Here is a 144179-nt window from a genome sequence, read left to right on the forward strand (position 1 = left end):
GGCCGTTCTTGGGAAGTCATTTTATAAATTCAGACACTTGACTATACTCCTTCCTTGAATAGGTGATAGCTTGTAATTTAGGCTAGTAAACGAATGATTGCTGAGACGGCAAATGTAGTTACTGGAAGGGGAAGAAAAGCACATAATAGATTAAGAGTAATCTTTTATTCCATCCAATCAAAAGACATATTTCTCTCTCCTGAACTTTGACAAGACTGGATTGTGTATTATTATTAGTTATTGAAAGAAGTAATGACAGTGAATTTCGTCCTTCTGCTTGGGTCCTTTTGTGTCTTTATAATCTCTTTTGTGGTAAAGCTATAAAAATAGCAGGTTTGGATATGGCCAGGTTACCCATCCTGCTTTAGATAGCTACTAGAATTGCAGGAGGGAACTCTGTGTAGACACCCAGGAGGATATGGCTAAAGATCATGATCTGATTGATATACCCACTGATATGAGAGAATGAAGCAGTGTCCCAAAGTGTTTGTCCTTCTGCCTGGTCGAATAAGGCTTCTGCCAGGTAGGAAAGGAGACTGTCCACTGTGGACTGGAAGTCTCTGTGGTGTAGGGAGGAGGAAGCAGGAGAAGGCCACTTACAGCCACATGCCCTTTTGAGGCAATGGCCTTGCTCATTATTAATCAACATGCCCTATTGGCATCCTCTGCCATAAACAGTCCCTTAGCAGATTCTCACTTGGCGAGGTTTTTTTTTGAGTTACATTCTATTCACTAACATTCCATTGTTCTAAGAGTTTCCCCTAAATTATGTGAAAAGGTTCACATTCAATTGGCAGGACCTTATTATGGAGTAGAATGGTTTATCGGCAGTAAAGTAGAGGCAGGCCTAAGTTCCAGGGGCTTTGAAAAAAATTGCTGTAATGTAGTAGGAATACATTTTCCCTCAATTCAGCAGACTAGAAGAGAATCTCTGAAGTTTGTAGGAATGGAATAAAGCTGCTATAAACATTCATGTGTAGGTTTTTGTGTGTACATAAGATTTCAGCTCATTTGGGTAAATACCCAGGAGTATGATTGCTGGATCATATGGTAGGACTATGTTTAGGTTTGTAAGAAACTGCCAAACTCTTCCTAGGTGGCTGTGCCATTTTGCATTTCTACTAGCAATGAATGTGAGTTCCTGCAGCAATTTGTTCTTATCAGCATTTGGTGTTGTCACTGCTTTGGATTTGAGCTATTCTAATAGATGTGCGCTGGTTCTCTTGTTTTAGCTTACAATTCCCTGATGACCTTAGATGGTCAGCATCTTTTTATGTGTTTATTTACATCTTCATATTGCCTTTGGTGAGACGCCTTTGGTTTGGTTTGCCGCCCAGTATTTTAGTTAGGTGGTTTTCTTACTGGATTTTAGGACAGGGATATACATATAGGAAGGTTTAGTTTGGTTCTTAAATCTGTATGATATGAAAATAAATGGTGGGGTAATTTGTAAATTGTTTATATTTTATTTTTTGAATGAAATAAAATCAAGAGATATGAAAGGGTAAACAGTGAAGTCTCCCTCCCATCCTGTTCTTCAGCTACATAGATCCCCTTCTCAGGCAACCCTGCCATCAGTTTCTAGTGTAAACATTCAGTGATACTTACTGTGTAGATAAGCAAATATTAATAGATATTTTCATTTTAAAAATATAAATTTATAGTATACTATACATGCTGTTCTGTGCCATTTTTTTCCATTTAATACATCCTAAAGATCATTTTATATCCGTATATAAAATCCTCTCATTTTTTAAAATGTACAGTATGGATGTACATAATTTAACCTGTCCCTTACTGGTGAACAGGAAAATTGCAATCTTTTGCTACTGTAATGCTGAAATGAATTACCTTGTAATAAACTTATGTCATTTTGTACATACATAAATTTCTCTAGGATAAATGGTCAGAGTATGTGCACTTGTAATTTAGATCTACAGTTAAACTTATGTGTATAATTTTTTTTTTCTTAGTTTGCACCAGCAATGCAAGTGCCCTCATTAACACAGCATATTAGCAGTCGATTCTTGGCCAATCTTGAGAGGCTAAAAAAAAAACCCCAAACACAATGGTATTCTTCTATGAGGTGGCATTTCATGTTTAAGACTTGTGGGATTTCCTTTTCTGTGAATTGTCTTTTTTTCTCTCTTAAAATCTCCATCTACTTATTCTCTTCATATTAATCTTAAAGCAGATCCAAAACATGGCATCATTTTATCTAAATATATTTCAGTATATATATTGTCTTTAAAAAGGACTTTAAAATAATACCATCATTCCTAAAAATACTAATTTCTTATCACAAATATCTGAAAAATAATGTTTTGAAAAGTTGATTTGAATCAGGATCTAAACAACAGTCCACACTCTGCAGTTGGTTATGACTTTCCCCTGTAATATTTTTTATTTTTTTATTATTATTAAAAATTTTTTTTTAATGTTTATTTATTATTGAGAGACACAGAGAGACAGAGCATGAGCACGGGTGGGGCAGAGACAGGAGAAGACACAGAATCTGAAGCAGGCTCCAGGCTCCGAGCCGTCAACACAGAGCCTGACGTGGGGCTCGAACTCACAAACTGTGAGATCATGACCTGAGCTGAAGTTGGACCTTAAGTGACTGAGCCACCCAGGCGCCCGGCCTGTAATATTTTTTAATAAAAAATTTCAAGCATACAGAAAAGTTGAATTATACATATACCTATACCTACACCTAATAATATTTTGTCTTATTCTCTTCCTCACTTTATATCTGTATATTCATCAAGCTATCTTTTTTTCTTTATAGATGTCAAAGTTGCAGACATTGATCTTAAGCTTTGATTGATCTTAAGCATTGATCTTAAGCTTGATCTTAAGCTTTTTGGAATACATATTGTTAATTAGGGTTTTTTCTTGAAGTAAAATTTACAGTTAAGTGAACAAATGTTAAGTGTACCTTCCACTTGATGAGTGTTAGTGTACAATTGTGTAACACAAACCCCAAGCAAGCTATGGAGCATTTCCATCACATCAGAAAATTCCTTTTCCCAGTCAATTCCTACACCACTCCCATCCCTTCTCCCTGTTAGAATTTTGTTTTCACCATAGATTATTTTGGCCAATTCTAGAACTTCATATAAATGGAGTCATACAGTATGTATTCCTGTGTAAATTTTCACTCAGCATGTTTTGAGATTTCATTAATGTTTCAGCTCTTTGTTCCTTTTCATTGCTGAGTAGTATTCCATTGTATGAACATTTCACAATTTAACCTTTCACTTAGGCGAACAACTGGTGGACGACGGGCTGTTTCTAGTTTTTGGCTCTTATGAATAAAGTTGCTCTGAACATTCTTGTGCAAGCCTTTTTGTGGATCTATGTTTTAATCTTTCTTTTCAGTAGTAGAATATCCTAAATTGTACGATTGATTATCTTTTTAATTTTACTAGAAATTGACATACCTACCTTTCTCCAAAGTGGTCATCCTATTTTATATGGACCAACAATATGAGAGTTCCAGTAGGCCCACATCCTCATTGTTTGGTGCCAGCTTGTAATTTTAGCCATTCTGTGTGTAGTGGTATCTTGGTTGTGGTTTTAACTTGCTGTTCATGACGATGTTGAGCAGTTTTCATGTTTATTGGCCATACAAATATCTTCTTTAATGAAGATGAAGTGCCTATTATTTCTTTTAATCCATGTTTCCCTGTCCATTACTTTTGCCCTTATTTGAAGAAATAAGATTTATTTATAGAGGTTTCCACAAACTGAATTTTGCTGATTGCCTTTTTGTGATGTTTTTATATTGTGTTTGGGTTTTTTCTTAATAGGAGCCCTTCTTTTTTTTTTTTTTTTTTTAATGTTTTTATTTATTTTTGAGACAGCATGAGCAGGGGAGGGGCAGAGAGAGGGGGAGACACAGAATCTGAAGCAGCCTCCAGGCTCTGAGCTGTCAGCACAGAGCCCGACGCGGGGCTCAAACTCATGGAGTGTGAGATCATAACCTGAGCTGAAGTCAGACGCTTAACCGACTGAGCCACCCAGGTGCCTCATGGAGCCCTTTATTCTTTTAAGGAGCTAACTCTATGAATACCTTTCCCTCTGGCACTTTGTCATTTTGGTTGCTTATCATGGTAGAAATTATTTTTATGGGGGTGCTTGGGTGGTTCAGTCAGTTAAGCATCCAACTCTTTTTTTTTCAACGTTTATTTATTTTTGGGACAGAGAGAGACAGAGCATGAACGGGGGAGGAGCAGAGAGAGAGGGAGACACAGAATCGGAAACAGGCTCCAGGCTCTGAGCCATCAGCCCAGAGCCTGACGCGGGGCTCGAACTCACGGACCGCGAGATTGTGACCTGGCTGAAGTCGGACGCCCAACCGACTGCACCACCCAGGCGCCCCTAAGCATCCAACTCTTGATCTCAGCTCAGGCCTTGATCTCAGGGTCATGAGTTCAAGCCCCTCATTGGGCTCCATGCTGGGCTTGAAGCTTACTTTTTTAAAAAACCAAAAATTATTATGTGGTGCAATTCTTAAATCTCCCCTTGTATGGCTTCTAGGTTTTGTGTCACAATTAGGACATCCTAGTGAAATGATTTTGAAAGTACCTGGTAACAAGGCATGAAGCCAAGGTGGATTGGAATATGGATGGACCTAGTGAAACTCACAAGGATCACCAAGATACATTTAAGAAGCTGGCTTCCAAATGATCCAGACTGAATTTGAAGTCCACAGGTGAAATTTCACAAGTATATTCAAAGACCGTGATTGCAAAACATAACTGGTTCTAACTGAACTAAAGAGGCTCTCAACCTTTCTTTCTGGCACGTGATAGTGACATTAGGGAATAAAGACCAAGAGTTAAAGAGAAACTGAGTTATTCACAATTTCTGGTAGGCTGGCTGTAATTCCATCCATTTCTTGTCCTCTTGAGAAAGCAAATGGGGGAATACAAGCCCAATACAAGTTGGGCTAATTTTTAACCTTTGACTTCTAAGAATAAATTTTTTTTTGAAGTTTATTTATTTTGAGAGAGAGTTGGTGTGCAAGCAGAGGAGGGGCAGAGAGAGGGAGAATCCTAAGCAGGCTCTGTGCTCTTAGTGCAGAGCCCGCGGGGGACTTGATTTCATGACTGTAACATCATGACCTGAGCTGAAATCAAAGAGTGGGATGCTTAACTGATTGGACCACCCAGGGGCTCTGAGAATAAATTGTTTTTTGATAGACCTTATAGTTGAATATGAATGGATGCTATTGTGTCGGGAAGCAGCACCCCCCAAATGGTAAGGCACTGTTGCTGCCTGGGGACTTGTATAGCTTTTCTACTGAACCTGCCTGTTGGAGGCCCAAGTGCTGTGTCTCTATCAAACTCAATTATTAACTTGTAGGAATCTGACATCCTCAGCAATGCTTACAACTGGTCACTGGCTCTATTTTTTAACTAATTTTACATTTCAAGATAATACGTTGTCTGAATAAAGTTTGCCTTTTATTCTAAAGTTTATTTTTTAATTTATCTTGAGAAAGAGACAGCATGAACAGGGGAGGGGCAGAGAGAGAGGCAGAGAGAACCCCAAGCAGGCTCTGCACTAGCAGTGGAGAGCCCCATGCGGGGCTCAAACTCACAAACTGTGAGATCTGGACCTGAGCCCAAACCAAGATTTGGTTTCTTAACCGACTGAGTCACCCAGGCGCCTCCAAGTTTACCTTTCATTCTAGGTGTAGAAATGGTATTTCTCAGATACTTGATTTCTGATTTGATAGACTGAGATGCTTATAAGATTCTCTTATACAAAAGTAGTTGTGTTAACAAAATTAATTTTCCTCAGGATTGTTGACAATAAAAGATCTCAATAATTGACAAATCTTCAAGCCCACCAGCATCTAAGAATCCTTGAGATTTGACCTGAGGGACTTTTAAGTGGATATATTAGGCTAAGTTATTTGAAAGATGTTTTATAATCAATCAAAACATGGTCACTTCTGAAATACAATTCCTTAAAAAAGGCCTACATTTTCTGTTGAGCAAAGCTGAAATGAGGTTATAATAGACAGTGGTCCTGAGAACTACTTCAAAATCACTAGTCTGTCATTGAGTCCTTTCACAGAATGGTTAAGTTCCCTTTAAGAGTTTCATCATACATTTTTATTGACTTACTCTGAGGTATAAATCTGACTTAAAATCCTCATTCTGAGGAAAATTCTTACTCTATTTGGAAATAACATCTAGGGAGTTAAATTAAGTTCTGTAAGGTTAGACCTATAGTTAGGAGTATGAAAACACCCTTTTTTAAACTTAATTTCAGGATAGTTTTTGGTATACAAAAATATTGCAAGAATAGAATTTCTATATGCACCTCACCTAGTTTCACTACTGTTGACTTCTTACATTGCTACAGATTTGTCACAACTAACATTAGTACATTGCCATTAACTACATTCCACACTTCAGATTTTTTTGGCTTTTTCTTCATATCCTTTTTGTCCCCAGGGCACATTACATTTAGTCATCGTGGCTCTTTAATCTTAGACTTTTTTATTTTGGATGACCTTGACAATTTTAAGGTACACTGGTCAGGTACTTTGTAGAATGTCCCTCAATTGGAGTCTTCTGAGGTTTTTCTCCTGGTTAGACTGGGGTTATAGGATTTGGGGAGGAAGAACACAAAGGTGCCATTTCACTACACCTTGTGAAAGATTCACGTTCTAAGCGTGACTTATCACAGGCATCAGTTTTCATGATCTTGCCAACATAGAGTTTGCTAAGTGACTATAAATTTCCTCTTATTTCTTTCTATATCATACTTTTTTGAAGCAAGTTACTAAGCATGGCCCACATTGAAGAAGCAGGAAGTTCCATCTTCTTGAGGAATAGTAGCTACATAAATCATTTGTAATTCTGTGTAGATGTGCCACTTCTCCCTTACTTATTTAATCTTTTATATCAATATGGACTCCTCTAAAGTTTTATGTTTTGGTTTATAATCCTTTATTACGTTATTTTGTTGCTCCCACTGTTTTTGGTTTTTATGCCACTTCCTTACTTTCTGGTATTACAAGATGTCCCCGACCTAGAATCAGCCATTTCTCCAAAGAGCCCTGGTTCCTTTTATTGGAGAATGGTATTAGAAACCAAACTTAAGTTTCTTTTTATTTCTTATTTTTGAGAGAGTATGAGCAGGACAAGGGCAGAGAGAGAGGGGGACGGAAGGTCTGAAGTGGGCTTTGTGCTGACAGCAGAGAGCCCAGTGTGGGGCTTGAACTCCCAAACCGTGAGATCATGATCTGAGCCAAAGGCAGGTGCTTAACTGACTGAGCCACCAGTCCCCTCAGAAACCAAGCTTTTGTCTTTTTTAAAATTTTATTTTATTTAAAAAAAAATTTTTTTTTAATGTTTATTTCTGAGACAGAGAGAGACAGAGCATGAGTGGGGGAGGGGCAGAAAGAGAGGGAGACACAAAATCTGAAGCAGGCTCCAGGCTCTGAGATGTCAGCACAGAGCCTGAAGCGGGGCTCGAACTTATAGCCCATGAGATCACGACCTGAACTGAAGTCAGACGCTTAACCGACTGAGCCACCCAGGCGCCCCACTTTTTTTTTTTAACATGAAATTTATTGTCAAATTGGTTTCCATACAAAGACTGAATGCTGGGTTGTGCCCGTTGTTACCAAGTGTTGGCTTCCAGGCCCTTTCAGCAGAGGGAGCTGTGTACCAACCCATATTCATCTTCCCCAACCGAAATTCTGTATCCACTTTCCCCTTCCCTCAGCCTTTGGCAACCACAATTCTACTGTGTCTGAATTCGACTGCTCTAAGGAGTCTTGCAAGTGGAGTCATATGTCCTTCTATGGCTGGCTTGTTTCACTTATAATGTCCTCAAGGCTCATGCATGTAGTAGTAGATGTCACAATTTCCTTCCTTTCTAAGGCTGAATAATATTCCATTGTATGTATCTACTGCATTTTATTCTTTCATTGGTCAGTGGACACTTGGGTTGCTTTTCACATTTTGGCTATTGTAAATAATACTGTGAACATAGGTGTATAAATGTGTTTTGAGCCCCTGCTTTCACTTTTGACTACAGTATACCCAGAAGGGGAATTGCTCTATTACGTCTTAATTTTAATTTTTTCAGGAACCATCACACTGTTCCACAGTGGCTGCACTGCTACCAACAATGCACAAGGGGTTCTAATTTCTCCACAAGTTAATTTTGATGAAGTCCAACCTCTGTTATTTTTTGTTGTTAACTGTGCTTTTGGGGTCTTACCTAAATTTTTGCCAAATAGTTGTGATGAATTTTTTCCTCTTTTTTTCCTATGAGTTCTAGTTCTAGCTCATTTGTTTAGATCTTTGAACAATTTTAATTTGTGTATGTTATGTAGTAGAGGCCCCACTTTTTTTTTTTTTTTTTTTTTTTGGCATGTGGACATCCAATTTTTGTCAACAAATTTGTTGAGAAGACTGTCCTTTAAGCCCCTTTTGGTCTTGGCACCCATCTCAAAAATCTTTAGTCCATATATGTGAAGGTTTATTTCTAAGTTCTTTCACTTCATTGGTCTAGGTCTTTATGCCAGTACCATGTTGTTTTGATCACTGTAGCTTTGTAGTGAGTTTTGACTTCAGAAGTGAGACCTCCAACTTTGTTCTTTTTCAAGATTTTTTTGGCTATTTGGGTGTCCCCTGAGATTCCATATGAATTTAAGACAAATGCTTCTATTTCTGCAAAAAATATGGGTATTTTTGATAGGGATACTTGGAATCTGTAGATGGTTTTGGGTAGTATTGACATCTTAATGATATTAAGTCTTCCAATTCATAAACATGGAGTGTCCTTCTATTTGTTGGTATCTTTAATTTCTTTAGGCAGTGTTGTATAGTCTTCAGTGTACAAGTCTTCTGCCTCTGGTTGTTTAGTCCTAAGAATGGGATTCTTGTTGCTACTGTGAATAGTGGAAAGAACAGTTTTTAAGGAAGACAGACCTATGAAGTCAAGCCTTTCATGACTTCGTTTCCTTGCTTTTGTTGACAGCTACACTAATAACAGATTGTTGGAGCTTTGTTTCAAAAAGAGAAAGGGCTGGGGCGCCTGGGTGGCTCAGTTGGCTGTGCGTCAGACTTCGGCTTAGGTGGTGATTTCACGGATCATGAGTTTGAGCCCTGCATCTGTGGTCAGCACAGAGCCTGCTTCAGATCCTCTGTCCCCCCGCCTCTCTGCCCCTCCCCTGCTTGAGTGCTTTCTCTCTAAAAAAATAAAACATGAAAAAAATGCTAAATAGCTTATGTGTAAGTCTCAATAAAATCTCAGTGGCTAATTATTCTTCCTCATATTCCATGTACAGAGCTGCCTCTTTTCAATTTAATTCAAAACTAATTATAAATAACTTTTGCTAGTTTAGGATAATTCCCCATATTATCTGTAGCACTTAGAACAGTGCTGAAAACATGTAGGTGGCCAAAAATAAGACGAATGAAGAACCACGCACACACACACACACAGAAATATTTAAAGGGAAAAAAACCAGTCAACAACCTAGGCAAGACTATTAGATTTTATTCTTTCCTAGTACTCTTATAGCTCAACTTCACCATGTAACAAGCCAGACTTCCTGAATAACAACTCTTTCCCAGGCTATAACCCTTCTCAGGAGACAGAATTTATCAAGTATCATGGTTCCAGGATGTTTTCACCCCAGAATTCTAAACCAGTTACAGAATCGTATCTTCTTAGGTCTTAATTGGAATCAAACAATCTAGGCACATGTAACATAATCAAAATAGCATATACCATTTCTTTCCTTCCCTTGTGGAAAGCACATTCCTCTTTCCCCCCAAAGGGTTTGTTATGAAGAGATGTTTGAGTGTCACGTTTTCCAAGAAACCTGTCTACCAGTTCAAATTCTTGGCTCAGAATAAGGTATCGCTTATTCAAGAAAATTTAATAAATATTCTGATCTAATTGTTCTCAGACATGGACAAATTTGTTTTACACGCAACTTAGCTTTGCTTTCAATAACTACTTGCAAAAGTCAAACCCTATCTTTAAAATATCTTACAATTTTCCTTAGGACTTGGGAGAGCAGGGAAGGATGAGGAAGGGAGTTGGCCCAGAATGTCAGTAGGACATTCTGAAGAGGGCAGATATTTACTTTTGAAGTCATTAAGTGGATAAACTGTCAAGTGTTTCTCTTGTTCGGATATTGAAAACATTTATAGCCCAGGGCCTTTCTGGTCCTGAAACTATAATAAATTATAATATTGTTTTAAGTACATTCAAAATTTATATTACTCTTTAATTTCTTTTCCCTGAGTTTGGGTTCACAGTTTGGTAGAGATACTTGAAAGAGGTAGTTAGTGGGGGTGAAGAGGAAACAATGTTTATGTCTAGCAGCACCCAGGGAAAATATATAATATCTATTATTTTGATCTCAGGTAACATTTATCTTTCCCCCTTGAATCTCCACAATAGAGGGAGATAATCATTTTCCTTTTCTTATCTGTTGGACTCTCTCTCCTATTATATCCACCCCAGTATTATTATCACTATTCATAAAAATGAATAGCCCTCCAAAGACAAGCTACAGAATTAAGCCTTCAAGGTGGGATTGTTTAGATTTAGAAGAGAGGGGCTCAACTGAGTAACTTTTATTCATATAGTCATTAGGGAAAATGAGCAAAATTTCCAGGACCCCCAACTACTCACTGCCTTTTCTCCCTTGACCTGGTTTATTTAAATCATTGCTATCAATTCTGGAGTTGATTCTAAGGTCTGGGTTCTAGGAAATCTTGACATCTAACACAGGTACAGACACTGGTCCAGGCCTTGGCTTCCAGTCTTACGATGGGCTGGTGGAATACTGTTTCATCAGATGCTCATGGCAGGGATTGCAAACTCGCTCAGGCTTGATACTCGAGGGAAGAGGCAGTTCATTTGTTGAGCAGGCATCACAGAACGTTCCTCTGCAGTTCTTACACATATTCTACAAGGAGAAGAGGAGGTTAGGTGGGGGATAGAGGAGCAGGGCATATAGATGCATGGAACAGAAAAGGCCAAATATGGTAAGTGCTCAATACCTAATTATTAACTAATGTCTGCTATGTGCCAGATAGTATCTGACCAAACACAGTTTCTGCCTACAAGGAAGCCTGTCTAGTTCTTAGATCTAAATGAAGAGAAGCAGTGCCACAGAATTCAAAAGAACAAATAATACACAAATTGCTTACTTTTAGAATGTTCCCACCCATTATATTCACTTTTATGTGGGCTAATTCTAAAATTAGTTTGCAAGTACTTAAGAATACTCCAAACAAGGCGGGCAGGCAGTGAGTGACCTAGCCATGGACTGGGTAGTGGTAGCCAGCCTAGGATTAAAAAACTTGCTGAGCATGAAGTGAAAGTAGAATTCTTAATACACTGATGTGCTTAATGCTTCCCTGTAATACTCTACAGACATATCTTTTGGGATATCAGCGCAGCAGGAGCACAGCTTCCCTACATCCTCTTTATAGGGAAATCAGTCTCTTTATTAAGCATTTTGAATATTTAGTGGCCATGCAATGGGACAGCACGTGGGTCATTATGGCAGTGTCACTGGTAAGGCTGTGTGGTAGGGTGGCACACACATAGCTCCAAGGGTCCCTAGTAAAGGCTGTGAAGAGTAATTCCCCCCGTTAATAATGCTGCTTTCTCCCAAACAATTCACCTTCCTGAGGATGCAGCAGAGGTAGGGGGTCACTTTTATTTGAAAGCCCGAGAGGAATTTTCCTCTGACATATTGTAGTTACTGTGCAGAATTAGAAAAGCCAGAATTAGATTCTCTTCCAGAAACAGACATTATTTCTGTAATTCCAACTCTATAAAGGCAGTTCATCTTTATCTGATTCCGTTAAGACTAGGTCATATTATAGTTTTGCTTGTTAAAATTCAGCATGATCACAAAGGGTGGCATAGAGGCTGCAAAGGCAGAATTCGGCACATTTCCTCATCTCTTCCAAGCACTTGTTTCTTACAGTCATTTGCCCATTTCTTGAACATCTATGAACTGGGGACCACATGACATGTGGGTGGGGGGATGGATATTACTATGAGCAGGTCAAAGACCTGGCTATCAGAACACTTGCTGTATCTGAACACTTCCTTCACTCTGCCTACTCTAGCAAACTGGGGAAGCGCTCAAGCAGAGACCCTTGAGGATCCGAGGGGAAAACAAGTGGTTTTGGTGGAGAGAGCTCATTTCCCTCTCAGAGGCTGATTCTCCAAATAATTCAAAGAATCTCCCTTCCCCAAAACTGTCTGATTTGTTCTAAGCAGGATGGAGTACTGGAAGAGTACAGACTTTGGGGCCAAAGTCAGGCTGCAGCTGGGCCTTGCCACTTATGACTTGAGTAACTTTGAGAAATGTGCTTCACATCTCTGAGCCCAAGGTTCATCTACAAAATGATGTCACAGAGGAGATAAGCTTTACAACAGGGACTTGGTCTATGCTTTGCTCATTACTCTTTCTCCAGCACACGAGATAGCACATTCTACACAGCAGGCACTCAATAAACATTTATAAATTTGTTTTAAATTCTTTATATTTGTGTTCATGGGGATTTACTGACATGACATACTATGACTGAAAAAAATGGGTACACAATAAATGCTTGCTCCTTTTGCTTTTTCTCCCCACTCTGCCCTCTACACAGCAAAGTCCGTTACTGAAAGGGACTAGTGGTGTAACGGACATCCTGGTGAAGAACCTGTTTGGTTCTCAGCATCGTTACCTTTGCAAGGCGGCCGTCTTGCTGGCACAGCTGACACATCTGTGGCTTTGCAGAGAGCAGCGGCTGGTCCTAAACCACATATTGAGCCAGTTAGTTTCTCTTGGTCTCAGAAACATGAATACTTTCAGAATACTCATTTTTTTTAAGTTACAAAATTAACACAACCACCCTACAGGCTATCTGGAAACTAAAGAGACAAATTGTATACGGTCCTCGCGCCTTAATACAACTCTACTAATTCTATCACTATCCTTGGAGCTCTTTTCACTTTTATAATAAAGTAACATGTGATTTCAGTTATAAAAAGAAAATTCAAGTATACAAGTATGAAGAAAGAAGTTTTAAAAAGCCCCATCCCTCTTTTCCTATCATATCATCAGGAATAGAAAGCAATATTCTATTTTGCTTTTTTTTTCTTTTTTAAAATTCCTAACAGATAAATGAAAGGGGTGACTCAGTCATAGCAGCCTGTGTCTTCTTTCTCATGGGTTGTCATATCCTATTATATATGCAAAGTATCTTACAACCATTTATATTTGTTTATTTCCAAGTGAGCAAGAAGTATTTTTTCTGTTTTATAGAAGAGAAAACTAAGGGAAGAGGAGGCACTCTCTTAGGTCAAAGAGAATTTCTAAGAAGTGAGACGTGCCATTTCCTTAGTAAATTGCTCAGAGCTGTACTACTTCCTGTGAGAGTTTCAGGCCAATGCGTGTTTGTTGAGGATACTGTTAAAAGGACGGGGCACAGAGGCCTGTGTGCATTCATCTACTTCCTGTGCCGCCTGTGTTCAGCCAGGAATGGGACAGCCAACTACATCATTTACACGAGACGTTTGAGAACAGGAGACTCGGTTACCTGTTCATTCGCAGGGGGAGACGGCAGCCTACAATGGAAAATTAAAAACAGTAACAAACAGCAACTTATTATATTTCCATGTGAATCATTTCAAAAGCAAAGAAAAAGCATTACCATGGTTCTTTTATGTTGTTGGGACTGACATAATTATTAATCTTAACCTCCAAGGAGAAGCAATTTTTGTAGTTAAACCTATTACTAGAATCTGATCCTTGACCTACATTATGGTTCCTGTTTAAAAATGGATTTGGAGTTACATTTGTTGTTTTCTTTTTACTGCCAAGAAAATAGTTAGCACTTGTATCCCAGCCTATAAAACTCCAATGGCCAATGCTATACATTTTAAAAGTTTCTTTTTTCTGATATTATAGAAACCTATTATATGTCACGTATTAATCCCCTCTTCCAAATATTCTTAAGATGTGAACTTTAGCAAATTAATGAGGGAGAGAATGGATGAGATTGTCACAGTTCTGGGGATAATGCACCACACATCCACAGTGGCTCCAGTTCTCTTCCATCGAGTGGCAGGGTGACCACCAGAGTGACCAGGTTCTCAGCTGTTCCTTGGACCGTAATCCCAAGAAACCTGGGTATGTTTTAGGACTGTAGTTCAGGATCTGGGAGCTGCTTTAGACAAAGGACTTATACACAGAAGACACGGTAAGTAGAGGCAACTTAGGTGTGCCACCTTGCCTCTCTGCTCCTCAGTTTTCGCATCTGTAAAGTAGGAACAGATGATTAAACTTTCCTAAGAATTAAAATGTTAAGGAAATAATGAATGCGACGTGACACAGACATAAGGTAGTCTTGTCTTATATTCCCAGGGCCTAAATCAAAACCTGGCATATAAGGTCCTCCTGATTGTAAAGTACTTGGTTTTAGGCTGGAATGGGGCCGATTCTGAAAGGCTCTTTTAAGTCCTTGTTAATTTTATAGCCTTTCTAGTTCCTTTCTGTGGCCCATACTGATCTGTGGGGTAGTTTAAGGTTAGTCCTACATCAGACCATGCTCTCTTTGGGAGTAAACTTAAAGGCTTTGGAATCATTCTGGCTTTGGAGGCCAAGTGCCCGCATAATCAGTCTACTGTTGGGACTCTGATTTTCTCCAGCAGCTACTTTGCTCAGGTGACACACGGCCTTATTCTTGAGGCATCAAAGCCTAGACAGGGACAGCTGCCAAAAATGTACACTGCATTGTTCTCTCCAACCCCCACTGTGGTGTCTTTCTTGTTATTAACCTTTGCTGTTGTTGTTGTTGTTGTTGTAACAGAGTGAATTTTGGAGCAGTTTTAGGTTCACAGAAAAACTGAGCAGAAAGTACCGACATTTCCCAGAAAGTATTTCCAATATACTTTACCGGCCCCCCATGCTCCCCCAATATCTACATTCTGTAACAGGGAAGGGGGGGAGGGGGTAGACAATGTTACAATCAGCAAACCTACACTAACATGTCATAACTACCCAAAGTCTGCAGTTTACATTAGGGTTCACTCTTGGTGTTGTACATTCTATGGGTTTGGACAAATGTAAGACATGTATCTAGCATTACAATACCATAGGAGTATTTTCACTGTCCTAAAAAATTTTTACTGTGCTTATCCATGCATATCCCCTAACCCCTGGCAATCACTGTCTCCATGGTTTTGGCTTGTCCAGAATGTTATACAGTTGGACCACCTTTGTTTTTATTTTATTTTATTTTATTTTATTTTATTTTATTATTTTATTTTATTTTTTCAATATATGATATTTATTGTCAAATTGGTTTCCATACAACACCCAGTGCTCATCCCAAAAGGTGCCCTCCTCAATACCCATCACCCACCCTCCCCTCCCTCCCACCCCCTATCAACCCTGTTTGTTCTCAGTTTTTTTTTTTTAACGTTTATTTATTTTTGAGACAGAGAGAGACAGAACATGAACGGGGGAGGGACAAAGAGAGAGGGAGACACAGAATTGGAAGCAGGCTCCAGGTTCTGAGCCATCAGCCCAGAGCCCGACGCGGGGCTCGAACTCACGGACCGCGAGATCGTGACCTGAGCTGAAGTCGGACGCCCAACCGAGCCACCCAGGCGCCCCTGTTCTCAGTTTTTAAGAGTCTCTTATGCTTTGGCTGTCTCCCACTCTAACCTCTTTTTTTTTTTTTTTCCTTCCCCTCCTCCAAGGGTTTCTGTTAAGTTTCTCAGGATCCACATAAGAGTGAAAACATACGGTATCTGTCTTTCTCTGTATGGCTTATTTCACTTAGCATCACACTCTCCAGTTCCATCCACATTGTGGATGGAACCACCTTTGTTTTTTAATGCAGTGGCACTGTGTAGTATTTTATTTCTACTTGCTAAAATAATTGTTAAAAGTTCACTTCCTTGATACTATCCTAATACTTTTCATAGTGAGCAAATCAGATGAAGAGTTAAGAAAAAGACAAAGAGTTAGGCTGTTTGAGACCCTTAAGAGAAAGGACACGAGGGAAATGAGAGGATTTATGTGAAACATAGCTGCCCTCCACTAGCTCACAAGTGGAAACAAGTCCTACTCAAGTACACTAAAGACCCTGAGAAATGCTATGACTCGTACTTCGTTCCTTTGTGATGCCGACCCAGTAAAGATGAAACATAATCTTTGAAGTGATCATGTGAGTTTGAGGACTAACCAGGGGGAGAGTCGGAGGACAGCTTGATTATTACCCTGCTTTCTTCTAAAATGGACTAAATGGGTTTGGTTTTAATACGTGCTCTCTGCTTGACTTGTTCATGCCCCCTTTGAAATAACTTGCTGGAGTATTACTATTACAAGTCAGTGTCTGGTCAGTGCCATTGCCCATATGTATCGAAAGGTCCCTCTTTCCACCCAAAATACATTTATATCTTAGTATTTTATTAACAAACACCTGTGGCTTTCGTCCAGGGGCTTTTTAAGTTTAGCATTTTCCTCTTGAATTCTGTGCTTCCCATCCTGCCAAAAGAAAACAGCCCAGTATATTAATTATTCAGAATGCTAAGCAGTGATGATGCTGCAGACATTTTCTTCTGTATTGACTTAGCTTAGGCATAACACTAAGCAGCTTTATTATTATATGGAAGGAATTTACCTTCCAGAATATTTCCTCATTCTTTGCTCTAATTACTTTCTTAACAAATTATTCTGATAGGGTTTGCAACAAATGATTTTCAGAGTAGGTATTCTCCTTAACTCTTGCAATTCAAATAAAATTCAGAATATATCCTATTTACTTGCAAAGTGAGCTCAAGGTATCAGTTACTGCTTAGGGTATGTTAGTTACTTCTGTCTATCTCTATATATCTTCACCTCCCACTCCCCACTCAGCTCTGGATAACTGGTAAAACCAAGCATGGCCATATATAGCAGACTATAACCCTGTGGACACTCAGTCAAGCAGCTGCCACAACACCGTAACAACTTGCATAGCCTAGACACTTGAGTTTTGTATTTTGAAGGACCAATGTAAAGTTCCAAACATCCACTCTACCAAAGTGTGTAAGCCCTGCCTAGGCAGTTTTCAGTGACAAATTCTTTCTGTGGACACTGCTGTCTGCCTTGAGCTGCTGTCCATCAGCCTCCAAAAATAGAATGCACATTCTTAGACCACTCAAGTGTCAAGGAAAGGAGGTTAATGCAACATTTACACTCCTGGAACCCCTACCACAGGACAATTCCAGATTGAGAAACTTAAGGCCTCACTGGAAAAGCAGGGTAAAAAAGGCCAAGAATTTAAGTAAATCTCTATAAGCCCTTCTAAGTAGATTTTATGTTTGCTAAACTAAAATAATGAAGTTGGCATGCTACAAAAGGAGTGGTATTTTGTACACTTTAAATTGCAGTGAATACTACTACATAATAAATTTCTATTTACCATTATTTTCTGCTCTCCAGCAAATTAGCATCTCTTTCTCTAGCAATTTTAAATTAAGAAGCTTATAAATTTGTCCTGCTTTGTTATATATGATGTAAACAAAGAAGATAATTTTTTCCCTGTGTTTGTCTTTGACAGAAAATGTATTTCATACGTTTCTGATTTTATTATTTAATGACATTGGCTCCCGTTTCATGGATCCCAGAGATGGACTTTTCCATTTTAGCTTCCTAACCACTACAGGAGCTGGGAGTCTCACTCCTAAGACTGTCCTGTAGATATGTCTACTCTTGCTCTTTAATCACTCTATGTTCCCTCTTCTAATTTCCCAAGAAAAGTAAAACTGGAATCCTCATGATTCTGAAAACGGTATATAGAAGCAAATCCATATTTAAGACAATTCTGTTAAATGGAAAATCAGGGTGGGGAAAAATTACTATAACATATTATTGAAGATTTTAGCCAGTAGAATCCCAAGGAACACCAGTTTTTGTTAAGATACCAAAACAATCTTAGAGCGAAAGGGATTAAGAGGGTCACTGGAAATCATGGTTATTAATCTTCTTTTCCAAATGAAATCAAGTCAGAGAGAGTGTCCAGAGACAGACTGAGAATCAAGGCCTTGTGTTTACCCCAGGTCTTGTCTGCCATCTACATACTCAAGGCCACAGCAATTAAGCTCATGTTCCAGGAGAGAAAACTGTCCAGCCCATCGAAGTAGCCTCTAAAAATTAAGTAAATGAATAAGGGAATAACAAATATTACCGTTTTGGGTTCTGGCTTCTGAAAGCCCTTTCCTGGGATGTTTCTGTTGTTTTGTAACCTTCTTTCTCTTTCCTGTTTTAGCTCTAACTCAAGCTGGTGCCTGGGACAGATGGGAGAGGAAAAGGATGAAAATTTGGGTTTCTGCACTCATAATTTCTAAAGAACACCCAACCCTTTTCCTAAAGCTCAGCAATTACATTTTCATACTTGATTAATAAAAGGATACCAGATATATATGGGCAATCAGGTTTTAAGGTGTTTAAATATAATACAGTAAAACCAGTAACACTAAAATACAGATACTTTTAAAATCTTTCTTGGGTAATTAAGAATGTACTTTAAGATCTCCTAGTACCCAAGGGTCACCACTCTCTGAATATCAGTATTAATATTAACTCTTTTTTTTTTAAGAGTCTTACAATATTTCTTTAACATTTATTTATTTTTGAGAGACAGAGAGAAACAGAGCACCAGTGGCAGAGGGGCAGAGAGAGAGAGAGAGAGGGAGACACAGAATCCGAAGCAGGCTCCAGGCTCTGACCTGTCAGCACAGAGCCCAATGCGGGGCTCGAACCCATGAACTGTGAGATCATGACCTGAGTTGAAGTTGGCCACTTAACCGACTGAGCCACCCAGGCGCTCCTAATATTAACTGTTAATAAAGAGTTGTGGTCAACTGAATGGCAATTAGTAGGATTTGCTATAATGAAAGACAGTATTTACCAATTTTCAACAAGAAACAATATGAAAGCACTAACACTGTAGTCCCATTTCGTTTTAATTAGCTGGTCTCTCTTTACAGTTATGTGTTCAATGCCCAGTTACATCATCAGCCACTAATGTCCTTAGTAGCCATGTGCTTTTATATCTAACAACAAAGTTCTCTTTGTTTGAAGTCAGTGGCTTCTGCAGAGAATTGAGTCTCATTTGACAGATAATATGGAAGAGTTGTTAAGGACTTGGGAGTCAAGAGAGAGACAGTCAAGAGAGAATGCTGCCACTGACTAGCTGCACTGTGTCAATCTGGACAAACTGAACCCATCTAAGCTTTAATTTCATCTGAAAATGGGGGGTAATATGGTCAACTACTAATAGGGTTGATGGGAAGATGTTAGGACAGAAAGCCTGTGAAGTACTTTGTGAAGTTTCTGCACACAGTAAAAATTTAGGAAATACCATTATTAGTGTTAGGTTGGCTATTAATTCTCTTACTCCTTTCTATTTATTTGGGACCTTGAATTCTAATTTCCTAATTCTTTGGTTGCAAAGCATGTTGACAAGATTTGGAAATGTTGATACAGGTGAAGCTTTCTGAATCTAATTCCAGAGAAAGGACATTACAAAGACAGAACAGAGGGGGCTGGATCCTGGGACCTCCTAATCTTGCGGCTAGCCTTAGAATTACCCACGACCACCCTGTCAGCTCCTGCTGCCCTCTCTTCACCGCTGCCTGGTGAGCTCCTCCACTTCCAGCTGCAGACTGTTTATCTTGTCTCCGAAGTCCTGCTTGAACAGCCGGTTGTCCAACTCAGCAGACTGGCGGTCTCGCTCAGCCTGGCGCAATCTGGATGTGAGCCACATGAACTTGTGATAAAAAACAAAAGCCATGGTGGGGAGGAAGACCAAGTTTACAACACAAAATAAAGCAACCCAAGGAAGAAGGCATGGAGAGACGTGGCGGGGTGGGGTGGGGTTGGGGGGGACAAAAGCTTTGCAGGACACAGGGGAAGAAATTATATGGAGGAAAAAAGATGGAGAAGAAACAAATTCCAACGAAAAGTAAGATGAAGGTGAACCAGGCAGAGGAAAAGTTGATTTTCCAATTTTTTTTTATTCTAGTACTACAGTTTACAGCCATTAGATGATAAACAATAAAACATCACTTTTTAGAAAATCCATATCCAAAGCCAACCTCAAGTACACAGTAATTAAAGTCAAATCCACCTTTTGTTTGTGTTTATTTCCTAATAGGTTTGGTACTTCATATTTCTGCTTTACACACATAACTGGAACTTGCAAATGGGCAACTACCTTATTATATGTGGAATTAGAACATGTTCCTGGTCCTTTCCCTAAACCACAAATTATATTAAATCACGGACATTACACATTAACCCTTACCAACGCTTTTCAGGTGTTTCTATAAGGAAAAGCCTTTGCCAGAGTTTGGCCATCTCTTTCCTTTTCCATTCCCACCAGGTTGTGTGAGACTAAGTGGACAAACAACTCAGCACCGGGCCTATGTAAGATTCCTGATCGTATTCTCTGGAGAATTCTAATGAATGTTTCCTTCTATATATCCCATAACTTTGCACCTATAAAGAAGCATGTTCTAAAAGGTGAAACCTCTGGGGCTCTATATAATAGAATTTGAAAGCATGCTATCTGTAGTCTTTAAAATGTTTTATTTTCGTGTTTGAGCACTCCTCCCAAATGCTCATAGAAAAGGCAATTCATCACCACAAAAGGTTGATGAAGATAAGAACAGGTGCAAAATTATAAGAACTAAAATAAGTTCAAGAGCACAGGATATTCCATGAGGTTAGCCATATGCTCTTTGACTTGACTTTGGTTCAAGTCTGTAAGGACCTATAGAAGCACAAGTGAAATCTATCTTACTCTCTTAATTCTGGTTTTTCCAAGAAGAAGGTAAAGAGTTTCAAAAGCTGGAAGCAAAGGGGGGTTATCTTTGTTCCCACCTAAGCAGCTGAAATGCTGCAAATCATACCAAAATGAGAAAAAAACATTTTTTTGTCAAGACTTTTTGAAGGAATGAAGGCTTATGTACAGCCTGTTCCCCCATATCAAAAGTCATTAAAAAAAAATCCAAGTATTTATAGGATTATTTACAATGCAAAGCCTAGAAAGGGGTAGATCTGGGGTCACTTAGAAAAAGAAGCCCTGCTAATTAATCACTCTTGTGGTTATCTACTGGGAATGTTTGTTTTTAGACTAAATAATAATAAAGAGTTTATTATGTATCTATTTCCTACCTTGAGATGGTTTTCTAATAAAATTAGATAGTTAGTTTCCTAGAGACTAGCAAATCCCCATCTGAACAGAAAGTAATAGAAGCTCTTAAGTCAATGTTTCCAGCAAGGAATGACAGGTGGGGAACCATCACTCATGTCTATACCTTGTTGTCTTTGCTTCAAAAGGAAAAGCAAGATAGATTTGAAAATTGTGTAGTGTTTTTTTTGTGTGTGTTTTTTTTTGTTTTGTTTTTTTTAATAGACGAGTTTTTCATTAAAATTGTTCTCTCTGAGCTACCTAAATAGGAAGTGGCACTGCAGGAAAATGGCAGAGGTAGAAGATGACAAATATTAGGAGGGTTTTCCAAGCTTCCACATTATTATGTTATCATAAGTTACCTAATCACTACCTTTATCTCTATGTACTTTAAAGAAATGTAATGATGCGGGTTTCCCACCCCCTCCCCCCCCAAAGTCACTAAGGCAAAAAAGTTGCAAGCAATCTTGGTTACTGAGAATAGAACTGTAGTGAGATGCTAAGTACTTATCCGTGGCTTGGGGAGTAAACCTACACAACAGAAGTGGAAAGGGGCCAGGGCCTAGGAGACACAGAGCTATTTTAGGAGAGTGCTAGTCCATACGCTGTCACCTCCTGTTCACTACGTCGCAGTGGCCGAGCAGGCTTGCTGGTACACACAATGCACCTAGAATCTGATATGGTCAGGGACTGCTTGTAAAGGCATCAATAAAATCTGCACACTGGGTTTTAATTAATTCCCTAGGCTTTTCTTGTGTGTGTGTTTTTTAAATGGTGTGTTTATCGGTCAACTCAGAAGTAATTTCTCAAAGTTTATTTGGCAATTAATTGAGAACTTATACTAAGGTTTCTAACTCTGGGGAGAAAATAAAGAAAAAAACCCACAGCCTATATATCAAACTGGTTTTTTTTTCCTTTCTTTTTTTTTAAAGTCCCAACAAATTCAAAGTCAATTTTTGGTGATATTTTATGTAGAATCAGAGCCTAAATGTAGTAACTTCCAGATTTCTTTCTTTACAATTAAGTTGTACGTCAGACTTGCGAGGTGACCACTTGCAAAGTGCCTAATGATGTTTGGGGATCAGTTTATTCGCTGCACTATTTAAGGTCTTTGCCTGTTTCACCAAATCCTTTTCACTAAATTAGTAAGATAAAAATAAAAATGGAGTAAAAGGGGAATGAGAAAATGAATAAACGGGAAAGACAAAAATAACAAGAGAAAAAGTCAGCTTAATATATGAAGAAGGAAGTCATTGTTTTAGTTCTGTCTACTTTAAGTGCCACGTCAAAAAACTATCAAAAAATAATTTGCACATTTCAAAAATACAACTTATGAACACCAAAACTAATCTGTTAAATCATAAACATGTAAGTGCTCATGAGCAAGCACTTAGAGAATGTCCTAGTTAGACCTGATACTCTTTTATTAAAAACCAGTTAAACCAGAAGTTTCAAACTTATTTGCTCATTTGCAATTAACTTGTGAGTTACCATTAATATGCAGTGCCATTTAGGACCACCCCCTGGTCAAGCATCATCTGAATAAAAGAAGTAACCCATTCATCCTTTCATTCACGCACCAGCTAAGTGAACATCTCGCATGTTTCATGGCACTGAGGCAGATCCAACGAGGGAACTTAAAAAATTCATTAACTAACCCTGAGAACTCACACTCTCATCAGAAGGTACACACACACACACACACACACACACACACACGCACGCGCACACACACACATGGCTGTAACGTGAGGCAGAAAGTGAGAAGTAAGCATTATGGGCAGGTATGGATATAAGGCTCTGGGAATTCCAACAAGGGCAAATGGGTAGATTACTGTTATCAGAGAGGTATCAGAGGAAGCTTTGGAGAGGTGGCATTTGAGTCTGAATGTAAAAAATGTATGTCAAGAACAAGGGAGTGGGAAGAGGAAGGGCATTTCTAGTTGGTGGGTCCACTAGGGAAGGAATGGATGGGGAAAGTGGAAGCATGTGCAGGGACCAGCAACTGTGTAGTTTTGCTCAAGTAAAAGAAGGGTGACCAGTGGGTGTTAAAGGTGGCATCATGGGCTGGCAACACAGAATGACCGTGGGTGCCACAACTCCTTCACAAGAGGACGTGTTTCGGGCAGACTGAATTGTAGGTACCAGTTGAAACAGCCAGTCAGAAGACGAAAACCCAAGACTGGTCTCCAGAGGGGACAGAGCTGGAGACAGATAAATTTAAGATAGTGGGCAGGGGTGACAGTGGGCACACAGAACTGCTCAGAAGAAAGGAGAGACAAGAGGGAGATGGTGGGGAGGAGAGAAAGGAGCTAAAGCATTAGAAGGGCCCTCAGTACCCCTGACATCACTAGCACCAACACATTCCGAGACTTCAATGATGAAGAAGAAAATAACAACTGTAAACATATTTAAAAGTGCTTTCATCCTCACAGGTTATCCCTCCTCCAACATGACACTGAAATGGGATGATGGAAGAGGGTTACTGTTCTGCTGTTCAAAACAGTCACAAGAGGCTGATATGTTTCTTAAAAATGTTTTCAGTGACATCTTAGAGAAACACAAAATTTAACTGGCTTTCTACCAGCATGCCTGGTGTTAAATTGGGAGAATCTCATACACTTTGTTTGCCAAATGCAGAGCACACTTCTCTTACTTCCAGCACTAAAAGCCCCAAGTGTTTCACTAAAGAAACAGCACTTTTACCTTTGTTCGAGTTGTTTGATGGTAGCAGCCATCTGATTAGTCTTCTCTTCCAAGCGACTGTTTAATTCACTTTTCTGTTTCACTCCTAAGTCTGAACTCTGTTATGGAAAAGAAGTATGAGTGATGTACATATAACATAAAGTCCTGAAATAAATCACACAGGCCTCTTGAACCTTACGAGTAAGTGGGAGATAGAGAAATAGAAATGCTCATATATTTGTATACCAGTTAATTTCCTGATGGAGAAGAAACAAAAAGCAATGTTTAAAATTAATATTGCTGTAAGCATCTTTGCCACAAAAATGAACATTAGAAGGTTCATCAATTTATCACATTTCAGTATAAAAGCTAATGGAATACAGAACTCAGTTGGCAGGTTAGGCTGGAGAGTAGAAATTATCTTATGGATGTAACAGACCCCCTTTCCCATTACAATCTGAAAATTGACCATGGCTTTCCAGAACAGCAACACGGGACCCTGCAATGGTCTGATTCTTAAAGTGGTTTATTGGCAGCTAGCCTCAAAATGAGATGCGACTCTGGGAAGCCCAGGGATCTTGGAGAGCCAATGAGCCTATTCCTCTTATTCCCCCTACCTGCAGCTTAAAGGCAAGTTCATGCTTGAGAGCCCTGAGATCATCCAGCTGCTGTCGCAGAGACACCAGGGCGTCCTGCTTCTCACAGACATCCTTCTCCAGCATCTTCATAGCCAATTCCATCTCCTGTCGCATGCTGATCTGGATCTCCAGTTCTTTTTCAACATCCTGCCCCCAAAGGTAAATAAACTGCTTATTCTCTTTCATCAACTAAGTTCAAACTCTGCAATTCCAAAGGAAAAGGTGTGAACGCTCAGGTCTGAATATTTTGGCAAAATAGCTACAAGTTATCATTCAATGCAGAGACATTAACAACAATAATTAGGATCATCACAAAAATATTTACTCAATAATTTACAAATCTGAAAAACTTGGTAGGTCAAGATACTGCTATTTAATCTGTGTAAAATATGCACATACTTGAGACACTCCGCGATAGTAAGAGAAGGGATGTCATGTCCTACTATGGAAATGTATATAGAGTGCTACAGTAGCTACCATAAAATGAAATAGATGCAGTTCTCTTCAATGTGGATGTTACTGACATATTTAAGAGCTCAAGAAACCCAAAGATACTTTAGGTCCCCAGCATAAACATCTCAATAATGGGGAATGATTGATATGGCTAACTGAATTTTTATATTCACTTAACATGAAACACATTTTTGTTTCAACCATTATTAGTGCAACATTATTTGGATGATCAAAGATACAAAGACCTGAGGTTCTTCTGCATCCATGCTGTGCCTGGGGCATATCTAGGACCTACTTGCTTGGTTTCTTTTCTTTTTTAACAAACATGTATCTTATTGTGACATAAGGAATATGGAAAATTTTGTGTAAGACTTTGATTTTGATGTGCCATCTGAGGTACTTCTCTGTGCATGGGTAGCATGATTAAATGAGACTGCTTCTTAAAATGCTGACATATATTATTTCTAGAAACGTCTTCATAGAAAGTGTTTTGAGGTCTAATCCATAAACACATAGAAGGAAAATGATAGTCATTTCAAGGATACTAAGATTATATTGCTGTTTTCTCAGAACTCCTGAAATTCTATTCTTACACTGTTAGTTGGTGATAGTTTTTAGTACAAAGCAGGTCACCTTTATTTGCAGGCTTTTCCCTATTTTCAGAAATACTATTGATGGGGAGAGATCCTTTTGTCTGTCATATTATCAAAATTGCAGCAGTTAATATATCAATACCATTGATATATTAATATTAATATACTATTAATATACTAATACTTATTAGTATAATAAGGGGTGTCTTAATATACTAATACTTATATAAAATCTATTACAAGAGTATTATTCATTATTATACATTTATGCGCGCACACACACACACATCCTCTAAGGAGACAAATCAGAATCTTCACAGGGGCTTGGATCATAAAGTTTAAAAAAGTAGGTCCCATATACCTTATGTTCTTGTAACAGAAACTATAAAACTACAAAAGCTGTCTCAGAAAATGGACTGAGAAAGCATTACAGGGAATATGGGTTCAAAAAGAGTGAGAAACGGGGCTCTGGGTGGCTCAGTTGGTTAAGTGTCTGACTTCAGCTCAGGTCATGATCTCACAGTTTGTGAGTTCGAGCTCCGCGTTGGACTCTGTGCTGATGGCTCAGAGCCTGGAGCCTGCTTCAGATTCTGTGTCTCCCTCTTTCTCTCTGCCCCTCCCCCACCCATGCTCTGTGTCTGTCTGTCTGTCTGTCTGTCTCTCTCTCTCTCAAAAATAAACATTAAAAAAAAAAGTGAGAAACATACACCTGAAACTAATGTAACACTGTGTGTGACCTACACTCAAATAAAAAAATTAATTAAAAAAAAAGAAGTCATAGAAACAACTAATTCAAGTATCATTATAAGAGTCACAGAAGAGCTCTGTATGCACAATATTCTCATTAGCAAATATTATGATATGAAAAAATCCACGCTAAGACTTAGCTAAGAGGGTTTTCTAGATGTCATTTTAATTGAGTCAGATAATTAAAAATTTCCTACCATTTTTAAATATCTTATTTTTTCATTTAATTTTTTAAATGTTTATTTTTGAGAGAGAGAGAGAGATAGAGGGAGAGAGAAAGAGAGAGACGTGAGTAGGGGAGGGGCAGAGAGAGAGGGAGACACAGAATCCGAAGTAGGCTCCAGGCTCTGAGCTGTCAGCACAGAACCCAAGGCGGGGCTCAAATCCACAAACCCCAAGATCATGACCTGAGCCGGGGCTAGATGCTTAACTGACTGAGCCACCCAGGCGCCCCCAAAATTTCCTATGGTTTTCTGATATGCACTGTATTAATCAATTAGCAGCTAGCCCTTCCTATGGAAGAAGGTAATATCCTTGGTTAAGAGTGTTTTATACAACTAATGCCCAGCGAAGGTAAAAATCAACCATATGAAAACTTGCCTTTATGTAGAACCATATTCACAATAAACATACTCAAAATTAAAAAAAAGAAAAAAGAAGAGCGAGAAACAGTTTTTTAGGATCTACAAAAATCTGTTAGGTCACTATTAATGTTCCTGACCCTGGTCTGTGAGATCAAACCTCTCTAAGTGGGCCTTTATGTTTAATGGGTTTCTGAACTACTAGAACGTAAGTGAAGTTTACCAGTCGCAACTGTGTCTCCTCCTTTAAATGCTTTCTGGCTTCACTCAGTGCTTGCCCATCTGAAGTTCTGTCCTGCTTAGGACCCTTGAAGAGATACATGAAATAGTAAATATATTTAAGGATTAAAAAAAAAAAACAACCCTGTACAGTGTTAGCTGACACTAGTACTGCTGTTTAGTAAGGAAAAATGATTATATGTGGTTAAACGGGTGTAACAATGAATGAAGACAACAAAGAGATTGAAGAAGCTTAGTAAATAAAAAATTCTGTTCTGAGAAATCACATTTGTTTTCACAAAGTCCACACACTAAAGCCAAACCCATTACTCACAGCAAATGACTTCATCCCCACTCAGAGCCTAGTTGCTTCCTTTTTAGAATAATTTTAATTACTATGGATATTTGGATTCTTAGGTCACAGAAGGTTAGAAGTATGAAGATAAAAGGGAGTGTGGAGACACTAATACTTTCAGGGAGAAGCAACAGATGTCAGTGACATCATAATAGCAGAGAAAAAGCACCCAGAGCAACCTGGAAACATTTAAGTATAGGTGCTAGAAGCTCTATCAGTTCCAACAGCCCCTACGGTAGCATCACTGTAATTCAGTACAGAATTGCCACTGTTGGTAATTATGATTTTCAGTCATCATAAAGGGCTAAATGTGTTAAATTACGTCCTCTATCTAAGACTGCTTAGAATTGTGTAGTACATAAAAGGTTTGCAAAAAAATCTGTATAGACATATATAAAAAGTTTGATACTTTAAGGGGTTAAGTTATCTGGTAAACTCATGTACATGGTAACTCCCAGTGGTACCAGATAAACACTTCTTACAAAATAGTACCATGGACTAAAAACAATGATATATTTAATAGAATAAATATAACCCTGAACTACAGTGCAAATCATTAGTACAAAACAACAAGAAATTGAATGAGACCTGTTCTTGGAATCTTTAAACAGATGTAGGTGGCACAGAAGCCAAGGAGCATCTGTAGGAGAAGGGGACTCACCCCGGCATAACCTCCATTATTCACTCGATTCTACATGGAGTCTTAGTAAAAACAGCATGCTATATGTCAAGTAGCTATACGTTTGCTACTTCCGAACAGTTCTCTAGAGTAGAGGCCTTCCCCACCACCCTGCTAACACATTAACACATCTCTAGGAATGTTTTATAAATCCAGTAAGGTTAACCTTCCGATTGGATTCCAATATGTAGGAGCTTTCCTCCTTAACTCGTTCCATTTCTTCTTGCAAGGTAATAATCCTGTTGTTTGCAACTGCAAGCTGTTGAAAAAATTTAAAAGATAATCTTTTTATTTTTCTTTTTTAACAGAGGATAAGATAATTCATGATCTGCTAGGACATCATTTTCAGGCTTGGATATTCTTAGAAGGAAATAAAGTTATCTATGACTGCATAAAAATGTTCTCATGGTGTGGGAAGTTAGGAAAAGTATTTTTAAACTAGGTTAGGTAAAAATAAAAAATATCTACTGTTGCTTTTTGTGTAAACTCTTTTTCAGGACCAAAATGTTAACTTAAGATTGTTTACCTCAAGGGTATTCTCATGGGTAACTTATATTTTGTTATAATACCTATTTCTAAAATGTTTAATAAAGAGCTCACCTTGGGGCACCTGGGTGGCTCAGGTGGTTAACTGTTGGACTCTTGATTTTGGCTCAGGTCACGATCTCACGGTTCGTGAGATGGAGCCCTGCACGGGCTCTGTGCTGACACCGTGGAGCATTCTTGGGATTCTCTCTCTCTGCCCCTCCCCTGCTCGCACACACGCAAGTATGCATGCATACTCTCTCTCTCAAATAAATAAATAAACATTATATAAAAAAAGAAGTCACCTCATGCCTTGGGATTCATCTTATAAATGATACACAAGAACTTTGATAGATGATTTTTAAGAGTAAAGAAATGAACTAAGTCCTTGCTCTAAAAGATACCATTAAGTATCAAAGAGACTTTTTTATTTCAGCACCTAAACAGGTAAGGTAATGTTATTAGCAGTACACTGCTAAGGGGAAACATTTATATCCCCATTCCAACAGGAGGGGATCTCCTCATGAGCAGTGAGCATGGGTTCTGCTTAGTTCTGGTTCTAGTGCGTAAGTACAGAGGAACCTGGGCTCAGGCTGCTTTCTAGAGATGGGTCTGGAAGCCCATTTTTCCCTCTGCTCCATGGGCCTCACGGTGCATAAAAAAGTTAACTCTGGACAAGTGGGTCTGCTTTCTAGATCCAAAGACACCCTCAAATGGGTACTTCCAAGATTTTAACATCAGAGAAAGTTTTAGGAAACTATGTCTGTATCTCCAAGTGGGCCTTCTAATTCAGCTTTATCAATAATAAAGTGGATATTTTTATATCATCATCTGTTTACAACTTCTCACTTTATCACACTGATTCATTCAGGAAAAGAAAAGAGGGGTTTTTTTTTGTTTGTTTTTTTGTTCTTGTTTTTTTACTGGCCCTCTTAAATCCAAAATATATGGAAAAGAGATCTGGGTGGAAAAGACATCCAGATATAGATATATGGAAAAGAAATGAGACATATGGAAGAAACAGATCTGATTTGCCTTTTCTATTCTTTATAAAGCCTATACACAGTGCTTACCTATCTCTACAAATCCAAGGTTTCAATAAAATAAATGTTACTGGTAAAATAAGTACATGAATGAATAAATTAATATTGCTAATAAAATAAATCTAGGTCAGAAGGACAAGTCTTGTGACTGAGGGAATAAAATTAATAACTATATTTACTGGGTGCTTATGATGTGTCAGACACTGGTCTAGGCCTTTATGTATTACCATTTAATTCACACAAAAACCTTACTATTATTTTATCATCCCCATTTTACAGAGAAATAGATCAAGAAATAGAGGCTTAAGTTATTGGCCAGGATTAGAAAGTTAGCAAGTGCCAGAGTTGGGACATGAATCCACGTAGCCCAGCTCTAGAGACCATGCTTCACTGTTGGGCCTTATTGCCTCAACAGAGGAGCAGCAGAAACATGGCAGAAAATTTCTATGCAGAGTATTTCAGAAACTTTGTAGAGGGGCACCTGGGTGGCTCAGTCAGTTAAGCCTTCAGCTTGGGCTCAGGTCATGATCTCACAGTTCATGAGTTGGAGCCCCACATCACGCTCTCTACTCTCTGCTGTCAACACACAGCCCGCTTCGGATCCTCTGTCCCCCTCTTTCTCTGCCCCTCTCCTGCTGGCATGTGCGCATTCTCTCTCAAAAATAAATAAACGTTAAAAAAAAAAAAAAAAGCTTTGTAGAGTAAAATTCTAAGGACCGTTTCCATTAAGTTTTAATTTAAGAATCTATATCCAAAAGTGAAGCCCACAAGGCTGAGAAATAAGGAAGGTGTTTGAAAGCTGTAACAATGAAAATGTTCTGAAGGAAAATGTTTAAACAGCATCTTCCCAACCAGTGCTTGAACTTGGGTTTTATTTAGACCAAATCTATCTCACAGTATATAACAGGGTAGTTATAATCAGAAATACATAAGAGAAAGTCTTTGTCACCAGAATATTTTATGTAACATTTTTCATAGAAACATCTAATGCTATTGAAGAAAAAAAAAATATGTGGCTTAGCCACTGGCAAGTTAAAAAATGTCTTTATTAATCAGAAGCGAAAATGAGGTTAATATTTATTCTTATTTTGGGGACTTTCCTAAGGATTTTCACATATATATTCTCCTGTGATCTTCAAAGCAACAGTGAGGCTGAAAGGGGAAGTATAAATACCCTCATCTGCCAGTGAGGGATGGGGCCTCCTGGAGGTCAAGTGACTTACTTGCTCAGAAGCACATGACTCGTAAAGCGTGACATACAAGCAGGGAATGCTGGTGTTCTGACCAGAGCTCTTTATATTATCTGCCCTACCACCCCAAGGAGAAAATGAGATCCTTGAGGGTGGGAGCTTGCCAATCTGGCACACATCAACCAATGCACACATAAATCTCTCTCTAGCTCTAGCACGTAAGCAGTACCAAATGTTTGTTGAGTGAACAAACGAACATCAAGCTATATGCTAAAGGTTAACTCTAGGCTAGCCCAGACAAAACATTCATGCAAAAGAAAGCAAGATATCTGATGGGCCCAGGTTCTACGCCTTCATAGTCCAACTGGATAACAGACACCCCTGAGATAAGCCAGCTGGCCATTCTCAGTCAGAACAAGGGATTATGTCCTATTACAGACATTATCTGAAAAAGCCAAGTCCTTTATTTTCAAAGTTCCATAGAAATGACTGGTTCCACTAATGCACATTATTAAATTCTATGTCAATCAAAGTGTTTCCAAAACACTTACCTCCTCTGTCAGTTTAGTGTTGGATTTTTCTAATGCATCCACTTTTGCCTGAAGGTTGTTTACAGTCGCACTATCAAGAAAGGAAAAACAAAACAAAACCCATAATGGTTTCTCTTGAAAAACAGAACAATATCTTGTACTTTCCATTTAAACACCCATCGCATTTATCATTCATTGTCTAAAGTCCACAATTTGTGATAGAATTGCAGGTTCTTTTTTTTTAAAACTTTTTTTTTTCAAAAGTTTTTTTTAATTTATTTTTGGGACAGAGAGAGACAGAGCATGAATGGGGGAGGGGCAGAGAGAGAGGGAGACACAGAATCGGAAACAGGCTCCAGGCTCTGAGCCATCAGCCCAGAGCCTGACGCGGGGCTCGAACTCACGGACCGCGAGATCGTGACCTGGCTGAAGTCGGACGCTTAACCGACTGCGCCACCCAGGCGCCCCTAGAATTGCAGGTTCTAAGACAGTTTACAAGTGGCTGTGTGTCTTAACTGTTACATCCTGGCCACTGAAGCTTGTACTTAAGAAGTACTTGTTGGATGAAATTAAGGAGCTGATGCACGGCACAGTATATAATAATAAACTACATGAATTAAGTGCTTGCCATACACTGAGCACTTTTCTAAATTATTTTATTTGCATTATTTCATTTACTCCTTTCAACAACCCTATGCATTAGGTATCCCCAAAGACAGATAACGAAGCTGACGCATGAAAGAGTAAATAATTGTCATGCTTCTATTTCACTATCAAATGTAAGCATACTTCTGCTTGACTAATATCTCCATTAATTCACTGTAGTCATTATTAGTTCTTGGTCTCCAGAGAAAATATACTTAAACTGCTCTTGAATTTTCTAGCTGGAACCAAGACTACTCAAAATTTATACTGATACTGGTATAATCATATAATAGGTCTTACTTTATTAAAATTGTTATCTTTTTAAAAGAATTGTAAGCAAGATAATAGTTAATAGATGGAGAGATCAATTTTTCTGAATTATTCAACAGTCTTTAGCATAACAAGAACATCAATGTACTTGAGAACACCAAAAGAATTTGGATCGCTCTCCTCATGAAACAGGAGATGGTTTCATGTTCTGGAAGTTCTGAAAAATACTTAGTATTTGGGAAAATAATGGTAGTGATGGCAAAGAGAGGGTAAACTAATACTATCAGTTCAATGTATAAATGACAAATCCAAGGGACCAACAAGATTAATCGAAAGGTCCCAAGGCCAAGATCACTCTTGAAATATGTGGCTGGATCTACTGAACCAAGAAGGCTGCTAGTTTCAGCTGGGTATGTCACATGGTTAAGAATTTTTAACTGAACATAATCAATCACTAGAGTTATAATTACATACTAATCTTAAATTGCCTTTCACTAAAGGTCACCCAAACAGTTAAATGCCATTTATTTAGTGCCTAGCTCAGTGCCTGGTAAGCAGGAATTCAATTTATTTTTATCAAGTATTGCCTGAATTTATCTCATGGCTCATCAGTTTACTCTTTCCTTCCTTTGCAACAAAATCCCCAGTAAAGTAAAAGTATTGATTCATTCTTTACTTTAGATGTCTGTTGAGTTCCTCTACATAGTTCTTCTGATCCAGAATTGCAGTAATTTGGCCATCTCTGGGATGGGAGGAAAAAACAGAAATAAAATAAATAACATTAGAAACACCAAGATCCTCCCTCCATTAATCTTTTCATATAACAGAGAAAAGAAAATTGTAGCACAGAAACCAGAAGACAGACCTGATGTATAATGCCCTCAAACAAGAAAGACTCAGAGATTTAAAAATGAAACAAAAAAATTCTCCATATTAATAAAGCCTTTGCTATAGCTTAAGTCCCTTAATAACTCAGGTTATAGGTATAACACTATAATTTATCAGAGGCATTTAAAAATAAAAATTTTCATCTCACAACTGGTAGCCTTTTTAGCTTTGCTGGTATTACTTATAACAATGACTCTCCTGTGAGATCAAGACCTGAGTGGGGATCAAGAGTCGGATGCTTAACCTCCTGAGTCACCCAGGCGCCCCTCTGAGGTCTAATTTCTAAGGGCCATGTGGATATTCTGAAGTAATTTTACATTTACAAGAGCTGTAAAAGCAGTGCTGAGTTTGTGTTTATTCTTCACCTCATTACCCCGAATGTTAACATTGTACATAACTCCATATCGTATGTTTAATATTTCAAATTTTAAGAAATGGAGAATGCAATTTTCTGATCAAGAAGGCCACGTTTTCAAACACTACTTCAAGAGAAGGAGCAAGGGATTCCTTTTATAAACCTTTTTATTTTATTTTGTTAGCCCCTGAACCACACAGTAGAAAACCACTTAACCAAAACCCTTTTAGGGCTTAGCATGCACAACAGTCAGATACTTTTGGCAAGATTCTATTAAAGCTATATCATCGGAAATTCTTCCAGCAAGTGTGTTAAAGCACTACTGTTGTAAACATTAAATGCTATCGAAGAACATTAAAGAGAAAAGAAATTTAATTTTCTTTGTACATACCCTTCACTACCTTTACTGCTGTTCCCATCCTTGAGATACATTGAAAAATCTATAACTCCAACCTACAAAGAGAATTTTCAGAATTTAACATAAAATTAGATACTTTTTCCGAGGCATAATACAATATCTCTTTCTGGGCACTCAGAACAGCAATGAAGTCATGACAGTTATTAGGAATTTTGATGAAAATGTAATGTTTTACTTTTATAGGACCAGAAGACCAGATCATGCAAGTCAACAGAAGATTTTGACAAGAAAGTCAAGAGAATGCTTAATATAAATTTAAGGTTTAAAGTTTCTTTCTCTTTTGGGTCTTTCAAGTATTCTGCTACTGAATCCCTATTCACTTACAGGAATAACAGTTTAAAAATGATAATTACAAAGAGAATGCACAGTTCCTTAAAGAAGTTTTGGAAAATACGGATAAATAAAAGGATGTAATACAAAACACCCATAGTCCCAACCACCCAGATAGGACCACTGTAACAATTTGATATCTATTCTTCCAAACTTTCATTGATGCATTATGTCTAAATTTTTCAGGAGTGCTATTTCATTATTCAGTTTACTTATTTTTTTAATACAGGTCAAAATATCATATTTCCTTTTCCATTTTCTTAGAGTAAAATGTAACAGAAATTTGCTGTAGTATTTCATAGAGAAGGGGTGAGAACGAGTCAGAATGAAAGCAACAGCTTTATTTAGTAAGCAATTAATACGTGCCAGGCCCTGTACTAGGTGAATTACATTACTAATTCTTTTATTCCACGCAATAACTATAAGACATAGATACAGATACTCTTTTTTAAATCCCTGTATTTCAGCTAAGAAATGTGAAGCATCAAGAAACTACAAAATTTATTCAGCTAGAAAATAAAGAAGCAGAATCTGAACCTAAACAGTTTGGCTTCAGTCTGTATTCTTTTTTTATTTTTATTTTTAAAAATTTTTAATGTATGTTTATTTTTGAGAGAGACGGAGACACAGTGCGAGCAGGAAAGGAGCAAGATGAGAGGGAGACACAGAATCCGAAGCAGGCTCCAGGCTCTGAGCTGTCAGCACAGAGCCCCATGCGGGGCTTGCACTCACAAACCGTGAGATTGTGACCTGAGCCAAAACCAAGAGTTGGATGCTCAACTGACTAAGTCACCCAGGTGCGCCAGTCTGTACAAACTATTTTATTTTATTTTATTAAAAAAATTTTTTTTTTCAACGTTTTTTATTTATTTTTGGGACAGAGAGAGACAGAGCATGAACGGGGAAGGGGCAGAGAGAGAGGGAGACACAGAATCGGAAACAGGCTCCAGGCTCCGAGCCATCAGCCCAGAGCCTGACGCGGGGCTTGAACTCACAGACCGCGAGATCGTGACCTGGCTGAAGTCAGACGCTTAACCAACTGCGCCACCCAGGCACCCCTGTACAAACTATTTTAAACAGGGGTCATAGTCAAGAGAAAATTTGAAAAACACTCATAATACATAAATGAGTCAAATTAGAAGAAAAAACAAAGTAATTGCTTATATTCACATCAAAATTTTTACAAATACTATTCATGACTCACAGAATTTCTCTTAATTTGGTTGGTGTAATCTGATCAACCCAAATTCTGAGCTAACAAAACTCAGAGTGATGCACTTCGTAACTGAGCACATTGTGCATACCTGAGAGTCCAAGTCTTCTCCTTTCATACAGAAATTGGCATCAATGACGTTGAGACCCACCAAGAGACCAGCAATTATGGCTCCTTCTTCTTCCATCATGAGGGCGTTGGGTTCATAGAATTCGCTGTAAGAGAAATCCACAGAATGCTCTGTTGTAACAAAACCTCAAGAATCCAATGATGTAATCATGAGACAAACAGAAAATGCTGGCCTCATAGTTGAATATGGGTACTATGATAATAGAGAAAAGGTTAAAAAAAAGGGGGGGGGATGGTCTGAATACTTTATTTTAGATAATAGGTGCATGAATAGACTCTAGATAATAGACAGTCTAGCTGAAAGAGAAGTGACCAGAATGGTAGTTTCACTGAAGTGATTATTTATACTTTCCCCACATATTTGTATTTGAGATGCAAGGGATGATTTTTCCATCTTTAATGCATCTTTAAAAAATGTTTTTTTAAAAATTTGCCTCGGAGATCTGCTTTATTTGTAGGTGGGTGTGTATCACATTGTTGTTCTAATTTGCATTTACATGATGGCTAGTGAACTTATGTATATATATGTAAATATATATATTTTAAAGTTTATTTTAAGAGAGAGAGAGAGAGAGAGTCCCAAGCAGGCTCTGTGCTGCAAGCATGTGGGGCTCAATCCTATGAAGCATGAGACTGTGACATGAGCTGAAATCAAGAGTTGGATGCTCAACCCACTGAGCCACCCAGGTGCCCTTACATTTATATTTTTTTAAAGTAATCTCTATGTCCAACATGGGTTTGAACTCATGATCCTAAGGTCAAGAGTCACATGCTCTACCCACTGAGCCAGCCAGGCACCCCTCTTTTTAATGTTTACTAGCCATTCTGATTTTCTCTTGTGAAACGCCTGTTCAAATCCTTTACCCATTTTTACATTTGCTCTTCTATCCTTTTTTGAAAAAAAAAAAAAAGAAATTTTTTTTAATGTTTATTTTTTAGAGAGAGACAGAGCACGAATAGGGGAGGGGCAGAGAGAGAGGGAGACACAGAATCTGAAGCAGGCTCCAAGCTCTCAGCTGTCAGCACGGAGCCCGATGCAGGGCTCACACTCACAAACTGCAAGATCATGACCTGAGCTGAAGTTGGAGGCTTAACCAAATGAGCCACCTGGGCGCCCTTGCTTTTTTCTTACTGGATTGAAGGAGCTCTTCACATACCCTGATTCATATCATTTATTCAATATATGTGTTACAAATATCTCCTTTCACACTCTATGGATTGCCTTTTAATCTTGTGTCTTTTGATGAATGAAAGTTCTTCATTTAAAATTTTTTTTTTTTTTCAACGTTTATTTATTTTTGGGACAGAGAGAGACAGAGCATGAACGGGGGAGGGGCAGAGAGAGAGGGAGACACAGAATCGGAAACAGGCTCCAGGCTCTGAGCCATCAGCCCAGAGCCCGACGCGGGGCTCGAACTCACGGACTGTGAGATCGTGACCTGGCTGAAGTCGGACGCTTAACCGACTGCGCCACCCAGGCGCCCCTGAAGTTCTTCATTTTAATGTAGACCAATGTATCCATTTTTTCTTTAACAGGGAGAATTTTTTATGTCTTGTTTAAGAAATGTTTGTCTACCTTATATTGTCTTCTAAAATTTTTACTGTTTCCTCTTTGCCATTTGTGTCTATAATCCATCTAGAATTTTGTGTGCTGTTTTTAAATTTAATGTAACATGTCAACTTCCTGTCTTATTGCATCTGGGTAAATGCTAAGGTTGAGTCAAAAGCCTTTCCTGTTTTCTGGGGGTATTAAGTTTTAGCCTACCCTGCAAAGGACCATATATATGCCACAGTGACAGACTGAACACATGTAATAAACATCTATTCTTGGGTATGTGTGTGTGAGGTATGGGAGGAAGTATTAGTTGAACTATGTGAAATTGTCATGAAACAACTGTTTTTGATCTGCAAAAACAGCAAATTTATATGATTTGACCTCATATAAAATATAGAACATAGCAAGAAAAGAACAAAGTTCAATAAGATGTTCATACCTGAGAAGTTCCTTCTTATTGATCAAAGCTTTCATGTATTCTGAGAGTTTCTTTTGCATTAATGCCAAACGAAGCCAGGCTCTTCCTCTGCCTACTGGTGTCCTACAGAAACACATGAATCCAACAACTACAAGCAGCAGAGATAGAGGCCATAGTGGGACAGATTCACTTACTCTTGTTAATAGTCCCCAGTAATAACATGCACACCGAGGTGCTCCTTACAACCTATTCTCCCACATTCCTATGTGAGGAGTTCTGTGTGGGCTGGTGGGACTAGGGGTGTGTTTGGGACAACTGCTCTCGTGAAGAATGAATTACTGAGACTACAATTTGAAGATAAAAACCTCTGGGAGTCCCAAATGAAAATGTTCTATCACATTAGCATCGGTAAATCCTCATAAACTTAGTGTGGATCATTTAAGTGTCCAAATACTCGCAATGTGGACACAGTCCATTTAGGTCTCTATCTGATTAAAGTTAAACCAGTCTAATTTGAGAAAATGATCAGTCCTCTTTTTGAGTTCTGAGGCAGGTTCCCAGTGTCAGTTCCTGAGGTCCACTTGACAACGGTTTTAATCTTGGCTCTTAAAACTTCATTGAACACATTCTTTTTCTTAGTTGGGTCTAGCAACCTCCCTCCTAAGATCTGATTTCTTGAGACTCTAACTGATTCCCACAAGTACTTTTAAAAAAATAAGAAAAATTTTGGCATTTTAATATGAATACAACCTCTTTTAAATTAGTGATAATTATCCCTCACAGACACACTTCTCTTAATATTCTATATTAGCAAGTCTCTTGTAGTAGTACATATTCATAAAAACAGCATGCATTCTGGACTGTTATGAAATAAATGATTATGGTCATCATTATCTTTAGACTTGAAAGCAATGGTTAATGTTTTCCTAGCAGAATTCTGGACCTTAAACTTACTTAAGTCCTGGAAGATCTTTAACACTTGCTGTTATCTCTGCAGCTTCTGGAACAAGCTTTTCTACCAGTTCTAGAGGCCCCCAGAAGGATTTATTTTGTCCAAGAAAAGTTTTCTTAGCTAAGGTGATAAAAACAAAGCAATGTTTTAATATCCCTTGCAACATAAACATGCCCTCCACACACAAACACATATACACACTTCTCTCTCATCTATTTAATCCTTTTTATCAGAGAATTAATTCTGCATTATCAGACAGTTCTGAAATTATTCATGCTTTCAGAACAGATAACATTTTGTAAAAACCAAAAATCCCCCACTCCCCAAGACTCAGTCCTTCCTCTTTCAGGAAGAATTTATAACTAGACCTATAATAATAACAATAAAAGGCTTTAACAATATAGTACTTAAAGCTGTGTGGTACCAGTGAAGAAAAGAGTCCAATGGGAAAGAATATGTAACCTGGAAACAGGCTATTAACGACTGGGGAGGGAGCAGGAAAGGAAGCAAAGTGAACTAGACCAGGTTCTGCCCTCAAAAGCTTATGGTCAAGTGGAAGAACACAGAAGCAAGACTCAGGAGATATAAATTCTAGCACTTGCTCTGCCCCCACTCACTGTGTGACCTTGGGCAAATTACCTCCCATTCTAGGCCTGTTTCCACCTGTCCAACAGAACTGCCGTATTGGACTAGATACTCGTAATGTCCTTTCCAGCTCTAGCATTTAAGGATTTAAGCCCTGCATGTCTTTTAATTCAACCACATCCCTGTCTCCCTGTCTGTGCTCATATAGGGTACGTTCCAATAGATTAATATTAATTCAAGCCTCTTATTCTTTGGCTCCAGAAAGAACACTTTTCTTGAACACGTATTGCTAGAAAATAGCTGCGTGCACATTTGCATTCTGGGGCCATGGCCTACCCTTCAAGCCGTGTTTCAGGCAATGTTCCATCACCACGAAGAACTGCTGGAGGGGTGCATAGTCTGAGTCCAGAGTTCTTCCCAGGTTCAAAGCTGATTCAATCAAGCCCTTGATACTCAGCTTGGCCATGTTCATCAGGTTCATGCGTTCGTTAGCCATGAGATAATTAGGATCTACGGCCAAAGAGGGAGAGGATGGAGCCTGGTTAGTGGAAACAGCACATTTAGAAATTCAATGTTTCATTGTGTTGACGTTAGCATCGAAGGTGCAAAAGCAATGGTGGGTAGGACTGTTGGGTGTCTTGGCAAGAATGGAGACAGTGGTTTTGTATTCTCTGCCAAGTACTTGCTGTTAAAAAAAAGAAAGATGCCAGTTTTCTTTAGGAATATCCTTGATGCAACAGTGATAATTACTTATTTTATCAAATTTCAAGCATCGAGTACAGTCTTAATAATCTCACCACCACCTCTGCCCTAACCTAACCTGGGTGCCCATCCTAGCTCACTCACTATTGCACAACCTTCACACTGGTCTCTGTGATTCCACCCTGGCCCTGCCCACCTCGTTCTCTACACGGTTTGTGAAGTGCTCTAAAAATTAAAGGCAATGTAGAAAAAAAAAAGTACTTAAACTTTGTTCCAAGTATACAATTGACATTATTATTACTATTTATGTTAATTAGCATTATTATTATTTAAACTAAACATTACATAAACTAAAAATAATTAACCATATTAACTCCCAAAATTTTAAGACTTAGCATAGAGTGTGATAAACTATTTGATGAAAGGGACTAAGTACCACATTTTATCCGACAGAACTCGGCACAATCCAGGCACCTGCTACCTTCACTTACTGGGGCCTATGCTGTGCCGGGTACTGTGGGCTGCTTCTGACAGTTACAATTTCAATCCCTCCTTACGTCAGGCTGTGAGACAGTTACCAGTAGCACCAACTTACAAATGAGGCTAAGCGTGTGAAAGAGCCAGTCCCTGGGCCCAGCCAGTAAGAGACAACAAAGCCAGAGTTCCAACTATATAAATCTGGCTTTGTTGTGCTGTTCTCTGAGGTAGTAGTTTTAAAGAAAAAAAAGTCAGAATTGGTATATATATTGCCATTAATTCTTCCTTGCACAACAGATCCTTTAACACCAGGCCTCAAATGTGACTCTCTTTCCTCAGGGCAGGTAAGTGTTGAGACCAGAATAAGCTCACAAGGTAAAATGCACAACAAAACTACCCCCTAAAACACAGCCGCTAAAACCAGTTTTATCAGACATTAATTCCCAACTTTGTTACTGGCATTTATGTGCACTCCAGTGTTTCTAACCTCCCATAATCACTGGAAGAAATGAATGGGATAAACGTGTGTGGGTGTGCATAAATGTTTGTGGGCAGCAACTAGATTCTGTTTAACCTCCCAATAGATGGCAAGAAAATGTCATTGGAGAGCTGGATTGGAGACTCTTGCCAGAATGGTGATGGATTTACACTTCTACATTGCCTCATGTCATTCTTCTTACAATCAGTAGCAACATGTTCAAGACATCTGTTTGTGGCCTGGGGTGCATAAACCATGCAGAAAGATGAACTAATGCCTAGGGAAATTAAATTCCTAATACCTCGGATGACTTAGTATGGTGCTATACCCTATTGAACTAATCTACATCAAACACAAACAACCCATTCATTCTTTAGAAAATACTGCTCTCAACTTCTGCACTACTAATGTTTTGGCCAGATAATTCTTTTTTTTGAGGGGGTGTGGGGTTGTTCTGTGAATTAAGTTTAGTAGCAACCCAAGCCTTTACCCACTAGGTGTCAGTAGCATCCTCCAGTTATGACAACCAAAAATATCTCCAGATACTGCCCAATGCCTGTCCCCTGGAAGACAAAATCAGGTTGCTTCCCCACTGAGAACCACTACTCTAAACAAATAAAAGAAGGTCAAACAAAAATCAGGGTAATTTGACATTAGGCATAAAAAGCTCAAAAGACTTCACTGCTCATTATTAATTATTTAATGCAGAAGGTAAAATGTTTATTATTTAATGCTTATTAGTATCATTTTTGTGAATAGTATATAAGAGTATGGGCATTACAAATCATTTTAATTACATTTCCTGGTTAGTACGAAATCAAACTACTGAAAATAATTAGCACTTAAAATTAATTATTTCTTTGTTCCATTTTGTAATGTTGGGTACTAGTAAAGATCACCAAATCACTAACTTAATTTGTCACAAAATAAAAAATAATCTATTCAATCAGTTTGTTACTTGTCTTAAATCGTACTCAAGTGTAAAATGATTTTGTGGAACGAATATATGCTGTTAAAAAGGGTTGCAGCAACCCAAAGGGAGCATGGAAGGACTTCTGGGGTTCTGGTTTTTGGTGTGTAATTGTTGAGTGTGTGAAAATTCATTACACTGAATACTTACAATGTGATATTTCCTGTATATTTTATACTTTTAACCATAAAATTTTCATTTTAAAGTTTTGTTATATTGTATAGCCCAGAAATTTTTTTTTTTTAATGTTTATTTATTTTTGACAGAGACAGAGACAGAATGCGAATGGGTTCGAAGCAGGCTCCAGGCTCGGAGCTGTCAGCACAGAGCCTGACGCGGGGCTCAAACTCACGAGCTGTGAGATCATGACCTGAGCTGCAGTTGAACGCTCAACCAACTGAGCCACCCAGGTGCCCCCCAGAAAATGGTTTTTAAAAGTGCATGGCTTTCAGGGGTGCCTGGGTGGCTCAGTTGCTTGAGCGTCCGACTCTTGAGTTTAGCTCAGGTCGTGATCCCAGGGTTGTAGGATCCAGCCATATGTTGGGCTCTGCACTGAACGTGGAACCTACTTAAGATTTCTTTCTCTCTCTCCCTCTGCCCCCTCTCCCCCGCTCGTGCATGGGCTAAAATAAAAAAAAAAAGTGAAAACAAATGCATGACTTTCACAATGTTATGTCATATTTTTTCCAGGAGAAAAATAACTAAAAACGTTTAACAATGCTAACATTTAACACTATTATTTCAAAATCTGAACTTCTGTTCATTCATTCATTTTTTTCTATAAATAGTGACCATCTACTTGGTGTTAGATATTTAACGCTGGGATTCCAGAGATAAAAGACCTAGTTCCTGACATCAAAGTGCTCACTATTTATCAAACTTGGTTTACACAAATGTCTGGAGAACAGGGCAACTTACAGAGAACACTTGAAATTTCACAATAAACATTACCATCTTTGACAAAGATCAATTTTATTTCAGAACAAATAAAATTAAAATGTTTTTATATTAGCTCAAGTATCCTCTTTCTATGGAATCAAATGTAAATTTTATATAAATTTTAAGCCTAAGATACTAGATGAGATATTAATGTAAATTTCAGACACACTGTATACAAGTCTAATACAATTTCTTCTGCCACTGGATATGGAAAAGTTTGAGAGGCTGTGTAAACGTACTGTAATAAGGACACTAACAAAAGTATACACAGGACATTATGAGAATATGCACAGAAGAAAGCTACCTGACCTGGCTCCCTTTTTCCTTCAAAAGAACTTTTTTTAAGTTTATTGATTTATTTTGAGAGAGACAGAGACAATGTGAGTAGGGCGAGGGCTGCCAGGACAGAGCCTGACGCACGGCTTGAACCCACGAAACTGTGAGATCATGATCTAAGCTGAAACCAAGAGTCAGATGCTTAACCGACTGAGCCACCCAGATGCCCCTTCCCTTCAAATTTAAAGGGCAGGTATGTATATATTAAGTTCTCAGAGATGAGGCTATTTGGTTTTAAAAAAATATTTATTTATTTTGAGAGAGAGAGTGAGAAAGAGAGAAAGTGAGAGACAGTGGTGAGGGGCAGAAAAAGAGGGAGAGAATTCTAAGCAGGCTCCATGCTGTTAGCGTAGAACCTGATTCGGGGCTCAAACTCACAAACCGTGGCTTGAACTCACAAATTGTGAGATCATGACCTAAGCCGAAATCAAGAGTCAGATGCTCAACTGACTAAGCCACCCAGGCACCTTGAGACTGTTTTTTTTTTTTCTCCAGCTAATAAAATGTTTTTAGTCACTCTGTAGCATTTTAAGAAAATTAAGAAATACATATTAACATGGCTAATTCTGAACACTGTACTGAAAGTGGAAGAATGCAATTAAAGAAGATAAAGAAATTGGAGACATATAACCTGTGAAAGAGTGGGTCAAACATTACTCCTCTCACATGTTCTGTCTGATTCTACATCCAGAAAATCAAACAAACAAAATATGCAAAAAAATATAATTCATTAAGGTAACAGCGTACAAAATTAATATACAGACATTATTAGGTGCCATACACATCGGTAACAGAGGGTGAGACTTTTGAGTTCAGTCTTTTTTTTTAAATTTAATTATTTTTTTTTAATGTTTATTTTAGAGACAGAGAGAGACAGAGCGTGAACGGGGGAGGGTCAGAGAGAGAGGGAGACACAGAATCTGAAGCAGGCTCCAGGCTCTGAGCTGTCAGCACAGAACCCAACGCTGGGCTTGAACTCACAGAGTGTGAGATCATGACCTGAGCTGAAGTCGGAAGCTCAACCGACTGAGACACCCAGGCACCCCAATTGAGTTCAGTCTTAAAGGACAGAAAGACATTGGTTTGGCAAAGAGCTGGGAAGGGAGCAGAATGGAAGGAACAGCTGGGGCAAAGGCACTGAAGAATGAAAAGAACTTGGCACGCTAAGAAAAATAAAATGGAAAAAGTGCCATAGTTTATGGTACATATGAGTAAATGCTGTCAAATGAGATGAGGGAAATAGGTAAAAGAGAGACTGCTAAGGATCTTTGTTAAGGAGTATGGATTTTACTTTATCAGTAAAGAGTTTAATGACAGGTGTGATGTCACAGATTTGAATCTTATTTATTTTTTAAAGTTTTATTTATTTAAGTAATCTCTACAACATGGGGCTTGAACTCATGACCCTAAGATCAAGAGTCACATGCTCTTCCGCCTGAACCAGCCAGGCGCCCCACAGATATGAATTTTAGAGAAGCCATTGTCACAGCCACATGGAAGACAAACTGGAAGGGTGTTAGAACTCAATGCTGTGGAGCAAGTAAGGGTCTCCTGCAATAGTTGGGGAGAGAAACAATAAGGGAAGAGCCATCGGAGCTGTGGGGAGAAGAGGGAATTAATTAGCTTTGGGGGCTGTTCTAGGGGTAGGATGTCAGGATTTCAGGACTTGATGACCACTTAGATGTGAGAGGAGGAGGAGGAAGAATGGAGAGTAATTTTCTAGTTTTGGTGAATAGATGGGTAGGGGTACAAAGCACCATGGTGGGGAACACACCAGGAGCAGTGGACTAAAGAAACTACAGAAATGACTATAGTTACAATAATAAACTATATTAATTGATTTTCAAACCAAAGTTCTTTCAAGCATATGTGTATGTTTACTATAGGTCTTCAAGACTGCTAATTTCTATATGAGGAAATATTAATGAACTTTACAGAGTAATGAGGCTCATTTAGTTAATAGTGATGACAAAAGTGAACCCAAAGTCACATAGCTAAGAGTGACACTGAGTCACACTGTTCTGCAAACCCATCATCTGACCAAGACCCCATTCCATCTCTTTAGTGAAATGACTAATGTTCATACAGAGAAATCTTGAAATATTTTAAGAATAATTGAAGAAAATTAAATTATACTTAACATATATTAAGTATGTTATATTGTACCCAATTCTGGGTAAGTTGGGAATAATTCGTATGTAACACGAGTAGTTACTCTTTAGAATTTCCTGGTTATTTGATAGATCAAAAATTTAGACTATATGAGAAACAAAAGTTGCCATACAGAGATTTTCAAAAGATACCTAAGAACATTAACATGAGATTAAAAATGACAAAATAACAAAGATATAGAGAGGAAAGCTTACTGTGTTTAGAATGTTTGAAGGCCAATAATTCCTAAATAAATCTATTTTGAACCTTTTCTGTAATATTTCTTTTTTTAACATATTTATTATTATTTTTTAAGTGTTTTATTTATTTTTCAGAGAGCACGCAAGTGGGAGAGGGGCAGAGAGAGAAGGGGACAGAGGATCCAAGGCGGGCTCCGCACTGACAGCAGCAAGCCCAATGCAGGGCTCAAACCCACGAACCACGAAATCATGACCTGAGCTAGACAGACACTCAACCAACTGAGCCACCCAGGTACCCCTGTACTATTTCTTAAAAACTGGGCATAAAATTGCTAGTCCTTGATAGTGAACAAATTACTGAAAGCACTAGAAGATCTTATAATAAAACACAATTTGACTATTCTAATGACACTTGAGAATCATGAACTTTGACTCAATCCTCACTTAAGAATAATCAATAGATGGGGTACCTGGGTGGCTTAGTCAGTTAAGTGTCCAACTCTTGGTTTCAGTTCAGGTCATGATCTCATGGTTTGTTCCAACCCCATGTTGGGCTCTGCGCTGAGAGCATGGGGTCTGTTTGGGATTCTCTCTCTCTGTCACTCCCCTCGCTCACTTTAATAAATAAGTTCTCCAAATAAATAAGTAAACCTAAATAGTATTAAAAAAATAACCAATAGATGGGGTGTCTGGTTGGCTCTGTCGGTAGAGCATGCAACTCTTGATCTCCGGGTTGTAAGTTTGAATCCCATGCTGGGTGTAGAGATTACTTAGAAATAAAATCTTTTTAGGGTGGCTGAGTCGGTTAAACGTCCAACTTCAGCTCAGGTCATGATCTCACGGTTCCAGCCCCAGGTCGGGCTCTGGGCTGAGGGCTCAGAGCCTGGAGCCTGCTTCACATTCTGTGTCTCTATCTTTCTCTCTCTCTGCCCCTCCCCCACTCATGCTCTGTCTCTTTCTCTCTCTCTCAAAAATAAATAAAAACATTAAAAAAATCTTTTCAAAAATGTAAAAATAATCAAGAGTCTTAGGACCCTTAGATTATCTATGTACCCATATCTATCTATTCTCCTTAATGCCATTCCAAATACCATATAAAATTCTACTCGAGTAATAAAGAGGAAATACACTTAAGTAACATTTTGTCTGGTTGAAATCTTAAAGACGTTAGTCAAGAAAATTTAACAACAAATTTGTTTATCCTCATTGCTACCTTTCCTTGGTAATAGCGTAATCAAAGATGTGCTTCACTAAAATCCATCCTTATTATCAGGAACACTATATCCACCCACTACTCTTAATCTGTTTGATATTAATCACTTCTTTGTACCAATTAACTTATGACACCAGGCAAGGAGTCTCATTTCTTTGGGGCTTCAATTTCCTCATCTGTGAAATGAGGGTTAAGCTTGTTCAGTAATTCTTTTATCTGGTGGAAACAACACACACCCATATCGATCCTAATGACTCCCTGCAGCACCAATTCTCAAGGGGTCGGGGGAGTATATTATTAACTCTGGAATGGAGAGAAACAACAGGTTTTGGAAAACCCCACAAATGACCCTGATACCAAAAGAACTAGATCCTTGCCACTGCACATGTAGCCCTGGAATCAAAATTGGCATCACCTGGAAGCTTTTGGAAATGGGAGGCCTTAGGCTCCAATGGTACTACTGAATCAGGTTCTGCACTTTAACTCGACCCAAGGTGATTTATATGTGCATTAAAGTTTGTCAAGGCACTGACCTACATGACTCTTCCAGCTCTAGCATAACTTAATTCCATGATTTCACAGAAGCTTCCTCAAGGGCAACCAATAAACACATATACCAGTGGAAAGCCCAAGGAAGAAGGGGTAATAAAAGATTAGAACAGAAATAAACAGCACATTAAAGTACTGAGAAAATCAATGCAACCTGAAGTTGGTTCTTTGATAAGATCAACAACTGACAAATATTTAGCTTGATTGACCAACAGAAAAAGAGAGAAGACTTAAATTGCTAAACTGAGGAATGAAGAGGAGATATTATTGTTGACCTTACAGAAACAAAAAGGATTGGAAGGGAATACTACTGACAACTGTATGCCAAAATATTAGACAACCTAGACAAAATGAACATTTTCTAACGAAGATACAGATCACCAAAACTGACTTAAGAAACAGAAAATCCGTAACAGGTAAAGATACGGAATTTGTCAGTAAAAAAAACATCCCATAGAGGTGCCTTGGTGGCTTAGTCAATTGAGCATCTGAGTCTTGATTTCGGCTCAGGTCATGATCCCAGGGTCATGGGATCAAGCCTCACATCAGGCTCAACATGGGCACTCTCTCTCTATCTTCCTTTGCCCTTCTCCCCTGCTCTCTCTCTCTCTCTCTCTCTCTCTTTAAAAACAAAACAAAACAAAACAAAACAAGAAAAGAAAAAAAAACATCCCACAGAGAAGAAGCTGGAACCAGATGGCTTCATTATTGAAATCTATCAAACATTCAAAAAAATAAAGAATGAAAATAACCCTTCATCAACAATTCTAAAAAACTGGAAGATGGAACATTTCCCATTTCATTCTATGAAACCAATTATTACCTTAGATAAAAATCAGGCAACTATATAAAAAAAACTATAGATTAATAAACACCTCTTATGAATATAGATGCAAAACCCTCAACAAAGTACTTACAAACCAAATCTAGCAACATATAAAAAGGATTATACAACATGACCAAATGGTTTTTTTTTTTTTTTTTATTTTTTTTTCAACGTTTTTTTTTAATTTATTTTTGGGACAGAGAGAGACAGAGCATGAACAGGGGAGGGGCAGAGAGAGAGGGAGACACAGAATCGGAAACAGGCTCCAGGCTCCGAGCCATCAGCCCAGAGCCCGACGCGGGGCTTGAACTCACGGACCGCGAGATCATGACCTGGCTGAAGTCGGACGCTTAACCGACTGCGCCACCCAGGCGCCCCCCAAATGGTTTTTTAAATGACACCAAAAGTGGGGCACCTGTGTGGCTCAGTCGGTTAAGCATCTGACTTTGGCTCAGGTCATGATCTCATGGTTCAAGGGTTTGAGTCCCACGTTGGTCTCTGCGCTGATAGCTCGGAGCCTGGAGCCTGCCTCACATTCTGTGTCTCTCTCTCTGCCCCTTCCCCACTTGTGCTCGCTCTTGCTCTCTCTCTCTCAAAAATAAATAAATACTAAAAAAAAATAATAAATGACTCCAAAAGCACAGCAACAGAAAAAACCAACAACCGGATTTTATAAAAATTAAAAAAATCTGTGCTTCAAAGGACATCATTAAAAAGTGAAAAGAGAGCCTACAGAATGGGAGAAAAAAATCACATTATATCCAATATCTAGAATATACAAAGAACTCTTACAATTCAACAAAAGACAACCCAGTAAAAAAGAATGGGCAAAGGATTTGAACATTTTTTTCAGAGAAGATATACATATAAATGGCTAACAAGTACATGAAATAATGCTCGTTAGGAAAATGCAAATCAAAAACACAATGAGATACCACTTCACATTCACTAAGATGGATGTAATTAAAAAAAATTTTTTTAAAGGAAAATAACAAGTGTTGACAAGAACGTGGAGAAATTGGAACCCTAGTTCACTGTTGGCAGGAATGTAAAATGGTACAGCTGCTTTGGAAAACAGTCTGGCAGTTCCCCAAAGGTTAAACCATAGTAACCAATATGACCCAGCAATTTCCTTTTTAGGTGTATAACCAAAAGAAGGGAAAACACATGTCCATTTAAAACTCATACATGCATGTTCATAGCAACTTTACTCATAATAGTCTAAACATGGAAATAGTACAAATGTCCATAAATTGATGAATGGACAAATAAAATGTGGTTTGGTCAATGAAATGTCATTCACAGCAATAAAAAGGAATGAGGTACTGATACATGCCATGTTATGTATGAACCTTGAAAACACCATGCTGAATGTAAGAAGCCAGGCACTAAAGGCCCCATGTTTAATGATCGTTTACATGAAATGTCCAGAACAGGCAAATCTATAGAAACAGAAAGTGGGTGAGTAGTTGCCAGGACCTGGGGGAAAGAGGGATAGGAACTCAATGGTAATAGATATGTATAGGGTTTTTTTTGTAGGGTGATGAGAAGGAGAAGGCTCAGTAGCTCAGCACTGGTCTTGTATAGGGTGATGAGAATATTCCGGTAGTCGTGATGGAGGTACAACTTTATATATATGATACAGCTGAGAGTGGTGACTCTTATGGTATTGTGGTATGACTCTTATGGTATGGTGAATTATATCTCAATAAGGCAGTTCTTTCAAAAAACTAGAGACTTGCTGGAGGGGAGGGGGGCAGGGGGATGAGTTAAATAGGTAATGGGTATTAAGGAGAGAACTTGTTTTGATGAGCACGGGGTGTGTATGTAAGTGATGAGTCACTAAATTCTTCACCTGAAACTTATTGTTACACTCTATGTTAACAAACAAGAATTTAGATAACAACTTGGAAAGAAAACACAAATAAATAAAATTAGGAAGATAATAGCAGTATTAAAAAATTAAAAAATAAAAAAAACTAGAGACTTAAGATATATAATAATGTATATTATGTATGGATCCTGATTTGAATAAACCAATTAAAAAGAGACATATTTAAGAAAAGCAACCTTTGAAAATGAGCTGAATAAATAGTAGGTACTATTAAGAAATTCTCGGGGCACCTGGGTGGCTCAGTCGGTTAAGCGTCCGACTTCGGCTCAGGTCATGATCTCACGGTCCGTGAGTTCGAGCCCCGCGTCAGGCTCAGTGCTGACAGCTCAGAGCCTGGAGCCCATTTCAGATTCTGTGTCTCCCTCTCTCTCTGCCCCTCCCCTGTTCATACTCTGTCTCTCTCTGTCTCAAAAATAAATAAACGTTAAAAAAAAATTAAAAAAAAAAGAAATTATTGTTAATATCGAAGTGCTTACAAGTGGTAAGGAATACTGTTTGGAGTTTTCTTTAAAATGCAGATCTTCTGGGGCACCTGGGTGGCTCAGTCGGTTGAGCATCTGACTTTGGCTTGGGTCATGATCTCATGGTTAACGGGTTTGAGCCCTGCACTGGGCTCTGTGCTGACAGCTCAGAGCCTGAAGCCTGCTTTGGATTCTGTCTCCCTCGCTCTCTGCCCCTCCCCCGCTCATGCTCTGTCTCTGTCCCTCAAAAATAAATAAATGTTAAAAAAAATTTAAAAAATAAAAATAAAAAAATACAGATCTTCTTCAAGATATGATGGGGTTACATCCCAACCAACGCATTTTCCATTGAAAATATAAATTAACACCTAACCTTTAACAGACCTAGCCTATCTTAAACATACTCAGTCACATTAGCCTAGAGTTGGGCAAAATCATCTAACAAAAGCCTATTTTATCACAAAGTGTTGACTACCCCATGTCATTTATTAAATACTGTACTGAGAATGAAAAATGAATGGCTGTATGGCACAGGATGGTTTTAAGTGTATCAGATGTTTACCCTTGTGACTGCGTGGCTTGACTGGGAGCCACATTTCTCTGCTATTGCCCACCATCCTGGGAAAGCTTGGGAAAAGGTGAAAATTCACAACGTGAAGTATGGTTTCTACTGAATGAATATCCCTTTCACACCACCATAAAGTAAAAAAGTCCTAAGTTGGGGGTTGTAAGTACTCCAGGAACAAAAATATGGAAATTGATGAAATAAGATCAGCAAATATTGACAATTATTAAAGCTGGGTGATGGCAACTTTAGGTTTCATTACTCTATGTAGTTGAAAACTTCCATAATTAAAAATAAAAAAGAGGTTCTGTTTTCTTTTGCTTCAGGTCAAGGTTTAACTGCCAACCTCCAATGAGAAGACTACCTCTATACTGTTTTCCCATCTCTGAAAATAACCAAAAACCCCTTCTGATTGGCATTAATACTGAACTGAATGATCTTATTTGGTGATTTAATGTTTCCAAACCATTCTTTTATATACCATCACTCATTCTTGATAAGGCATTGTGAACTTTATATGTATATCCTGAACAAAGAGCTCCTAAAACCCTTAAAATTTCCTAAGTGATAAGAGCCATAGAAACATCTTTTGTTATATGTGGTTTTTGTCCCTGGCTCCTGAAATAGCTCCAGAGTTAAGGGTAAAAGAAGCATTTTTGGAAAGTCCTTAAGGATGGGGGTTGGTTACCCAGGAGCAATAGCCATGTGATTAAAGGGTTGGAAGTTTCAGCTGTACCCCACCCCCCAACTCCAGGGAGGGGAGAGGGGCTGAAGATTGAGTTCAGTCATCAATGATGAATAATTTAATCAATCAGGCCTATATAATGAAACTTGCATAAAAATCCTAACCAAAAGGGATGAGACAGCCACTGGGTTGGTGGACACACTGAGGTGCTAGGAGGGTGAAGCACCCAGAGAGAGTATGGAACCTCTGAGCTCCTTCCCACACACTTAGCCCTATGCACCTCTTCCACCTGGCTGTCCCTGAGTTGTATTCTTTTGTAATACACCATAATCTAGCAAGTAAACTCTCTTCCTGAGGCCTGAGCCATTCTGGCAAATTATCAAACTTTATGAGGGGGTCACAAGAACCTCCGATTTAGACCTAGTTGGTCAGAAGCAGAGGTGACAACCTGGCCTAGCAATTAGCATCTGAAATGAGGGGGCACCTTGTAGGAGTAACCTCCTAACCCGTGGAGTCTGCACTAACTCCAGGTAGATGGTGTCAGAATTGAACCGATGCTAGCGAATTGGTTGGTGTGGGAAAATCCCCCACATAGTTGGTGTCAGAAGTAGTGTGAGCAGTAAAGGAAAAGTGTTTTTCTTTTAGGCATCCAGTATCTTTAATGTTTAAAAGATGTCCATTTACACACACTCTTTTCCAAGAGTTTCCTATGAAAATGCACTGGTTTCTTCTTCATTAGGCTCCCATATCATAATATAATCAATTTTTGTTTTGGGAGCTTCCCGAACTCAACACCACAGAAGAATACCTAGAAAATTTCCGGGAACATTTATAAGTTAGGACAACAGTCAGTTGTCTCTGTTTTGAGGCAACATAAGAAATTTAGGAGATAAGTACAAACCCAAAAGTTCCTTGCTTTGCTCAGCTTATTCCATAGAAATAGTTTAAATGTTGAGGGCACCACTGTGACTTAGGACAGCTACAGCTCTGATCTAGAAGAGTTAGATCTCCGTTTCTCACATTCCCTGATACTGGGAAAATTTCTCATTTCTTTATATTTTACCTGTAAAATGTTGGGAGAGACAATCCTCCTTGGCCCTCTTGTGCCATTACACATCTTTACTGGGTTGTATCAAGACTGCAACAAGACCTTGACCACTCTTTTATCTGGGTCATCTGTCAGGGCTGTTTATGCAGCTGATAGTCATGAGAGGTGAGGCTTTCTTACTGCTTCCTATAAAAGCAATGGGTTCTCCAAAGTCAGTGTTCCTCAGCTGCAACACCCACCCACCACATGCAGAGCATCTTGCTGAGCCTTATGGTGTCTACTAGGTGGGACTCTTGTGCAAGACACCAGTATGCTGATGTTCAGGCTGTTTGCAGTGTCATGAGTAATAAAGTCCTTTGTCTCCCACTAGGAGTCTTGTATCTTTTGCCAGTATCTAAGAACAGAATCAGGCTAATTGTTCAGCTTGTAAACAGGGTAAACTCCAGACCTGACCAAAAACCTGGAATAATCTCGATCTTTAGGTTAATGCCGGGAATACTATACACCTGTGTTCCAAATGAGACACCACCAAATACTGTAGGATTTGAGGAAGACCCTCAAGGTGAAATCACAGAAAACACAGAAGAATGCATTCCAAAAGGTGGGAATGGGTGTGTGAAATGAGGTAAAGAGAATCGGAATGGCATGGGGAGAGCTGGCAAGCACGGGAAAGGTGACAGAGGTGACAGAGTGAGAAAGGTGACAAAGTCAGGTGACAGAGGTCTCTAAAAGCAGACAGGTAATGAAACAGGTAATGAGAACCACTCTAGGTTTTGAGCAGAGAGGTGGTGTAATCAAAACTTTGAAGATGATGAGTCTGAGAGGATTATGCACAGTGAATTTGGGCGGGGGGCGGGGGGAAGAGGACCAAAACTGCCTGCCATGAAGGACTGTACCAGTTAAGGAAACAGAACAGTCACGAACAGCCAAAGTTTTTGCCCCGTGAGACTGGAAATGAAAATGAAAAAACTGAGTAACTATTTGGGGGAAAGGGGTAAAATCAGGTTGGTTTCAGATATGGTAAAGGACACTTATGTGGAAGTATTCTCAACATATTTTTTCATCACATAGCTGTAAATACAAATTAAAGTTTGAGGTTGGATAATCATTAGCATAGGGATAATAGTGGCAATTATTAGATGCTTTCACCAGAGGAGATGGTTTATACAGAAACAGAAGGATGAAGGGTTAGTTGCCCAGCCTTTGGAGGATGACAATAATTGTATGCAGGAAACAGAATCTAAAATAGAGCCATTTCAGGAAGAGCTCTCTTTCTTAGAGCTTAGTACCTACAGCAGCTTTCAAACTAAAGGTCACACTCCTTAGTGGAGTATAAAATTGATTTACTATGTCTCACCATAGTACGGTCATGTATTGATACATGTTCTAGAGGTCATGTTCTAGGTACATACAAATAAATAATGTATGTACTGAGTTTTGATGAAAACATGTTTTTACAGTGGGTCTTAAGTCAAATAGGTTTGAACTCTGGTGTAGTGGTCAAGGGCACAAGCTTTGGAGTGAGCCTGTGGGAGTTTGAACTCTACTTGAATTCTACCCTGTGCGATTCTGGGAAAGTTTATCTCTTTTTTCTCTGCACTTTTTTTTGAGATAATTGTTGATTCACATGCAGTTCTAAAAATTGTGGTGGTTGTGTGTACCCTTAACCTAGTTCCCCCAAATGTAACACTTTGCAAAAACTAGAGTACATTATCATAACTAGAATACTCATATTGAATTACAGTTAACACACACAACGTTGCCATCAACACAAGGATCCCTCATCTTGCCCTTTTAAAGCCAAACTCACTTTCCTCCAGCCCCCTACCCTCTCCTAACCCTTGGCAACTACTATTTTCCATTTCTATACCTTTGTCATTTCAAGAATATTATATGAACGTAATCACACAGTATGTAACTTTTTAAATTGGCATTTTTTTCCCCCACTCAGCATAATTCCTTATATTCATCCAAGTTGTTGGGTGTATCAATAGCTTGTTCCTTTTTATTGCCGAGCAGTATTCCACCTGGCAATTTTCTTCACGGGGTAGGCCTCACTTTCCTCATCTATAAAACAATACTAGGGTTTTGAAGACTAAACAAATTAGTATGTGTTAAATATTTAGAAATGCTTGGGACATGCTAAGAATAAAACATTGTTAGTGATTAAAATTATTATGGTTTTCCATAAGTATAAGTGCAACAATTTTATTTAAAATAAACCTTTACTCAATGACTATGTGACACAGTGTTACATGCTAAGAATATCTCTTAGATATGTTCCTTCCATTTTTCATGATGGCGGACATTAAGTCTTAACCCAAAAGAAAATGTCAAGGAACCAGTAAGCAATCTTGATCAAATAGTATGTCACAAAGGTGTATCATTTCCCTAATTCAAGTAACATCCCAACTATTTCAATGCTCAGAAAGATGGGCAATAATCTGGACAACTGCAAATTCACTGAATCCATTTAAGAGGCTGGTAATGAGTACAGAAAGGAATTTAATATTTGAGAAACTAAAGATAGTAAATTATCCGCTTTTATTATTTCATTTAATCTTCATAATTTTCTCGGGAGTTTCCAAACTTTTAGACACAAATTAATAGTGTATAATGAGATGGGATGCCAGATGATTGATCAGTGTTGTAAGCAAGATACATTTTCATCCTCAGAAGACATTTCATATTCTGTTAGACAGGAGTGACAGACACACAGAATGTAAAACCAACAACCATCACTGTAAGAAATCAGTTTGCCAGAAGAAACTTCAATCTTGACAAACTTTAAAACAAAACAAAACCCAAAAGCTAATAGTTCTAATCTGCAACCTCCTAGAGTTTGTTATGTTAAAAAGCAAATTTTCAGGAGGCTGGAGGCCGGTGTTAACACTTCATCTATTAAAAAGTCAACTGTTATGACACATCCATAATAACAGATAAGAGACAGAATTGAAACAGTTCAGCGGTAAAGGTCTCCTGAATAGATCTGAGTCTACATACATCTCAGCTTTCTCAGATCTGAAACCAGAACCCACCCCAGGCTCTGAGTTGCTAACTCTGTTACATGTGGGCAATACTCTTTAACTCATGTTTATTCTTGTAACAAGCACTTTTATAAAAACTCTTGTTATGTAATAACATAGTAAAACTCTAGCATTTTACATAACTGAAATGAGGCAAGAGAAGTAGAAAATGATAATAAAAAAGACAGGGATGAATGACTCAAAAAAGTTAATGAGTAAAGCCCCTTCCCTTCCACCATTCTGATTGTCATTTCTTTTAAAAAACTCCATTCCAGAAAGACTTTTCTGTAAATACGTTCTTGACCAACATTACCACACACTACATGACTGGTAATTTACTACTATCATCAAAGTATTGACAGTTCACATCTTCTGGGATTTTTATGTGCTATATTGTTACAATTCACCTCATTTCCCTTTCTGATTTCACCTGTGGCAATCATTCACAAAAATTCCCACAAAAACAAGATGAAAAAGAGGAGGCTGACTCTCACAGTAGCTTGATTCTTTCAGTGGTACTTTGTATTAAAGAAATGGAATTTTGTCAGGTTGAGTCCTAGGGAAGAAGTCTTCAAGAAGGACATAGATTTTTTGGCTTTTATGCAGCATTTTTTTTTAGTACCTAGTCTATTAAAGGAATCGAAACCTTATACCTGTGTGGTGCCTGGTAAATAATAGTAATAGCAACTAACATAATAGTAAACGCTACTCACTGAATGAATTAACACCCTCCTCTTTGTTTTTCGTTGTCTATGAACTGTCAATCAACCAGGTAATACTGATTTGCTTTTTCTTCAAATTATATGTAACTGGTTATATTAAAAGATGGAATAAAGATATAGTTTGACTGTGGGAAATGAGGTGAAACTCATAATAGTTTACTCATTCAAAGTAAAGTGAAGAAGAAACTACTGGGCATCAGTAGAGACAGAATGCCTTAGTCTTGTCTGGTGTGACCAAATGGACTGAGCACAGTACCACCCCAGATCTCACATGGACACCAAGAAGTTTAAGACAACCTCTATTCAAGGATATTACACTTGAACTAGGACGATAAACACAAAAAGGAGAGAACAAGTAAAAAGCCTTAAGCTCCAAGTTCTGAAGAACTTGAGTGAATGGAGAAATGAACGTGGGCCACAGCTGTCAAGGAGCACTTCCCTCCTGGAGCACGCATCTGGGCTAGAGGGCGGTGCCCCAAGCACAGCGGGGCACAGGGCAGGTAAGGGAGAAGGGGAGTAAGTGCTCTGGGTGGAATGCTGCAGGTACAAGGCAGGAGAGGAGGCTGACGGCACTCAAGGCACTCAAGGCACTCAGGCACAGGCAATGAAAAGGCCAGTCTGCGCGCAGGGCCAGTCTCCTGTGTGTGCTAGGAGAGTATGTGCTGAAGCTGGGGGACGTTTAGTGCCCAGGCAAAGTGGGAGAATGTAAATGACAGAGTGCAGTGGAGCCAAACTTCAATTTTTCTATTTTTATTATAAAATGTATAAATTACCTTGAGCTCCCTAAAGTTTGGTGCCGATTTCAGAAGAAACGATTGGTTTAGGGAAACTTCATATATTGGAGCATATGTGCTACTTTTGAAAGTAATTCCACTGGAAAGTAATGCTAATACGGGGCCAAGATGAAAGTGCTTCATGTTATGGAAATCTACAAATCAGAACAACATTCCAGACTGGATACTTCAGATTCCTGGGATTGGTTTGTTTTTGGCCACTGTGGAATTCACAGAAATATATTTTTTCACAAATGATAAAAAAATGTGTTTACATCTTCCCAACAAATGAAAAAACAGCCTAGAAAAATTTGATGTAATTTTGAAATAAAGTCCCCTTAAAACATTTATTATTAGGATATTTAACAAATATCCTAAAGGAACAGCATAAACATATATGCTTTACTTGGAACCACAAGGATAAAGATTTTAAGTGCAAGACTCTGAAAACCCTAATCCTGTACAAATGAAGTACCTGTATGGAAAATGTAGCAAATATTTTTATTACTCCAATTATTGCCATGGGAAATAAAACCTAAAGCTGACAGTCTCGCTTATGGAAAACAATCAAAAGGTGGTTAGAAATTAAAAAAAAAAAATAAAAAAAGAAATAAAGAAAGAAAAGAAAGGAAAAAAAGCTGAAAGATGTTGGTGTGGCACGCACCTTCTGTATCATCGCGCATTTGCTCCACCAAATCTGTCAAATCCTCCCAAGAGTCTTTGCAAACGGCAAAAAGAAAGGAAAAGAAAGATAAAATGTCATGCAAGCCAAGAAAGAAAAGTGCTATTAAAAACAAGGTTTCAAAAGGATAACTGAAAGGGAGATTTCCTAGAATTCTTTCAGCTTAACCCAGAGATTAACAGTGAAAACGGCTGGAAATACTCCTGAGAAGGGGTAGGACTCTAAGCAGAGACATCGACTACGACTATTAAATTTGTTTCAAAGCTAAAATCATTTCAAAGTTTCTAACAAAAGGAAACAAGGATTCATATCCCATAAAAAATAACAGATTTTTTCCCACTGAAAAGCAAGATTAGGCTCTTTGTATTTTAAGTGCACACAACATTGGCCTCATTCAACGTTTGTTTTGACCACTTCAGTGGAGCTGGAAAATATGTGGAATGCTTTTTAGAATCAGGCCAAATATGATACAAACTAGTGACTTTTCTTAAAATAACCACAGAAAAGTCCAAATACCTCTCTCAAAACCCTCCACCCATACAGTTCTTCCCCAAACCAAAAATAAAGGAAAAGATGCTGCTTTGAAGACAGACAAAATAAATCATTTATAATTCAATACAGATGTGCCTTCAGTTAAAAGTATAGTACTCTCTCCTTTTTCTATAAATTCAATATTCCTGTACACAGAATATTCCATGTGAGGGAGAAGGACAGCAAAGAATGCGAAGATTACAAATATAATAGGTACTTCTGTGTCTTAAAGCTGTAAGATGACTTTGGAAATAAGAGAACCTATAGAAATTTTTCAAAAAGTACACCAGCTTCATCGTTCAGTAATTCTGAAGCTATTATATTGTACACACCTGCAATATTCATATTTAAACTCACAAAATCAGGTGAATTTTGTGTGTGTAAATATGCAGCAAATAAAGGGACATTCTCAGAGGATGAAGCATAACAAAAATGAAAATGGGCACGATAAGCCTTCCGTCTTGAAAAATGTATCACAGAAACCAGCACAGGATCTGAAGCAACAAGTGGAAATCACCATTTAGGAAAGGAATTTATCATTTGTCCTGCTTTTTCACTAGTTTATTATATCATCACTGTAATTCTTCAATTCAACTGGTTAATTTCTAGCTCTGCTGTGGTATAGTGGTTATTCAAGTGGGCTGTAAGGGCACATTCTAGTTAAATAAATAAATATATGATCACTTATCCTACAAAGATGTGCAAAAAACATACAAGTATGTAAAACATTTCAGTTTAAATTCAGAAAACAGGGAAGCAGATGAGGATGTAATCTGTGATTATGTTGGTATTGTGATGTTGTGATTATGATAATATGTTGATATGTGATTAAAGTAGCAATTTTTGAAAACTATATATAGATTGTTGGTTAGGCCAGACATGGGGACAGGCAATGCAAGAAGAATGCAAGTATCTATAACCTTTTACACTTGTACTGTCTCCCGATTAAAAAGTCTAGAAATTAATAATTAGAAAACCAAGCGCAGATGTAGGGCACAGGGAAATAGGATTAAATCCCTAACTTGCATCAACATCCCAAGGAAGTCACCTTACAAAGGGAGGCAGGAGAGCACAGTTCTGAGAGCAGATTCAGGATCACTGGGGCTGGCATCCCAGCTCCACCCCTACTCGCCCTATGACCTTGTCCCTGTACTTCATGTCTCTTACCTCAGTTTCCTCATTCTGGAAAACAGGGAAAAGAACAGTACCTATCTGACAACACTGTTGTGAGGAGCAAAAGAGTAACACACGCCAAGTCCTTCATGTTAATATTTTCCAGCCAAATATATTTTGAAATTCAGATTATTTTTTTAATTTTAGAAAGGCAAAATGGTAAATACTGAGGCCCAACCCCCCCCCCCCCCCCCCAACAAAACCATGCAGAACTAGCAGGCTCCGGGGCAGCACTTCACAATCAAGCACATTAATATTTCTGCAGGAAATAAATGAATGTTCAAATTAAATAGGATAAATAAAGACTATAAATAACCTCAAATAAATTCAGGTCATGTCTTAGCACCAAATGAATTCAGGCGAATTTATGAAAAATGCTCTTGGTTTTCAGAGCGTTTTTGGATTCTGCAATTGTGTATATGTATGTGCAAAGCACTGTTTCATATAGAAAAAGCATAATATAAGTGCTAGTTACTATTATTTTATAGTAAATTAGTGCTAAAATACATTACGTATAGATATATTTCCATATATCACTTTCAATATCCTGACAATACGCTACAGATTTATATTACATAGGATTATAGGTTTATAAGAATGTACTTCTTAAAAAAATTTTTTTTAATGTTTGTTTATTTTTGAGAGACAGAGACAGAGTGTGAGCAGGGCTGGGGCAGAGAGCGAGGGAGAGACAGAATCTGAAGCAGGCTCCAGGCTGTGAGCTGTCAGCACAGAGCCCCATGCAGGGCTTAAACTCACGAACTGCCAGATCATGACCGGAGCTGGAGTCGGACCCCTACCGACCGAGCCACCCAGGCGCCCCAATAAGAATATACTCTTAACCATCACACTAGTTTACAGACTTGCTATGCTCACCTTGTGAAAGTCAGCAAGGTGAATATTACCATTTATCCTTCATTTTCTTCACCTAGAAACTATATTTGTCACCTAATAAAATAAAAGTACCTAATTATCGAAATGAAATATAAAGATCCTCTGAGATTCATGCACAGAAGAGCTCTGGAAAGTGAATTTCTAGGTAGGAATGGTTGGTGAGTACAAGGGACCTCTCTGACTTTCCCCTTCCGTGTCCCATCTACAAGTTTCCCAGTCTACTCTGACCAGACATATTTTCTGTTTTGTTTTTAAAACAAAAAGGTTCTGAGTATCAGGGTGATGGAATCAATTTAAAAGAGCCCTCCTCCCCTGAAAGATAAGAGGCGTGTTTTCTCCTCCTAAAGTTGTTCTCCCCTTACCTCGGCACGCTCAGGATTTCATTGCAATAAAGAATGGATACTGTGCTGTTCTTTTACATTCCTCAAAGAAGGACTTACAAAATATTTTAAAAATTATGCTATCTGGAATATGTTCAAATTGTCAAAACAACAATGAAAGTGTCTAATACATGAATCAAAGAAAGTACTAGCATGGATAACTCTGGTCTTTTTGCCAGAACGTTTCATTTTTCTAGGGATTATACTTTGTTATTCTCAGCATGTTTTTGCCTGATCTAAAAATCTATGGTAACTTTAATTTGTGTCATAATAATACATATTCACAAGTTTCAGAGAGTGGTAACCTAAAGGTTTGCTAGTTGCTACAGAAGATAGTCCTGAATTAAAATCTTGCTATAGATAATGAATAATTCAGAGTTGTACCAGTCAGAACTATGTCAAATGTACACTGTAAATGTTAAAGTAAATAGTAAAGGGAGCTTCCAAGGTTACTCTGGCTAAACAGACAGCCTCATTCCCACTCAGAACACTGATTCCTTATGAGTGCATAGCTTAGAAATGCCAAGTGGACTGTCACTGTGTGTGTTGCCCCAAGTCTGGTAATGAAACATCAGGACCACCACACCACTCTAAATGCTTGGATTGCATGGTTAAAAATGGTGCACCTAACAGATTCAGGAGAAGCATGTGAACAAAGACATTTTCTAAAGTCAAGAAATAAGAGACAAGGCTAGAAGTGTACGAGGGCCCCGAATTAAGGAAGCATAGCTGATCTGAGGTTTAATGAACTATTTTTTTGGCTACCGTTCTGTTTCAAGTCTAAGAATGAGTAAGTCAGCAAACTAATATATATGGCACTATAAATAACTAATTAGCAAGTACTGTAAAATATTTGCTCTTACAGAACATGGTGACTCAATGGCAATGGCTGTGTGGCCTGGTAGGAGGGACCTTGGCTTTGGTACTGATATATATCTGGGGTAGGACCACTGCTCTCACAAAGCCTTGGGCCCTGTGTAGTTCCATCTTTTTTCTCTGATGAGGGAAGTAGCTGAAGCTCCTTCTCTCCTGAGAAATGCTTGAATGTGCTCAAAGTGCCTCGCCATTGTTTATGTATCCAGGGCTGTGAGATCTCTCTTCTTGATAGATTCTTTTTCCAGGAGTCTTATAACTATGGACAACAAAGTTACAGCCAAGTTTAGAGAAATATGTAACCAAGTTACATTGTCTCCTTGATGCTAGGTGACTCTGATTTAGAGTGTTATTTTTAAAAAGCTTATTCGTTTCTTGGGGGAAAGCCTTCTTGAAGCCCCAACTACTGATCATAAAGCACTCTTCGATGGACTGTTATGAAAATGAAAGCTAACTCATTTAAAGTACTTAGCACACCTTAGATTCAATGTGAACTTTACCTTTACAAGAAACTAACAAGCTGGATTCCACTAAGTATATTTGCCACAATTAAAAAAGAAAATAGGGGGGAAGTGGGGTTAAATAAAAAAAAACAAACTAATATTAAACAGGGTAAAAATAAGCCAACACAAGCAGACCAAATGACAAGTTTAACAGCTGAGATACTCTTAAACTAACTAGTAACATAATTAGCTTTAGTAATATAAAAATTAGTAAAGGAACTGCCAAACTAATTTTAAAAAGTACAAAGAGGTTCTGTTCTAATAAACCAGTAGTTTAGACCAAGATCTATTTCTTCCCCACAGTAGAGTTAAAAACAAAAATATCAGCAAAGAAACACAAATGGTCTTGGAAAAAAAGTAATATTAAGTGATTGTGATCTTGTGATTTATAATAAATATCTATTTGGTCTTCTTCCCCAGTCCCTGGCACAGGGCTCCCAAAACCCCTGTAAATTCCTAAGTGATAAGAGCCCTACAAGCATCTTTTGTTCTAATGAGGTGATTCTAGGTGGGCTCCTGGATGGGGGCTGGTCCCCAAAAAGACCAAGCCATGCTTCTAAGTTTGGAATTTTCAGCCCCACCACTCACTTCTTTAGAGAGGGGAAAGGGGCTGGAAATGGAGTTTATTGATCATGCCAACGGAGGAAGCCTCCACAAAATCCTAGTAGTATGGGGTTTGAAAGCTTTCCAGGGGGGTGCACACCCCAAATCCACCAGGAAGAAGCTCCTGCATTTGGGACCCTCCCAGACCTCACCCTATGTATCTCCCCTTCATCTGTATCCTTTTTTCATAACCTTTAATAAACTGGCAAACTTAAGTGTTTCCCTGAGTTCCGTGAACTGTTCTAGCAAATCACTGAATCTAAGGGGAAAGCGGTCATGGGGACGTCTGATTTGTTAGCCAAGTAGGACAAAAGTTGTGGGTAACCTGGGGATCTACTACTTGTGATTAGTATCTAGAGTGGGGGGCAGTTCTGTGGGGCTGAGCTCTTAACCTGTGGGATCTGACATTACCTCCAGGTAGGCAAAGTCAGAATTGAGTTAAACTGTACACCCAGCCGGTGCCACAGATTGGTGTTGGACCACCCGCCCCACACACATACATCTGGTGACCAGAAGTGTTAGAAGTGAGGCGTCCTGAGTGAAAGGAGAAAGACACAAGAGAACTATAGGTTTTCCTAATACAGTTATCAACACTTGGGCCATTTAATACTTAGGCTTTATGTTGAACAAAGGCTTTTACTAAGGCAGATAGTACAGTGAGTTTGTACAGAAGTCACAAGTATGAAATATCACAGGCACTTCCCTTCAGAACTAAGTAACTGTGACATGAGGTAAACAGAGATTGGTATTAGAGAGATAAGAGAAGATAAAATGGATTCCTAAATCAGGTGAGCAGCTACGTGATACTGGAAGGCTAAGGAGGACACAGCCTGATGGAGAGTGAGAGGATGAGGGAAAGGGGGCCTCCCCAAATTAGCAGAGCCTTTGCCACCTACCTGAATGGCTGCAATGGAAGAAATAATCATGAGGTGTCTGATACCTCAACTGGGAAGCTTGCTGCCCACAGGCCTAGACATTGTGGGATTCTCAGATGAAATGTAGTACACCCTGAATTTTACAGCTCTAGGAGAAAGAGAAATATCAGCAGCCTTTTCATCCCAGAAAACAAACTCCAGTAATCAGAAAATTTCTCATTGTACATTTAACAGTAAAACTCATTCTCTTCTACCTAAGATATTGTCACTGGCTTAAAGAAAAAAAAAAACCAGATAAAACATAATCATGGAGTTTACAGCTGCTGAATCAACTGTTCTAAAAACCACAACTGTTTCATTTGGAAAGTTCAGATTTTAGTACTGTGAGAAACCACAACCAACTGCAGTAGCGAAAGACAAAAAGAAAAAGCTAATACGAAAGTTCACGATACCATGCTATTAAAATTTTTGAAAATGTTTATGGCAGCTTGGAAATGTGTATAAAAAATTAAAATATATTACTATTTGACCCAGAAACTCCACTTCTAAAGATGAAAATTGGTAAACTGTTCAAACTGTAAACATAATTTGGGTAAAAATACCCCAAATGAAAGTGGTGGCCAAATTTAGAAACAATCTAAACGTCTGTAATAAGGAAGTCAAAGAAATTATGGCATATCCAAAAAACTGAAGACATTAAGTGAGGTGATGCAGATTTCTATTTACTGTGGTGGAAAGATACTGCAGAGGAAAAAAGGCAGGTCACACAACACAGGAATGGTACGATTTTGCATGTATAAAAACTGTGTGAGCTTGTAAGTGAACTGTGTGTATATATTAATAAAAAAGAGAATCTGGTTACTAAATCTTATTAGTGGTTATCAACAGGTGCTAGAACCGGGGCACCTGGGTGGCTCAGTCGGTTAAACATCTGACTTCTGCTAAGGTCATGATCTCGTGGTTTGTGGGTTCGAGCCCCGTGTTGGACTCTGTGCTGACAGCTCAGAGCCTGGAGTCTGCTTCAGATTCGGTGTCTCCCTCTTTCTCTGCCCCTCCCCCACTCATGCTCTGTCTCTCTCTCTCTCTCAAAAAATAAATAAACATTAAAAAAATTTTTAAAAAATAGGTGCTAGAACTTTAGGTGACTTCTACTAGTTTGTGTTTTACACTCTTCTGTATTCTGTAACTCTTACAATATGAATATATCATTTCCATAACTAGAAAAATAAAGTTGCTTTCATAAAATACTTATATACATAATAAATATTTTCTAAAAAAACATTATTTTCAGCAGACTGACACATATACGTTTTATTTTGAGAATATTTAATTACAACGAAAAATAAATAATTCCTTAGGGGCCATTTGTCAACAAATCTATTTCTCTGTCCCTCTATACATGTGCTTCTAAGCTCATCAAATCTTTCTATCTGTTCTCTGGCAAAGTTCAACTATGAAAAATTGCAAGGAACAGTTTTTTGTGTTTACTCCCCTGGACTCAAAAGCACTTCACAGCAGTCAGAGTGAATTGGTGGGGGTTGGAGGAACCACAGTGGAAAACTGCGCCCCATTATGCTTTCTATTTCCCCACAAAAAGGAGGTACTGACAAAACTCAAAATACAGAACCACAGCTGAAAAGCGGAGAATCCTGTGGGTACTCTCAGATGATAGCACTTGCCCTTTCCAGCCACGTCTTACAAGTACCCAGGTTTGGGAATCCAACGACTTGAATTCCAATCTGAGCTCTATCACTGAGTAGTTATCTAATCGGGTACAGCATTTACCTCTGGAAAATGATAAATATGTCAAAGAGAAGTTTAGGAGGAATGACCTTCTGCACTGGAAGCTGATAACCCAAGGAAGAGTCACTATAAACTCCATTAAGAAAGGCACAAATTAAAGATTAAAGAAAAAGCTCTGTTCTCAGAAAGGTCCAGAAAGGCTCACCAATAGAGCAAAGACAGTAAGGCACTGTGATTACGACACTGCACTAACGTGGACACCAGTGCAGGCATTTGAAGGAGTTGGGAAGGAACTGGAATGGGAAGGAGAGTGCTGACTTCAGGGAGAGCACATTACAGTCAGCTCAGAGGCAGCACAAAGCTCTGCTGATATTTCTCTCCCAGGAAGGATTTTACAAAACTTGGGTAAAACTTACCTTGAAAGGGTGACTAGCCAAGCTCTTCCACAGCAGAGCAACAAGAAAGGGATGAACTTTGTCCAAAGAACTTTGCCCAATAGGCTTCCAAGATGGTATTACAAGCTACCACGTCCACACTTCGAAAAGTTCACAAAGACTGCCTTCTGCACACGTAATCACAACTTGGAGAACCTGACAATATAAATCTGAGGCTATCAGGGCTGGTGGCAACAAATGTTCCCGTAATCTCACCGAGGGCAGATTATAAAGGGAGGTGTGCCATATTGAAAGCCAAGAACAGTAACAGGATTCCGTTTAAATCCTAACAATTCAGGCTTTATTTTCTGAACACTTCTGAAAGGAATAAATCAAATGCTGTACCGAATGCATCTAAGTCTAGACCTTGTGGGTCACCTGGTGTACTGCAGGCAGCTTTTAGACAGCTCTGAAAACAAAGCATGCCAGTACACAAATACAGGCCTAGGACTCAGAAAAACTCAAAATATCTACTAGAAATATAAAAAAAATTATTCTGACAATGGATGTGAAACTGTTAAGGAAAGTACTTATTAAATACAAGTCAGGCGGATGATCGCACACCTATACTGATATAGCCTTTTGCTTTAAAAAAGAGCATTTTTTTTCCTGATTATACTAATATACCCTCTTGTAGAGTATTTGGAAGACATGAAGTTTAAATAATGTCATAAAAGTCACCTGTCGTTCCACTGTCCAGAGGTAATTACTTTTTACATATTTGGTACATTTTGTTTTACTTGTGGTGGATATGTACCCCTGCATTTAACACAAATTGTGACCACAGTGTATGTAGTTTGGGAAACAGCTTTTAAAAATTATATTCTAGGGGCGCCTGGGTGGCTCAGTTGGTTAAGTGTCCAACTCTTGATTTCGGCTCAGGCTTTGGTCTCCCAGTGTGAGTTCGATCTCCACATCGGGCTCTGTGCTGACAGCGTGGAGCCTGCTTGGGATTCTCTCCCTCTCTCTGCTCCTCTCCCGCTCTCTCATTCTCTCTCAAAATAAATAAGTAAAATAAACTTTAAAAATTATATCCTAAACAATTCCCTATGCCATTAAATATTCCTCCATAATCATCTTTTAGGGCTTGTTGTATAGATGTTCTGCAATTTACTGAACCACTTTCCTATTGGGCGACTCGGGTTGCTTTTAAAGGTCCTGCTACTATAAATCATTAAAACAGGGACTTGCCTGTTATTTCTGATTATTTCTTTAAGACAGATGTTTGGTATAATCACTGGGATTTAACTTGTCAAGGCTCTTGATTCACAGGGTTAAGTGAACCCCAAAAAAGCTGCACCCATGTGCACGCCTACCAGCAGAGCCTGTGCCCAATGCTTCCCCTGCTTTCATCAGCACTGAATAGTATGCTTGGATTTAGTAGAAAACAACAATAAGGAACTATTACATTGTACAAAACTTCAACTTTCTAAGTAAGATACAGTCAATCTGGAATAGGAGATAAATGACTAAAAGAATTAAATTAAAAAAACTCAAGGGGCACCCGGGTGGCTCAGTTGGTTGAGTGTCTGACTTGGTTTCAGGTCATGATCTCACAGCTCGTGAGTTCAAAGCCCCACATCAGGCTCTGTGCTGGCAGCTCAGAGCCTGGAGCCTGCTTCCTAGTCTGTTTCCCTCTCTTTTTCTGCCCTCCTCCCGCTCATGCTCAGTCTCAAATAAACTTAAAAAAATATTTAAGGGGTGCCTGGGTGGCGCAGTCAGTTAAGCGTCCGACTTCAGCCAGGTCACGATCTCGCGGTCCGTGAGTTCGAGCCCCGGGTCCATGAGTTCGAGCCCCGCGTCGGGCTCTGGGCTGATGGCTCAGAGCCTGGAGCCTGTTTCCGATTCTGTGTCTCCCTCTCTCTCTGCCCCTCCCCCATTCATGTTCTGTCTCTCTCTGTCCCAAAAATAAATAAACGTTGAAAAAAAAAAAAAAGCAAAAAAAAAAAATATTTAAAAAACCTAAAAAAAGCACAAATTGTGTGTGATGGAGGGAAGGTATTCCAATAATCTTTTCTTTCACCACTGATTATTTTCTGGAGTTATGGGGCATTACTGCATTCACCCGAAGTGTGTTGGATAGCTACTGTAAGCAGTACCTGGTACTACGAGGCCTTCTGAAGGATGCAAAACAAAGTTTTGCCCAAAGAACTTTCTATATAATTTCATAAATGAGGGATCACATAGATTAAAATGAATCACTGGAGAATGATTCCAAGTGCATTCAATCAAGTGGCACAGACACTACCCAACGATTCAAGGCATATGATTCAGGAGATGAAGAGCAATGGACATGCTAGAGAAGGCCTTCTGGATGAAGGGAGTCAAGGGGCCTTTCCATTTCTTGATATGATGTCAGCATGGAGAATCTCAAGAGGGGATAGTGTAACAGCAAGAATAATCAGGGTCCTGGCGAAGTGAGAATCTACAACCTGGCTGAAATAGGTTAAGTATGGAACAGGAGTATGAAAAAACATTAGATAAGTAAAATTACCCAAAGAAGGGCATGGAAATACTTGGCTAAAGACTAAGGATTCAATGTAGTTACTATTTCAATCCATAATCATGAACATTTCTCTTACCACAAACAGCTTTTCACATCATTTTGTACATCTACCTCAGAAACATTTGCTGACCTGCCAGCCACGTCAGTTTTAGCAGTGTGCCGCTGTTTGGGAGTATCTCTGAAACTATGTAAATATTTTCACGCACTTCATAAAAACGAGTGGAAAGAAGAAAATGAAAACAAGTGGATAAAAGCTAGGATCTCCACTTCAATTAATGGCAATCACCAAGCATGCCCCAACTAGCATGCTTTTGGCCTCATTTTGATGTTCACTGGACTTACGCTGGCCACTGCCGTGATCAACTGTGTACAAAACTGCTAGAAATAGGTCACCAGAGTAGACGCCCTTTGTTACATGCAGGTCTATTGGTAGACTTACATTTTACTGAGTTTTGCTATAGGAGTGCCCCAAGCAGACTGAACTGTGGCTGCCTGAGTTTGAATCCTGGCTCTATCACTTACTACATTCCCAAATGTCAATTAGTAAAATGGGCGTAATAATCGTACCTAGGCTCAAAGGGTTGTTGCAATGATTAAATGACATGCTATATACATATTACTTGGAACAGTTCTTGGCACAAAATAAGTGTTCAATAAATGATAACGTCTCCTCCTGTTCCAATACCATTACCACTTTTTCAGGAGTACTCTACATGTAATACAGAAGGCTGCCTGAAACAGGGCTCTTGTACAAGAATGAAAAGTTGGCTTTCATAAAGACTCATTTGGCAATTTTATGAAGAATGAATCAGTACAGGAAGAGAAATGGGTTTGGAGAAAAGCTGAAAGTAGGTGTAGGAATCTAGATGTGACACAATTAGCTCCTGGTAGTTGTACAAATGAAAATAAAAGACAGAATTAAGACTTTGTTGTGGAACACAGCACATATATCCTTCTTTTACGCCCTAACACATGTAGCACTATTTGCTTGTTTAATCATAACAGAAAACTATAATAGCCAGATGCCTTGTGTGTCTACAGGTGTTGTGTTAAATTCAGAAAGATCATTTATATATAGTTTAGTAAAGTGCTTTTGATACAAATGACATATATTCACTTATGAAAATTGGAGCCTTGATTTTTTTTGTCAACTTCAGTTAAAGTCATTTCACATAAGAACCTTTGAGTATTGCATGCTTACAATTTTCTTAGTAAATACATGTTCATCATCAAAAAGATAAATGAATGTTCACATATAAATAAGTGAAAATAGAAAGTCTGATCACAAATCTGCAGGTTACTGGGATTCAACATTAAGAGTAATAGTTTTGGGATGCCTGGGTGGCTCAGTCAGTGTCCAACTTTGGCTCAGGTCATGATCTCGTAGTTCGTGGGTTCGAGCCCCACATTGGGCTCTGTGCTGACAGCTCAGAGCCTGGAGTCTGCTTTGAATTCTGTGTCTCCCTCGCTCTCTGTTCCTCCCCTGCTCATGTTCTGTCTCTCTCTCTCTCTCTCTCTCAAAAATAAATAAAGCTTGGGGCGCCTGGGTGGCGCAGTCGGTTAAGCGTCCGACTTCAGCCAGGTCACGATCTCGCGGTCCATGAGTTCGAGCCCCGCGTCGGGCTCTGGGCTGATGGCTCAGAGCCTGGAGCCTGTTTCCGATTCTGTGTCTCCCTCTCTCTCTGCCCCTCCCCCGTTCATGCTCTGTCTCTCTCTGTCGCAAAAATAAATAAACGTTGGGAAAAAAAAATTTAAAAAAAAAAATAAAAATAAATAAATAAATAAATAAAGCTTAACAATTTTTTTTTTAAGATTAATAGTTTTGTTCTTCTATTAATTGGGAGAAATGACTATTAAGTCTTATTCAGGAGAGCTATTAAAATTCACATATAATATATGCTTATTTTATTAAAGTATAGGAGTAAATGCACATACATAATGAACTTACTGTTAAAACACTTAATTTTAATGTTAAAAAATTAACATTATGCACAACCAGAAGGAAAAAAAAACCCTACTACTTTCATCACTACTCCTAACATTTTGTTCCCAGTAAAGCATGTGAAAACTTACTGGAGAGGAAATTTGGAAAGGGGCGGAAAATAAATACTAACCACCTTTCAGTTCTGGCATTTGAGTCTGTGTAGTTCTTCCTCCCCATCCCCACCCCTTAAGACTCCCTTGCCTCCAGTTTATGCCCAGATAACTCCTGCACATATTTTAGGTCTTAGCTCAAACATTACTTCAATTGGAAATCTTCTCTGGAATAAGATTTTTCACTCTGTACTACTGTACTGCAATGACTGTCATTTTACTTGCTTGAAGTACCCCACCCTACACCTCCCAACCTATCAAATAAGCCCAGAAAATCCAAAGGACCATACTTGTTCACTTCACTGTACTAGGACATAAATTATAAGTGTGGGGCATAAATCATAAGTAGGATACTTAAATGCATGTTGAATGAAGGGCCAAGGTCTGTATGATAAAAGCTGAGTTTTTAAAGCATTATTCGTTTTTCCTTTGAGGGTTCTAATGGACACTAAGGATTTTTCTACAGGAAAAAAATGTACAGATATAAAATTTTTTGAATGATAATTAGGATCACGGGTCCCAGGTTTAGAAGCTCTGCATTATAGTGAATTCATGCTCTGAAGTTTCTTGGTAAATAGCCCTTTGGCTTCCCCCGCCAAAACGCCCATTGGGACAGGCACCTTTTTCATTAAAACATACATATTTCACCCCAAGCAGGATGGGGTTATACTAGGGTACAGTGATACTGATGAGTAAAAGTACATTAGTAAATGTCAATGGAGTGATCTCAGCATGAGACACTTCCCACAGTCACTGAATAATAAACACTTTTCCATTACATCTTTAGGGGATTTTTCCTTGCTTATTATATCTTATCAGTAGAATATTCCCTATTGTATCTGATCAGTAGAGTAGTTCCTATCAAATGGAAAAACCTGATCACAAATCTGCACCCATAATCTACACCCAGACTGTCCTTTGGGAAATGTGAAGGGGTGTCTATTTATTTCTTAGTCCCTAGAACTGGACTTTGCATCAAGGAATGCCTAATAAATATTTCTGACCAACAGGCAGACCAGAACACGTCCTTGTATGTCAAGGAGAGATGTTTCATATAAACTACCTCTTTATACATTACAGTAAAATGCCAGCTATTCTAATGAACACTGAAGCAAAATGACACCACCAGGGCAACTGCAGAGTTATGCAATAATAGCATGTATTAGGTCTGCCATCACATATAGTTCTCTACAATACCCGAAAACTATCGTGTCTGTCCAATATGTCACTGCCTCCATAGTCTGTCTCTTATTATCTGTATCTGAAAAGGAAGTTTCCTAAGTCAAAAAAGTAATTTCAAAGCTTATACCTGTCTTTGTAACCAGATGGTACATTTTACTGTATTAAATTGATCATCTGTGGACATCATCTCTCAACATCAGATTCCCATTCTTTAAAAGGTTAATAGGAAAACAAGTATTGCTTGATAACTAAGTTGTATTTTTAATCAATTACTTTGTTTTATAGAGCTCCAAGAAAGGATAATGCTAAAACATGAATTTAAGCTACTAATGGTCTACTTTAGTCTGTCTAGTAAACTAGTTCAGAGTGCTCCAAAAAATTAGACATAAAAACAAAAATATACATTAAAATGGTAATGTATTCAAAAACATGCTGCAGTGCAACCTAAGGCTCCATGAATAACTATTACACACATAAGTAACATTTATAGGGTTTACATTAATTATCTCAATTTTTCTCACCTACAATCAGATAATTACCACCCATAACTACTTGCTATTCTCCAGCTCGACCAGCTCACCATGTACTGCTGGAAATGTCCCCCCTCTTCACCCTGCATCTGCCTGATGATCACCTAATTATGTACAATGTCCAGGCCAGTCTCACTCATTAAATGAAGCCTTTCCTGAACCCTCTCCTCTTCTGTGGAATCGGTCTTGGGCTCTTGTCTTAGGGGAAATCTACTCACACAGATTTATAGATATCCTCCTGGTTTTTAAAAAAGGGTACTGAGAGAGAGATCACTTCCTTGACTACCAACAAGCACTGACATGATGACATGAATGTTTCTATTCCCATGTATTTTAGGGCTAAGCTAGGCGGAAACTCTAGGTCCAGGCCTGCACTGTGGGCTGCACAGTGAGAGGCATGAGCTGTTTTCAGAAAACAAAAGTTGGAAACTACAAATCTTCTAACTGAGGCCATGCCCAATCTTTATTCTTGTCTTAAGAGGGTATATGATGCTTTTTGTCCATTTTCTCTTGTGGGAGTCAGGGTGCCTCATTGCAGGATTTGTGTGGTTGGAAGGCTTTCCCTCCAAGAATCAGCTGGGAAGTATAATGTGAATCCTCCTGTGTGTCCAGGTACCAGGTGCTCCATTTTGTCAACAAGGTGAGAGATTCACAGTATCACTGGCCTGGCGATAACTGCTTACATGCTGATAGCTAAATTATACCTAATACTTATCACTGGTATTAATATTAAAGCAGACACTTCTTGAGTCCAAATGACTGTTCAGACATCCTGAGTTAGCCAGTGGAGCAAGGAAATAAAAGCTCTGAAAAGCACCACCTTGTTTCCCAGGTCCCCAAACCCACAGATGTCTGGACTTTCTTTTATTATATCCATTTCTAATCACTTGAAATTATTGTTTCTCTTGCCCACTTTAAGGCAAAATTCCAAAATTCAAGGACAGTATTTCCCTATTTTCCTTCACATCCTCTATAGCTGATTTTAAGGTATTGGGAAGTTCCTATTTGTCTCTTTTCCTTAATCAAAGAATGTGCCACTTAGAGCTTAAGCTGCAGCCCTCGTACAGATTTCCATCACAGATTTCTCCATGAAGGATTCATACAGAACCACTATAAATGCTTACGTGAACCATGAGCTCATTTTTGCTCGCTCATAGGAATCCTGTTCAAAAAACAAATATAAATTCAAAGTACTAAAAATGTTAAAAATTATTTATGAAACACTAATATACTGGATTTTATAATTAAAGGAATATTTCATATTATATTACTTTCAAGATGGATGAGAGTATTTTTAAAAACAAAATATGTAAATTGAGGCATTCACTAAAAGATTTCTTGGTAGCCTTCTAAAAACGTATTTTTCTTCCCTAAAGATTCCTAAACCTTTGGGGGTTGTTTTAAACAGTACTGGCATTCTATGGATTTCCAGCTGATGTCTGCCAACCCCTGTGCACATTTCTGAGACTTAGAGCCAAGGAAGCTGTCCAACTGACAAACCAATTGTTAAAAGACGCAGCGGGTCTTAAAAACTACTTAAATATTGCCCTTAAAGACACACCCAAAATGACTGCTTTGTGTTCTGTGGTATTCATTCTCTCTAAAACTTTCTCAAGGCTAAGCCTAACGGGGGAAATAAAATCCTTTTCAGACATAAAGGGTGAGATCTGAGTCACGCTAAGATTGCAACACAAGGTCAAGGGCAAGGAATCACTTTTCCTAACCCAATCTGCTATGTGCAATTCACCTTATGCCCTCCATTCAGCAGATATGCCTAAACACCAGGCAGATGTTGATAAAGAATTTCTCATTTGTGAGCATTTCTGCATTATTTCAAAGCTGGAGAATAAACACTAGTTAAAAGGTCATTACATAAAAAACAAAATATTTGTAGCTATGACTTAAATTAACTCTCTTCCTTATGGCATTGACTTAAGAGAATTAAGGCTACAAGCTAAAAACCTGTGGTAATTTAGAAAAGGTTCTGGGAGAAAGTCACAAGTCAAGCAACCTCAAAGGTCTCAAAGGTACTGACAATGGAAATTTCAAATGGGTCATCACAGTTACCACAAATAACTTATAAAAAGCAATGGCCAATAGATTCTATGGGTAGAGATTACCTTATTAATCATGTTTAACCTTTTTGAGGCAGTATGCTTTTTAAAGCATCCATATTCATTAAATAAGCACTGAATGGAAAACTGCTTATCTACGGTCCATATTATTAAAAAAAAGATAATGTTTGATCAACTATTTTCTAGATATCATAGCCTATTTCACAGGTTATACCCTGATATCCCTTGGTAAAACACCTCAAGTGTTTCAACTATGTCAAGTACAATCCTAAAGTCATGCTGTCTTAACTTAATCTATTAAGAATTATTGTAATTTCTATAATATTTTAGTATATAATCAATATTAATAGCTTTTTCATTATCAATTAGGGCCAAATGTGATAAGTGACCTCACATGTTCTCTTTAGGGGCTTAAAGACAAAGAGCTCTAAATAGGCACCAGCATCTTTTGAAAGGATACCTCAGGGGGCAGGGAAATAATATTTTTTCCCAGTAAAGTAGAGAAGGTAAACTGGGTGGTAGGTAAGGAAAAAAGGTTGTCATGGTTGTTAACAGGTTAGAGTACAGAGTACAGGTTCTTCCTACCTCTCCCTGACCCTCCCAGCTTACTGTAACAATGAGGACGCTGGTGAGACACTAGTGGACGGGTTCTGACCATACCTTCATGGGTAGGCTCTGGGTCAGGTGTAAGTGAGATGTCATCCAGCTCTCGCAGGCAGAGCCATTCTCCATCCATAGACACTCGGAATTTGCAAAGGTAGATGGTCTCCATGGCAGCCTGTGTGATCTTGTCAGTGGTGGGGGTTGGCATATCAGTTGGAGGCGTCAGAGCAGACATGATGACTCAGCTGGGACCACAACACACACACACAAACACACACACACTCACCCCAACAAAAATAAATAAAACCTCCTTACCCCAAAACCCCAAATCCAAAGCTCTGAAACAAAGCTCTCAGGAAAAGGGGTGGGGGAGATTAAAACAAAACACAAGGAAAAATACCTTACGGTTTAAGAACCAACTGTTCAAGACAAGCAATCCTCTACTATCTTTTCTCATAGACAGTTCCTACCACATAGCAAAATAAAATGATGCCTGTTTTCTCTAGCTTCTGTTCTTTTATCTTCTCTTCCCTGCCCCCTCCTTTTTCAGCTGGGCTATAGGCTTTAAACGTTGCACAGCCGATGCTACCTTAGCTGGCTTTAAAAAACTGGTCTCTGAATGAATAAGTGAAAAATCCTCCTTTGTGCAGGAAAAAAATACCCCCCAAAAATCCCAAAAAATAAACCAATATTTTCAATTTAGCTTAAAAAATATCCTGAACTGCAGAAATCACTTCCAGGATCTGCTCAGATGAGCCGGGATGCTGAGTTCTAATAGGATTGGTTGTGCGCAGTAAGCAGGGTGTTGACCAAAATGGCTGACTAATGAACTGAACTGAAAATCCAGGCTCATGTGACCAGCTGCTCTGAACGTAGGGCGAGCAATTCCCAGGATGCTTTATAGATGCTGCTGATGCAGGGAGAGCAATTAAGCTGCTGCTCTCATCCTGTACAACCCACTTCCAGACTGTGCTAGTCAAACTGTGATCAGACATAACACAATGCACCTATCCTCATCAATTCCCTCACTTTGGGATAAAAGGGCTAGATAACAGGAGGACAATTAACACTGGGTAGTACTTCATTGCAAAGATGATGAAAGAGGCAGTTAGATTAATTTAGTAAGCACATAATTCACTTCCATCTTTTACCCTCATATACCTAGCTATCAAAATTCTTTACTAAAGGTGGTGTTTTAAGAAAAGCCAAAGCAGATTTTCAAGTTAAATATCATACTCTCAGGCATTTACAATCTCCTTCTCCAAGGTACAAAACCGGACTGTTTAGACTGGATAGAAGTGCAAGAAAAAAACCTTGATGCTAAAAAAGTAAAATCCCTTCCAATTAATGGCAATCCCCTGCCCCACCCCCGCTTTTGAAGTTGTTGTATTTACCAAATTTCTTTTTTAATTGTTTTTAATATTTATTTTTGATAGAGACAGAAGGTGAGTGGGGGAGGGGCAGAGAGAAGGAGACACAGAATCTGAAGCAGGCTCCAGGCTCTGAGCTGTCAGCACGGAGCCGGTCATGGGGCTCATGAACCTTGAGATCATGACCTGGGCCGAAGTCGGACGCTTAACCAACTGGGCCACCCAGGCGCCCCTACCAAGTTTCTGCATAAAGTATGTATTATGTTTCTAAGTAAAAGATAAAACTATGTTATATTTTTAAAAAGCCTCCCATCCTGGAACATCCTAAGGGCATATTATCATATATTATCAACTCACCAACCAACCAACTCACCTACCCACATACATGTCTGTATTATCCAATGAGGCATTTATACCTTGATAGCAAAAAGTTAGGTGCTTCCTTTCTGAGCTGCAATAAATAATGAGATAAGGAATGATAACGATTTTCTTTGAAAATGTTTTGGACAATTGAAAACAAGTATTTTTTCTATTTAAGGATCTGGTTTTAAGGTGGAAGCTACAACTTCAAGAAATATATGCCAAGACGATTTATTCTATTTTAGGAATTTCATTCAGAAGGATACCTTGATTTTTGAAAACTAAAAGAAAAAAATTCTCCTTGAATATTATAATGACATTTTATATGTATATTACATACAAATATAATATTAAAATTTCACAAATGTTGCATCCTAACTTGAGATTGAGCCCAAAGAAAAAATGCTAAGAATCAGGTTCTGTAGGTAAACAGGCATTTCTCATACTGTTAGAGGGAAAGCAAACTGGTACAATGTAAAAATGCATATACGTATATGATTATTTACAATTAGGAAGAAAATCAGCAAATTACTAAGGAAAACAAAATACCCCAGGTTTATTCATTTCTATTTAAAATCTTTCAACATTATCCTACATCTGGACCCAAAGCTATTCATTCACTAATTTTCTCATTCAGTAAATATTCAGTCAGAGTATTCCACATGTCAGGCAGTGATCCAGGCACTGGGCATGCAGTAAGACAAAATCACCCTTTCAAAGAAGCAGAATTTATGTACCCAAATACTGAACACAAGTCTTCGTTTAACACATTCACATTTAATTATAGGTCGATTCCTTTCTAGACATACATATTTCCATCTTATACATTAAAGCTTAAAGGGGACAGTTTATAGTTTCACCATGCAATACTTTATAACCTAGTAAGCAGTCATTAAAATCTTTAAACTTACACTGAATAGTTCCTGGAATCACAATGCCAAAGAGCCCTGGCTTCTGTACGTACAACACCAAGACTGTAGGTCACTGACACATTCTTGAAATATAGAATAGTGAAAACAAAGAAAAATCTGGATGCTTTGAGATTTCCTGGTTCCATGAATATCTGAATTGAGCCTATCACAAACCATGACAATCTTTTTAGCAACCAATATGCATTTAACAACCTTAAACAGATTTGGATTGATTACAAGACACTAGCATACAAGAAAATCTAGGTCAATAAACAGAGAAGACCTGGTCAACATTCCTTCCAGAGGTCCTTCTCTCCAGGTAGAAGATATCAGGAGGGAAGCCCAAAGCAACTAACACTTCTGCCAAGGAGAGAAAAACCTTCCTGCACTGGTTATCTCTCAGTTTAAGGAGGCATTAGGAGTCATTTCAGAAATAAGAACTGTGGGTGAGCAGGAAAACCTGTCTTTCCACTATCTCAGTCATACCTGCTTGCAGGTAAACACCTTTGAGTCTTCAGTGTGGACACTTACTCACTGCTCACAGGCAATGAATTTCCTATGAGAACAAGCACTGTTTGTAGAAGACTAACAGATAATTCTAAACGTTGTTTAGTACTGTTTTTACATTTGGGTCTTTACTAGGTAAACATATTAGCTTAGGTAACATGAAGTCATCAGTGAGACAAACCTTGAACTTTTTTCTCATTTGATCCTACCTGTGAATAAAGGCACATCTTTGTAAGATGGTCGTGAGGAGGGTTGAGATATAGTGTGTGGCCCTAGAAGCAGAACTAACAGGCCTAAGTGAAATTCACATCCAAGGTGATGATCTGAATAATACTATGTTCTAGTTGCTTACACAGCCTGAATTTTCCATCTTATAATTAATTCAAAGCAAATGAGATTCACTGTCAAAGTCAGAAGTCACTTTTAAAGAATACTCAGCTACTATTATAAGACAAAGTCTGATTTGTTGTGCCCAATGTCCCTGTTATACAATAGGGAAAAATTACTTAAGCTAGCTATCATTTATTGAATCTCTATTTTCTGTTAGGTGCTTTAAAATTCTTTTAATGTTTATTTATTTTTGAGAGAGAGAGAATGAGAGAGCATGAACAGGGGAGGGTTAGAGAGAGAGGGAGACAGAATCTGAGCTGTCAGCACAGAGCCTGACATGGGGCTCAAACTCAGGAACTGTGAGATCATGACCTGAGCTGAAGTCAGAGGCTTAACCGACTGAGCCACCTAGGTGCCCCTAGGTGCTTTATAAATACTGTATCAAATCCTCACAAGAATCTGGCCAAGGAGATATGGTATGTCCTCTTTACATACAAGGAAACCAAAGTTGAGCCAAGTAACTGGCCCAAGATCACACAATTAACAAGTGGCTGATCTGGGATTCCAAGGTTTGTCTTAATGCCCTCAAACCAAAGTCCATGCTTTCTTTCATGCCCTGAAAAGTCAGCACTCCAATCCAAGGATTAAATTTTACTTAGGAAAAACAAAAACAAAACAAAAAGCACAAACAGAATAACACAATGTCCCCACAAAATTTCCCAAATATGAATTTGAACAAATTTAAGATTTGAGGAAGAAAAAAATTGTATTAGCTTTCACACTTTACAAACCACATATTCCACTTTCTCTTATACATTCAGTTCAGGTTTTTAATATGTGGGCATTTTCTGAGAAACTGGGATCCCAGCATAGATCTTTCCTGCTGTGTGCTGGCAAAGGGTAAACCAAATTCTTCCTGATCATAGTAAAGGATGATACACTACTTATTGTACTACCACTCTGAGGAAAGAGCAGGAAATAAGCATCTTACCAAGTTCCCGCCTCATCCACTAACTTAGTTGGGCATATTAAGAACACTTGAGGGGCGCCTGGGTGGCTCAGTCGGTTTTAAGTGTCCAAGTTTGGCTCAGGTCATGATCTCGCAGTTTGTGGTTTTGAGCCCTGCATCGGGCTCTGTGCTGACAGCTCGGAGCCTGGAGCCTGCTTTGGATTCTGTGCCTCCCCCCCCCGCCCCCCTCTCTCTCTCTCTCAAAAATAAGTAAACATTAAAAAAAAATTTAAGAACGCTTAATACAGTCAGTAGTGTGAAAAGATTAATGAAGGGGAAATTATTTTCTCAAATGACTTATTCCAGAACTTCTTCAAATAGCAAACTTCAAAATATAGTTTTAATACTTTAAAAATACAACCAATATCCATGAAATCATTGCCTAACTGATGAAATGAACCAACAAATTTATGTGTTCCTTCTCTCTTCTGAATTCCTGCCTCCCCTTTTGAGGCAATTACTTCTGAATTTTGTGTATATCATTACCTTACTTTAAAAGTATTATTATGAATATATGGATGCCTAAACAATATATTTAGCTTCATCTTAACTTTACAGAAAGCGTTTCATGCTGTATGAAAGCCTTTCGCTCAACATTGCATTTTATTTATGTTTTAAATATTTATTTTTTCAGAGAGCACAAGCAGGGGAGGGGCAGAGAGAGGGAGACAGAAGATCTGAAGCAGGTTCTGCGCTGACAGCAGTAAGCCTGATATGGGGCTTGAACTCATGAAAGGTGAGATCATGACCTGAGCCGAAGTTGGACACTCAACCTACTGAGCCACCTAGGTGCCCCTCAACATTGCATTTTTAAAGATTCATCCACATTGTAGTGTGCTATAATTTATCTTTTTGGCTGCTGTATTATGAGGTGATATTCCATTGTATGTGTAAAAAATTTTCTGATCCATTTTCATGCTGGTGAGCATGTATGGGTTATTTCTAATTTTTTTTTTGTTTTAAATAATATTATTTAAATACTTTTCAGAAATAGATTTCTTTTTTTTTGAGAGAAAGAGAGAGAGAGAGAGAGAGAGAGAGAGAGAGAGAGAGAGAGGCGCGCAAGTGGGGGAGCAGCAGAGGGAGAAGGAGAGAGGGAATCTCACTTGGGGCTTGATGTCACCACTGTGAAATCATGACCTGAGCCGAAATCAAGAGTCAGACACTTACCCGAATGATCCACCAAGGTGCCCCCAGAAATAGATTTCTTGTAGGTATACCAATTCTCAACAGGTCTGAAGGTAAGAAACTATTTCACATTTCTTTTATAGGTAGTTGTCTCCTATTACCTAGTTTCTATTGGGCACATACTGGTGCTTTTTAAAACTTATTGACTTGTGCAACTAAATCAGTTTGTAAACCTCACAAGTTCTACTTCCCAAAGCCTCTGGGATCACAGTTTTACAATTTAAGAAAATAATTCTCCCACCCCCACCCCCACATTTTACTAGGTGCTGTCAGCACAAAAGGGTTTCTTTGATGAAATGCCATCATGATGACATTGGTGGAAAGTCTAGATGTTTCTGCTAAAGTATAAGATTATTCAGTTGAATGATCATGATTTTTTCACATGCTCCAGTCTTCCACCCACTTCCGTCCCTCTTACTTCTTTCCTTCTCTCAGACAAAAATCTATTGTTTACCTCTGATGGTGAGATTTCTACAATTGTAGATTTATACATTTGAAAGGCTCAGTATTACTTTGTAGATATTAACCAAGAATGATAATAAGTACTAAAAAATGATTATACCTGAGTTAATTATTTTGTTAGGAACAAAAACCACCAGGAGTATTACCATGCATAATCTTTTCACTTATTAAAATTAACCAGCATCAGGCTAGAGCTAATTCCTATCTTAGTAACTAAAACTGATTTCATGGCTAAGTGGCAGTAGGTAATGATTTACAGATGTAAAGCTACCAGCAACTTAGTAGATATCTTTGGAAATTTATCCTGCTCCTATCCTGATTTACTCAACTATAAAATGAAACTAAAAAGCTAGCTTCACAAAGCTCATGGGCTCCATGAGAACTTTGCCTGCTTTACACACCATTGTACATCTGCTTAAAACAGGACCTACCAAGTATCAGTCTCAAAAGATACTTGTTGGTGTAGATATGTAACTCCAAAGCACTCTATACTCTTGCAATGGTATGTTTTCACCCTCCTGTTTCACCTTAACCATGAAAACTTCCAAGTTCCTCAAAACCAACCTATATTCATGCCCCAACAAATAAGTCATTCTAACGCAGGCTTTAGTCACTTGTACCTAACAGATTCATTCATTTAACATGCAATGGGCACCTACTATGTGTTAGTCACAAGGGACATAAGAACAAGGTAGTAGACAAAAAACAGGCAATTACAGGTGCACAGACGGCTATTCAGTGTTGTTTACATACATAACTATTGAATTTCACATTTATTTATTCGTTTAGGAAGTAGGGCCTCACTGAGCAGAATGAGGAACTAAAGGACTGCTGCTGTCTGAAAAGGAGCCTTCAGTTTAGGATGGGATTCCGGTAATGGGCGGCAGTAAAGGAGGCTGAGAGCATGTAGAGTCGGAAAGCCCACAGTGAATCCTAGATCCACCTTTAGAGGCTGAATAACTTTGGCATAGTATTTGTTTCTGTGCCTGTTTCTTCACTGACAGAATGGGGATAATAATATTAACTACTTCAGATTTCACGGAAGTAATGTTAAGTAAAATGCTTAGCATGGCACTTTGTACAAAGTAAGCAGTCAGTAAATACTAGCCATTATCATCATTATAGGTGCTTGAGGATTCTGGGGGGAAAAATGCTACTATCACATGAAGCGTAAGTCAGTAAGGATGAAAGCTCACAGGACTGAGGTAGAGGAAAGTCAAAAGGAGATGTGAGCAAAGGGGATGCTGGGGCATCTCTCAGGCCTTGAGGAAGGAAGACATGGGTCAGAACTTTACCAGGCATTCATATCAGGTGACCAGATTTCTTAAGTTCATAAAAAAGGCAGAGGAAGCAGATGTTTATGCCTGTAGAGTCCCTAAACAGATTCTAAAATTAGAGGAACCGTATTCTAAAAGGCAACATGCTCAAACAATTTCTGCTTTCTACATGCCTCTTGCTGTCACAGTCTGACAGGCTCTTTTCCTATGTTTTATGAGGTTTCAAATTTCCCCACCTCTGCCCCTATAAACTTCTTTTCAGTTTCCATGCCACTCCCTCTGACACATGCTGCCTGTCATGTCTACTTGGTACAGAACAAGTATAGAACCAGTCAGTCACTAACAGGGTCCCTGCAATCAGGGATACCCACCTTGGTCAGCAGCCCTTGCCTGGTGGGCTTTAGGAAGACCATGAACCTTCCCATTATTCGGAAGTAGTTACAGTAGGTGGGCGGGATCATACTGATACTCTCTCAAGTACCACCGCTCTGTAACTCTAAAAACATTTCCTTTCTCATAATTTTAAGTCATGCTATCTTACACTACTGACTTCCCAAAATAAATGTTACAGCTCACACTTGAGCCACTTTACCCTAGAGGAAGAAGTTTCCATGTTAATAAGGTTTGGGTGGAAAAACAACAGTTCAGATATCCTGCAAAACTCATTAAAAATTTTTTTTTTGTTTTAATATTTATTTTTGAGAGAGAGACAGGGTGTGAGCAGGGGAGGGGTAGAGAGAGAGAGGGAGACACAGAATCCAAAGCAGGCTCCAGGTGCTGACCTGTCAGCACAGAGCCTGACTCAGGGCTGGAACTCCTGAACCACGAGATCAGCACCTGAGCTGAAGTCAGATGCCCAATCGACTGAGCCACCCAGGCACCCCTAAAATGGGGTTCTTTAGGGCGCCTGGCTGGCTCAGTCGGTAGAGCCTGTGATTCTTGATCTTGGGGTTGTGAGTTTGAGCCCCACACTGGATGTAGAGCTTACTTACTTACTTACATACATAAATAGGGACTCTTTAATTTATGATGGGGACCCATTACCTTTTGTACAATGGTAAAGAGGCAGCGTGTCTTTTAGGCAACACTTAATTATTTAAGGAATTTTCAAGTATGTTAGACAACAAGAAAATATCATTATTTCATCCAGTTAATTCTGCTATGTTATTCTCCCAGACTTTTTACTACCTATAACCTATACTAGAAGAATATGTTCTCTTAGCTTCTTTGTAAGATTCCATCTCTTTAACACAGATTTCTGCTAAACAAAAAGGAAAAAGATGCAAGACAGAGTAAGTCAAGTGAATATGTTTTGAGGCCAATACTAATCTTTTAGCTCCAAAAGTTGCTTTCTTTGCCACTTTTGCTCTGCTCTCTCTCTCACCAAACTTACTGCTTTCTACCTAAACTGATTTAATGCTTTGGTGAGGGAGCATACAGTGATTAAGAACATGAGCTGTGACACCACACTATGCAGGAATGTGAATTCATTCTGTCCTTCACTTAAAAAAACTGCAATATAAACAAATATTGAATCATTATGTTGTATACCTGAAATTAATGTAGTGTTATACGTCAGTTGTGCCTCACTAAAAATAAACAAACAAAACACCTCTGGGGATAGGGCCAGAAATCTGTGCTAACAAGATGTCCAGGTGATTGATAGGTGCAAAATTTGAATTAAGAACTATCCTAAAACCACAGAATCTGTGTCTCCAGATTTGCAAATGCAAATCTAAGGCTACTCTATCAGAATTTTTGTATTTTATAATAATTTAGATAAGTCATTTAGAGATACTGAACCAAATACTCTGACAAAAAACATAAGTTGTATACATCTACTTATATGAGTTCTACATGGACTCATTTTTTTTTCAGTTTTCATTTTTTTTTATGTTTATTTATTTTTGAGAGAGAAGGAGAGACAGAGCACGAGCAGGGGAGGGGCAGAGAGAGGGAGACACAGAACCTGAAACAGGCTCCGGGCTCTGAGCTGTTAGCACAAAGCCCAATGTGGGGCTTTAACCCACAAACCGCGAGATCATGACCTGAGCCAAAGTCAGACACTTAACCAACTGAGCCACCCAGGTGCCCCATTCAGTTTTCATTGTTAAGAGAGTAGTTTTTAAGTATCAGCTCTTCTATCTGTTGCAAATTTTAATAAAAATCAGCACGTATTGATAAATGTGAACTTTTTAGCTCTTTGCAGGGCACATAAAAATATTCCATAAAATGGTAGCCACTAACTACTACTACTATTATCTTACTACTCACATTCTTTCTTTGTAGCTGTTTGGATTACAGAACTACAGTAAAGCTTCTTTCATCTAATGGAGAGCCTTTTAGGATCCTCTAGTATCCAAAATGAAGCTAAGACCAGAAATAAGAAAAAAGAAAACTCTGTGTATAAAGAATTAACCTACGATTATCAAGAGGGGGGCAGTCAAAACAAAGTCTCAAAGATTACATCTAATATTCTGAAATTGTTGTTTTGTCAATCAGAGTGTGAGCTTTTTGATAATACCGGGCCAGAAGTGTAAGTAAAACAAATGAAAGGAAGCAGAAGGGGAGAAATTGGTTGGGAAGACAAACTGTGATAAGTTAGGCAGCAGTGATAATAAGAGCTGTATCAGGAAAGGAAGCAGCAGACAGGCTCTTGTAGCCAAAGGATGCAGGAATTGGGGGAATTCGGGGCATGAACCAGCTCCCCATACCTCACCAGGTCACTGCAGCTGTGGGTGGAAAAGACCCACCTGTATTTAGATACTCTTTAGTTCTAAACTCTAGTTCTCTGGTAGTCACTAACTTACAATTAAACTGTCTGAAGATGGGGGCACCTGGGTGGCTCAGTCGCTTGAGCATCCAACTTTAGCTCAGGCCATGATCTCACAGCTCATGAGTTTGAGCCCCTCATTGGGCTCTATGCTGACAGCTCTAAGCCTAGAGCCTGCTTCGGATTCTGTGTCTCCCTCCCTCTCTGTCCCTAACCCACTTGCATTCTGTCCCTCTCTCTCAAAAATAAATAAATGTTAAAAAAAATTTTTTTAAGTCTGAAGATGCTACATTTCTGATGGGTTTTTTTCCTTTTCTATGGGTGTTTATATCTGTCATTTGACAAAATAACATTTAATAGATCAGAAAGTGATTCTTAACACAGGTAAAGTATGCTTAACACAGTTGGGAAAGAGCTGAAAGCCTATGAATCACAGCATTGTAAATGGAGGAACCACTCTACGTCAATTATACCAAAAAGCTGTCTTTAAAAAAGTCACAGCTCCATCTGCTATTCTAAAAACTACTAGTATAAAGATGAACCTTAAATACTTTTAGGTTCTCATTGTTCAATCCTTCCCCGAATACCTATCAGTTTTGAGCAGATGCCGCTACATTTACAAAATAGAATGGAGTATTTTTGTCTTTTCAAAATTAAAAAAAAGCAATACATCAGGTCAACTAATTAATGTGTATTCAACTGCTAACCAGGTATAATGTTTTCTGGAGTGCTATTAAACAATGAAAAAAGAAAAAAGACACAATAATAGAAATGCCCATGGAAGATAAATTAAGATCAGAATATATACATATACACAAATAATATATATACATGCACACATACATATATAATATACACCTTTATATTGTATATATGTGTATAAACCGAACATAAAACTATTTTTTCCCTTACTCATTACTGCATTTATACATAAATGAGACAGTTCCTTCCCCAACATGGGTTCTTAAAGTGCATCTGTGAGAAAGCACATCTGTGAATGTTTCCAGAAACCCTCATTCTCTGCACTTTCCAGGGCTCAACAAGGCATTCACTATTAGCTATACTCAACTTTACAGTGGGTGGACATAGCAATGCTACCATTCCTTCCCACTTTTTTTCTTCCTTCTATTCCCCTCCTAGCCCTTCTACCATCTCACAACAGCACATACAAGTACAGAAAGAAAGTTGCTTCTTTGTTGAGTGCAACTTTTTTTTTTTTTGGTACATTGTTAGAAATGGAAAAGACAAAGTCAGAGATGTGGGTTTATTTGCATGTCATTGCCCTAAACATAAATGTTAGCTGTGGCTCTGGGAGTTGGAAGAAGAAACGAATCACTGTCAGAAGCTGATAACTATGCAGACAGCAGGAGTGCCTCTTCACTCCAACACCAAGAAGCCATCTCTTACTCATCCATGAGAAGCCTTTTAAAGTTAGGATGGAAAAGGGAAGCATTAAAAGCATTGTACCACGGCATGCAAGTAGCTCCTCATATCATTTATGAGAAATTAGTGTGGAAGGTCATACACCAAAGGGGAAAAAGCCTCATGAAATATGAACACATACATGTCTGTGAATGCATGCTAAAGTTCTGGAAGAAAACTCACCAAACTCAAAAGTGGTATCCTCAGAAAAGGTGGTAGGTCTCCTACCCAAAAGGAAAGTTCACTTTGTATTCAATGTACTCTTGTACTGTAAATATTTAAACAATGACAATAGATTTATGTTATGTGTTACCTGTAGTTTTTATAGATCAAATATTTTTTAAAAGGCATAGTAAGGGGGCGCCCGGGTGGCTCAGTTGGTTAAGTGTCTGACTCTTGATCCCAGCTCAGGTCATGATCTCATGGTTCAGGAGATCAAGCCCTACATCAGGCTCTGTGCTAACAGTGTGGAGCCTGCTTCGGATTCTCTCCCTCTCTCCCTCTCTGCTCCTCCCCTGCTCACTCTCCCTCTCTCAAAATAAACATTTTTTTTTTTTTAAAGGCATGGTTAGGAATTTTTATGACATTTAAAAGCTAGAAGCATAAAAAATTAGCAGACTAGCTAATTAGCAGACTCAAAGACTCAGAAAGGAACATAATCCAACACAGCAAATCAGAAGCCTTCCTTCCTGCTGTATTTAAACATGATGAATATATTAAGGATATTATATCTAGCACGATTTTACACTGACATAGTACACATTATGAACACTGAAAAGTTTAAGCTACCTTCCCTACACACATTTTTGCTATTCTTTATCAGTGTCATTTAAACAAAGCTGAACTCGGGGCGCCTGGGTGGCTCGGTCGGTTAAGGGTCCGACTTCGGCTCAGGTCATGATCTCACAGTCCGTGGGTTCGAGCCCCGCGTTGGGCTCTGTGCTGACAGCTCAGAGCCTGGAGCCTGTTTCGGATTCTGTGTCTCCCTCTCTCTGTGACCCTCCCCCATTCATGCTCTGTCTCTCTCTGTCTCAAAAATAAACAAACGTTAAAAAAAATAAATAAAAAAATAAACAAAGCTGAACTCAAATGTAAAGGTTAATTTTTAAAATATCTGAATACAATCAAGGTATCTACAATAAAAAAGATGGCATTGCCTTAATATACAACACCTCAAAATTATTGTATTAAGTACTTTGGGCAAAGACATTAACAAGAGTTAAAAACTGGGTGATGAGGAGGCAAATACTCATTGGGTACTGAGGTTGAATCTAAGTACTGTCCTGGTAACTGAAATGAGAAATCTTTTTAAAACTGTTTCCTCAGGGGGCGCCTGGGTGGCTCAGTCGGTTAAGCGGCCGACTTCGGCTCAGGTCATGATCTCACGGTCCGTGAGTTCGAGCCCCACGTCAGGCTCTGTGCTGACAGCTCAGAGCCTGGAACCTGTTTCAGAATCTGTGTCTCCCTCTCTCTGACCCTCCCCTGTTCATGCTCTGTCTCAAAAATAAATAAATGTTAAAAAAAAAAAAAACAATTAAAAAAAAAAACCACCAACAACTGTTTCCTCAGGTTGCTCAAGTGAACAGCCAGGAGATGCAGAGTTCTGATATCCAGGTACAGTAAAACCTTGTGACTGTAACTTGTTCTGAGTGTTCCGCAAGACAAGGAAAACGTTCTAATAAATTTTAACTTGATTAACAAGCGATGTCTTGCAATACAAGTAGTACGTGATGCTGAATGTCACATGATCACAACTGAGCCAATGGTTCTCTCTCTCTCCCTCTCTCTCTACAGGATTGTGGGGTATGGTCCCATGTCGGTCTCAGGCCGCAGTATTTGGCAGAGATTTTTGCATGTTGGAAGGTGCCCACAACTGGCACTAGTGTGTTTTTTGCCACTTCAAAGCACCTCTGGACGGTCCCTTGCTTTTCCAAACAAGACTAAGCTTAGGAATGCTTTGCTTCATTCTAGGTCAGGCTACATGCAGGCTACATGCAGACAGAGACCCCTTCCTCTGCTGCCTTCTTGCCAGACACATTAAATACTGTGTATGACAAGAGTTTATTTATACTGTACTCAACATCCGTTAACGATAGTGAAAGTCATCCTACACAATGACCCTCCTCTCTCGTCTCCCTCACACAAGCCATGAAGGTTTTCAAAGGTAAGTGAAGGTTAATTTATGCTTCTTTATATTGTATATTTTCTTTGTTATTTTGTATTATATTACAGTATTTTATTCATTTTCATATGAATGTTTTTGGGTTGTGGAATGAATCATCTGAGTTTCCATTATTTCTTATAGGGAAATCCGCTTTGATACACAGTGCTTTGGATTACAAGCATGTTTCTGGAACGAATTAGGCTTGCAAACCAAGGCTTGCATACTGTACATGATAGAAAGTAATACTGCATTGACTCTGCAGGGCAGCCACAAAAAAATCTTTTAATTTATTGAGTATTCCTTTTTCCAAGTATGCATGTGTTCTGAAGTACATATAAAAATAACAAGGTGGGGTGCCTGGGTGGCTCAGTTAATCCTCCGACACGTGATTTAGGCTCAGGTCATGATCTTGTGGTCACAGGATTAAGACTATGTTCAGCTCCATGCTGGACATGGAGCCTACTTAAGATTCTCTCCCTCTCTCTCTCAAAAAAAAAAAAAAAAAGAAAAGAAAAAAACAAAAAATAAGGTAAAAATAAAAACTCAGGACAAGAACTGCTCAATACATCTGTATTGTAAGGTAGAGACTAAGAGATCACACCTATGAAGCTTCAAGTCTTCATTCCTGATCTTGATCATGCTTAGGCCCTCATTTTCTAACAATACTTAAAAAAAAAAAAAGCTAATCCTTAATAGGAGGAAGCATCAAGGAAATTAACTGAAATTCAGATAATCCCCACAGCTGACACCTCCACAGTTGAGCATTTGCTCTGTCCATAAAGTTTGTGGGGTGCCTGGGTGGCTCAGTGGGTTGAGACTCCGACTTCTGCTCAGGTCATGATCTCGCAGTTGGTGAGTTCAAGCCCTGCGTTAGGCGCTGTGCTGACGGCTCACAGTCTGGAGCCTGCTTTGGATTCTGGGTCTCCCTCTCCTTCTCTGCCCCTCCCACGACGCACCTGCGCACTCTCTCTCTCAAAAATAAATAAACATTAAAATAAATAAATAACTAATGGTTGTACCACAACCTTTACAGAATTATAAAGAATTGATAGGAGTGTCTTCATTCTATAGTGATGTGGTTAATAAGCAGATTACACAGAAATAAAATTTTAAGGAGAAAATAGAGGCCATGCTTAAAGAACAAAGTAGAAAGCAGATTCCTTAGAAAATTGAAAGTAATGTTGTGAATATTATCTTCACTTCCCCTACTGATTAAAGGACTAATTTTTACCTTGATTAGGCACTCCCATCTTGAGATTAGCACATACTACTCCAACACACAACCTATGGTTTTACTAAGACTTTTTGTCAGTGGTCAGTGTTGGCCCTCTTTCTAGGTAAGTAACAGAAACGGTGACACTGGACTATTACCTCCAGCTGAACCCAATGGCTCCTAACCTAAGAGAACCATGCCCCCAGTTTCAGAGGTTTGGTGTTTGTTTAAGGAGCACGGGCTTGGTAGGCAAGGAATCTGGGTCAACTTCAGTCCTACTCTAAAGCTGTTACTTGGGTCAAATCATTCAATAATACTGATCCTCAGCTTGATCTGAAAACGTGGCATCCTATTTGTCTCACAGATGTGAGGATTAACTATGATAATCACAGCATATGCACACAGAAAACATTTGACTCTTAATGTCATAAGGGATGGATTAGGGGTAGAAAAGACAAAGTCAGGATTTCTTGGTTGTGTAGAGCAGTTAAAAGGCTTGCTCTGGTGAGAAAAGAAGTCTCTGGCTCTATTTCTGGGAGAGATTCCCTCATCACCTTAGGCAAGTTTCTCCCCCTTTTCAGAACTCATACAACAAAGTACTTGGCATTTACAGCATGCCTTGTATCCTCAGCCACATTTTCATACTGTAAGACCCTGTCATGTTAAACCAGATTTAACACTCCTCCAAGTCTTTTTACACACACTGCCTACTCTAGGACCCCGCTCCTGGCAAGTAGCAATGAACAGCTGTTGACTGATAAAGCAGAAAGTGAGGTCCGCTGCATTCAAGGGGCTCCCGAGGCGGTGGTATTAAAAGGTGGAGGCCTCTGCCTGCCAAACGATACGATCTCGGGAGGGGCCCCTCCAAAACCACACATTCCATTCATGTCAACTCGCGTACTGTTCCTGATTTCTCTTCTCAATCCCTTGGACGCATCTGTGATATTTACGGGTGTGGCGTGAACGCTCGTAAAAATTTTAGTGGTACAACCGAGGCCGCCCGGGCGGCGGCGGCGCAGCAGCCACACCTACTCCGCGGCCCCAGAGCCTGGAGCTCACAGAAGGCGGGCCAACGGGGCTGCCGGGTCTCTGGGCGCCGCCCCCTCCTCGGCTCCTCCGGGAAAGGCACCCAGCCTGGGACCGGGGGCTGGGACCCGGCGAGCACGTGGGAGGCTGGCGAGGACGAGCGTCCGGCCCAGGAGGGGAGGGGAAGCCGAGCCGGGCGGGAGCCAGCGGCCTGGGGAGACTCCGAGGTAAACAGTCCGGCGCCCGGACCGCGGCAGCCCCCCTGCACCCTTCCCGGCCGAGTCCCCCCTTCCCGCCGCCACTCACGGTGCTTGCCGCCGCCGCCGCCGCCGCCGCTCGGGTAGCTCAGTAGCAGGAAAGGCAGCGGGGAGCCCGGCGACGGCGGGGTCCTCCAGGAGCGCTGTTGCTGCTGCGGCGGCGGGCGCGCTGCGAAGCCGGCGCCTCCATCGCCTGGGTAGAGCAGGAAGAAGGGGGCGGCCACTGGTGAGCCGGGATCCGACTGCCCGGCAGGAGAGGCCAGCGGCGGCCCCGCCTCGCCCTCTCGGTCCGCGCCCCCGGCTGGAGCGCGGCTCGGCTCCTCCAGCAGCTGCTCCCCGCCCCTCGCCGGTTCCTCGCTGCAACTTTCCGCGCCGGCGTTGGGCGGCGGCGCGGTCTCAGCCATGCTCGCTCCTTCCTTCGCCGCCGCTTCGTACTCGCGCCCGGGCCTGGGCCGGGGAGTAGAGGGTCACGGCGGCGAGCCGCCGCCTCGTCCCGTCCGCGTCGCCGCCGCCACCTTTCTCCTTGGCCGCGGGCCGGCGTCTGGGCTCCGCCGCGCCGTCTACAGCCCGCCCCGCCGGGGTCCGAGCCAGCTGGTGCGACGGCCCCGCCCGACGGAGCGGTCTCCCTACCGGCCGCCTCCTCTCGCCCGCCCCTCCCGCCCCGGCCCCCAGCCTGCGGCGCGGCTCCCCTAGGGGGCGGCGTCCTCCTCTTCCCACTTCCCACCTTCCGCTTCCCTCCGCCGGCGTTGACCTCCCTCCCGACCCTAGGGGAGGAGACGGCGCCCCGTGCGCGTCCTTACCCGCCCCCGGCACGGCCCTCTTAAACTGTCAGGTGTGTTTGCCCTCCCCAGTGCTTGAAAGGTGGGAGACCTGGCGAGATAGCTAGCGGCGTTTTGTGTTGCAGCCTAACTTCAGCCGTAGCACGGAGGCACAAAGATCTGGGTGGGAGAAGAGGACAAAGCTAATTTTAAAAAGGAACCTCCCTCCCCCCGGGTATTAAACTGTACCATTTGCCTTTCACACACTAGAACTTTAACCGTTGATTCACGGTTTTGATTCCTGAGCTTTTTATGTGAGAAACTAGAGGTGGGTGTCTTCCTTCTACCACCTCTTTTGTTCCCTCTCTTGTGCGCCCTGTAGAAATCTTGTATTTGCTTTGACTTCAACTCCCTGGTTTTCCGGTGTTCTGGGTGCGCATGAGTGCATTTTAAGCCAAACAGATCAGAATTTATACGGCAAGCGCCTATTATAGGTCGGCAGTTTTCACTTTCATAGTGCTTCCGTCTCGCTAGTAATTGGCCGCTGTTGCTTTATTCTGAATGTTTGAATCAATGATTACTGATCCAGTAATTCCCATAAGTAAACATTTCTTTCTCTAATAAAGACAATTTGCAGTATTATCGTTATTTCTTACGCTGGATTCTGTGAATGTGTCCTTGCATTTCCTAGCAGATTAGCTTTGTGTTCAGGTTGCAAAATGCTGGCATAGAATCCATGTTGACTTTTAATTAAAAATCACTGTTGTGTAACATTTTGCCCACTTGCTTTTCTCTTTCTCTGGTCCGTCTTTCCCCCTGTAGAGAAAGTTATACTTCTCTAGGAAACTAAACCTTTTTACTGTTAATATTCTCTGAAAACCACTCTCGAAAGTACAAGAAATTAACATGAAACTTCTAATACTCTTTTCCGTCAAAACTTTTAAGCAAAAAGTATTTAAACAGATGTTTACAAGAGGCTGATTTCAAGGAGTCTGACAATTTCTTAGTAGCTTTTCAGTTTCTGGCATTTCCCTGACCTGTGGATCCCAGCGCTACTGCCTGCTTGAGTTGTCTTTTGAGCCAGGATTCCTCTTTTGTAAAAATTATTCTATTACTTACTCATAGAGATGTGGGGATTAAATAAGAAATATAGGGAAAACCTTTAAAACAAGATTTGGCATAGGGTAAAATAATTATTATAAGCTATATTTCATCACCGTGGCAAAACAGCATATAATTTACAGTAGTAAAACAAAACTGAGGGTAAAAAAAAAACAAAAACAACTTTTCATTGTATCTTTAGGTTGTTTGGACCTTTTCATTTAAGTCTTGGTGAAGGTGCAAGTCTTAATAAAAACACACTTGCTTTTTAGGAATTACAAACTGTAATACCTTGAAGAGAAAAACAAAGATTCCAGATGTATTGCATGGTTTTAACGTCCATCCTTCACTGGATCTTTTATCTTGTTTTTGCGTGCAGAAAATTTTAAGTATTTTAGTTCCTTCACAGGGATGTTTTGAAATGTTTCAGTAAAGAATTTGACAAGAATATACACTTACTCCTTTGTAGGTAGAAGAAAAGAGCAAAGTCCTCACAAATCACAATCAGCCAAGGGAGTCACCAAGTTAAAGTGTGAAATACTATCTAGTCTAAATTGCCAGCTTTCTCCATTCTAGTTTGTCAAGGTCCCTAGAGGTATTAGAAATATCGACATGCTGTGGAATTTTGCAGCGTATTGTGTGTGTGTGTGTGTGTGTGTGTGCCTCTCTGCATTTAAAAGCAGTTATATTTATGCTTTATGTCATTAATTAAGTGGCAGTGTAATGAATATAGAAAACCAGTTGAAGTATGAGTCCTTTAAAATTTATAGGTAAGGCTGTTTATGAGCCTTTTCTTTAAAGGTAGATGCTACTCCAAGTTCCTAGTTGCTTATGCTTTTAGCTTTTGGATCAATAATATAGTCACAGCTCTGCATAAACTTTAGTGCAATAAAAGTCTATTCAGCTGCTACACACATTTAGGGAAGCCAAGATTATAAAAACAAGCCTAAACATGTTACTTCTTGAAAATCCACAGAACATCTTACTATACTGTTTTAAAGTGACAAAATCCAAGCCACTGTGAGAATCAAGCCTTATTAATTTTCTTCTGAAATAAAGCAAGACATTCTTTTCAACTTGCCTACATTTTCTTTTTAGTTTTCCATCTTTGATTTTTTTGAAACTCTTTGGTGATCTTAAGGATGGACACTTAGACAATAGGACAAAACTTTTTAGAGATCAATGTCATGGGTGTACTTTTAGCATAAGCTGTTTATTTATTTGTTTATTTTTAGAAAGTGAGAGTGTGTGCGAGTGGGGGAGGGGCAGAAGGAGAGAGAGAGAGAGAGAGAGAGAGAGAGAGAGAGAGAGAGAATCTCAAGCAGGCTCCATGCTTACCTTGGAGCCGGCATGGGTCTTGATCCCATGACTGCAAGATGATAGCATAAGCTTTTTAGAGCTATGATAAGAGAAAAAATACCTCTTGGAAACAGTTGAAACGGTTTTGTTTGTCTTTTTTTTTTTTTTTCCGGTGTAGTATATAAGCTTGTTATCATTTAAAAATAATGGTTTCCTTGAGCTGTTTATGTTTCATTGTGTGGTACTTGGGAAAAGACTTATTGGAAAATAATACACTCAATTTAACACTTTATGTTTAACTTCTGATTTTATTGTTTTAAACTTTTTTTAATGTTTATTTTTGAGGGACAGAGACATAGCACAAGCAGAAGAGGGGCAGAGAGAGAGAGAGAGAGGGAGGCACAGAATTTGAAGCAGACTCCAGGCTCTGAGCTGTCAGCACGGAGCCGGACATGGGGCTCAAACTCATGAGCTGTGAGATCATGACCTGAGCTGAAGTCAGATGTTTAACCAACTGAGCACCCCGGCGCCCCAACTTCTGATTTTATAAGTGCAGAAATTTATTTATACCATTTAATGTAAAGCCTCAGTGTGAAAGCTCTCTGTAGAGTCTACTTAGCTTTACTTTTCAATCACAAGATTTTGATCACTGTTACTAACTTACTTTGGCAAAATATTAATTACAAAAATACTTCAATATATATGTTCTCTCCATGTTTATTTTATCTCTAATAGTCTTAGAAATATAAGCACTACTTGTAATGCAATTTTTTTTTTTTTTTTTTGGAAGAGAGAATGGGAACTCGAGCACTTTGGGGAGAGGGGCAGAGGAAGCAAGAGGGAATCTTAAGCAGGCGCCACTATCAGTGCAGAACTGGTCTGGGGCTCCATCCAACAACCCCGGGATCATGACCTGAGCTGAAATCAAGAATTGGACATTTAACCAACTGAGCCACCTTGGTGTCCCAGAATGCACTCTTAAGAAATTATTTCCCTTAAGCAATATATTTAGCCTAGGTCACACAATGGCAGTTTTATTTGGGTGGGAGAAATATGGATGTGTTTTTCCATTTTTCTACTTTCCTGTATTTGCAAGTAGTCTATAATGAATGCATTACCTTTATCATAGAAAATAAAACATGTTGAGGGATGATTTGGGTTAAATTTGATAATTATACTTTTTTTTTATGAATATCTAATAGCAAAGAGCAAAGTGGTGTTCCTTGTGTTTGCTGTGAAGTAGAGTTCAACTGCCTTATGGTAGAGAAGCTTATATATATTTTGTGTCAGCTTGGAGTTTTAATATCTCAATAGTGTTGTCGAAACTATCTGGTTGTTTGCTTTTCTGACCTATGACGTTATTCGCCATTTGTTCTGCTTCTCATACATTCTTTAAATTCTCTTTTAAATTTCTGTGAAATCTGTCCCTTAATTAGTTTTCTCTGCTTTAACTGAAACCTTCTTTTCTTGCCTTTATTATTGCAAAGGACACCTAGCTGGTTTTCCTGTCTCTGTTTTTAATCTATTCCCATCCCATTGCTCTATAGCAGTTAGAATGAGTAATTATCTGAAGGTTGATCTAATTATGTCACACAGTTTCTTAAAAACCTTGCTTGCCTTCTCCATATCTGGGATCCAATCTAAGGTCTTTCATGATTTAACCCCTCCCCATCTTTTCAATATTATCTCCCAACCTTGCTTTGCCCTTGTTGCTTTGGATTAACTTAAATGTTTGGCATTACCCATATTGCTACACTCACTCTTCCTCCAAGATTCTATCAAGTGGAACTTCTCTGCCTTCCTTATGTAAGAGGTACATGCCTCTTTTGAGGTTCCATAGCATACTAACTAAGCAGTTAATCACTCCAACTGCAACATGTCCATCTCTTCCACCAATGTATCTAGTCTCAAGGTTGACATCTTTGAGTTTCTCCTTTTTACAACACAACAGGTTTGCTCCTCTGGTAGTTCTCAGGCCACCTCCCTCACCAGCAATAAAAATCCCTTTCCTCTTTCTAAAATCTTCTTAAGGGGCACCTGGGTGGCTCAGAAGGTTGGTTGAGCTTCCGACTTCAGCTCAGGTCATGATCTCCCTGTTAGTGAGTTTGAGCCCCACATTGGGCTTGCTGCTGTCAACCTGTCAGCGCAGAGCCTGCTTAGGATCTTCTGTCCCCCTCCCTCTGTTCCCCCGCTTGCACTCTCTCAAAAACAAACATTTTATTTATTTTTAATGTTTTTAAATTTACATTTATTTATTTTTGAGAGACAGAGAGAGACAGAACACAAGTGGGGGAGGGGCAGAGAGAGAAGGAGACACAGAATCGGAAGCAGGTTACAGGCTCTGAGCGGAGCCGTCAGCACAGAGCCCAACGCGAGACTCAAACCCACAAACTGTGAGATCATGACGTGAGCCGAAGTTGGATGCTTAACCGACTGAGCCACCCAGGCTCCCCAAAACAAATAAATATTTTAAAAAATAATATCTTCTCAAAATTCTGTGCCATCAGGACCCTGAATAAAAAAATGATTCAGAGAAGTTGGACTCAAAATGAAGTCTAAGGAATAAACTTATTTATTTAGCCTTAATTTCCCTTTATGTGTATCTTTGAATGTGGTGTGATTAGAAATGTAATGGGGTGCCTGGGTGGCTTGGTTAAACGTCCGACTTTGGTTCAGGGTGAATTGGAGCCCTGTTTTCAGGCTCTATGCTGACAGCTCAGAGCCTAGAACCTGCTTCAGATTCTGTGTCTCCCTGGCTCTCTGCCCCTCCCCTACTCATGCTCTGTCTCTCAAAAATAAATAAAACGTTAAAAAAAAATGTAAGTACAGTTGACCCTTGACAATATGGGTTTGAACTGCACAGGTACTCTTATCTGAGGATTTTTTGAATAAATTGAGTCCAGATTGGTGAGTGTATTTTCTCTTCCTTTTCTTTAGCTTACTTACTTTATTGTAAGAATATAGTATGTAATAACATATAAAAATAGATGTTAACCGACTGTTTACGTTATCAGTAAGGCTTCTGGTCAACAGTAGGCTATTATTAGTAGTTAAGTATTTGGGAATTCAAAAATGATACATGGATTTTCAACTGTAAGGGCAGGAGGTGGGGCGGGGGCCAGGGAGTGTTGGCATCCTTAATCCTCCTGTTGTTCAAGTGTCAACTGTATGTCTAAAAGAGCTCATTTAATAAGTATAAAAAATTATGGGTGTTAATAAAGTTTTGTTTAGTCATCTACTTATTTTGAATATACTCCTGTCCCACCCATGGTAAGGTGATCTCCTAATATATTAACATAGGCCATTTAACATAGGCCATTTAAAGCAATGCTTAAGGATAAAAGGAACAGTCCCCTAGTGTAAAGTTTCCTGAGGCCCAAGGACTTCTAGCTTCAGAGAGTCCAGGAACCCACTTGTGGTATGTAAAATGTGATTAAGCCTATGTTATTGTACTGAGGGGCGGGGGACGGGGAAGGTCCATTGCTTTCAAGAGATTCTCACGGGACTAAGTTTGAGGTTTTGTAGTCCCATGTTAATACCACCCCATATTTCATTCTTGTAATTAATTGCAGTCATGTCCCTGTTATTAGCTAAGAGAAACCTAAAACTGGTGTGCCCAGGGCAGTGTTTCCCGAAGTGTATTCTGTAGACCATCTGGATCAGGATCATCTGAAGTCCCTGTTAAAAATACAAGTCCCTAAATCAACACCAAGTCAGCTAAATCAGAATCTGTGATAGTAGGGCACAGAAATCTGCTTTTTTTTTTTTTTTTTTTTTTTAGAAATCTGCTTTTTAAACCTACCACATTAGGCACTCTGGATTGTAGCACTGTGATATGATAGATCCAAGGAGAAAATTAACTCAAGTGGAGTAATTTTTTTAAATGGATTAACAGTAACTAACACTAAGCACTTAACTACCTGCCAAGTGCTACTCTAAATGTACATTATATGGTTTAACTACTTAAATGGCTATAACATCATATATTATCCAATGTGAGGAAACTGGGATGGAGATTAAGTAGGCCAAAGACACACTGTAAGTGGTGACCCTGGGATTTGAACAATCTGGCTCCAGAGGTCAAACTCCTAATTGCTACCCTGTATTATTTAAGGCAGACCATTTTATTCGTTTCCTCCAGAGTTTTTTGTTGTTTTGTTTGTAGTTTTGAAAATATTTATTCTTAGTATTTACTATCACTTAAAGCTTTACATAGAAACCCATGTAAAAAAGTCATTTTCTTCTTCAAAAATGAATAAAGGAATCCAGAAAACATATCTGCAATGTGTAGCTAAAGTAACTATATCAAATTAAAAACCTTGATATTGAGAAAATATACTTTAAGCAAAATTGATTATTATTTTTTTAACATTTACTCATTTTTGAGAGACAGAGTGTGAGTGGGGCAGGGGCAGAGAGAGGGAGACACAGAATCCCAAGCAGGTTTCAGGCTCTGAGCTGTCAACACAGAGCCTGAAACGGGGCTCGACCTCATGGACCACAAGATCATGACCTGAGCTGAAGTCAGATGCTTAACTGACTGAGCCACCCATGCACCCCAAACTTTAAGCAAAATTTAAAACATACATGTTAATGTTTGTTGATTTGGGTGGTGTTAAATTTTTATGTTTCTGTGTTTACACATTTAATGGCAAAATGCAAATGTGTTAAAAAGAATCACTACCTAAAAGAATTTTTTAAACTATGATTTATTACCTGAAGCAACTTTCAGCTTGAATGATTTGGAACTTTAGTTGAATCCTACATGATTTTGGGGGATCATTTATTATTCAGACAGTGGTACATGTTCCTCATTGTTATCTCTGAGATGTAAATTATACTGACCTTCACCTTTCTTGAATTACTTTGGTAATGTTAACATATTACTGTAACATTAACTTAAAATTCTTTTATTTTAGACAAGGAAGGAATAGGCAACTCCAGCTACTCCTCAGAGATGGAATTTATTTTTTTGTGTCAGATATGTGAGTATAATTATTCAAGTTACCGAAGCTATTTTTTATGTTTAGGATCACAAAAAGTAATTTCCCAGTTTGCCAAAAGCTTTGACCATTGAGGTCTGATAAGCAAATAAATTTATTTCTACACAAAAATTAAAGGATACATTAATTCCTTCATAAGAATATAGGTAAGAAACAGTGGCTTAGAGAAACTATCTCAAAGCTAGTCAGCAGGTAGAGTAAGTCACTGGATCACTAATTTGGTATTTTCTTCCACTTTAATTTTTAATATTTTTATTATCAATAGTTACCCATAGCTTAACATGCTGACATAAAACAGGTTGTTGCCTTGGACTGATGCCAGAAACCAGTAATCTATTTTATTGGAACTGTTACCCATGAGACTCCCCGAAGTTCACAAAGGAGTCACTATGGTAAGTGATCACATTGAGTAGTTAGCAATTTATCATTCCCGTGTTATGACGATTCCCAGCACATCTCAGTTCTCTTTGAGTAAATACAAAATTTGGGTGACATAAATATCATATACAGCAGTCTTTGTTACTTCATTAGCTATCAGTTCACATCAGGCAAGGTCATTTTTTATGTTCGGAATCAGGATAGCACCATCTATGGCCTAGCTTTTCCAGAATGAATTAACGTTTATAATGTATTGTGACGTCTCTGAAGGAGTACTTGATACATTTGGGGGAATATTTAACAGGCATAACTTTTTTTCACTTTCCTAAATGGAAGGCTTTTCTTCCTTTAAAACATTTTTTCCTCACCACAACATTGTACATCTGGCAGGGATTTGACATAGAAAATTTTTTTAAGTCTAACTTCATTTCCTTGCTTTTTGTCTTGTGCCAGATTTTCTGTATTTCAAGTCACCCAATGCTCCCCTCTTCTTCTAAACTTAGGACATTAAATGTCTGAGTCACTTTTACATATATCTACTTTATTCTCTGTATTTGTGCAATGATAGGAATCGCTATACTATTAGCTACATTTCACTCAGCACCTGTGTGTGAGATGTGTTAATTCTCACACTATAGTAAGAGCCAACACTTACTAGGTGATTATTGTATAACAGGGATTGTTCTAAGTGCTTTACATTAATTAACAATTTAATTATATTAATCCTCATAAAAACTCTATGAAGTAGGTACTACTACTACTAATTGCAGTTTATATGAAAAACTAAGGAATGGAGAGATGAAGCAACTTACCCCAAATCATAGACTAAGTGATGGAACTGGGTTAGGAACTTGGATAGTCTAGTCTACCCTCGAATTGGGAAAACTGTTTTACACCTGTTTCTCCTTTGCACTACAGCTATACTCACAATACTTCTGACACCAGATGTGAATTCCCCCCACCCCCCCCACCAAGCAATTGTGTTGGGTGTTGTACAATTTAACTCAATTCTGACACTCTCTACCTGGAGATAATTCAAGTTGTTACCGTGGTTCTGACTGATCAGCTATAATCTGAGGTTCCCATGACCCCCTTCCTGGGTCCAATTAATTTGCTAGAGTGTCTCACAGAACTCATGCAAACACTTATGTTTATTACCAGTTTAAAGGTATAAATGATACCTTATGATATGGATAAAGGATACAGATGAATAGTCAGATGAAAAGATGCATAGGGTGAGGTGTGGGAGGGTGCCAAGCACAGAAGCTTCTGCCTCCATGAAGTTGGAGAGCATCACCCTCCGGTGTGGATGCATTCACCCATCTGGAAGCTCCTTTGAACTTCATACTATTGGGATTTTACGGAGGCTTTTTCACATAAGCATAATCAATCATCAGTTCCATTTCCAACCTCTCTCCTCTCTCCAGAGAATGGGGAGTGGGGCTGAAAATTCCAAGCTTCCAATTATGGCCTGGTTTTTCTGGTGAGCCATCACCATCATCCAAAAGCCATGCCAGGAGCCCACCCACAGTTACCTTTCAGCTCAGATCATTCACAGTCGTGGGATTGAGCCCCAGGTTGGGCTCTGCAGCAAGTGTAAAGCCCACCTGAGATTCTTTCCCTCTCTCTCTGCCTCTCCCCTGCTCATGTGTGTGCACTCTATTTCTCTCAAAATAAACATTAAAAAAAAAATAAAGAACAAAAGATGCTCCGAGTGCTCTTATCACTTGGGAATTAACAAGGGTTTACTGTTCCAAGAATCGGGACAGAGCCAATACATCTATTTTCTATTATCTCACAGCTCTTAACCGTTGTTATATCACCTCTCTAAGGTAGGTATAATAATTGTACCATGCAGATGAAGGAGTCTGACATCAAGTAATTAACCCAAAAACACCCAAACTGCAAAACCTTTTTCTACTGTATCAGAAAAGGAAGTGTAGGATGGGGCTTTGAAGCCAGAAAAGCTGCATTGAAATCCTGACTCTACTAAATAGCTATATGACCTTCAGAAAGTTGTTTTTCTGGGTCACAATTTCCTCATCTTTAAAATATGGCTAATAGAATTTACTGTACAAGAGTTGTGAGGAATAAGAAACTAAGTACACTAAACTGCTTACAAAAGTACCTTAGCACTTACTAAGTTTTCATTTTATTTCCAACCAACCTCTTTATGAGGAAACAAAAGATAAAATTACTTGACACGTGCTACTGAGAAAGCTGTAAGCCAGAGATAAAGATAATGAAGGCTCCTATTAAGCCTGTCTGGGTCCAAATCCCAAGTGTGTGTCCTTTATAAAGTTAACCTCCTGGAATTTCAGCATCCTCATAAACGATACATGGAGAACAGTACCACGCCTCAGAAAGTTATTGTAAAGGTTAAATTTGGTGACACACAACTGGTACATGGCAACTGTCTAATAAATATTAACCAGTGATCGTCTCTGCATCTCTAGCAGCTAGATATTATTTAATGAACAGTGGCATAGTTAGAACATCTTTTGTGCATTCCTTCTCTAGTCCTGTCATTTCCTTTCCTGGCATCATCCCAACTGTTTTTCATTTTCATCTCACAGGCACCTGGGTGGCTCAGCTGGTTGAGCATCTGACTTCGGCTTAGGTCATGATCTTGTGGTTCATGAGTCTGAGCCCCACTTCGGACTTGCTGCCGTCAGCCAGTCAGCACAGAGCCGCTTTGGGTCCTCTGTCCCCCTCTCTGCACCCCTCCCCCCTTGCACGCTCTCCAAAATAAATATTAAAAAAAATTAGTTGACCATCGCAGCATCTCTTTCCTACTGTAAAAACCAGGGTAACTAAAGAAAAATGTAACTTTTTTACTATTTAAATTTGTCACTTACCTAGCAGTAAAACTACCAAATTTTCAGCAAATGGAGTATACAAACAGCAACTGCTACAAGTCACCAGTACAATATGGAAAATGGAATTTTTACCTTATTTACCACATTGACTATTAGAAATATTCACAATTAATGTAATTAAAGTATATCTTTCTACTTTTAACCGAAGTTCCTCTACATTCCTAAGCTTTTACTACACACAATGTACACAATCTTTAAGTTGACAAACCTATTAACAAGTATCCTGCTCATGAATTACACTTAGGTAAGTGAAATATGTGTCAGAACTGTTTTACAGACTCTTACAAATAAGATGATTGCAAAGGTACATTCTTTTCACTTTACAAGAAAAATATTAAAAGTGTTCTAAGTTTGACTGTTGCTTCACAACCATCTGTGAAATTTTCATAGACTACTACTTGACAGATTACTTTTTTCAACACCTCCGTTTTTCCCAAGTACTTTCATATTGCTTCCAAATATAAAAGTACTACCTCTATACTATTTTTTAGTATGACTTCAAAGGACCAAAAAAAAAAAAATCATAATAATAAAATAAAATTGAACAACAACCCAAATATCCCCGTCGACAAGAATTTTTAAAATTTAGGGTTAGGTATTATATATCAATACGATAACTTTGGTTAAAAATAAAAATTTATTGATCTAAAGTTATTGCCAAAAAACTTAAGCTAAGTGAAAACTTTATTTAAGCTTAATGCTCTTTTTAACTCCTGCACGAATGCCAGAGAGTTCACCACTATAACGTTGCTCTTCTCTACGAACTTCACGAACTTGGCCTCTTCTGCGGATTTTGGCTCTTCTGAACTTCTCCCGGTGTTTGACTCTAGGATTCCGATCAATCTTCTTTCTCCTAGGTGTAAGTCCCCTATTTTTAGCAATCTGATAAGTAATGGCTCTCTTTGCATTTTGATCTTCAAGAGCCTGTTCTTCAGTGCTATTTTCTTCTTTCTTTCTCTTCAACTTTTGCTTGTCTTCTATTTCTCTATAGTATTTCAGTGCAGCTTCTTCATCAAAATCAGAATCATCAGAAATATCTGTAACAGCAGAGGCAGCAGCAGCAGCAGTCTCTGAAACAGATTTTGGCTTGGCCTTGGTGGATTTTACTTTTAAACTCAGTTCTTTCTTTCCAGCATCATCCTTAAGTGTGAGTAGATGACGAATTTCAGAAGACAGCTTCTGATCTACAACCGACAACTTGTTGATCAAATTTCGGTAGGTAACAAGCCTTTCTATGACAGGATGTCCATGTGCAGGGACTCTCCTGGCTTTCAGGATCAAATAAAAACTGATGTTGGAGCAGTAGTTCAAATAGAGATTGTACTTGGTCCTCAGGTATTGGCTTCCTTTTCCAGATGGAATGATCCCTTGCTCCACCAACTGTAGCAATGGTTCCAGCTCATCCTTCACCTCTGTCAACTTAACTTTCAGGTCTTCTATCAGTTCCAAGAGCTCTGGTGATTCTTTCCGCAGCATCTTCAGCTTCTCTTTCACTGAAACTTTCGCCAGATCCTTCACGACCCGGGTCTCAGCCTCATCTACTTGACGTACAGGTTTTGCAAAGGCTTCTACCCAGGTCACCCCAAAATCATCCTCTTGCAGGCCTTGGGCAAGGCGCCGCTGTATGAGCTGTGCTTCTTCTTCCTCCTCTCTTTCCTCCTCCTCTACTTCTTGTTGACTTTGTCGGTTTCGGGGCTTGGAACCGTAGTCTGTGTCATAGTAAAGTTTTTTCCTCTGACCCCACGACAAACTGGGATCCACAGATGCCTCGGCCTCACTCTGCACGGAGCTCCCACCATCATCATCATCATCTTCCTCCTCCTCCGCACTCTCTCCATCTTCATCGTCCTCATCAGCAATATCTAGGGCTAGAACCTCCTCCTCCTCATCGCCATCCTCCTCCTCGTCCCCACTCTCCATTTCGCTCCAGCCTTTAGACAAGACGGCCCGAGATCGGGCCTCATGGAAATCATCTACCTTATCTTGATAGTAGCTGGAGTCCCCTGGCGACGGTGGCAATTCTAAATCGTCTTCATTTTCGTCCGCTGGGCCGGGACCTGCCTTGGCTCGCATAGCTGCCCACTTGGCCGCTCCGCGCCGCCGCGATCTCCCCACCATAACTCACGGTCTCAAGTTCTACACCGACGTCGGGCTTTTGGCCACCACTGACCTCAGCGCACGAGCCACGCGCTCCAGTAACACGCCTCTTTGAACAGCCACGCGCTCTCCTCCCATGCGAGTGTACAGGCAAACAGGTCTGCTACAGATTCCACCTCCTTCCGGGCCCCAGGATCCTCTCCGCTTGGCGAGTGAACTAGGACTTCCGCTCAGTCCCGTAAGCTTTGTCACGTTAGGAGCTCTTCCGTTTTCGCTTTTGCACTTTAATGCCAATCTATTCCGTTGAATTAAAATCCTTCCGTGTAGGAACAATAAATACTGGAAGTTCCGTTCCGTAGAGCCCTTTGAGACTTCTTACTCTCGCGAGTCTAGGCGTGGATGGGACGCGGGATCTTGAGGGACCGCGAGGCGAAGTCGTGGGGGCCGGTAGAGGGGGCTCTATCTCTTCGCGTAGGAGAGGCTCCGGGCTAGTTGTACTGCGCATGTACCGGGCGTTTCCGACTTGGAGAGCAGCGTAGCTCTATGGGAACTCTCTAGGTTCTGGAATTGTTATCTACCTTCTCCGCCTATCAGCCTAGAAGTTAAACATGTTGTTTTCTCTCCACAAAGTCCAAATACTCTATGTCTGGGCACCATAACCTGAGGCCGTGACGGCGCCGCTGGCCTCGAGAATCCTGGCAGAGCCTCGGATTAGCCCATCTCCAGCTCTCTGCCCCATCAGGGCTCGGTGACTCGGCGGTGATTTGTGTCTCTCAGGGTGTCCCCGAGGGGTGTCGGTGCCGAGCGCCCCGTTCTAGGATTTGACTCTCCCAGGAACTCAAGTTGGCTGCAGAAGGCACCGCACGACTTTTTTTTAGTGGACAAAGTTCACCCAAGATGTTTGGACCTGTCACTCTCAGGGGCGGACCCTTTATTTAATTCTTCAACATTTATTAAGCATGAGACAGTGGGTGAGACTCTGGGAAGACAATGGTGGGCAAAAGCAGACGCTGTTCCCGCATTTAAGTAATTTGTGGCCTCGCGAGGGACACGCGTTAATCAATCTCACGACTCTTGGCAATTCTAAATGGGATAGGGGTTGTGAACTTTCGTCCAGTGTTACGCAGCGTTCAGCTGCCGAAAACACTCGACGCGCCTTTCACATCGCTGCCTTTGTACACGCCATTCCCCTTATTTAAAAAAAAAGGGTGTAGTCCTCCTACCCAAATTTGGGAAATTTTTACTGTATTGAAGAGATCTTAAGCATTTCCTGTGTGGTCTCTTTACTTACCTACTTGTCTTTTCCTCCCTTCTTTATACCTAGTAGATCTCTGCAAGCACTTATACTGAAAGGACCCAGTACAGTGTCTGGCACAGAGTAAGTTTAATGAATAAGTATTGAAATTACAGTATTCCTTATCTCAGATGCTACATAAAACACTGAATGAATGATGCATAAAGCTGCAAACGTTCCTAAAGGCAATAACCTGGCTGGAATGGATTTTAAGAAACATTAATTCAACTACTTTAATTTTATACATGTGGAAACAGACTTAGGGAGGTTACCTTAGCATACCTGGCACAGAAACCAGGGGCAGGGCTCCCACACCAGGCTTTCACATTGAGCTATTATCAGTCCTTTGCGTCTTCAGTGTGAATGAGTTTCAGACCTTTTCCTGAGGGTAGGTTTTGCTGGGTGGATGAAAGAAACCAAGAGCATAGGTTAAAATATTTGAGGAGGAGGGTGATAATAAGAGAAGAATTAATCAAACTTTAGAAGTGTTTTTAGGGCTAGAAGTATGAAAGGACTGTCCTATAATCTTAGACTAATTTAAGGTTTAAGTTTTCATACATTGCATATGATAAAGATTTTTAGTATTAATGACACCTTCAAACGTAGGGAGTTGAGTTGAACTTTCTACATGATGCTAAAATTAAGAGTGACACACAATTTCTTTGGCGAACATATAGTGTCTTTAAGAAAAATACAAATTTTTAGAAAAGTGGTATTTTGAACTAAACAATATTTTTAAAGTGTTAAAAGTTATGTTAAGCATGTTAAAACCTTTATAACATTTTAGAAAATACAATTTAATGAATTAAAAAGGTATGGGTAAAAGTCCTATGTTCTGATGGTAAGCAACAATTCACCTCTGAATGTGATTTTTAATAGGTTTTATCATTAAGCAAATATTAACTGCTTATTAACTGTAGCAGAATACTACATGTGTAGTAGATACAAAGGTAAATTAGCCATAGTCTCTTCCATTAAAGAGTTTATAATTGGATACAAAAGAAGACAAGCATACACAGATTACTAAATTACTGAGCAGTGTGTGATGTAAACCCAGTGCTGTGAGAGATCAGAGGGGTGAGAGATTGCCTCTGGATTGTTATTCTGGAACATTGCTTAAAAAAATGTTGCATCTAAGTGGGACTGTAATTATATCCTTGCTTTAAATGTATTAAAAGTTAAGTTTCATTTAGGCCCATAAATCCAAGTTTTTCTGCTTAATTTTGTTGCAAATTATTTGAGAATTTATGGCCATATTTCAGGACCGGAATGCATACATTTTTATAGAGAAATTAGAAAAATATTTTTGGTACTTTTAATGGGAATGATCACATTGCTCTAATATTATTTAGTTTATACTAATGATTGCATTTCCTAACTATGCAGAATAGAGTTGCAATATCCAGTGCATATTGAGAGAATGCTATAGTCCAACATTCTCAGATCTTTTTGATAAGGAATCATTCAGAAGCTAATTATTCAATTCCAGCAGCTCCTATAGCCTGATCTTCCATAGCTTAATCTTATAATTATTTACTATTTAGGTGAGGAAATTTTTTTTCTTAAAAAACTTGTATTTCTGAAAAGACAGCTTAGCAGCTTTGTTATAAGTCTGTGCCAATTAAAGAGAAAAACACATATTCCCCAGAGAAAAGGAATACATATTAAATAACATTTGACATTTAACCATTATATTTGTGGCAACTATAGTTTATCATCAACTTTAATATTACATTATTGTGATGCTTGGCTTAGGAGTTACCAAGCTACACATAATGAAGGCCACCAGGTTTTTGTTTTGTTTTGTTTTCTCGAGAATATCCTTTTTGCCTTATTCTAAGCTCTAAGACCTTTGGGGATTTTCTTACTGTGGAAGGTAGGGGTTTGTAAATGACACTCTAAGTGTTATTAGGGTACTTTATTCAGGGCATGAGTTCTGGGTGTTGAAGGTGTTCTATCACCAGATTTGCTTAAATTGACTATATGGACTATATATAGTATATGTATAGTTATGGACGATACAGCAATAGCATTTATAATAGCAACAACAACAATAACTAACATTGAGAGCAGTTATTATGGGCCAAGAAGTGTTATAAGCTCTCGAAATTCAGCTCTATGAGGAAGGTACTACAATATCTCTAATTGAAGAAACAGAGACACACAGAGCTTAAATGAGGTCATAAGGCTAGTAAGTGGTAGAACTAGATTTGAACCCAGACAATCTGGCTTAAAACCCACACTGTACTGTAGCTAACTGCTTAGCTAGTACTGGCTTTCATATATTCTCTTAATAGATTTTCTCATTTCCAGTCTCTGCTGTACATTTGATTCAGTATCATACGATATATCCTCCTAGAATATCATTTCCATCATCCCACACCCTTGTTTAAAACCTTTTTCAATGACTCTCAGTTACTATCACGATAAAGTTCATACCATACATGACCTTCCCTCAGTTTTCCAAAAAGTAGCCCTTCCAGCCATATGTTTTATTATTCCCCTACTGAAACCTTTCATTCTAACTTATGTGCTCTACTGCTCTAGTCTCCAAACATTGCTTTGCAATTTCAGTATCTTCATAATTACTTATGTTAGAAATTTACAAATCATTGCAGATATCTTTTTGGCTAACAAAGAAATCTCACATAAGTCCATAAGGGAAACTGTATGAGACTCTTTGAAGAACTATTATTGATAGCAGGGAGTTAGAGACAACCTGGATGCCTGTCCCTGGAAGAGCAGATCAATAAAAGGTCATGGATGAACATCGTGGAATTTAGAAGCATGGGATGACCATATATCTTGGTGGACCTGGTACAGTTCTGTTTAATCTGTTATTCTGGTACAATTATTAATAGCACTCTTTTACTCTCATGATTGAGGTTATAAATTATTTGGCCATCTTAACTACATAGTAATTAGAAACAGTGACTGGAAACAGTGGATTATATATCCACAGAGCAACATGAATTGATATTAAAACCATTGTGCTTGGGGAGAAAAGCAAAAAATGAGATACATACTACTATATTGTTCACATATAGAAATGCATGCACAAAAAATACACGTTTTGTAAATACATATAAACAAAATAATGTGAAAAGAACAATTGTTTATGAAGGGGCAAAGAATGGGATGATGCTTGGAGATTAGAAAGAATGGGAGAGGAGCCTTCTCTGACAAAAAATGATAATGTGCCAGAAACTGAGGAGAATAATCAATTATTTGCATCTAAGATTCAGTTAAAAAACAAATAAGCAGACAGAAAATGACCATATAGGTCCCTAACTGAGAGTCCTTTAAAAGCCTCCAATATCTATGGGATCAAGTTTATATTCCTTATGATTTGACTCTTGTGTACATCTTAAACTTTACATCATACCCCATGCTCAGTGTCACCATACATAATATAGCCTTGTTTATATATGTGTGTATGTATACACACACATGCACACGCACACACAGGCTGTGCTCTTTCTTGCCTCTTTTCCTTTGTACATATTGTTTCTTCTATACGAGAACTCTTATTTATCCTTTAAGACTAATTTTAAATGTCGCCTTAAAAGCCTTTTCTGGCCTCCTCAGGGTGAAGAGCTTCCTCTTTTGCATTCCCATAATGTTTCGTACATCTTTCTCTTTATACTTACTGCTCTTCCTCCGCTAAGCCTATGAGCCCCATTAAGTCTGGGTCCATGTAGTCATTTTTTAAATCTTCAGAATCTAGGTCAGAACTTGAGTAAATATGTTGCTATACTTACTGTCAGCCTATCAAAGTGGCAGCCTTTAACAATGAATTGCAGTATCTTTTGTGCTTCTCTAGTCATCACTATTCTCCTTTTAAATGTAAAAGTAACATGTAATATTTAATGTATGGCTTTGTGTACTTAAGCTAATAGTTAAATGCACATTTACTTGCAATGCCAGTGTCATAGACTAGGTTGTGTTGACTGAAGTAAAAACAAGTAGTGTGTTTTTTAAATTTTTAATGCTTAGAGAAGTAGTAATGGTAAAAAATAATTTTATGTGATAACAATAATGGGAAAATGCATCACTGATAGTTCATTCAGATAGTTCGATATAATCACAGAAACTCCTTGAACTATTTTTGGGTACGGAAAAGAAAGAAGGATTATTTTTAAGTGTAAAAAAGAAAATGGAAGACAGGAGGTATAGTGGCCATCTGCTTTCATTTCTCTCAGAAACCACTTACTCTGAAACCAGTAGGTTATATATTATTTTTGCAACTAAAGTCTATATTTAAAGACACAAAAGTCCTAAAAGTGAAGCAAAATATAGAACTTGTACTGAAATATGGGATAAATATATGAACACTTTGAAGCTTTTAAAGATGACTTGGTTTGTTGGCCTTAATTACCAAATGAAGAATTTAATGAGATTGTGACACCACTTCCCTTTCCAAACTCTAATATAACTAAATACTATGTAATTATTTTGTAAACATTATTTTAGTCCTTTTTGATTTTTTTTATCATGAGGAACCTTGTCGATACAATTATTTATGTATTAACTATTGATTCAATGATAATTATAGCTTTGATGGTGAAGGTCTTCTGAAACATGGTTCAGGTAGAATATTTTTCTTTAAGCCATTCCTCATTCTCTATAGAATGAAGGCCTTAGTTCTTAGCCTTATGTATGTTCAGGATCTATCTTTACCTGGCTCCAACTTATTTTTCCAGCTACTTTCCTTCTATTTTCCTCAATGAATTCTACAGTCTAGCCAAACTAAAGCACTCATTGTTTTTTTTCTCTTTTTGAGATTTCTTTCTCTTGGCCTTTGCTTATGCTGCCCTACATCTCAATTCTTAGATGTCCTTCAAGGCCCAGCTAAGATCTTATCTTTTCCAGGCTGTATTCTCTGACATAGTTCCTTCCATTAGCATCTAATAGCCCTTTAACTCTTCCTATGTTGGGATTTTAAAATATTTTCTCCATTGTGTTAAGAATATTCATCTTTTCTGCCAGATATATCACTGTTCGTCTTTAACCCTTATAATATCTAATACAATTACTCAGTTGTATACTGTGTAATAGTAAGTACTGTATACTGTGTATAGTGAGTACTGATAAATAGCTAATCAAATGAGAGTTAAATTGAGCTCTGTTAAATTTCAGTAAGATATTAGAAGTTATTAAGAACAATCTAAGAATTTAATAAGCATCTGCAAATGGGACATTGATCTGTCTCCATTTTTGATGTTATGTGATAACTTGGACTCTGCTAAGAGCAAAGGGGAACCATTGGAGGGCTTTAAACAGGACAAAATTAGAGAATTTATGGGAAGAGGTAAAATTATGTGTGAGGTTGTTACAGTCATTTAGGTGATGAATTTTAGTGTCTAAACTAGGGCCTTGGGAATAAGGATATAAACAGTGGGCAGATTAAGAGCTTTTTGGGAGATGGTATTATAGGACTTAGTGTCTGTTTCAGTGTGAAGGTCAAGGAGTTACAGTGACTCCCAGGTTTTCTGGACAACTGAGTGGATGATAGTACCCCCCTCCCCCAACTAAGAAAACTCATGAAGAAAGAGGTTATCAGGGTGCAGGAAACAAGGGTAAATAAATTTTGGACATAGTGCATTTGAGGTGTCTGTGAAGAAGTTCAGGTGCCTTTTGACAGAATATATAAGTCTGAAGCTTGGGAGAAATATCTAAGCTAGAAAAGGCATTTGGGGGTCTTCAGCATTCAGTTGGAACATGAGACTATACTTGATATATAATTGAAAACAGACAAAATAAGGTTTGGATTGTTTTTACTTAAGTAGCTAGCACACATAAACTAGACCAGAAGGAGTATACTACCTGCCTGCCACTACAGTTATAGATCTATCTATCTATCTGTCTATCAAGTGTCAAATTTAAAAGGTTCAGATTAATAAATGAGCTAGATACAGTTAAATATGTAATTTAAACTTATTAAAGTTTAAGAATTCTAAATGTACCCTGTAAAACTGAGCCATGAAAAGTTATCAACAAAGACAACAACAAAATACATCTGAATAAAGGCTCCATTCGTGCTTGACTCACATTTTTATCATGTCCAAAAGTTTGAATACATCTCTGGGCTGTCTCCAGTAGCTATTGTCAATAACATTGAATATTTTGGGAGATGCTAATTATGTATCAGGCACTGTGTTAGGTATTTAAAATACCTTATCTTACTATAAGATATCAGTGAGAAGGGTGCCATTATTATCCTCTTTTCACAGATGAGGCTCGGAAATGTGAAGTAATTTACCCAAGGTTATATAACTGGTACTTAAACCCAAGTCTGTCTCACACTGAAGTTGATTTTGTCATTTTATTGAACCTTTTCCTAGTTCCATATTTTATCACTAATGAAAAACTTGTAGAGCCCAGAGACATTCATTTCTGCTTCAGGGTGTGTTGAAATAATTTGGACCCTCACATGTACAGACTAAGACTGTTCAGAGATACGGTATCAAATTCAACCAATATAATGAAAGAGAAATATAAGAGAATTAGGAGGCATCAGCCATATTTCATCTCTCCAGTTTTGTTCTGGGGCCTGGGAAACCATGCATGTAGTAGATGTGTTCAGGGTATAAGCAAATAATCATAAGACATAATTAGAGGCTCTCATTCAGAGATTGGTCTGTTGTTTCCTCATTGATTAATTTTGGGAAAATTTATTTTTTTTCTTCTGTGATTTTGGTAAAATTGTTTATTTGCTATAAATTATTTTCCTTCAATTTCTTTTTGTCTACACTGATCACCATATCAGAATATTACTTCACACTGTAAATTACCAGCTACTACAATTAATGTTCTACTATACAATATTTAAAATAGCAGTGAACACATTAGTGTTCACATAAGTGTTTCCTTTTATATAAATGTAAATAACTGATAATATTCTACTTGGAAACTTGTTTAATGTTGCTAAGGAACTGAACTAAATGAAGATATTTAATAATCAAGTATAATTATCTATACAAAATCACTACTCTACAACCATATCATACAGTAATGCCAAGTTTACATCCATGTAAATGTTTTAATTGTGCACAGCCCACAACACTGTAATAGGTACTTGAATGAAGGTATATTGAAACATATAAAACACATTGTCTCTGGATTTCTGTTGCCATATTGAACATTCATTTCCTTGAATAGTCACGTTTTCTCTCATCCAAATCGTCAATGTCACAACCCTGAGATCAAGAGTTGCATGCTCCACCAACTAAGCCAGCCAGGTCCTCCTAAAGAGAAATTTTTTTAAATAAAAAGACATGGTTGCCCCAATTATACTAGGAAATTTTGAGCCAAAATGATAGCTATATTAATTTCTGATTGGTGCTAAAATAAATTACCACAAATTTAGTGGCTTATAGCAATACAAATTTATATCCTTACAGTTCGGTGGATTAGAAGTCCGACATGGTCTCATTGGGTTAAAATCAAACTGTCAGCATGGCTCTGTTCTTTCTGGAGGCTCTAGGGGAGAATATGTTTCCTTGCCTTTTCCAGCTTCTAGATGCTGCCTTCATTCTCTGGGTCATGGCTTTTTCCTTTAACTTCAAAGCCAGCAGTGTAGGATCTTCAGCCTCCCTTTCATTCTTTCACTCTTTCACGGACTGTCCTGCCTCCCTCTTTCCCTTCTAGGGACCTTTGTGATTACGTTGGACCTACCTGGATAATCTAGGATAATCTTCCCATATGAAGGTTACCTGATTAGCAACCAAAATTCCACCTGCTACCTATATTCCTCCTTGCCGTGTAATGTAACATACAGGTTCTGAGAATTAGGACATGGGTATCTTAGATGGGCCACTATTCTGCCTACCATTATACCTTAGCATTTATTTATGTAAATCTGAAAGAAGATGCTATCTTTTCTCAACATAAAAGAATAATAATAATAATTTGCTAAAATATTTGAATGTTTACATGCTGCAGGCACGTTCTAGGTGCTTACAACTGTTAATTCTCATCAATCCCCTGAAGTATATACTACAGTTATGCTCATTTTGTAGATGAAATTGAGGAGAATAGAGTCACATTTGGAACCAAGTAATCTGACTCCAGAGCCTTTGCTTTGTTCAATAGGAAGATGGTAGATAGTGTGTCTCTTAAAACACAACTTTACAGTGTGTTATGTTGTTTTAGATATTGTAAATTATTAGAATTAAGATACATTTATAGTTATAATATTGTAAAATTAGTTGGGAAATAATCAATTATGGCATACCTTTTAGGCCAAAGCAATTTATTTGAAACTCCAAGAGAGATACAAAAGAATTACTACGATTGACTTCAAAGAATGCATCCAGTATCTTAAAAATAATTGACTGAATATTCTCCACCATGGATTTATTCTTTCTTCTTATTATTAGAGGAAACAGACTTAGTGTGGCACTTAAATATGAATAGAAGAGTTAGCAAGAAAAATTTTATTTTCTCATCTATTTTTCTGAGTCTTAATAATTCTTTATAATTTATATATAAAGACTCTTTAGAATGGGTCTTTATATATGTTTCTTCATATCCTGTTTTTGGGTGCCAATTGCTAAAGAGATCCCCTCCCTGCATCTGGAAAGCATTAACTTAGATAAATTACACACATAAGAAGAGAAGGGGTAAAAGTGTAAAGTAGTGTGCTCACTCATGTAAAATGATATAAAGAGATAGGAGATGAGCAATGAAGTAACAGAGTAAAGGAGTGAACGGAGTGGAATGACATTATGCAGGGGAGACACTAGAATTAGTTTCAAAGATTTTAGGAGTTTTAACAAGAGCTGGCAGAAAGGAAGAAGTTTATGGTGAGGAAAATAACAGCAAAAAAGATTCTGAAACAGGAATTAGCAAATCCTATATAGGAAAAGGAAAGCAGACATATTTGAATAGATAGCAGAGGCCTCTCCTGAAAATAGAATTTCCTTAAAGTAGTGAGGGACCAGACCACTGGATTTTATGAATTGAAAGGAACATATTGTTGTTTGATGAGTTTTCTGGAAAACCTGTTTATTATTGTATCTCGAGAGAAATTAGAGAGAAATTACTGTTGGTATTTTTTTTTAATGGATTTTTGGAAATAGGCTGTTTGTAAATTAAGACCTTCCCAGAAAGTCGTGTAAGAGGAAAGAGCTCTGCATGATAGTCAAACGACTGACATGTAATATCCCAAATAGCAGTTCTGTGAAAAGCCACTGCAGGTGCAAGTTTATTTAAAAACAGACCACAACACAGGTGCAATTCTCCTTATAAACATTTAACCACAAGAGACGACCATAAAGTCTATGTGGAAAGCCGTTGGAAAAAAAGAGAATTCAGTTTTTTGTTTGTCTTAATTTTTTAATTTTTAAAAAGAATTTGGGATGAAGTTTCTTCCTCATATTTTAAGTTCTTTTTAAACTTAGTTTTTGCCTCCTAATATTTAAATATAAATTTTACATATACTGTGATTAGATACAGATCAATATTGAGAAATTCTGTATGCAATACGCAAAAATGTTTAGGGTTAAAAAATGTGAATTAGAAGGATTTTCTCCATGTATATAAAGAATATTAATGACTTTTAGTCTTGTGGGAGGTGAATTGGACTGGAAGTTAGGAGGCCTATGCTCCTTTAACTTTAGAATGACGAAGATTAATTCTGAAATTCAAATTCTTTTAATGCTTATTTATTTTTGAGTGAGAGAGAGAGAGAGAGAGAGCATGAGCAGGGGAGGGGCAGAGAGAGAGGGAGACACAGAATCTGAAGCAGGTTCCAGGCTCTGAGCTGTCAGCACAGCCCAAACCCACGAGCTGTGTGATCATAACCTGAGCTGAAGTCGGACGGTTAACCAACTGAGCCACCCAGGCGCCCCCAATTCTGAAATTCAAAGTAGATCCTAAACTTACACAATTCAAATGGGAAAAAAATGTTATTCCTATAAAGAAGTGCACGGTACTATTTACTGCAGTTCTCCCTTCACTCTGCCACAGTTCCAGAGCCTTCCTCCGTGCTACTCGTTTTGTCCAAGCTCTTTCCCATCTTGGGCCTTTTACTTGCTGTTTCCTTTATTTTGGAACAGTGTCTGGCTGATTCTGTGGTAGGCAGAATAACATCCCTGCACACGCCCACCCCCCTTCAAGTGCATGCCCTAATCCCTAGAACCTGTGCAGGTATGACCTGTTACATAGCAAAAGAGATTTTGCAGATGTGACTATGGGTGTGGGCCTTAAAATGGGGAGATTATCCTCAATTATCTGGATGGGCCCAATGTAATCACAGGAGGCCCTAAAAGCAGAAAACTTTCCCTAGCTGGGAGAAAGAGAGATGAGGCAAAAGCAGAGGCCAGAGAAAGACTTATCCCACTATTGTTACCCAGCAGGCAAGGGGATAGGGATGTCACCCCAAAAACCTTAAGGGACCAAATTCTTCCAAAAATCTGAATGAGCTTAGAAGTAGATTCTCTGCCAGAACCTCAAGATAAGAGCCAGGCTGGCTGACCCTTTGGTTTCCACATTGTGAAATTGGAGCAGAGGAATTAGCTGAGCCTACCAGACTTCTGAGTTATGGAACTGTGAGATAATACCCTTGTGTTGTAAACCACTCAGTTTGGGGTAACTTGTTACAGTGGTGTGGAAAGCCAGTACAGGCCCCTGTTTTAGTCTAGATGTTTCCTTAGAGAGGTCTTTCCCGAGTATGTCTTCTAAAGTAGACTACCTCAACCCTGCCCCACCTGCTCTTGGTCACACAACTTTGTTTATTTCCTTCATTGTATGTATCGCAAATGGAGATATTATTATTATTATTATTATTTTGTTTATCTTATTTTTCTTATCTGTGTTCCTCACTAGAAGTTAATCTCTAGGAAGGCAGGGCCCGGCTGCTTATGGTCATCTGTATCTTTGCATCAAGTGTACAACGTATAAGACACATATTAGATCTGCAACATACATTTGTTGAAAAGTAGTTTTTGATATAATAGTAGATGGGGTAACCCCAAATGAGATGTAGAGACTTTATGGTAAGCCATGGTATATCAATATGATAAAATATTACCTAACTACTTCAGAGGTTAACATGTGCTCTGTATCAATTTTTGGAAACTGGTGTGTAAAATGTGCCAGTGACAAAAAGGAACACAAAGTAATTTGCGCAGAAGTATGATCATATAAAATGCATTTATATATGCTTTTAAATATTAGAAATTAATTTTGGAAATAAAGTTTAGTATTCTTAATTCTACACTTAATACTCAACATTTGCTTGACCTATAATAATATGCAAAATGTAGGACCATTATTTAATTCTTAATCTACAAAATAGTTTCAGGATTAAGATTCTGAAAGGGAAGGGATAAGCATGCATTGTTTGCAGTGATAATTGGTCTTTATTTTTTAATAATGACCCTTAATTGTCTTTAATTTATTATGAATATATAAACTGTGAAAGATAATATAACAAACATATGCATTCTATTACTTGGTTTAAGAAATAGAGCATTACAAATACACTTGTAATTGCTTATATACTCCTTAACATTACTAAGCATATCTTTAAACTTTTACTGATAATAGTTCTTTTCTTTTTTCTTTTCTTCTTTCTTTTTTTCCTTTTGGACGTCTGATCTTATTTATGCATTACTTGTAGAAAATCTTATTTTGACTGGACTCAGACTTAAAGGTAGAGGCTCTCAGAGAGGACAGCCTCCATCTCTTAGCAATCTATCTGTTCCTGGGACTGTTCTTTGGCCTCCTTTCTCTCAGCCAAAAGTTTAGCATATTCTGCAGCCTCTTCCTTATCTTTCTTGGTACGCTGTTTCTTCAGAGCAGTATACCGATGTTTGTGTTGGAGGACGCATGGAGTAACAAGACCCTGAATCTTGCGTGCTTTGGTCCTAGATGTCTTACCTTCATTACTTAGGGGCTTTCTCACAACATACTGGTGGACATCATCTTCTTCAGAGAGACTGAAATGGTTGCAGATTCCACTAGCAATTTTGGGCCCCAGGCGATGAGGCACAGTAGGATCAGTGAATCCAGAAATATTCTTCTCCCCTTTTTTTACAGTGACCAAATCGAGAACACGGAGATTGGCATCCATAACGCCCTTTCTTTCTCTAGTCCTCCTTGGTCTGTAGCAGGAATGCCCCTTGCTCAGCAGCAGCAGCTGGACACAGCCATGGGTCAAAACATGGGGAAGCCTTGTTTGTCATTGCCACCACTGATTTGGACCATGTAACCTTTCCATTCTTCACCCAGGGCATCAACAGCAACGTCTCTGGCCATAAACTTATCATAAAAGGTATGAAGTTTGCACTTCAGTGAATTTATGGCGGCCAGTAGCTGGGAAAGAGTTGTTCAGCTTCATCCTAAAGCAGCTTACTTCCTCCACGACACTATGGAAAAGAGCTGCTAATCGTCCTTGATAAGTTGCATCTGCTCTTGTAGAGTTGGAAAGAGAGTGCTCTACAGGAGTTTTGGGAAGTCCAGAGCAACCCAGCCAGGATCATCTTGTGGGGACGAATAGATTGCAGTCAGATAAAAGGTTTTAGCTCACTTTAGAAAATTCCCTCTTTAATCTTTGTGAATAACTATGTACAACAGATTTGTGGAACTTTGAGTGAGTGTAGGGTGTTTTTGGACTTTCAGGATACTCAACGTTAAACTGGTTGCAATTATGTATTCATTATACTGTGTATATATACACACACATAAAGAATTTTCCACTTTTGGATGCTTTATTTTGCTTCACTTCTCTTGGAGATAATTTTTGTTGGTTTGTCTCAGCAGAAGATCTTTCCTCTGGTGCTAGTAAGATCGTCTCTCAGTTTAGTTTTCTGGGTTGATTCAAAAGTTACTTTTGTATTGTTTAGTGTCTCAGAGATACAGAAGGTAAAGATATAGTACATATAGATAAGGTATAAAGGCCATGTTCCTGATGACCCTGTAACATATTTTAGATGTTGTGTTTTTGGAGCTGATTTGGACAGTCCTATTAATTACCAAATCTTATTTTTCATATAAAGTTCAAGGACAAATGGGAACACTAAATTGTTACACTACATGCAGAATTTAATCCATTAAAAGGAAAATCAAGAGAGTTCAGCTACATCTTGGATTTAAAGCCAAGAAGGCTATTAAAAAATATCATCATCCCTTTTAAGTGTTTAAGTGGCCAGATGCCAGGATATCAAGGATCTTTTTATTTTATGAAAGACTTTCAAGGGGAGAAATCACATGACATTAAAGATAGAGGCTGAAGAGAGATTGATTTCTTAAGATAAGTATTCATACTATCCTTACGGATGACATGGGGAATTACATTGTGTGTGATAGGATGTTACTATATGAATTAACTTGAACTGAAGTGCTCTAACCAAAATGTGCCTATTAATGGATTGGTGTTAGCTTACAGGTGAGACTTTAGATGTATGCCAAAGAAGTCTGTCTTCAGCACTAACCCATTGAATATTTTTCTTAACAACTTAAGTAAGGATTCTGATGGCATGTGTATCAAGTTTGTAGATGCTGTGAAGCTGAGAGAATTAACTAAATCTGGACTTAAAAAGAATCTAATAGGTGGTAATGTTAGTCTGAGTTTAGCAAGATAAAACTTAGGGACCAATGCTAAATCTCATACACAAATTCCAACTGTTTAAGTATTAAATGTGGGGAAGTTATTACCTTATAGAAGCATTTATTTTTTAAAAGGGGAGTTTGGTTGACCGTAGAATTGTTAGAAGCCAATAGTGTAACATAGCTGCCAAAAGAGAGATACTGTTATCCTAAGTGGCATTTATTGAAAAATATTGCAGTCCTGCTACTTTATACTAGGTCAGATGGCAATTGGACTATTGCATATATTGACACTATGGAGCCTGTTCAGAAAAGAGACTAATACTGCTAGAGGACTTAACTAGAGTTTTCAACTCCCTATGAAAATGTTCTCCATTCATCCTTTATTCAATCAGTATATCTTAGGTATTCTTGTGCTTTGATCTTGGAAACAGAAATGAGCAACAAGACAATGCCCTTCTCAAGGAGCTTTTATTCTAATGAGGAGGAGACAGATACTACATAAACTAAATAAGAAATCCAAACTATGATAAATACTATGAAGAAAATAAAACAGGGTAATATGACAGTGACTGGGTTCGGGTGATTAGCAATGAGGGAAATTCTCTCCGGGGCACTGACCTTTGACTTGAGACTTGAATGATGATGAGGGGACACCCATGCAAAGATATGAAAAGCATTTCATACAGAGGGATTTAAAAGAACAAAGGCCCTGAGTGTAAGTAGCTGGAGAGTGATGAGGGAAAGGGAGAATTGTGGGAAATCAGGTAAAATAATGAGTTTGCATTTATTCTAAATGTAATGAGAAGCCAGTAGAGGGTTTTGAGTCAGATATGATCTGACTTATCTTTTGAAAGATGACTGTCTGCTGAGTGGACAATGAGTCATGGGGGTAAGACTGGATGTAGAGAAGAGTTTGGAGCAGTGAATAGTTTAATGCGTTATAAACATAAACCATTTTTTTCCTCCTAATTATTGCTTCCAAATCACCATAATTAATTTTTTCTTTGCCTTCCCCTGACAATATTTTAAGAAGATGCAGTGATTTTGGAAATTTTCCATCATTAAATGTTTAATTTATTTTCTGAACCTAAAACAGGTCTAAAGAGTAGCTTATTAAAAAAAAGAAAGTCGGGGCACCTGTGTGGCTCAGTCAGTTAAGCGTCCGACTTTGGCTCAGGTCATGATCTCAGTCTGTGAATTCAAGCCCCACGTTGGGCTCTGTGCTGACAGCTCAGAGCCTGCAGCCTGCTTCGGATTCTGTGTCTCCCTCTCTCTCTGCCCCTCCCCCCACTTGCACTCTGTCTCTGTCTCGCTCTCAAAAATAAATACACATTTAAAAAAAGTCAATTTCAGTGTAAAAACTTATATCCCAACCTCACTTTCTCCAACATCCAATCAGAAACAAGATGAAGTAACAGAGACCAGATTTACCCTCCCACCTGAAACAACTAAAAGAACTTGACAGGGGCATCTGGGTGGCTCAGTTGGTTAAATGACCAACTTCGGCTCAGGTCATGATCTTGCAGTTTGTGAGTTCGAGCCCCGCGTCGGGCTCTGTGCTGACAGCTCAGAACCTGGAGCCTGTTTCGGATTCTGGTCTCCCCCTGTCTCTACCCCTCTCCTGCTCATGCTCTGTGTCTCTCTGTCTCTCAATAATAAATAAATGTTTTTTAAAAAAAAAGAACCTGACAAACATGAAATGATTTTTAAGAGATCGAACATTAGGCAACAAAGGGCAATGATCTCTGAGAGACAGAAAACAAATGTGAAGTCCTCTGCAATTTCCCCAACTTGAGAGAGTTTCCAGGCCCTGGCCTCACTGACAAAATATGCCAAACATATAAGGAAAAAAAATCATACTAATTCTACACTTAACACCTCCAGCAAATTGGAGAGGAAAAGATACTTCTAGATTTATCCTATTCAGGATGATCTTGAAAACAAAACCAGGCAAAGACATAAGAAAATAATAATTTCAGACCAATATCCTTTATGAACATAAATACAAAAATTCAAAGCAAAATTTTTGTAAATCGAATCCATCCATTTATAAAAAGGATATTACATCATGAATAAGTTGGGTTTTCCCCAGAAATGCAAGGTTAGTTTAACATCTAAAATCATTATAACTCACTGTATTAACAAACATAAAAAAAGGAAAATCATATGGTCATCTCAATAATCAGAGAAAAGGCATTTGAAAAAAGCCATCTCCATTTCTGGAAAAAAAATCTCAGCAAACTACGAACAGGAGGGAACTTCCTCAACTTGATAAAGAACATTCAAGGAAAACCTAACATCATACTTAAAAACTGAATTCTGAAGATGTGAATATTTTTTCTACAAATCTGTCTTGTCTTTTCCCAAATGTCAACTTCAGTAGTTATAGAACATTTGGTTCATATGAAACATATCCCTAATCTGAACATCACTAACATCTCCAATTTTACCAATCTTATACCAGCCACAATATCTCACACATGAAGTACTCAAATACCTTCACAAAAGCAACATTGCTATGTAAGCAACATGAAGACACTACTTTTGTCAAAGTATCTAGAACAGTATCTGGCACATAGTAGGTACTCAACTAGTTGACAGAGTAGAATTATAATAAAATATCACTCTGCACCTCTACCTACGTAACACTTTTATTTTTTCATTTTTTTCTTTGATTTTCAATTCCTATTATTCTGCCTTCTCTCCCCGACCTTTTTTTTTTTTAATTTAAATTTTAGTTAGTTAACATACAGTGCAATATTGGTATCAGGAGTAGAATTCAGTGATTCATCACTAATATAAAACACCCAGTGCTCCTCACAACAAGTGCTCTCCTTAGTACCCATCACCCCTATAGCCCATCTCCTACCTATTTCCCTCTGTCAACCCATAGTTTGTTCTCTATCATTAAGAGTCTCTTGTAGTTTGTTTCCCTCTCTTCTTTTCTCCCCCACTTCCCATATGTTCATCTGTTTTGTTTTTAAAATTCCACATATGAATGAAATCCTATGGTATTTGTCTTTCTCTGATTTACTTATCTCACTCAGCATAATACTTTCTAGCTCCATCTATGCCATTGCAAATGGCAAGATTTCACTCTTTCTGATAGCCGAGTAATATTCCACTATGTGTGTGTGTGTGTGTGTGTGTGTGTGTGTGTGTGTGTGTGTGTGTATGTATGTATATATATATATCTATATATCTATATATCTATATATCTATATATCTATATATATCTTCCTTATCCATTCATCAGTCAAGGGACATTTGGGCTCTTTCCATGGTTTGGCCATTGTTGATAAAGATGTGAATTTTTTTTAACAGCTTTTTTGATATTTAATAGATATACAATGAAATGCACACCTTTAAACTGTATAACAAATTTTGACGTGTGTATAGTCAGGATTTGTAACCACATTAAGATAATGAACATATCGATCCTCTCCAAAAGTTTCCCCAGGCACCCTTGTAATCTTTCCCTTCCTCCCTTCTCTCCCTGTCCCTACCTTCCTAGGCAATCATTGATCTGGTTTCTGTCACTGTAGGTTTGCTTTCATTTTCTAGAATTATTTATATTAAAAGAATCATTTTTATTAAATTACAATTTTAATATAATTATTTAAATTGAATAAGGTAATAATTAGTTAATATAGTACACAATTTAATATAAATATATCAAAATATAATTTCAAAATAATATTTAAAACACATGACTTTATATTTTTATAATGTGTATTTCAATTATATATATATATATATATATATATATACATATAATATATGGAATCATACTGTATGTACTCTTTTTAAAGTATTTTGTCTGGCTTCTTTAACTCAGAATAATTATTTTGAGATTCATCCATGTTGTGTGTGTTAACAGTTCATTCGCTTTTATTGCTGAATAACATGCCACAATTGGTTCATCCAATTTGTTTATGGATATTTAGGTTGCTTCCAGTTTCAGGCTATTTCAAAAATTTTTTTTAATGTTTTTAAATTTATTTCTGAGACAGAGAGAGACAGAGCATGAGCAGGGGAGGGGCAGAGAGAGAGGGAGACACAGAATCCGAAGCAGGCTCCAGGCTCCGAGCTGTCAGCACAGAGCCTGATGTGGGGCTCAAACTCACAGACTGCGAGATCATGACCTGAGCCAAAGTCGGACGCTCAACCGACTGAGCCACCTAGGTGCCCCAAGTTTCAGGCTATTTTAAATAAAGCTAACACTTCTTCTGAGTGTTGTCTTCCTCCCTCAAGTCAGAAAAACTCTGGATGTATTCTTTTTCTTTTCCAGCTTTATTGAGAAATAACTGGCATATAACTGTATAAGGTGTACAATGTGATGATTTGATACATATATATTGTGAAATGGTTACCACAGGAAAGTTAGTTAACATATCCTTCACCTCATATAATTACCATTTTGTTGTTACGGTGAGAACATTAAAGTTCTCTTATAGCAACTTTTAAGCGTACAATACAAGGTTACTAACTATAGTCACCATGCTATACCTTATATCCCCGGAGCTGATACATCTTATAAGTGGAAATTTGTACCTTTTGACCAACCTCTTCCCATTTCTCCCATCGTTCAGCCCCTGGCAACCACTAATTCTGCTCTCTGTTTCTGTGAGTTCAATGTTTTTAAATTCTACATGAGTGAGATCATAAAGTATTTGTTTTTGTCTGTCTGACTTAATTTCATTTAGCAAAATGCCCTTAAGGTCCACCCATGTTGTCACAAATAGCAGAATTTCCCTCCGTTTTATGGCTGAAAAATATTCCATCATATATATCACATTTTATTTATTCATTCATGTGTTTATGGACACTTAGGTTATTTCCATGTCTTGGCTATTGTGAGTAATGCTGCAGTGAACACAGGTGTGCAGGTATCTCTTTGAAATCGTGGTTTAATTTCCTTTGGATATTCTTTTGGATGTTACCCAGAAGTGGGATTGCTGGATCATATGGTAGTTCTATTTTTAATTTTTTGAACAACATTCATACTGTCTTCCACAGTGGCTGTACCAATTTATATTCTAAGCAACAGTGCACCAGGGTTCTCTTTTCTCCACATCCTCACCAGCATTTGTTATCTCTTGTGTTATTATAATAGCCATTTTAACAGATATGAGGTGATATCTTATTGTGGTTTTGATTTGCATTTCCTTGGTCATTAGTGATGTTCAACACCTTTCATGTGCGTATTAACCATTTAAATGCTTTCCTTGGAGAAATGTCTGTACAAGTCCTCTGCCCATTTTAAAATCAGATTGTTTGGCTTCTTTGCTCTGTACTTGTATGAGTTCTTTATATATTCTATATGTTAATTTCTTATCAGATATGTGGTTTGCAAATATCTTCTCCCACTCTGTAATTGCATTTTAATTTTGTTGATTATTTCTTTTGCTGTGCAGAAGATTTTAGTTTGATGTGGTTTTAGTTGTTGTTTTTGTTTTTGGTCTCATATCCAAAAAATCATAGTCGAGACCAATGTCAAGGAGCTTTTTCACTATGCTTTCATCTAGGAGTTAGTCAGGTCTTATGGTTATGTTCTTAATCTGTTTTAAGTTAATTTTTATGAATGGTGGAAGATAGGGGTCCAATTTCATTCTTTTACATGTGAATTTCCAGTTTTCCCAAAACCATTTATAGAAGAGACTCTTCTTTCACCATTGAATATTCTTGTCTCCCTTGTCAAATAATAGTTGATCCTATGTGTATAAATTTATTTCTGGGCTCTAGATTCTGTTCCATTGGTCTGTGTGTCTGTTTTATTTGTTTGTTTGTTTGTTTGTTTGTTTGTTTGTATATGTAGCTGTTTTTATGCCAGAACCATACCTTGTTGGTTACTATAGCTTCTTTTTAGATATTTTCATTCATACTTTATAAGGGTCATACAGCATGAGCACATATCTGTTTCTATGTTCCTACATGCCCACAACCCAAGGGGAAATGCCCAATTCTCTCAGGAACACTTTCCTCAAACTTCATTGTAGCAGATAGCTCCAGGTTAGGTTTGTATTTTCTGAAACTCAACATGGAGTGACCAACATAATGATGATGATTATAATGGTTCTGATGACAATAATCACTACTACTTATGGAGTGCTTACTATAGGCCAAAATCTTTTCTAACTCATTTATATGTTATAATACATGTTAAGCCCCACAACAAATCCTATGGAATATGTATTGTTATTATCCCCATTTTAAAGATAGAGATTAAATGAGTGTTTAAGGTTTGCCCATTTCACAGCTAGTAGGTGATGAATTGGAAAATACACTCAAGCAATCAGACTCAGAATCCTTTCTCTTAACTGTTATGTTCTATTGCTTCTCAATTTTCCCCTTTTGCAGGGGTCCCTTATTTCTTTGAGTTATTTTCTTAAATCTCTCCCTCACTTGACTTTGGGGAAAGAAAAGCATTCTGTCTTTCCTTCTCCCAAGAGTAAGGGGGAAAGTCTCTTTTACCATAAACACTACTGTTTCCACAAAGCCAACAGCTCCTATGATGCCATTTCCCTTTCCCTCCAAAGTCCTCTAAAGACTAGGGGAGGAGTTCCAGCAGTGGGGGTTGTGGTTAATGGCCACTAAGTTGAGTTCTGTAGCCTCCTAGTAAGCCTTGGAGGAAGTGGCTGATTCTCTTTAGAATTTAGGGTACTTAGCCATTCTTTTTTTGTCAGGTGTGGGTCCTAGTAGCCAACGCTGGGGCAAAGGAAAAATAACTTTATGGCTGAGGCTATTGTAGTAGTCTAGGATAGAGGATAAAGACTTGGACCAGGGTGGTAGAGAAAATGGAGAGAATCAGATAAATTTGGGATATATTCTTGAAATAAAACCAACAGGACATGGTGATAAATTGAATGTGGAGGAGATGAAAAGAAAAGAATCAAAGAAGAGAATTGTGGCTTGAATAACCAGGTTGGTTTACTGAGCTAAGGAAGACTAGAGACAGAAAAAGATTGGAATGGAAGTGTGAATGCTTGATTATCAAGAGTACTGTTTTGCCTGGTTAAGTTTTGGATACCTGTTAGACAGACAAATGGAGATATCAAATAGAAAGTTGGATGTAGGAGTTTGGAGCTCAACAGGGAAGCTAAAGTCTAGGATTGTACACTTGAAAGTCACAACATGTCCTGTAGTCAAAGCCATGGGATCAGGTAAGACTAATTAAGGCAAGGATGACAGAAAAGAGAAGACTGAGGATCAAACCTCATTATTCACAGGAAAATTGAGCCAGAGACTGAGAAAGAATCACCAATGAGATAGTAACATGACAAGGAGAGTGTCTTCTCTGTGTCCCAAGAGAATAAAGTCTTCGTCATGATTTGAATATCCCAAATATAATAAGCCGTGTTCAGAGGAAGTGAAGCATCGACCTATTTCAGATGGTTTTTAAACAAATGCTGAACTCATACTGTCTGCTGTATAGGAAATTGAAACAAACCTTGAGTAGGAGTAAAGAAGGTGAGACTAAATTACCTTAAGCTGTCTTTCATCCAGATGAGTCTGTCACTGAACCTCTTACTATAAACAATCTTTTATATGAATGTAGAAAAAGAAACTATTTGTGGTGAAGAATTTACAATGTATGGCTAAGCTCCCAGTAGCTTAACTCACTTGCATGGAAAGTGTTCTACTATTCACATTTTACATATTTTTTGTTGGGAAGAACATAACTAAAACTGGAGATGAAATGGTTTGAAAATTAAACCAAGACCTGTTATTTACCTATAATTGGTTAGTGCTAAAAGGATTATGAAACAATTCACCTATAGCGCAGACTTGTAAAAATAAATAGAAGCTTCAGCTAAGTTGTTTTCAATGTAAGCCTATGTGTTTAAAAAAATTACCTCTATTAACCTCTTGCTCTTCTATAAGTAGATAAGTAGATAATACTTCTAGTTATCACCCTTCCTCCCCCCTCCCCCTGCTGGTGCTTCTAGTCTACCAATTTTCAAACTTTATTGTACATTAGAATTAACTGGAAGCCTTTTTAAAAATAAGTATTCCAAGGTTACGTCTCCAGTAATTCTAATTGGGTATGGCCAGGAAATCCATATTTTAACTAGTACTCCAGATGTTTTTAGGGAAGATAATCCTTGGACCACAGTTGGCAAAACACTGGTCCTGATCCTATATTGCAGGTATAGGTAACTGTCTTCTGGTGGCAAAAGTGACACTTGGGTCACCACCTCTTATTTTTACTGAAGTAATTTCTTTTATTTTTATTTTTAAAAAATAGTATGTCCTGCAAAAGTCAAATGACTTCACTCATATGAGGACTTTAAGAGACAACACGGATGAACATAAGGGAAGGGAAACAAAAGTAATATAAAAACAGGGAGGGGGACAAAACAGAAGAGACTCATAAATATGGAGAACAAACTGAGGGTTGCTGGAGGGGTTGTGGGAGGGGGATGGGCTAAATGGGTAAGGGGCACTAAAGAATCTAATCCTGAAATCATTGTTGCCCTATATGCTAACTAATTTGGATGTAAATTAAAAAAATAAAAAATAAAACAAGTTAAAAAATATTATGTCATGTACATGTTTATTTATTTATTTAATAATATTATTTTTTAAAAAAATTTACATCCAAGTTAGTTAGCATATAGTGCAACAATGATTTCGGGAGTAGATTCCTTAATGCCCCTTACCCATTTAGCCCATCCCCCCTCCACAACCCCTCCAGCAACCCTCTGTTTGTTCTCCATATTTGAGAGTCTCTTATGTTTTGTCCCTCTCCCTGTTTTTGTTATTTTTGCTTCCCTTCCCTTGTGTTCATCTGTTATGTGTCTTAAATACCTCATATGAGTGAAGTCATATGATATTTGTCTTTCTCTGACTGACTAATTTTGCTTAGCATAATACCCTCTAGTTCCATCCATGTAGTTGCAAATGGCTAGATTTCATTCTTTTTGATTGCTGAGTAATACTCCATTGTATATATATACCACCTCTTCTTTATCCATTTATCCATCGATGGACATTTGGGCTCTTTCCATACTTTGGCTGTTGTTGATAGTGCTGCTATAAACCTTGGGGTGCATGTGCCCCTTCAACACAGCATACCTGTATCCCTTGGATAAATACCTAGTAGTGCAATTGCTGGGTCGTAGGGTAGTTCTATTTTTAATTTTTTTGAGGAACCTCCATACTGTTTTCCAGAGTGGCTGCACCAGTTTGCATTCCCATCTGTTCTTGCCAACATCTGTTGTTGCTTGAGTTGTTAATGTTAGCCATTCTGAGAGGTGTGAGGTGGTATCTCATTGTGGTTTTGATTTGTATTTCCCTGATGATGAATGATGCTGAGCATTTTTTCATGTGTTGGTTGACCATCTGGATGTCTTCTTTGGAGAAGTGTCTATTCATGTCTTTTGCCCATTTCTTCACTGGATTCTTTGTTTTTTGGGTGTTGAGTTTGATAAGTTCTTTATAGATTTCGGGTACTAACCTTTTATCTGATATGCCATTTGCAAATATCTTCTCCCATTCTGTCAGTTGCCTTTTAGTTTTGCTGATTGTTTCCTTCACTGTACAGAGCTTTTTATTTTGATGAGGTCCCAATAGTTCATTTTTGCTTTTATTTCCCTTGCCTCCAGAGACTTGTTGAGTAAGAAGTTGCTGCAGCCAAGGCCAAAGAGGTTTTTGCCTGCTTTCTCTGCGAGGATTTTGATGGCTTCCTGTCTTACATTTAGGTCTTTCATCCATTTTGAGTTTATTTTTGTGTATGGTGTAAGACAGTGGTCCAGTTCATTCTTCTGCATGTCACTGTCCAGTTCTCCCAGCACCACTTGCTGAAGAGACTGTCTTTATTCCATTGGATATTCTTTCTGGTTTGTCAAAGATTAGTTGGCCATACGTTTGTGGGTCCATTTCTGGGTTCTCTATTCTGTTCATTCCATTGATCTGAGTGTCTGTTTTGTGCCAGAATTAATTTCTTTTAGATGCATAGTTTACATAATAGAAATACAAAATTGTAAGATTGAAAGAAGAGAAACACCATATATAGAACTTTTCTTTAGCTTAGTAATTATGAATCAAATAATATTTGCTTTTATAAAAAAATGAGCTTTGGAGGAAACATTTTGTCCCCAGGGATTTATCCAGCTTGCTTTGGGGAGGCAGTCTAGCCTTGAGTTTATTTTCAAGGACATAATGACTAAAGAAAAAAGTATGCAGCTAACTTCTAATTACTCTCTTTGGGAATGAATGAATAAATCAGTTATTTAGAACTACAGTTAAAGATGAGGAGGTCTTAAGTGGTTGATGCTTGTTTTGACATCCTGACCATACATTAAAATAATGTGCTTTCAGATTTTTTTTCAAATAGATACAATTGTTCATGTGACTCCAGTATGTTTTTCTTAACCCTAAATATCTTTCTAAGTCCTATGATAGCATAAATTAAAATGAGAGTTAAGTTGACAGTATAGTAATATTGTATGTTCTAGGGCCCAGCACCATGTTCTTGTTAGACTCAGTACATGACTGAAGGAGTGCAATTCTGTGCTAGCCATTAATAGTTCTCATCCTGCTGTCTTCTGCTGCTGGCTGTGACATCTGCTTGCCTGCTGATGATCCTGAAGCATTTTTTAGTGCCTCTCAAAATTCTAAGAGATCCTTAAAAAATTAGAGAACTGAGAACCAAAAGTAACTTAGACTTGATGTTGAATATATATGTAACCAGCATGCTTGTGGAACCAACCCTGCCTAAGAGTCAGGAAATTCTAACGTGTTGGGGCAGAGGGTAGGGGGATGCCCTGTCCAAAAGCTCAGGCGTTTGTTTATTTGTTAGTTAGTTAGTTTGTTGACACTAATTAATGACCAAAACTTACAAGAAATACTGCACTGATTGAGTTTTCTGTTGAGGCATCTCAAATGAAAATCATTTCATGGATTTATAATTCTGAAAGCTGTTACTAGATGATCAAACACAAGGTCTGCCTTACGCTGTCAAATTAATGGCAACTGATACATGTAGTATCCATTTGTTTTGAATTCCAATTTCACGTTTGAGTTTATAACTGAAAGCAATCAGAATATGTATATATTACATATGTCATGTATAATATGTATATTTAAATCTGATAGCTTGGTTAATTAAGGGCTAGGAGAAAAAGTTGACATAAGATATAATTGGGACCTTGAAAGACTTTAATTTCTTCTCCTTCTCTTCCCTTCATTTACTGTTCTAGGCATAACAAATATCACATATTTGATTTGAAAACAATATTGTGTAGGGACTAAAGTTAGGAATCCCTACTTAAACATTCTTAATGTACTCTTGACTTGAAATCATTATGAATCATCTGGTTTAACTTTATAGAGCAAATGTGAAATAAAGAGTAATTGCATCAGAGTAGGTCTTTGGAGGGGCTACTTTGGAAGAAAATACAGAAATCTGAGATATACACTTCTGTCTAGTGCTGCATTTAAATTTCAGATTCCAACCGCAGTTGTGATTGTTTTTAGTTTGTTAGCTGCCTAGGGTGTTATTTTAAGAAAGCAGAAGCACCATCATTTGCACACTCCTTATACTTCACACACCTTAACCCTGACTTTTTAGCTTCAGTTTTTCTAAAGAAGTGAAGCCAAGATGAAGAACCATTTGCTTTTCTGGGGAGTCCTAGCCATTTTTGTTAAGGCTGTTCTTGTGACAGGTATGTGGTATTTTGAAAATTAACCCAGATAAAAGGAAAAATACAACACAGATCTGCTCTTCAATTTTAAACATTTGTGTTTGTGCTTCAGTTAGCTAGCTGTCTGGCTACTTTTTTCTAACATGCCTTAACCTTCATATGGGCAGTGATCTTTCTGCAGATGAGACTCATTGTAATTCTTTTTATTCTTTTTTTCCTCTTATTTGTTTGCCTACTATAACTTAGAGAATAAGAAAATATATGTATCTGGATAAGTGCTGACAGCTATGCTTATATAAATTTTCATATTGAATCTTGAAGATCAGTAATCCTCTCCTTGAGTACCTTAAGAGAATATTCTGGAGACATGATATAATCATTACTGTAATTGTAATAATTACAATATAGAATGCTTGGGATTTTACTTACCCAGGGAGATTGATATTGCTTCTAACAACTTTCCTGAATCTGAGCCTACAGATTTCTTATGACACTTTAACAATGTTTAATATTATACAGGTTGCCTATAACTTGATGGCACAACTGTGGTTGTTTTGTTTATTAACCTTTCAAACTACTTTAGAAAATGGAATACACCCTGACCATAGATGTAATAATGCTCATGTAGAAGGGCAAAGTTAGAAATGATATAATTTTGCCTGTTTCTAACACTTACTGAGCTTATTTCTCTCATTTCAGAACAGGGTATGTTGTAATTAAGAAGTAGTTTTAAATATATTTTTTGCTAATTTAGCATTAGAAATAATGAATTTCTAATAATATTTAAACATAAAGATAGTAGAATTAAAAATGTACAGTATATGGACCTCTAATATATAAATAAACATTTATGAACATGTTTATATATCTATAAACATATATATGAAATACATATAGATACATTTATAAAAGATCGGTCATTTCTTAAGTACATACTATTTTTCAGGCATTATGTTAGCTGCTTTACATATACTATTCCATTTAATTCTCACAGTAATCACTTGAGATAGGTACTATTAATATTTCTAACACATGGTTGAGTCCATTGAGATTTAGAAAGGTGAAATAACTTAGCTACAATCACATGGCAAGCATGTGGTAGGTAGAACCCCAACCATCTAACCCTACAGACCACACTCCTAACTTCTATCCTCTTTTGCCTATATAGGAGAATCACTTTTTAGTAAACTCATGTTTATATCTAGTATGTGTTGTTAAGCATATTTTCTTATTTTTTGAACTGAATTAAATTTAACAAATATTTATTGAGCACCTGCTATGTCTCAGGTGCTCTTGGAATAAAGTAAGGTACATTCTAGTACTAACAGGTTTATTAGGAAAAATGCTGTATGTCAGTGAGAATATTAGGATCTTTTAAGTGCATTGACTGTATTTACAGGTACTAACAGGTTTATTAGGAAAAATGCTGTATGTCAGTGAGAATATTAGGATCTTTTAAGTGCATTGACTGTATTTGTATATTCCCTGGAAGATGTATTAGGTTGCCTAATATTTTTATATGATAACAGTAAGTAGTAATAAACAGGAATATTTTTTTCCTAGGTTTCTGGTAAGAAAATTAATTATATGGGGCACCTGGGTGGCTGAGTCGGTTGAGCGTCTTTGACTTGGGTCATGATCTTGTGGTTCCGGAGTTTGAGCCCCGCGTCGGGCTCTGTGATGACAGCTTAGAGCCTGGAGCCTGCTTCAGATTTTTTTTTTTCCTTTTTTTTTTTTTTTTTTTTTTATTTATTTTTGGGACAGAGAGAGACAGAGCATGAACGGGGGAGGGGCAGAGAGAGAGGGAGACACAGAATCGGAAACAGGCTCCAGGCTCTGAGCCATCAGCCCAGAGCCTGACGCGGGGCTCGAACTCCCAGACCGGGAGATCGTGACCTGGCTGAAGTCGGACGCTCAACCGACTGCGCCACCCAGGCGCCCCCTGCTTCGGATTTTATGTCTCCCTCTCTCTCTGCTCTTACCCTGCTCATGCTCTGTCTTTCTCTCCTTCAAAAAGTAAATAAACAGTAAAAAAAATTGAAAAGAAAAGAAATTATATGCTATAAATAAAATAAAGACATTTTCTATTTAAGACTTAATAGACAAGTCACATACTTGACTCAATCGGTATTTTTGGTCAGGCGTTACATACTCATTTGTATTTTATTGAGAAAAACATTTAAGAGTCTTGAATATAGGAGTAGGGAAAAGACAATACTTAAGTCATCTTATTCTTTTCAAAATGTTAAGAAAAGTTTTATTATTATGTTGAATTGAATTCATAATGTTTCTTCTGCAATACTGTACTGACTTTGGGGCGCCTAGGTGGCTCAGTCGGTTAAGCATCCGACTACGGCTCAGGTCACGATCTCATGGTCTGTGAGTTCCAGCCCCGCGTTGGCCTCTGTGCTGACAGCTCAGACCCTGGAGCCTGCTTCGGATTCTGTGTCTTCCTCTCTCTCTGCTCCTCCCCCGTTCATGCTCTGTCTCTCTCTGTCTCAAAAATAAATTAAAAAAAAAAAAAAAGATATTTAATACTGTACAGACTTTTATCAGAAGACATATTAAGAAGTTATGAATAATGCCATAATAATGCATTGTAAAGTACTTCCAACAATTTGAAGTACAAAACAATGGTCTTAAAATGTTTTTGTAATGACTGTTAGTCATTAAGACTGAAATACTGCAATTAGGTCCTCTCTGTTCTGGGATACCTCTGAAATAATTAGACTTCCAATTAAAATTATATCTATCCTGATCAATTTTATTATAGTGGGTTATAAGATTTTTTTTTTTCTAAAGCACCCTACATTGAGTAAATAAAAGCTAAAATTTGTGAATTCTATCAAATTCAGTATTCTGGTTGGGAAATTATACTATAGTTTTGCAAGATGTTACCACTGGGAGAAACTAGGTAAAATGTACATGGGTTCTCTCTTTGGTATTTATTATCACTGCCTGTGAATTTACAATGATCTAAAAATAAAAAAAAATTAATAAAACAAAACAAAAATATATCAAATATCATTATTATTGTTTAATTAGCCTATTAAATAAAGTTGTTATAATTCTTCAAATACTTGCTAACTGATACAAGTCCTGATTATAAAAATTTTGTTTGTTTATTCTTTACAACACTTACCAGACCTCTTTTTCCAATATTCAGATTAGACCATAAATGTTGATTGTCAGAGTTAAGGCTTTAATGGTCATCTGTGTATCCATTCAAAAGCTTGTATCTTTAATATTTTCTAAACTGTTTTTGCAAATTTATAGCACTTTACATCTATATATACCATATCTTTTAAAACAATTCCTATCAGAAATATTAACATATATAGCACTTATTATTTTATTTGAATGAATCATTATGCCATGATAACCTGATTGTTATTATGAAAAAGAAGATAGGAAAATTATAGTAAAGACTATTTAAAAGTCTCACCAAGTAAGGTTATCTTGGAGAAAACGTGCCTGTTTTTAACTCTAATGCAATATAAGGAGTAAAAAAAGTTTAAATGGGGGTTCAGGAAGGATGTGACACTTCAAACTGGAACTATAAAGGCTGAAGTTATTTTTTGTTCACTTCTGAATAATTACTTTGGTCTGAGAGAAATATCATCTAGATTTTTTGTTTTCTCTATCATTTTGTCATTTGGCACCGATTTTTACAAGGCTGCATTATTCAGAGAGCTGTGCCTCTATTAAAAGTATTAGACGAAAATCAAAAATACTTCAGCCAGGTTCCCATAGACTGGTCCAAGAGAAAAAGAAAAAAAATTTGTTTGGAGTGCATTTGGATTTCCTTCTTGATGCTGTAAGATTCCACTTAGCATTTTAGATTAGGAAAGAGAACAAATGGAGAAAGCTGAAACTGATCAACCACAAAACTTAGTTTTTCTACAGGAAAAAAGATAAATTACCTCAGTAAAAGTCCATAAACAGACCTTTCCCCCCCTTTCTTCTTAATAATGTTTTATCTTCAAGCCCAAGATGAAGATGAAAGGACTGTTCTCGTTGACAACAAATGTAAGTGTGTCCGGATTACTTCCAGGATCATCCCTTCTGCTGAAGATCCTAGTGAAGACATTGTGGAGAGAAACATCAGAATTATGTACGTGGCATTTAAAATTTTTTTTATTTCTGCATGTTGTAAGCAGAGATACTTTCAGATATTAACCACTGTTTGAATGTAATATCTGTCTATACCCCTCTTTTTGATGTGCAGTACTTAGAAGAACTTATTTCTAAACTGTAAAAAAAGGTTAATTATCTATGTACATATATAGACATGCAGACTTTATGTGAGAGTTAAAAATGCTAATGGACAAAAGCACCTAGAACAGTGTTTGACCCACAGTAGACCCTCATATATGTTTATTACTTATCTTTCTCATTAGTTAAAGTCTTTCCTGATATTACTAGAGCCTTATACTCTAATAAGGAATAGATTCATTCATTCATTCATTCATTCATTCATTCATTCATTCATTCATTCATTCATTCATTCATTCATTCAGGAAACATTTATTGACTGCTACTAAATGCCAGTGAGGATTGGAGCTGGGGATACAACAGTTTATATAAAACACAGCCCATGCCATCAAATAATCTACAGTCTGGTAGGAAATTTTAAGCAGTTTAAAAGGCAATCACAGTATTGTAAATGCTATGACAGGAATAAGCATAAGATATTTCAGAAGCACTAAGGAGGGGCACCCAGTCCAGTCCTGGAGGGTGAAGGGAAAATGGTGGTGGGAGTCAGGTGTTTGGAGTTAGTAGGTGGAAGTGGCTGTTAGCTGAGTGGGAGTTAATTGGGTAAATGTGTGTGTGGAGTGACAGGGTTGGTAGGTGAGGCAGATCATTCCAGGGAAAGGAAATGGTTGCTGTAAGGAATCGTATGAGATCATCATGTAACATGCTTACCATAATCCCAGGCGCACTGTAAATACTTAGTAAATGTCAGAACTGTTAACTGCTTTTGTTATTGTTAAGACTTGGAGATGAGAAAAGCCTAGTAAATATGTGGAATTGCAAGCAGCTGCTTACAGCTGGCATGTAAAGAGGGTGGCATGGTGAGAGACGGGGCTGGAGAGGGGGAAGCATATCATGAAGTGCCTTCTGTGCCATCATAAGGGTACTCTGTTATTTGTGTGAAGACACTATAGGCTTTAGGCAGAGAAGAAAATTAGGCTAGTGTTTTAGAGGCCATTTTGGTGATAATGTGGCTAATATATTGCTACGATCTAGGAAAGAAACGGCGGTGTCCTGAACTGTGCACAGATTGCAAAGGATCAGAGTCAGTTGAACTGGTAGATGGATTAGATATGGGTCATTACAGAGAGGGAGGACTTAGAGACGGTGTCTAAGGTTTTGGCTTGACATGTATGTAGATGGTATCGCTAAATTCATCGTCACGTTTTCCTTTGTGTCCTTTGGTAGGGAGGGGTGCACATGAGGAGGAATGATGACATAGATGAAAAAATTGTAAGCATTAATGAAATCACCTCAACTAGTTGAGAAGGGCTACCTAATTTTTCACGGAACATCACCAAATCTAGGGATCTTGAGTCCAGTTACAGCTTTGCTACTTAGTAGTTGTGTGAACTTGGGTAGATCATAGAGCTCTCCAGTTGATACTTTCTGCAGTCCTAAAATATGGATAATAATATCTGTCCATTTATTCCACAAATATTGAGCACATTCTACATGCCACACATCTAGAAAGGCATTGAGAAAGCATAAATGTTTTTGCCACAAAGAACTTACATTATCTACTACAGCAACCACTCTGTAGACAAGCAACTATGAAATGGCCTTTGCCATAATAAAGATACATGAACTTCATACATGAATGTCAGTGAGACAACAGAGGAAGGAGTTTGTTCAAGGGTGAGAATGATCATTGTAAAGAGGGTAAAACTTGAGCTGATTTTTAGAGGAAAAGCAGGGATTTGCCAACTAAGTGAAGATCATCGACAGAGGAGCTTCTGGGAGATTTATTTTGAATGGGAAATGTTTAAAATATGCAAATTACAGTGAAATCTGAGCAATAGTATTACTGTAGAGTGCTTGTAGAGTGTTATAGAGTACAAATGTACTAAACTGCTGATGAGACAGTAAGTACTGTGCCAGCAATATACCTATTACCAAAAATAGCAATATTTGCTAGTTTCATTATTTTGATCTCTTTTGTTTCTTTTTTTAGTGTTCCTCTGAACAACAGGGAGAATATCTCTGATCCCACCTCACCACTGAGAACCAACTTTGTGTACAATTTGTCCGATATGTAAGAGATTTTCTCCTTCATACTAATATAGATATGGAAGTTCATAACTTTTATTTAAATTTGTTAGTAAGAATGTTTCTGAATATATGAGGAATAAACATTTACCAATATAATTTGAGCTTTGAATACATTAATTCCTGTGTTCATTATGAGATATCATACATTTATAAAACTTTATCACAGATAAAAGTTAGCTATACATTTATTCTTATTTATTTATTTATTTTTTAATGTTTTGTTTTATTATTGAGAGACAGAGAGAGACAGAGCATGAGCATGGGAGTGGCAGAGACAGGGGGAGACACAATCTGAAGCAGGCTCCAGGCTCTAAGCCCTCAGCACAGAGCCCTACGCGGTGTTTGAACTTGCAAACCGGGAGATCACGACCTGACGTCGGAAGACTAACCCACCGAGCCACCCAGGCGCCCCAGCTATAAATTTATTCTAAATAAGAAATTATTGCCATTAGTACAGGAAGGGCCAATTTGTCTTAATAGCTAGATAATTGGATTTCAGACATATTAACATGTAGGTGTTACTTTGGAAACTATGGAATCCAACATCAGACAATTTCTTTTCCTTAAAAATATTCTTCCTGGGGCGCCTTGGGTGGCTCAGTTGGATAAGCGTCCGATTTCGGCTCAGGTCATGATCTCACCGTTCATGGGTTTAAGCCCCGCATCGGGCTCTGTGCTGACAGCTCAGAGCCTGGATCCTGCTTCTGATTCTGTGTATCCCCCCCCCCCCCCCTCTGCCCGTCTCCCACTCATACTCTGTCTCTCTCTCAAAAATAAATAAATGTTAAAAAAAAATTAAAAAAAATTTTTTTCCTTCCCAGGGCATCTGGGTGGCTCAGTTGGTTAAGCATCTGAATCTTCCTTTTGGCTCAGGCCATGGTCTTGCAATTCGTGAGATTGAGGCTTGCATCAGGCTCTACGCTGACAGCCTGGAGTCTGCTTGGGATTCTCTTTCCCTCTCTCACTGTTCCTTCCCCACGTGCATGCACAAGCTTTCTGTCTCTCAAAATAAATACACTTAAAAAATATTTCTTGGGGCGCCTGGGTGGCGCAGTCGGTTAAGCGTCCGACTTCAGCCAGGTCACGATCTCGCGGTCCGTGAGTTCGAGCCCCGCGTCGGGCTCTGGGCTGATGGCTCAGAGCCTGGAGCCTGTTTCCGATTCTGTGTCTCCCTCTCTCTCTGCCCCTCCCCCGTTCATGCTCTGTCTCTCTCTGTCCCAAAAATAAATAAACGTTGAAAAAAAAAAAAAAATTAAAAAAAAAAAAAAATTTCTTTCTTCTTTGTCACTGTAAATAACCTGTTTAATTCTCCTTTACGGTTAGGAACAAACCTAACAGACTAGAAGGTGAGGTACAGTATAGACAAAACCATGATATTGTCATATCATTAATTTATATTGTTTACTTTCAACGAATTTTTGTATATTAAAGGCTGAAAAATCCTGTTAACTATTCTGTATTGTAGAGCAGCTGAGGTCTGAAAGGAGCTACCTTTTGTTAGTGGTCAAGTCAGAGCTGCAAGAGCCAGCTGATTGTGGATAGAAACGAATAGTCACTCAGGTTCTGATACAACATCTGGTGGATATTGTCTAATACGTATTTTTATTTTTCAGCTGTAAAAAGTGTGATCCTGTGGAAGTAGAGCTGGATAATCAAATAGTTATGGCCAGCCAAAGCAACATCTGTGATGAAGAGAGTGAGGTCTGCTACACTTATGACAGAAACAAGTGCTACACAAATCGGGTTCCATTTACCTATGGTGGTGTGACCAGGATGGTGGAAACAGCCTTGACCCCGGATTCCTGCTACCCTGACTAACTGAAGTCACTGCTGACTGCATAGCTCCTTATCTTAAAAGGCTCTTCATTTCGATGCAGAAAGTTAATATATTTACCACCAGTGAATTTGAAACAATGATTTTTTTTCCTTCATGTAAAACTAACCCCCCCAATTGAAATAGTAACATTATTATTTTTATTGAAATGACTTTTCAACTGTATGTTCTTAACTCTAAGTAGTGAAGTCTCTCATTATCCTTGCCCGAAGGGGTAGATGCCCTTAAGAATATAATTCCTAGCATTTAAAAAGAAACAAGGGGAGAAAATAAAACTCAAAAGAGTAAAAATCAGAAGACATAATTAAATTTCAACTTTCTTTTCTTTTCTTTTTTTTTTTTTTTTTTGGCATTGCCTTGGAGAGCCAGAGCTTTTGCACCTTCCATACTGTTCTCTTTTTAAAAAGTGTCACTGTGCAGAGAAAATTTATATGTAAAAATAGGTCAATTATATGTCTTCACTAGAAAAATAATAATTGGAAAACGTGTTTCCAAAATATTTGTAAAAGTAATTTAAAATGGGATCTCCATTTATGAGACTAATGAGCTGAATGTGACATCATTAAATGCGTATTTGAAAAATATATTTTGACATAGCACAGATTCGATGGCAGATGACACAGACTTTTTTTGATAATCAGGGTGGTGTAGGAAATTTCCATTGGAAATCATGTATGTTGTAAATGACTCTGATGAAATATGTATTCCAAAATATGTATTCTCTAGCACAGTTTGAATAATTAAATAGATTCATAAGCATATGCCTGTGTGAAATAATTTATTGACAAAAATTGTGGAAACTTTGTTGTATATAAGTTAAAATATAACTTATTACTGATGACAGTGTGTAAGTACGATATAATTATGCAGTAATCACTGAATTCATACCTGTACATATTTGAAGTAGCTTCGTCATTTAAACCTAGAATTAAATTAAAAGGCAAGGTCCTTCTTGACAAACATAGTGTTTATCGTGGCACATAAACTTCTTATGGCAGAAAGCCAAGGCCAGTTGACATACATATCCCAGGGTTCTGTGGAAAGTAAATGCTCACTTTGGATTTGAAATAATGGGAGGCTGCTTAGTAAAAGTTTCCTGAAGAGGCATTGTTCTGTTTTCTCTCTCTCTCTCTCTCTCTCTCTCTCTCTTTTTTTAAACTTTATTTACTTTGACAGAGAGAGCGAGAGCATGTGAGCATGAGTGAGCGAGTGGGGGAGGGGCAGAGTGAGAGGGAGACACAGAATCCCAAGCAGGCTCTGCATTGTCAGCACAGATGCAGGACTCAAACTCGTGAACCGTGAGATCATGACCTGAATGGAAACCAAGAGTCAGACGCTTAACCGACTGAACCACCCAGGCAGGCGTCTCTTTTTTTAAATAGTAACAGTAATTTTTAATAACTTCCACTGTGTTTGTACTGATTATTCAGTGTTTTTTTTGTTTTTTTGTTTTGTTTTGTTTTGCTTTTTTTGGATAGGGCTGGGATACTCTAGGGATCAGTAGGGATCGTAGTTTTGATGTGTTAAAGATACATCATTCTTGACTAATCTTTGATCTAGTGTGTGGTTTTAGCCAAGTCTTTGAATTTTATTTAATTAGTAAACATTTATTAAATATTTATCACGTGCAAGGAACCATGCTATATTTTTTGGTGATTAAGCTGTGGTAAGTGCCCTCAAAATCGTCACCACCACTCACTCCCTAGACCTCTGCCCCATTGTCATCTCATGAAGTTCACCGTGTTTTTTAAAACTGCAAACCCTATTTCCTTACCTTGGTTTATTTCTCCCCATGCACTTATCACCCTCTAGTAGGCTATATAATTTACTTATTTATCACATTTATGGTTTCTTTCCCCCTCTAGAGTATAAGGTCCACAAGGGCAGATATTTTTGTCCAATGATGTATCCCCAGCACCCAGCACATTGCCTGGCACATTGAGGTGCTCAATAAGTATTTGTTGAATGAATGAACATGAATACAACTTACTTGAGGAGATAAGACACATGCATAAATAATGACAATCATCTGACAGAGTCTCATGAGGGCAAAGCAATAAGGTCCGAAGCATTATAAGAATTTATGGGCGGCTTCTGGGGAACGTGATCAAAAAAGATGTGACCACCTATTGACCCTTAGGCAGGACCTGGGCACTTTGAGGCGTCTCTCTCCATCCCCTGTCCTTGGAACGTGGGTTCCCCTCGCCTTTCCTTCTCCCAGAGGCTGCTCCAGGTACATCGCCTTGAGATAGTGATGTGGCGTTGAAAACACCTGCATGGCATGCGTGTTTGAGCCCAGGTAAAGCCTCTTTATAAGCTTTTAAGATTTGGTGGGCAGGTGTGGGGATCCATTCATCTTGACAAGCCTTGTGTGTAAGTTCCCTTTGCTATTGTTAAAATTGCCGCCTACCAACACGGTCTGCTTCTTTCTTTGGTCTCTCCCTGTCCTCTGTGTCAAGAGGCTGGTTTCAGATTATACCAGGAGAGTTCCCGAGAGGCTTGTGGAATCCACGTTTCTATCCGCCCCCACCCCGTTGTTTTATTGAGATATAATTGACATATAACACTGTACAGCATAATGACTTTACATACGTATCTATCGTGAAATATTACCACAATAAGTTTAGTTAACATCTGTCGCCTCATATAGTTACAAAATTTTTTCCCCCTGTGATGAGAACTTTTAGGGGGACACTGTTTCTGAAGAGGCTCCTCTGTTCTTTTGCCATCTTTGCCTTAGTTTTTCTGCATACCCAACAGAAAAAGTTTTGGTTAGCACGTAGCAGATCCTTGTAAGAAAGATTCCAGCCTTATTCCAGCCCTATTGCCTCATTAAAGGACAGCCGAAATAGAAAACCTAAGAGCAAACATAAGTTCTATAGGTCTTCATTCTTTCAGAAGTTCAGTTAAACTCTAAGACCTTGCATGTTCATAACAATTTGGCCACTTACCATGTACTAGACACCAATCTAAGTGCTTTATTGAACATTAACCCATTCAGTATAAATCCAGAGTAGCTGCTGGTTCTTAAATGAGAGTTATTGAAGAAAGATTAAAATTCATTCATACATTTGCTTGTTATCAGGGAAACACTAGGGAATCAGTGTAGACAAGGCAGCTGTGAAAGGCCACTCTTGGCTCTGCAGCAAGCTTATTTGACTTACGGCTCTAGTTTGTGGGAGAGGTCCGTGGGCTGCTTCCACCCCATAATGATTGAGGGTGGCAAGGATACTAAGACAGGCTCATTCCTGGGAGGCACAGGACTCCTCTGAGGGGTGACTGACTTGAGGACTCCCCATCAGATTCACTAAACATTTCCTGGTACTGCCCACCTTTAAATACTACCTACCCAACCTTCCTTCCTACCTTCTTTCCTCCACACGGGTCAGTCCCGCATGAGGCTCTGACAGTTGTCCCAGTCTTTTTGGGCTCCCACCCCATCTCCTCTTACAGGTATTTTTCTTAATAAATCTCTTGCACCTTTAATCTCATCTTGGATTCTGCTTCTTCAGGGTCTAAATTAAATAGTGGACAATTATGAGGTATCTGATTTAAGAATGGTGATACTGAGCATTTTTCACACGCCAGGTGATTCACCTATGTCCTCTCATGTAACCCACACAGTGACTTTTTGGGTGTCACTTTTATATTGTAAACGAGAAAACCTATCCAGTGAGTAATTAAAAATTTGACTGGTTCACTTGATCTAGTAAATGACAAGGAAAACTGAATCACTGCTATAGCCTTAACAAAGGTTATGAGAGGCTCTTGGCAGTCATTTATGCCCACTACATTTTCTTACAACTCATGCAGCATTTTGAGGTTAATCAATTCATTGATCTGTCAGAAGTCAGTTATTTTTGAACTTTTTGTCCTTCCTTTTTAATATGAATTAAGTGGACATTTTTATTAAAAATTTTTTTGTTGTTTATTTTTGAGAGAGAGAGAGCACAAGCAGGGGAGGGGCAGAGAGAGGGAGACAACAGAATCCGAAGCAGGTTCCAGGCTCCGAGCTGTCAGCACAGAGCCCGATGTGGGGCTCAAACCCATGAACTGTGAGATCACGCCCTGAGCTGAAGTCGGACACCTGACTGAGTCACTCAGGCACCTCTGAATTAAGTGAATATTTTTAAAAGACAGGCATAATGGATATTATTGGTGAGAATGCTTTCCTTCTGTATAGTTCTTGAAAGGTAGCCATTTGCCTAAATGAGCACACTCAGCACCGGTAAAGAAATATTGCATTAATTAACAGTAAAAGTAATGCTTCTTTGTATCAAGCCCTTAGAAACTAGTAGACCCAAGCCAAGTATTCAGTTTTCACTTTAAGACTATTGTCATTTCTAATTGTTTTATATAACTTGATATTCAAAATGGAGCATAATTACACTTCTGCAATCACAAACATACCACCGTATACACGTTCATAACCAGACATGCACGGACTCCCTAATCTAGAAGCAGCTGGATAGGAAAATTAACCTTCGATGTACTGCCCAGGTCTTGGCTTTGGGGTGGCAGTATAGTATAGTGGGTAAACCCATGGCCTGGGTGGAAATACAGACTCTTCTTAGTAACTAAATGGCAGGTCACCAAGGGCAAGTTCACTGAATCTAAGGTTGAAGAATGGGAATGAACTCTCTTACAGTTTTTTAAAATACAAAAACCCCAATATACATAATATATTTATATTACTTAGTACAGCTGTTGTAGCATTCAGTAACCTTCTGTAAATTGCAGTTGTTTTTGTGTGTTGTTTTTCAGCTTTTCTCTCTGCTCAGGCAACAAATGAGAGAAAAATGTAAATATG

The 144179-nt window shown here is 38.4% G+C and overlaps 3 protein-coding genes and 1 pseudogene across 11 annotated transcripts; 1 reads left to right on the forward strand and 3 right to left on the reverse strand.

Moving 5' to 3' along the window:
* Positions 1–9521: 9521 nt before the first annotated feature.
* On the reverse strand, positions 9522–91755 carry RUFY3 (RUN and FYVE domain containing 3). Of its 9 annotated transcripts, XM_047855138.1 has the most exons (19): positions 75004–76033; positions 57930–57983; positions 39587–39760; positions 38668–38785; positions 37735–37836; positions 35703–35826; positions 34042–34103; positions 33084–33149; positions 31514–31583; positions 28371–28463; positions 27175–27258; positions 24557–24724; positions 23961–24058; positions 19690–19809; positions 18246–18345; positions 16497–16561; positions 13605–13632; positions 12750–12818; positions 9522–10963 (listed from the first exon to the last, which is right to left on the reverse strand). In XM_047855138.1, exons 1-19 carry the CDS (start codon positions 75179–75181, stop codon positions 10820–10822), a joined length of 1917 nt encoding a protein of 638 aa, XP_047711094.1. In that variant the 5' UTR covers positions 75182–76033; the 3' UTR covers positions 9522–10819. The 9 variants fall into 9 exon arrangements, 7 of the variants coding, with proteins under 7 accessions (XP_047711094.1, XP_047711093.1, XP_047711096.1 ...); XM_047855137.1 differs by lacking the exons at positions 57930–57983; positions 75004–76033 and adding an exon at positions 91265–91755; XM_047855140.1 differs by lacking the exon at positions 57930–57983 and having other exon boundaries at positions 75004–76030.
* An 11496-nt stretch (positions 91756–103251) lies between these two features.
* UTP3 (UTP3 small subunit processome component) lies at positions 103252–105025 on the reverse strand. The gene has a single exon (XM_047855145.1). The coding sequence runs from the start codon at positions 104749–104751 to the stop codon at positions 103318–103320; it is 1434 nt and encodes a 477-aa protein (XP_047711101.1). The 5' UTR covers positions 104752–105025; the 3' UTR covers positions 103252–103317.
* A 12615-nt stretch (positions 105026–117640) lies between these two features.
* Positions 117641–118370, reverse strand: LOC125164864 (40S ribosomal protein S6-like; annotated as a pseudogene).
* A 12721-nt stretch (positions 118371–131091) lies between these two features.
* On the forward strand, positions 131092–140130 carry JCHAIN (joining chain of multimeric IgA and IgM). Its single transcript, XM_047856903.1, has 4 exons — positions 131092–131250; positions 135217–135343; positions 137438–137518; positions 139149–140130. Exons 1-4 carry the CDS (start codon positions 131187–131189, stop codon positions 139351–139353), a joined length of 477 nt encoding a protein of 158 aa, XP_047712859.1. The 5' UTR covers positions 131092–131186; the 3' UTR covers positions 139354–140130.
* Positions 140131–144179: the final 4049 nt, after the last annotated feature.

Source organism: Prionailurus viverrinus, chromosome B1 (assembly GCF_022837055.1).
Source record: "Prionailurus viverrinus isolate Anna chromosome B1, UM_Priviv_1.0, whole genome shotgun sequence".
In the NCBI taxonomy this organism is placed as follows: domain Eukaryota; kingdom Metazoa; phylum Chordata; class Mammalia; order Carnivora; family Felidae; genus Prionailurus; species Prionailurus viverrinus.

Excerpts from the sequence above, each read along its gene's own strand:
- UTP3 (XM_047855145.1), bottom strand. The coding sequence starts at position 104,751 with ATGGTGGGGAGATCGCGGCGGCGCGGAGCGGCCAAGTGGGCAGCTATG.
- JCHAIN (XM_047856903.1), top strand. The coding sequence starts at position 131,187 with ATGAAGAACCATTTGCTTTTCTGGGGAGTCCTAGCCATTTTTGTTAAG. Across the intron at positions 135,344-137,437 it reads GAGAGAAACATCAGAATTAT|TGTTCCTCTGAACAACAGGG; the intron begins GTACGTGGCATT and ends TTCTTTTTTTAG. Across the intron at positions 137,519-139,148 it reads GTGTACAATTTGTCCGATAT|CTGTAAAAAGTGTGATCCTG; the intron begins GTAAGAGATTTT and ends TTTATTTTTCAG.
- RUFY3 (XM_047855137.1), bottom strand. The coding sequence starts at position 91,619 with ATGGCTGAGACCGCGCCGCCGCCCAACGCCGGCGCGGAAAGTTGCAGC. Across the intron at positions 28,464-31,513 it reads ACACTAAACTGACAGAGGAG|CTTGCAGTTGCAAACAACAG; the intron begins GTAAGTGTTTTG and ends TTTTTTCAACAG. Across the intron at positions 16,562-18,245 it reads AGAAGCCAGAACCCAAAACG|GATGGGAAGCACAGAATTCA; the intron begins GTAATATTTGTT and ends TTCTTTTGGCAG.